At 35.8% G+C, this 143,837-nt stretch overlaps 12 protein-coding genes, 1 long non-coding RNA gene and 2 pseudogenes across 30 annotated transcripts; 8 read left to right on the plus strand and 7 right to left on the minus strand.

The window, feature by feature from the left end:
* The first annotated feature begins 5,420 nt into the window (after positions 1-5,420).
* LOC122278130 (protein cornichon homolog 1) lies at positions 5,421-12,982 on the plus strand. Its single transcript, XM_043088232.1, has 4 exons — positions 5,421-5,614; positions 6,350-6,531; positions 11,663-11,785; positions 12,677-12,982. The coding sequence occupies exons 1-4, from the start codon at positions 5,546-5,548 to the stop codon at positions 12,735-12,737; spliced, it is 435 nt and encodes a 144-aa protein (XP_042944166.1). The 5' UTR covers positions 5,421-5,545; the 3' UTR covers positions 12,738-12,982.
* A 13,926-nt stretch (positions 12,983-26,908) lies between these two features.
* Positions 26,909-32,065, plus strand: LOC122279717 (transcription factor bHLH48-like). Of its 2 annotated transcripts, none has more exons than XM_043090502.1 (7): positions 26,909-27,867; positions 27,980-28,099; positions 28,218-28,283; positions 29,404-29,487; positions 29,992-30,063; positions 30,861-31,065; positions 31,588-32,065. In XM_043090502.1, the coding sequence occupies exons 1-7, from the start codon at positions 27,337-27,339 to the stop codon at positions 31,623-31,625; spliced, it is 1,116 nt and encodes a 371-aa protein (XP_042946436.1). In that variant the 5' UTR covers positions 26,909-27,336; the 3' UTR covers positions 31,626-32,065. The 2 variants fall into 2 exon arrangements, with proteins under 2 accessions (XP_042946436.1, XP_042946437.1); XM_043090503.1 differs by having other exon boundaries at positions 26,910-27,867; positions 29,419-29,487.
* A 2,063-nt stretch (positions 32,066-34,128) lies between these two features.
* LOC122279370 (exo-poly-alpha-D-galacturonosidase) lies at positions 34,129-36,662 on the plus strand. Its single transcript, XM_043089994.1, has 3 exons — positions 34,129-34,763; positions 35,549-35,880; positions 35,970-36,662. Exons 1-3 carry the CDS (start codon positions 34,171-34,173, stop codon positions 36,488-36,490), a joined length of 1,446 nt encoding a protein of 481 aa, XP_042945928.1. The 5' UTR covers positions 34,129-34,170; the 3' UTR covers positions 36,491-36,662.
* A 769-nt stretch (positions 36,663-37,431) lies between these two features.
* On the plus strand, positions 37,432-38,194 carry LOC122279371. Its single transcript, XM_043089995.1, has one exon. The coding sequence runs from the start codon at positions 37,518-37,520 to the stop codon at positions 37,872-37,874; it is 357 nt and encodes a 118-aa protein (XP_042945929.1). The 5' UTR covers positions 37,432-37,517; the 3' UTR covers positions 37,875-38,194.
* Positions 38,195-44,670: 6,476 nt separating this feature from the next.
* On the plus strand, positions 44,671-50,552 carry LOC122278217. Of its 8 annotated transcripts, none has more exons than XM_043088357.1 (9): positions 44,671-44,877; positions 46,533-46,608; positions 46,698-47,807; positions 47,895-48,186; positions 48,391-48,597; positions 48,788-48,961; positions 49,378-49,578; positions 49,680-49,793; positions 50,040-50,552. In XM_043088357.1, the coding sequence occupies exons 3-9, from the start codon at positions 46,738-46,740 to the stop codon at positions 50,376-50,378; spliced, it is 2,397 nt and encodes a 798-aa protein (XP_042944291.1). In that variant the 5' UTR covers positions 44,671-44,877; positions 46,533-46,608; positions 46,698-46,737; the 3' UTR covers positions 50,379-50,552. The 8 variants fall into 8 exon arrangements, with proteins under 8 accessions (XP_042944291.1, XP_042944288.1, XP_042944289.1 ...); XM_043088359.1 differs by lacking the exon at positions 44,671-44,877 and adding an exon at positions 45,174-45,223; XM_043088354.1 differs by having other exon boundaries at positions 46,413-47,807.
* Positions 50,553-51,516: 964 nt separating this feature from the next.
* Positions 51,517-54,818, minus strand: LOC122278216 (probably inactive leucine-rich repeat receptor-like protein kinase At5g06940). Its single transcript, XM_043088353.1, has 2 exons — positions 52,346-54,818; positions 51,517-52,116 (listed from the first exon to the last, which is right to left on the minus strand). The coding sequence occupies exons 1-2, from the start codon at positions 54,627-54,629 to the stop codon at positions 51,728-51,730; spliced, it is 2,673 nt and encodes an 890-aa protein (XP_042944287.1). The 5' UTR covers positions 54,630-54,818; the 3' UTR covers positions 51,517-51,727.
* Positions 54,819-59,855: 5,037 nt separating this feature from the next.
* Positions 59,856-62,004, minus strand: LOC122279392 (zinc finger A20 and AN1 domain-containing stress-associated protein 8-like). Of its 3 annotated transcripts, none has more exons than XM_043090026.1 (2): positions 61,891-62,004; positions 59,856-60,735 (listed from the first exon to the last, which is right to left on the minus strand). In XM_043090026.1, the coding sequence occupies exon 2, from the start codon at positions 60,717-60,719 to the stop codon at positions 60,201-60,203; it is 519 nt and encodes a 172-aa protein (XP_042945960.1). In that variant the 5' UTR covers positions 60,720-60,735; positions 61,891-62,004; the 3' UTR covers positions 59,856-60,200. The 3 variants fall into 3 exon arrangements, with proteins under 3 accessions (XP_042945960.1, XP_042945958.1, XP_042945959.1); XM_043090024.1 differs by having other exon boundaries at positions 61,818-61,925; XM_043090025.1 differs by having other exon boundaries at positions 59,856-60,765; positions 61,818-61,919.
* Positions 62,005-71,527: 9,523 nt separating this feature from the next.
* LOC122279514 lies at positions 71,528-74,113 on the minus strand. Its single transcript, XM_043090200.1, has one exon. It carries the CDS (start codon positions 74,111-74,113, stop codon positions 71,528-71,530), a length of 2,586 nt encoding a protein of 861 aa, XP_042946134.1.
* A 5,083-nt stretch (positions 74,114-79,196) lies between these two features.
* On the minus strand, positions 79,197-85,641 carry LOC122279885 (annotated as a pseudogene).
* Positions 85,642-95,232: 9,591 nt separating this feature from the next.
* LOC122279560 (zinc finger A20 and AN1 domain-containing stress-associated protein 8-like) lies at positions 95,233-97,415 on the minus strand. Of its 2 annotated transcripts, none has more exons than XM_043090260.1 (2): positions 97,261-97,415; positions 95,233-96,118 (listed from the first exon to the last, which is right to left on the minus strand). In XM_043090260.1, exon 2 carries the CDS (start codon positions 96,100-96,102, stop codon positions 95,584-95,586), a length of 519 nt encoding a protein of 172 aa, XP_042946194.1. In that variant the 5' UTR covers positions 96,103-96,118; positions 97,261-97,415; the 3' UTR covers positions 95,233-95,583. The 2 variants fall into 2 exon arrangements, with proteins under 2 accessions (XP_042946194.1, XP_042946193.1); XM_043090259.1 differs by having other exon boundaries at positions 95,233-96,134; positions 97,261-97,397.
* Positions 97,416-102,624: 5,209 nt separating this feature from the next.
* LOC122279557 (chaperone protein dnaJ 6) lies at positions 102,625-105,450 on the plus strand. Its single transcript, XM_043090255.1, has 8 exons — positions 102,625-102,935; positions 103,313-103,411; positions 103,494-103,595; positions 103,970-104,029; positions 104,124-104,230; positions 104,303-104,385; positions 104,903-104,990; positions 105,094-105,450. Exons 1-8 carry the CDS (start codon positions 102,810-102,812, stop codon positions 105,302-105,304), a joined length of 876 nt encoding a protein of 291 aa, XP_042946189.1. The 5' UTR covers positions 102,625-102,809; the 3' UTR covers positions 105,305-105,450.
* A 1,443-nt stretch (positions 105,451-106,893) lies between these two features.
* Positions 106,894-112,145, plus strand: LOC122279551 (serine/threonine-protein kinase Nek6-like). 7 transcript variants are annotated; one of them, XM_043090239.1, is made up of 16 exons: positions 106,894-107,031; positions 107,178-107,318; positions 107,694-107,762; positions 107,937-108,070; positions 108,331-108,397; positions 108,732-108,797; positions 108,933-108,979; positions 109,129-109,174; positions 109,264-109,344; positions 109,421-109,463; positions 109,576-109,625; positions 109,887-109,968; positions 110,061-110,110; positions 110,227-110,300; positions 110,384-110,435; positions 110,519-112,145. In XM_043090239.1, the coding sequence occupies exons 4-16, from the start codon at positions 107,952-107,954 to the stop codon at positions 111,800-111,802; spliced, it is 2,061 nt and encodes a 686-aa protein (XP_042946173.1). In that variant the 5' UTR covers positions 106,894-107,031; positions 107,178-107,318; positions 107,694-107,762; positions 107,937-107,951; the 3' UTR covers positions 111,803-112,145. The 7 variants fall into 7 exon arrangements, with proteins under 7 accessions (XP_042946173.1, XP_042946176.1, XP_042946178.1 ...); XM_043090242.1 differs by having other exon boundaries at positions 106,956-107,376; XM_043090244.1 differs by having other exon boundaries at positions 106,956-107,318; positions 107,706-107,762.
* A 2,544-nt stretch (positions 112,146-114,689) lies between these two features.
* On the minus strand, positions 114,690-125,596 carry LOC122279552 (annotated as a pseudogene).
* A 9,213-nt stretch (positions 125,597-134,809) lies between these two features.
* LOC122279555 (zinc finger protein WIP2-like) lies at positions 134,810-137,398 on the minus strand. Its single transcript, XM_043090252.1, has 2 exons — positions 136,702-137,398; positions 134,810-135,404 (listed from the first exon to the last, which is right to left on the minus strand). The coding sequence occupies exons 1-2, from the start codon at positions 137,269-137,271 to the stop codon at positions 134,967-134,969; spliced, it is 1,008 nt and encodes a 335-aa protein (XP_042946186.1). The 5' UTR covers positions 137,272-137,398; the 3' UTR covers positions 134,810-134,966.
* Positions 137,399-140,197: 2,799 nt separating this feature from the next.
* Positions 140,198-141,175, plus strand: LOC122279561. Its single transcript, XR_006229624.1, has 3 exons — positions 140,198-140,244; positions 140,601-140,655; positions 140,737-141,175. It is a non-coding gene; the product is annotated as an uncharacterized LOC122279561 (long non-coding RNA).
* Positions 141,176-143,837: the final 2,662 nt, after the last annotated feature.

Genomic DNA, 143,837 nt, shown 5'->3' on the forward strand with positions numbered 1-143,837 from the left:
TTATCATCGTTGAATGATCATTTATTTCATATTTTTTTATCATCTAATAGTGATAAATGAGACACATCTTATTTAATAGGATGAAATCAAATAAGAATGTAGTATATAACATTACTATTTTATAATTAAAAGTGTTGGAGGTAAATCTCGTATGCCTAATATGGCACCTTAGTGCACTAGGGAGCCATTATAAGGAAGCAAGAGAAGAGATAAGAGGGCAAATGAGGATAAAGAAGTGACATAAAACTTAACTTCTCACCAATCACTGACGGAGCCTCGATAAAATGGATATGATCAGATGAAAGAGGGGGGACTTATGGGCGACTTCAAGCAATGATTTTCTTCAACCTCATGAGGTGATCAACTATTTTTTTCACCTTTTTTTAGGCGAAATGGATTATAGACTCTTATTGTATTGTGAAATATGAGAGATCACGAGATATTATAAAATACTCTCATGATAGTGAATTTATCCTCTAAATTATATGTGAACGTAGGTTCTATGTTGAATCACGTAAATCGGTGCATCTCATTCTTTTTATATATTTACAGTATTTATTTTCCATTTACTATTATAGATGTATATATAGGTACTGTACTGACATCCCAAACTACCATTATAGACTTCAAACCTCATCCATAAGGGCCGAGTCATATCAGGTGAGTCGGGGATGACTCTTTCTTTTATTATGGTTTGTTGTACGATTTTATGCATCAACATAAAGAGATGAATAAGAAAATACTTTTGATTAAAAAAAAATTATGATATCCTTACTACTTCCAACTATCGGTTTACTACTTAGTGCTCTATTTTTTTTTTTCTTCTCTGCATTTTGTGTCTTGTGTCCCATATTTAACTTTACTTATGACAGAAGCTCTCTGTCCCTCTAGGATTTTGAATTTTAGAAGCTCTTAAAAATGAAATGAAACTTTCAAAAGTTCTTTCATTTTTCAGTTTGAATTTCAAAACCACAAATATCAAACCCTGAAATTTTCCTTTCGTTTTCTTGTTTTTGTTTCATTTCCACACCTTTCCAATCTCAGACCCCTAACATTTTCATCTCCTCCTCCCCATTGTGAACCTGGCCGAACGAACTCCTCCTTTACTGAGCAAATCGCACGGAGCCCTTATCTTAATCCTCTTTAGCATGAGATGACTATAGTTTGATGAGATTTTGTGCTAATAAATAATGAATGATGATGTTTTGGGGGATACATGATTATCTTTAATCCACACCGCTTCTTCATACACGTATTTGGTAAATATTGAACATTCAAGATTAGATACAAATAGGGTTGGTCATATGTTCGAAAGAGGATCACTAAATTAGAAACAAAGATTCTACATACAATTAGCACAATCCAACTATACTAAGTTTTAACACACAAAGGGAACGAAGTTTATCCCTGTAATTCGTGCGCGCGGCTTATACAAATCTAGCACCACCATTCCTTTCATTTGCTTCCACTCAAAGAACCCTTCTTCTCATCGGTCATAAACTCTCTCTCTGTCTCTCTCTCTCTCAAACCCTCATATCTCAAAATAAAGCTTCCGACACCTCAATCAAATCTCGGATGGTAGAGTAGAGCAGGCATAGAGGAGAGAAGTAGAGCAGCGATGCAGAGAATAGAAAGCGGGTTATAGCATTGTTAATGGATTATTTTTATGTAAAATATATTTTTAATGAATATAAGATGGATTTAAATTTTGATTATTTTATTTATATAAATCTCTATATTATAATAGTTATCAATTTATTCATTATATAGTACCTAGTAATTAATAATTATAAAAATATTTAATTTTTTTTAATTATTAATTTATTTTATTTTATCATATTCTACTATTATACTTATTATATGTTAATTAGTAATCATATTCTAATTAAATTATTTAGATATTTGTAGATATAGATAGAGAGAAGAAAGAGCGTGTTATAAAAAATAATAAAATATATATTTGCTCATTCAACAGTAACCATCAAATTTAAATGTTAGTTTACAAATACTATAGGTTAAAGTCAAATTATTTGAGTTTATATAATAGCTCATTTTCATGCTTAATAGTTAAAAAGTACTGTTTGTTTTGGATATGAATAATCCGATGAGACTGTTCTAATAAATCGATAGTTGAAAATAATAAAGGTATCTTACCTTAAAAAAAAAAAAATCTCATTCCGCTCTCCATCTTTCTGCACTAAGGTCCAAAAACATAATATAGATGTTAATTAGCGTCCAAATGGAAGGAGATTAAATGCATAATTAGCATCTGCTCATAGCAACTTAATCATCAATACACACAGGAACTGAATAATATAGATACATCGATTACAATCAAATAAAGCACAACAGTTACAAACAAAGGTTCACATGATAAATAAGCTAAGGTCCAAAATATCTCAATCCGCTCTCCATCTTTCTGCGCTAAGGTCCAAAAACATAATATAGAGTTTAAATATAATTTTGATTAAAATTACAGAACATGAAAATAAAAAAGGAAGTGGAACAAGATACGGTGGTGGCACTGGTATTGGCCAGAATGCCAAATCTTGAAAGGCCACGAGTAACGCTTGGGTAGTGGTAGCGTGCACTGGAGTGCACTAGTCTGACCGAAAAGAGGAAGGCCCGAAAAGCAAAAGATACCCAAATACGTTACCGGCCTTTAGCTTTTAGGACTCCTTGGGCCCTGCCCGAAAGTTTCTCGTGTTGGTTTCCTTGTAAGGACCACAGAAAAAGGTCGTGTGATTCGAGTTTTGTCAACGGTCGCACTCACCATGGCAAATAAAAACAAAAACATAAAAAGTAAACAAGAAAAAGTATTTATGCACGAGTTGATGGGGGTTGTAAATTGTACGTAAAAATATGATATACATTAAAAAAAATTTTAAAACTTATTTTTTTTTAGAGAAATAATTTAGCTATAAATAAATTATATAAAAATAATTTTACAAACTGATATAACTTAAATTGATTTGTCTTATAAAATAAATCAAACAGATCAGAAAAAATTACATGAGTTAATGAGATTATTTTATTTAATTTATTTGTAAATGTAACGATACTTTTTATAAAGCTTACAATCATGCACTTATATCTAACATTACTATCTAATATATGAAATTTATAGATATAATACTATATACTACATTTAGATTCAGCTTTATAATATTGTATAGATGTGATATGATTTTACTTAATTATTCAATTTACTAACTTAAAAAATAAAAGTTGATTTATTAGTTGATAGAGATGCCATGAAAATTCATGAAAACGTTAGATATTGCGTAAAGAAGTGCTAAATGCATATGGAGATTTTGTAAAAATAGATTTACATAATGATGTGATGTATTAGATTGAATTTACAGTAAAATATTACAATCCGATGTATAACTCTAAGATAAATTTATAAGTTTTTTATTATAAATATACCAAACATTTTTCAATTGCGTATAGGTATTATCATGATCCTCATTAGGGGTGTGCATCAGGATCCGGATTTCCGGCCAAAATCGGATCCGGATTTCTAAACCCAGGCGGATAATCGGATTCAATCTGGATATCCGGATTATTTGTTTCTTTTTTAAGATAAAAGTCGGATCCGGGTTATAACCGGATTCAATCCGGGTTTAAAAAAAAAATAAAAAAATTATAGCACTTAAAAAAAAAAACTAATATCATGTTCAAATTGCCTAGATTTTTTTAAATAAAATAATTTAAACACTTTTTAAAAGTGTTTTTAAAAAATAAATTGAAAAACAAAATTAAAAAAAAAATACAAAATAGGTAATATTGTTGTTCTATCACAATACAAAACATAAATTTACAAAAAAAAGAAATAAATAATAATACATCACAACTAATTAAACTAATACAATGTCACTGATCTTAGTCTGAAAAAAAAAGGGTGTATAATCCGATTACGGATAACTGGGCTATAAAACTGGATCCGGGTTTTTCTAAACCGCCCGAACGTAATCTAGGCGGTTATTTGCCCGGATTTCGGACCGGACCGAAAAAAAATTCGGTCCGGATAAACACCCCTAATCCTCATTATGTCAAATGGGGGTGGTTAAGGTTATGTTTGGTTGTTAAACAAAATTTAACTTATCTCATATTAATTATTGATGAGATTTATTATTTTTTTAAAAAAATTTCTATAAAAAAAGTTAAATCCATTTCAATCTATTTCATATATTTCAATCTAAAAAATTAAACTCATCTCAATTTTAAAAGTTAAATCTAACTCAACGAGATCTATAAAATACTATTATTTATAACTCAATTAAACTAATCTTAAAATTCAAACGCAGCCTAAGGTTACATTTAGGTAATAAAACGATTTTAAATATTCTGTGAATGGTAGTGAAAAAATAAAAAAAATTTAATAAAAAAATGTTAAATAGTAACAAATAATAATAAAAAATATGTGAAAAATAATAATAAAATAATAAATAATAAAAAAATATTATCAAAATACCCTAATACCCGAGTAAGTATTAATGTCCACCCTATGAGTATCATGGGCTTTTTTAAGCATCAGCCCAACAACATATATTAACAAGTCCAATGTAGCACGGAAGAACGAAGACGTCGCCAACCATGGTCCATGAATATGCGGCAATGCGCACCTTTTAAGGTAAGAGCAGTACTACAGTCTACATTCATCGAAGATGGAGCACGAAGTCGCGAGTCGCGAGTCTCGAGAAAAATAAATTTTTTATTTTTTTAATTTAAATTTTTTCTATTCTTAAATATTTAAAAAAAAAAATTATAACATCACTAAAATATATTTCTTTAATCACTAAAAAAAATTAAAATAAAAATCGAGACCCATCTCTCTGTGAGTTTAATCTTTCTATTTAGGTAATAGAGTCTAGATGCTTGTCTTATCTCTTTTAGAGAAAAAATTTTATTTATAAATTGGCCTACATAGTAAAATATTTATATGATATAGTTTTATTTAATTAAAAAAATTTTAAAATTATAATTAAATATTATCATTGATGTAAAAAATATATTAGAATAATTCAAAAATAAAAATAATGTTTAGACTTTATATTTTTAAAAGTAAAAAATAAAAATAGGATTTTTTTGCTAATTTTTTATTTAAATAAAACTTTTTGTATTTTTGGATACAAAATAAAATAATTTTAGAAAGCATAAATAATATTTAGAGAGCGTATAGTGGTATTAGATTAGTTAAATATGAAAATTTCAAACTAAAAAAAAATGAAAAAATGCTAAATGTATTTAAGAAATTTTTTTAAAAAAATTTACTTATCAATGTATCAAAAATTATGAAATACAAAATTTAAAATATAAATTTTAAAATATAACTAATAAAATGAATCTTATAAATAAAAATATAAATAAAATACATTTAACATTGCTTAAAAAAAATTATAGGTCGGTAATTATTGTCACAAAGGCTCAGTATGTGTATTTCAGAATGAAAAGATCTCCCTCCATTTTCCTCTCTTTATACAGACCCATTCCAAATTCCGTGTAGGTTTCAAAATTCCCGTACCGACGTCTCGACCGGACCATGGAGTTGCTATTGTGGGCTCTCTCATTTTTCATCGATTTAGCTCTCATGGCATCCACCTTTTATCAGGTATCGAACTTCTCACTTCAACCTCTCTAAAACCCTAACTCTTTTTTTTTGGTTTGTATGTTGAAACACTGGTTGTGCTGACTCAGTTATCTGTTTTATTCATTTGGTTTCCGAGAAAGTTAGGGAAATCTTGATGTTTTAGATTTTGTGTTTATTAAGTTTATGTGGAGGCGGAGAACTATTGCGCAGCATGGTTAGTTAATTGTGATAAAAACGATTTAGGAGTTTCGAGGGAAATGAGCGGACATTATAGATTCTATCAAAATGTGTTTTCTCTCCTAGTTTACTGCGAATTCTCAGCAATCAAAAGCAATCAAACTATGGAGATAATTGATGACGACTTGATTGAATCCTTATTCACTGGAGCGCCGTTTTGTCTTCCTTTTCATCAAGACATTCATATTCGTGTCAGTATTTGGTTCATGTTTAGTACTCGTTCTCTGGAATTTGAACTCAATTATTGCTTTTCATCTTGCTTTAGTTGCACCCGAGTTTACAAAATGGCCTTGGTAATTTCTTGCAAAAATTCATGACATGATTTTAACACAGAAGTAATGCTTATTCTTTGATCATATTCTTGGCGCAAGAATTTGGCTTTGCGAGTCCAATATGCCACTGAATGTTTATAAAATCTGAAGGAACTAGCTTTGTGCTTTAAGAAAGTTGTAGGCCATGTTAGTCACATTTTATATCCTAGCGTTGGATATATCTTATATCTCTGAATAATTTTTGTAGCTTGTTATCTTGACGGACTTGGAGGCTGACTACATAAACATTTACGATACAGCATCTCGCATTAACCGCATCGTCATCCCCGAGTTCATTGTGCAAGGAGTACTCTGTGCAGTTTTCCTCATCACATGGCATTGGTTCATGTTTCTGATGACGGTTCCTCTTGCTTGCTATCATGTGATGCTGTAAGTAAAATCTGTAGACTGTAGTAAAGTACAATAATTCATGGTATAAAGCTTTTTCTGCAGTTATGTGTTCTATTTTCACCAGTTATTTCTCAAGTAGTAGGTTTGAAACTTGCTTGGACCTTCTGTTGCTTGAGGAGTAACGTGCCATCTAAGGAGCTTACCTACTTTTTATCCTTATAAAATTAAATCTTGATTGGTAGTTTATATAAGCTCCTTGCAAACTTCAATATGTTGCTTCTAGTAGGTAAGCATGGACCATGTTTTTTTTCAATTTGATAAATGAAGGCTTACAAGTATTAATTAGACAACTTTTTTATTCCTTCCTTTACCGATCAAAAATAAAAAATAAAAATTAGACAACTTAGTATGCTTAGAAAAAGGAGAGAGAGAAAGAATAGATACAACCTAGTTTCTCTGATGTCAGTGTTACATTTACCAGTATGAGTAATTCAGGGAAATGATTAATGCATCAGTGAAATGCCAGCGTTACATTTACCAGTTTCCACACCTCTGTTATTTTAGCTGGCCTGTTTGCTTTTGTGTTTTCTTCAAACTGGTCTGATCTGTACCGTTAAGAGTGAAAGATCAGAACTATTAAGCTCTTGCAGCCTGAAACACCCTCCTTCCCTTTTCTTTTATTTTTTTGATTAGAGATTTTATTCTCAAGAATAGGCATAAGCCCAAGTACACAGGATGTATGCAAAGGAAATACCTACCGCTTTCTAAAAACAAAAGGAAATCTAAAACAAATACTGCAAATTATCATCCATTACAAAATTTTTAGCCCACAAACTCAAAGTAGTAAAGAAAAAATCCCTAAGATCTTCCAATGAACGTTCTTTGTCTTCAAAGCATCTCCCATTCCTTTCAAGCCATAGACACCACATGAGACAAGAAGAAATCATCTTCCAAATATCAACAGCATTCTTGCTACCCTTCAATCCCTTCCACCCTACCAATAAATCCACCACTTCCTTGGGATTACCCAAAGTAGACCATTCCGATTCAAAACCTCATTCCACAAGAACCTGGCCACTTCACAATGAAGAAAGAGATATTAACAGATTCCCGATCCTTCTTGCACATGACACACCAATCAGCAATGTAGATACCTCTTCTTCTAAGATTTTCAGTTGTCAACAGGCTGCCCAAGGATAGCACCTGACAGAAAAAAGCAACCTTGGAAGGAACTTTCACTTCCCATATGTTTTTCCAGGGGAATTCACAGCTCCTGCGACTGGTTAATATGCTGTAAAAAGAGGAAACTGAGGACTTAGAATTTCCCGCAGGAACCCATAGCATGCTGTCCTCCCTACCACTGAATATTATTGTGAATTCAAAAGAAAGAATTTCCCACAGCTGCTTTTTGATCCCTTGCAATTTTAAAAAGAGAGGGAAAATCCAACTTAAGTGTAGAATCCCCACACCACAAGTCATGCCAGAAAAGTATCCTCTTCCCATCTCCCACCTTTAATCTAATATGATTAGAAAATTCCCCCCCATCCTTTTCTAATGAACTTCCACAAAGTCACCCCATATGCACCTCTAGTATCTTTTGAGCACCAACCTCCCCACAAACTACCATATTTTACATCAATAACATTTTTCCACAGGGCATTTCTTTCCGAGTGGTATCTCCAAAGCCATTCCCCAAGTAATGCTCTATTAAACAATCTCAAGTTTTTTTTTTTATCCCCAACCCACCACAATCAATCGGTTGACAAACCTTCTTCCAACTAACCAAATGGAGCTTTTTTTCTTCTCCTTTACCATCCCATAAAAAATTCCGAAATAAACTCTCAATTCTTCTTCCTACCCTTGCTGGCAATGGAAAAAGAGATAAGAAATAGGTGGGAAGATTAGACAAAGTACCTTTTATTAGAGTTAATCTTCCCCCTTTAGACAAGTATATCATTTTCCAACCAGCTAACCTCCTTTCAATTTTCTCAATAACCCCTTCCCAAATATTAATAGATTTATAAGAAGCCCCCAAAGGAAGCCCAAGGTACCTCATAGGGAGTGAAGAAATTCTGCATCCCAGAATATTTGCCGAGTCTGAAATATTCTGAACAGAACCCACAGGAATGACTTCAGATTTTGATAAATTAACTCTTAACCCCGATACAGCTTTAAAACACAGCAAAAGTGCTCCTAAAGCACGGAGATTGTCAGAATTGGGCTCACTAAAAATCAATGTATCATCAGCAAAAAAATCAATGATCAGCAAACTATTAAACTTTTAAACTGCTCCGGACCCCATCACCCACCACAAAGCTGGACAGAAAATTACCATCCACCGCCTTCTCAATCATTCTACTCAAGGCATCCATGATCATTACAAAAAGAAAGGGAGAGATGGGATCACCTTGCCTCAAACCACGCGAGCTACTAAAGAATCCAACCGGTTCTTCATTCACCAAAATTGAAAATCTTGAAGTTGACACACAATGCTTTATCCACGAACAGCATTATCTCCAAAACCGTATCTCTTCAGCAAATAAATAAGGAATTCCTAGCACACATGGTCATATCTCATAAGCCTTTTCCATGTCCAATTTGATTAAAATAACCAGTTTTCTCCATTTTAATTCTACTCTCCAAGCATTCATTAGCAATTAAAACAGTCTAAAATCTGTCTTCCCCTCACAAAGGCATTTTGCGATTTTAAAACAATTCTCTCAATCACCCTGCTCAAACGGTTGGCCAGCACCTTAGAAATGATTTTATACACTCCATTCACCAAACTAATAGGACGAAAATCTCTCATCTCCACAGCCCTTACCTTTTTGGAATAAGTGCAATGAAAGTCGCATTAAAACTCTTCTCGAACCTCATGTACGAATGAAAGTCAGCAAACACCTTCATTATATCTTCTCTAACAATGTCCCAGCATGCTTGATGAAATGCCAAAGAGAACCCATCCGGACCCAGAGCCTTATCCCTATACATAGCCTTAATCACATTAAGTACTTCTTCTTCAAACTCTCTCTCCAGCCAATCAGCTTCGACCTGATCTATAGAATTGAAACAAAGTCTGTCCAGTTTTGGTCTCCAAGAAAAATCTGCTGAAAACAACTGCTCATAAAAATTCACCATGTGAGTCTTAATATCTTCTTGATCCGTAATAAGTCTGTCCCCATCTTGAAGAACCTCAATCACATTATTTCTTCTATGAGAGTTCGCCATTTGATGAAAGAATTTAGTACACCTGTCTTCTTCAACCACAGCACCCTAGATTTTTGCTGCCACGAAATTTCCTCCATTAACGCTATATTTTCCAGTTCAGAAACCACCCGCATTTTTCTACTCCCGTCCTCCCCCAAAATAACCCCTTGCACCTCCTTCTCATCCAAACCTCTCAACTCTTCCAAAAGAAGCTTCCTCTTGCTGTCCAAATTCCCAAACTTCTCTTTATTCCATCTCTTTTTATCTTTCTTAAGAGATTTCAATTTTCCAGCCAGAACAATGGAGTGCATGAAAAACTTTAAGAATTCCATCAACTTCTCAACCCGTCCACAAATCCCTCATCCTTCAGCCACGTGTATTCAAATTTAAAATACCTTCTCCCACCCTCAATTCCACCACAATCCAACAATATATAATGATCAGAACAGAATCTCGGCAATAATTTCTGACTCAAACCAGAAAAATGAGCCTCCCATGAAGGCGAAACCAGAAACCTATCCAACCTCGAATATGACCTACCATTTGTCCAAGTATAATCTCCTCCCACCAAAGGTAAATCAATCAGATTTAATTCAAAAATTAAATCTGAAAAAGTAGACTTAGAATCTCCTTCCCTTCTCTTTTATTTCATCACTCTATCCTTTGCTCATCAAAATTTGGCATATGACGAAATTGCAGAAATTGATGATATTCCTGTCTGGATATTTTTTGTCGTTCTGTTCACTCATATGATTTACCAGTGACATTTTTCAGCTTTTGAGATTATTAAATCCATGACTTCTTACATGTTAAGTTGAGTTTAAATAATTAGCAGTGTGACAAGTGACAACTACCATAACGAACTAAAGTCTGCAGTGAATTGTATGAGAGTAATCATGTTTCTCTATTGGAAAAGCCTACTCCTACCGAGAATACCCACGGAAGAGTGGGTACTGATTGTCATTTTTTTTTTACTTAATGGTTAAGGAAGTGTCTTTTTAATGCTGTTGTGATTTTTTTAAAAATGTTTAAGAGGTTTAAAAAATGTTTGAAAAAAAAAGAAGAAGAAAGGAAGGAAAAGATTTACATGTCCAGTGAGGATTCTTGGTGAACGTAGCAGTCCAATTCTCTATTATGTACTACAATTTTTTAGGTTGGCATAATAACTGTATATGCACATGCGCATGCATGTGAGGAAACTATTTCATAGAAATCATCAGAAAGCTGGGAAGCAGTATACTCTATTGAACACTATTAATCATAGATAGTGACAATAGACAGGACAGGTTTGTTTAACTGATGCTGTTGACCATGGGGAGTGGGAACTGATGATGCCATAAGAAAAATGTCCACTTGTATAACAATGTTTTTGATGAATGAAAAATCTTGTTTTGAATTTGATCTGGTGTTAAAACACTAAGGGGTGGTTTGTTTTCATAAACCATCTCAACTTATATCATCTAATTATTACAACTTTCCCAAACTCCCACACAAAATACAATAAACAATTCAACTTTTTGAAATCTCAAAACAAAAATAATATTAAAAAATTATATTCTAATAATATTTATTCAACTTTTAACTTTCATCTCATCTCATCTTATTTTTGTAACAAAAAATACATTTATAAAAAATATGGCATAGAACAATGGCTCTGATTTTCCCCAAGAAGTTAATTAGTCAAATAACGATGGAAAAGTGGGGGCCCATGAGTTTTAGCTCAAAATGTTTCTTCTCCACTGTTCTTGAAGGTATGATCATGGATTTGAGATCTGCTAGGTACCGGTGTAGCTTACCGATAAAAATTGTTCTATAAAAAAATTGAACACATTCAGTGATTGTCTGGAACCACTATAAGAGTGTTGTTTTGGACTAAATCTTTTACTTTGGGCATTCCCTATATATTTTTTGTTAAACTGGAAACATTATTTCTTATCATGACCTGTCTGGTGCAATGATTCAGATTTTTGAAACGGCAGCATCTTTTTGATGTCACTGAAGCATTCAGATTTCTTAGTGCTGAGAAGAAGTTTCGGATGATCAAGCTTGGTTTCTACTTGGCAGTATTTGCCATAATCACATTCAGGTTTTTTTTTTTTTTTGGTGCATTATAAATTTATATGTTTGTCTCTTGAACCAGAGCGTCCGTTAATTCTTACTTTACCTGTGTCTATAGTTTTGCCTAATTGAGGTTTTCCTACTGTTTGGAGTTAGAAGTTTTGGTGCTTGAGATAATACCATTCTATTGGGGCTTGTGCAAATCATTTATCTTCTACAATTTTAAATGCTTGTGTAGAAATGGTAAAAATAACCCTGCAATCATGGGTACTAATCAATAAAATTATGGCATATATAAGGCTTTTTTATTTAGACTTTCCTCCATCTTTCACGTGAAAGGCCAAATTATTTGCTTTGTTGCATTGTGGCGAAACGTGTTCAACTTTGAGAATGTGATTTCAGACAAGTGTCTAGGAAAGCAATGTCTTGGAAAAGTATCATGCTTATTTTGGTGTAGATAGTATACAATTTTTCTATCCCAGAAACTCATCTTTTATTGTTAGTGTACGTTAAGTTTGTCTTGCTCTGTACAGCAAACATCTGGATTACAAGGTCGCCTGTTGCGAGGCATAGAATGTCAACTTTCTGAACGTTTGAAGTTTGGACAGTGGATTTTTTTTTTTTTTTTTTTTTCCAATTTCCTTATCACCTGTATTTTCTAATTTATGAAATAATTTGCATAGATCTGGTGTCTTATCACTTTGGACCCTCAAATACCCATGATTCTGTCTCTTTTCTTTTTAAGAGATTCCATGGTTGTTCTCAAATTTTACATGAAGAGTTTTGACCTAACTTTTTCTACTTGTTCTTTCTTAGTAAATTCTTGAGGCAATAGTGATGTTTGCTACTTGACTTATTGGCCTTTCTGATTCGCACTCACTCGCACACAGATATGCTGACGATGAATTTTAATTTGCAGGCTTGCATTATCTGTTTTCAACTTTTTAAGTGATGCGGAGGATGCTGTGCATTTATTTTGATTGCCCACTGCTTGAGCAGTATGGTAGCCGCTCATTGTAAGTTTGTTTCTTTTGAAAAGAGTTCTAGCTCATAGGTTTAGATATGCTAGCACTCTTTGATTTGGATGAACATCATCAATCGCTTCTTCCGAGTTTTTGTAATCTTTCCCTATATTAATTATGACATACAAAGTGATCCCATTGACGCAGTGTTGGAAAAACCATGTAGGCTGACTTTTAATCATATTCTTGAAGTAAGATTTTTACTTGGTGTTGGAAGTGGAGTCGACGGAATAGCTGTGTGCCATGCGTCATCTGGTAAATTTAGCTAATTTGTTTTTATGGTATGCTTATGTTTGTTCTGGAAGTTGTTAATAAAAAAAATGTCTTTTTTCTGGAAGTCATCTTTCATTCAAGAGTCATATCTAGAAAGATGTCTGGCTTAATAGGGTCATAGGGCTTAGCTCATCTGAAAGTCTTAAGCCATGTTTGCATTTTCCACTTGCCGAGCCTGATCTAGTCCGAGATAGTCAATGTTTGGGCCGGGCAGGGGTTTCTAAATTTATGGTACACATAATCCAGTTGAGATGTTCTTGTAAACAAATCTTTCTGTATATATGAAGTACACCGAAATGATCCCTGCGCACACGCGCCAAATGTGGTCCCACTTCATCTCACCCATCCACAAGTGTCCTCTCCCCGACAGCTAGCCAGACCCGACATACTGTAGGCAACTTGACAGCAGCCTGTCTTTCTTTGTAACAATCAAAAGATGCTAAATTATTAGGTCCCACTTGGAACAGCTTAAAGTCCATGGGCCCCTCGATTCTCAGTGGTCCCCTCTTGATTAGAAGTTTTTAACCACTTGCTGTGTGTTGACCCATAGCAAATTGGTCCGTGCTATTTAGCTGGATGTTGGGTCGTTTTCGGGCCCCGGGCTCCAGTGCAGTTGTCTTCCTGTTTGCCACCTTTGGACCCCATAACCTTCTTTTCTTTTGGGGGGTGAAGTAGGACCCACGTCATCAAGGCCTGCTTTAGGCTACAGAAAATGGGTCTCGTTCCGGATATTGTCTCTTTCAAGTGGGCCTATTGAGTTGGATAACATCTGTCCTTCTGATATACCAGCTTTTTCCGTGATAATTAATATCATGTCAAGGGTTGTATGGGGAAACGAACCAAAATAATGTGCAGACTTTTTGGTTTTTTACAAAAAGCTGAGGCAAGTTTTATATATTTGGAACTTTATCACTAGAATAATTACTCTTTTGTTGCTGTTGGCCAGATTGATTCCTGAAAAAAATAAGTTCTCTGTGGGCTTCTAAGTTGTGTGATTCGTTCAATTATACCTTAGGACTCCTGACTAAAATTATATATTTGAATGCGTCGTCTCGTATTTTATTACCTTCTTCTATGGCTCTAAATATCTCTTCAGGATAGTGTAGGTAGTGATGAAAGGAAAGATTTGAGCAAACTGTCGATTCAGGTTAGTATGTTGTCTAGTGATATGGATCATCTCATACATATATGATTCTTACGGTGGAATCGTATATCCCGGATTTACTTCTTAGTGATAAGTCTCAACGACCCTACCCTTAATGAGAGGTTCTACGTGCCATTTCTTTTCCATTGAACCTCGTTCTATCTCCAAAAGTTTTACTTCATTGATAATATCATTTAGGCCGAAGAAATGCGAACCATCCTCTTGGCTCATGGATATAAATAATAAAACGACACAAATGGGGGTTTGCCCCCATAGACAAAATTGGTGGGGGCAATCGCATCCTACTGTTGCTAATATTGCCATTTGTGAAAAGCTTTGTAATTTTCAAAAGGAAGTTTGCTCAGTATTCGAGATAGGATAATCTATCCTCCACACACCTTATATTAGTCTGGTTCATTTCTTGCCGTAGACATTCAGAATTATGCCTCACAACATCAACGATTAGAGAAAAATAAAATCGCACGTCATCAACACCATGGCAACATTTCTATGGTTAAAGACACAGGTTTTGTCTATTTTCTTAGTAAATTAGTTAACTTGATAATTTTCATTCTTTAAATTCTTTTGCTTTACAATAGAGATGAAAAGTTGATCTTTTCTATAATGTTACTTTCATTTATCGAGAAGCACTTAGGAATGTTATTCTTTATCTTTGATTTTAATACTTTTGAATGATTTTTTAAATCAATTATTGATGAGATGAGAGCGGATAAGCCAGAAATCTGATGATCCCTAACGGGTTTAAGGTATGTGCTCAATTATAATCATGGTAATATCGTGTCATCGTTGTTGTTCATGATTGATGAGATTTGAGACAAATTCGAATTGTTTTATTATTATTATTATTATTATTAGATGTACCCATCCCCCTCACAAAAAAACTTGGGGCTGAAGACAGTGACCTTGTGCGGGCCCTGACCAGCAAAGCATGTAAATTTGACACTTGTCGTACCTAAGGTTTCTTTGGGTGTGTTTTCGTCACTGATGCAGAATGGTCACTGACACGTGAAGTGACCTACTGAAAATGGGCCTATTGCTGGGCCATAATCACGTGGACTGCACACCGTTGATGGCCCACTGAAATAGACATTCTCTGTCCGCTAATAATGTTTGTTTGTTTTTTTTTAATATATTAGCGGACTCTGAATATAAACTTTGTGCAAGTTGGTTCGATTAATAATCCTATCCAGCTTGTCAAAAACAAAATGAGCCATATCCAGCAGACCGGTGTTTAGCATGCTCCTAGGTCTCTTCTCATAGACGTCTAATATGCCTCAAGGATGTTATCATAGTCATGTTAGTTTCAACTTGTTATTAGTAAATCTTCATAGAGCAACTTTTAACTGAAATTGATAGATTGTTTTAGTGCACTTGTTTTTTTAATTTTCGATTTGTCATCTCTAATCACATCAACTAATAGTTAAGTGGTAGATTTTGCATATCAATCATTTGAAAGAAAGCTCACTTGAATTGCACACTAAAGATGACAATACAAAATACTTATCAAAAAAGTAAAAGAAAAAGATGACAATATAAAATAAAAAATAGAAATGATATTTACAATTATAGGGTATATAAATTTTGCGCATTCTTTTTTAAAAAGTGAGTAAATCTAAGTTTCACGTGAAAAATTATTTTTTAATAGGAAATCTTACCTTTTTTTCAACGGAAGTGTGCAAAAATTTTATACTTTATAACTATATCTACGATTACCCATTCATAGAAAATGTAAATGAATATATTGGGTAATTGGTATTATGTAGGCTCTCGGGTGCCCTCACTCGTTAGCTTGATGCAAAATATATATATATTTCCATCTCTCTCTATATGCTCAACAATGGCCTGGTCTGCCTTCTTTATAAATTTATATCATATTTTTCATTTATTAGGGCCTTCTCACCCATGGAGTAAATGGTGTCCAGGCATTTTTTTATTAAAAAAAAATATTGAAATTTATGGCCAACGCGGATGAAAATGAGTGGCATCTTATCAGATCGATTAGACTCATCCCAAGGGTATTTATATATTTGGAAAATTATTGCTAGATCTGTTTTTCTGCCTTTCGGTATTGACATTATTCTTACATTCTGCCTTGTTTTTATCTCATTTGCAGCCATAAATTTAGGGTTCCAAGCGTTAGTATAAGAACTCTCATTAATGCATTTTTTGTTAAATATGGCATTTTATAGCTCTCTTCCTCCTTTGAGCCTTTGTTCTCTCCCTCTTATCTAAGAGTTGCGACGCAACCTATAATTTCCTTTAAAATGGGCAACAAAGTACCTCTGTGCCATCAAATGCTCGGACAAGACTATAAAATAAAAGTAGAAGTGTATGATATTGCAGTGTAGTTTTATAGATCTTTGGGAATAAAAATATTTTTGAAAAGTTTCTCAAATTATTTTCAATGTCAATCATGGGAACCATCTTATCTGAATTCTGATAACAAGCAAAATCTAAACATCTTTACATAAAAATGAAAATATATATATTTCTCAGTGATTTTTATTCCCTCCATATTTTCAATAGGCTCCACCACAATTCTTCAAACTCCAATAAAAATCTTTCTAAAATACTTTCTCCACTCAAACATATTTTTCATGGATCTCATTAATTTTACAAAACTCCATAGAACTTATCTTTCCAAATTTTATCAAAACTTTCGGGAGAAAAAAAAAAAAAAAGTCTTACATCCAAACATTTCATGAGACATTCTCTTGGACACTGAAGTTGGTTGTGAGATAAGACATATGTGGTTGGGGGGGGGAGGTGTACCAAGTGCAATAATAAAGGGTCACAATCAAGCAAATCATAATCACGTAAATTATGGTAGCGTTACACTGCACCAACTGATATTTTAATTTTTGTATGTATTGTGGGGCTTAGCAATGGAGTACTGATGGCCCCAGCCTATCCTAAACTGCTGCTCTCTCCCATCTTATTTCTAGCTATATATTTGCTTATATTTTTTTGCCATAGTCGTGTTCCAGTCATTCTGTATAAAACGAGTAGCACGATACTAATAATTGTATTTAAATTTGTTTTTCAAATGAATAATTATATTTTTTATTTTTATTGAGTAATGCTAGAAGGACTCTTAGAGCATGCAATCCCATACAATTTACAAAAATAAGATCTCATAAAATTTCGTTTTGTTACTCATCATTCTCACACATTACATACCACACTTATTTTTATTTTATTTTTTGTTGCTTTATTCTTCTTAAACTAGTTGATTTTTTCTACTCATCATTCTTACACCATACATTTAGTAAAATAAAAAAATTATGTAGATTGTGGTGTGAGAACGATGAATAGAATTTTCATCTCAATTCATCTCATCTTATATGTGAAAACAAACAAGACATAAAATTCTCACGAGTCACTTCTCTGTCCAAGGCACAAGTACATAGAGTCACGATCAATTTGCCAACTTCTTGTTTCCCTGCTGCCATTTTAGACTTTATTTTTTTAAAATAATAATAAAAAAAAAAAAAAAGCTACAACTATCTATTAAGTCTCATAATTTACTCTTACATAAGAAAAATAAAATAAAATTCAATGTGCATGTGTGTGTGTGTGTGTGTTGAGGCACATTCTCTTTCTACGGTAAAATTTCTCTCAGATTTATTCTGTGACTTTCTTAAAAAAAAAAATGCCATTATTGTGTGAATAAGTTCTTACGAACACAATGAGCTTAGATGGGCCGGCATGGACAAAGACTCGGCCTGTTGTTTCGATGGCGTTTGGGTAAAAGTTAAAGAGCTTAATGGGCTGAACATCGAGTAGGGCTTCTAGTAATGGCCCACTGATTACAACCTGAGCTTGGAACAATGGAACCTAACCTCAACCCCACATTCAGATTTCCACCGATCGATTGAACGAACTCATTGAAAAGATAAGTTTTTTTTTTTCTTTTTTTTTATTTTTTAACGAAGATCAAAAGGAAAAAAATACCAGCATTTGACTATTCAGTATAGGAAAGCAATTATTTAATTCAAGAAACATGTCAGCATTGGATATATTGCATACCACAATCATATTTTATTTTCATCTCATTATGTTAATATTATGTTGACACAAGATGTAGCTCATAATTGTCAAATGCATGTAACTTGATTGACATTATCCCTAACCTCCAAAATGGAGGTTTGGAGTTCAAAACCCTCGTATCTAAATGTATAAAAAAATAAAAATAAAAATACAGCTCATAATTCTTGGATCATTTTATTTTTTTATTTTTGATATCGATACATTAGTAGCACTACATTCATAATGAGATTTTTGCAAATTAACTTGTTTGCAAGTGATTTGTAAAAATAATTTTATAATCTGACATATTATATCATCTGATATTAATTTATTTTATAAAAATTTTTTATAATTAAAGTGCTTCTCTTGATATGTCAATGTTATATATGACATATTGTTGGCTTTATGTCATAATAAAATATGACGTATGTTGTAATAAAATTATAAAACAGAGTGGGGTTAATCAATGCTCGTGAGGTTTTAAATTCCCGCCACATTTATAGGTGGTTTCTCTGTATATAAACAAAAAAAATAAAAAAATTAAAAGCAATCGTCAGCAGTTTTTAGTTCTGTGAAAATTAATATATTCAAGAATAATGATCTGGAAAGCAAAGTAAATATTAACTGCCTTAATTACGTCACCGTTCGAAGGACAGAGTCACAGAAGTTGTTAGAAGTTACAGCTTCAAATATGTCCAAAAAAACTTACCTTTTCTTTTTATTTTCTCAAATAATAAGATGAAGATTCCAAGCAAAATTTATGACAGAATTAATAGATCACCCAAAATCTATATATACACATAGCCTATATATATGTATATATAGACAGCTACCTTAGCTAGCTAACTGGTTTTGGTGGATGCGTCCTGAGTCTACTGACTTTTGAAGATTCCTAATTATTTTATGCACTCCGTTTATTTAATTAGCTACATTATTTTTGTTAATATAAAATAAATAATAAGTTTGTCATAGTGCATAAAGAGTATATAGAAGTGATTATATATAATAATTTTCTTTTAAATTTTATTTTATTATTTGAAAACTATTATAAATACAAAGAAATTATATAAAAATAAATTTATAAATTGATATGACTTTATAAGATCTGTTAAATCTATTTTACAATAAAAAATAACTTTATAATAAAATGTATTACATCAAACTACATCAATTTGTGGTTTATTTTTGTGACTAAATTATTTTCCCATTTCTTTTTTGTTTCTTTTCTACAATACGATTGTAAAACAAAAGGGAATTAAAAGATAAATATAATTTAATATATGCTTGAAATCTTTTACGATAATGTTCTATGAAATAATAATCATTTTTTATTATTTTTGTAATGAAATACTTGATTTTTTTTCTTTATATAAACTATCATGTGATCATCTTTTAAAAGGTCATCTTTCATTTAGTGTGTAAGTTAGTTGATTAAGTTTCATATAAACTCTAAGTATTTTCTTGTTATATTAAACATATAATACTTTAATTGAGATTTCAAAATAAGTTTTTTCTTGCTCAATAAAGTCTAGAGGATAAAACCTTTCGACTGTCTTTCATACATATCATTAATTTTAAATGATTTTTTCTATATTTTTACTTTAAATTCTATATTAAGAAGCTCAATGTTGTATAACAAAAAAAATTTTGAATCCATATTAATAAGTTTATTTTTCTTAAAATTAGTTTTAATTTAATTTTGGTGAATATGCATATTTGAAAATTGATAATATATAGAAATTATACATAATTCTAGCACCATAGCAAATAAATTGGAGAGAGATATTTCTAAATATATTGAAACTTGAGAGAAAAATTTTAAAGAGAATATGTGAATTATAAATTTTTTGGAGGGTTATTTTTTATATTTATATGGAGTGTTGAGGACAATGTGGGTCCGCCCAAAGCCTCTAAATATATATAAAATTATTTTTATCGTAAAAATAATATAAAGAATCACATCATAAAATAAAGTTAATTTTCGTGAAATTTCAATGTGTAGATTATACTTTTATATATATATGAATAATGATAAACCCACAATACTTTTTACAATATATTTTACAATCATGTTTTAAAATGAAGAGTGTTATTATAAAATATCATATAAAAGTAACATCACTTTATAAAAATACTTTTATTTTATATTATGTATTGTGAAAAGTATTGTGTGTGTGATTACTCGATAGATACTATAAACTGCATTTTATGTGTGATTCAGTTGGAAATGTGTTTTCCCGGACGTGCATTAATTAATTACAGTTTCCAGTCGGTAGTCAGCAAGTCACTGGTAGCAATATTTATGGTACTTCTGTAGCTATATATGATCTACACAGATACGGATCGTCGTCCTTAATTTTGGTTTTGTTGACTCCTTGTTTCAAGGGAATTAGTGAACGATTCCATTCGTTTGATAATAATATTACAGCCTGCATACTACAAGTACGCACGCACGCACAACCCCACGTTATTCCTGTTTTGTAGTATCAGATATATGCAACTTCATGTTGAATTAACTTCATCTTCTTCGTCAACCAATCTGTTCGTACCAATTCCCAAGCTGCTTTTGCTTCCGTAAGCCTGCGTATATATTAGAAGACCAGTCAAAGTATATACCCAACGACGTATACATATAGGGTCATGAATAATAGAAATATAGCGTCGTTCAAAGTTTGAAGCTCATGAGAGCTACTTCTTCCATGGCTACTGCACCTCATGCCGAGAGAGAGAGAGAGAGAGGGAGGGAGCAGTAAATGAGAGAAAGGGCTAGTTGGTTTATAGCTCTAGTACTGAATGCACGGCTTTTCTTACCAACGGGAACCTCGCCGTTGCAGGGCCTTTCCGACTGCTGCAGCAAAAGCACAGCAACTCGACTCCTAGGTGCAGCCCCTATGTCTGTATGTGTTTGTGCTTGAGAGAGAGAATGAGATGGAAAAATCTTTAGAGTTCGTGTATCAATTTATGCATTTATATTAATATGTAAGGTATATATTTAATAAAAAAAATTTATACAATATATTATTATTTTATCTCTATTTTATTAAATAAGATGTGACATATTTATTATTATTAAATAATTATTTATTATTTATTTATTTATTATTAAATGATGATAAATACGTCACATTATATATAATTAAATATAAGTGAAATAATAATGTAATGTATAACGTTCCTATTTTTTAAATAAAAAATTAATCAATACGCGAATTGGTACGGTAACTTATTGAACAGGATTCTCCCACTTCACTAAATCCTCATGTTTAAACTAGCATTGATTTCTCTATATGCGTCTTCAAAATTATAACTTTTGAATATTAATTTTGCATATAAAGAAAAACTCTCATATTGAATTATGCATTTTTTAACCAAATAATAATAAAATATTTTTTTTTTATTTTTTTCTTAAAATTATTATTTTTATATATTTCCACTTTTATTAATAAATATTAATATATACTAAAAAAACATTTTATATCATCAACTTAATATAAATTTAATATATTAAAATCATCTTAATACAAATTTCATAAAATTAATTTTAATAGGTAGGAGAGAAAAAAATAATAAAATAATGTTTGAAAAGTGAATTGTGGTTCTTCAAACTTGAATAAACATTATTCATAATTCTTCAAAATTTTGAAGATGCATAATCTAATATAGACTAATTTAGAGAAATATTATGTAAATATGAAGATGCATAAGTCATTACCAATGCTCGGTGCGGCTACACGGAAAGCAAGGTGTGCTTTTCAGATTCGTTAGATCTTATATGATATATATATATATATTAGGTATAAAGTTATACTCCACCTTCTTATTTTATTTGTATCTTATTATAAATTATCACTAATAAATATATTTAATAATAATGACGATGATAAATATATCATATTTAAAAAAAATAAAAATAAAATAATAATTTGATATATAGATTTTTTTTAATCGGTTAAGCATGGCACATTGTATTTAAAATTTGTGTGAAAAATTATTATTTAATAATAAATATTTTTTCTATAAGTATGGTGCGCGTAATTTGTCCACCTTATTACTATATACAGTACAGTATACACCGTGACTCAATGGTATCATCGATCTGATGTCTTTGTGCTTGCAAGAAATCCTTAATCGCTCTCATGTTAATTCAACGTACAATTATTTTTGTGTGCTTTTCTACATATTTTACTGATGCGAGAAATTATATATTAAAAAAATAATCTAATTAATTATATCAATAAAGTATATAAAAATAATTGTATTTAATATTATTCTTGAATAATAATTTTCGATTTTTTATTAAATAAATATTTTTTGTGGATTCCTAACCCCACTCTACGCTGGCACTTCTTCGAATATCAATTACATAATCCTCCGTATAAATGCAAAGAAAGGGATGGGACATGACATCTTTTATATTATATAATATATGCGACTAACAACGGTGTCGGGTCTTTAGTTCGTGTGACGTGTCCGGTCCCCGGGAGGGTCCGAAACAGTAATTAACGACTCAAGAGTGGGTGGGTTCGAACACATGCGGAATTAACAGTACAACACGAATATAGCGTGTGTATCAAATCTCATCCACCTCTTTATTTCTCAATGGGCCCCAGCAATAAATTTCCTATTTACCTAATCAAGGGATCGTATGCAACTCTTCCAAGGTGTAGTTCATATTTTAAAATAACTAGTTAATAATAGAGTTTTGTTATAGGCAATTGTTTTTATATAGTTTTTATGTATTTTATTAATATAATTAATTAAAATAATAATTTTATATTAAATAATAATATAAAAAATCACAATATTTAAATACATAAAAAATATGTAAAATTAATTATACATAAAATTTTTATTAATAATATAATCAAAATTTCACTTGAAACAATAATTTTTTATTCTCGAATAATATGAAATCTCATATTTTATCTATCATTTTCGTTCAATATAAGATATTATATTATTTGTTAATTTTATTTTATTTAAAAGCTTTTACAAGTAAGATGGTCTAAAAGTCTGCATAAATTAATTTGTTACGTGGAAGTTATCATTCATGATAATTTGCCTATCAATATTTGAATTTATTTTTTAAAAAATGGTTTAGGCCTGATTTGGATTTAGAGATAGAATGAGATGAGATGGTTTTAGATTAAATATAAAAATTGAACAAAATTTTGTTAAAATATTATTTTTTAATATTATTATTATTTTAAAATTTGAAAAAAGTTGAATTAGAATTTAAAAAAATTGAATTATTTATTATATTTTATGTAAAAATTGAAGATAGTTATAATAATAAAATGAGATGAGACGTTTTCTAAATCCGTCTACCAATATAGCTAAATATGACTGAATCAAAATTAATGACTGGCGTAAGTTTATTTATACTCCCCATATTCAATTGTTACGTTCGTATATATTTCTAGTCATCTCAAATTATGATAATTAGGTGTGTATTTCCTTATAGTAATATTATAGACTATACCATTATTCAGTCTATTCTACTCTCCTCTCACTAACACTTTTTCATGACTTCTGATTGTTTTATATAAATTATTTAAATTAAATATTAATTAAAATGCATCACATTAATTAGTATAATTAGAAATAACAAGATATAAGACGTAGAAAATATTTTTCTTAAAAGAAAATACATTAAACTAATTTTCACAAGTTCACTCATTTGAAAATACATATAAAAAAGAAGTGAAACATGTAACTATTCCATAAATTTCCCGACATGCCATCTTTAACACCACTCCCAAATCCAAACATTACCAATATTGATCCCGAAATGAGGGTTGCAGAATTAACATTGGAAGAGCCAAAAAGATTGAACATTCTTTTACTCCAGACCCTTTTCACCCATGACTCAATAAATGTCATTCAAAAAATTCTTCTTTCCACAGTAAATTACTCATTTATCAAAGACAAAATCAAATGGATCCATCACTCATCTAGAAATTTCTCGGTTAAATTAGTCTATGCTACTCTCGCCTGCCCCAGAACCTCAATCAATCACAATTTCCTGAAGATCACTGGAAAAAACTATGGAAAATCAAAATTCAAGATCAACTGAAACACTTTATCTGGAAAGTAATGCATCAAATCCTTTACATTAAATCAAGACTCAAAAGATTCATCCCAATAGAGGAAAATCAGGATCTTTGTCCCCTATGCAATACATGGAAGAGAACATGTCTCACATTTTCTTCAATTGCCCTTTCTCTCATATTCTATGGAGACAATCAAGATGACCAATAAACATTGAAATTTTTGCTCAACTTCCCATCTATAACTGGATCTCAGTTATCCTTAATCCCTCAAGGAAACTAGGCATACCATAAGAAGACTCTTATCCATCACAAATTTTTGTGGTCATTGCAATGGATAACATCTGGTTTATTAGAAACCAAATCATCCATGGTGCCCAATGTCCTCTCATTCATTGGTTTGTCACAACAGTCACACAAAAATTCAAAGAACACCTACCAGCCTAGAAGAAGATAGATTCTCAACAGGAACCCCATTGGCATCCACCACCTATAGGAGTTTTCTTACTCTCTTTCGATGTAGTTGTCAGACAAAATGAGAGCATCATAGCAGCTATATGCAGGAATGAAAACGACACTTCTCTCTTTGCACAAGCAGAAAACATCCACAATACAAATTTCAATGTTGGAGAAGTATCAACAGCATCAATGACAATAACAGAAAGGGCGAAAAGAGACCTAAAAAAAATCATCATCGAAGGAGACTCAGCACAAGCAATAATGGCCATCAACAATCCGAAAGCTGCAACAAATTGGACAGTGTAGACAACCACCAGAGACATGCACTACATGCTACAAGGCTTTGACTAGTGGATTGCAAATAAAATTTATCGATCTCAAAGATGCACACATCAATTGGCGCAATGGGCAGCTACTAATCAAGTTTTTGGAAGCATGCCTCTAAACTGAATTCCTCCATGTGTTCTAGACTTTTCGAGAGAAAAATACCCTCATTTTATTGAATAATTATTCTACTACTTTCTTTGTATTAAGTTTATGAAATGAATATATTCTACTTAAAAAAATGATTCCATAAATTAAGATACTATTAGTGTGCCACGTGTTTATAGTGTTTTTTCCCTTTCCTTCACTTCACCTAGCTCCTCGTCCTCACAAGTCACCCATTTCCAAGCTCGAAGATATGGAGATAGAGAGAGATGCCTACAGAGCGTGGTGTACTTGCTAGTGAGGGGTGACAACTATGGAAGGGTGACAATAACGATATCCCTACCCGAGTAGCAATATGTGATATGACTCGTTAATCTAACATGAACACGATATGATAATAGCGAATTTGAGTTTAGTTTTAACGGGTTTGGATCAAAACGGGTTAACCTGTTAAAACACGATTGTTTAACGAGTCGATAACGGGTTAACCCATTTTGACACGATATAATACGTTATGACTCATTAAAAAAGTTAAAATTACAATTATATCTCTATACTCGAAAAATAACATTTTTAGAATTTTAATCTCGATATTTTTCTTATTTGGATTGTAATTTCCAACTTGTAATTAGTTTTATTATTTTTATAGAGATTGTGATTATATTATTTATATTGAATTATATTAAATTTAATCAGGTCAATCTATTTATATAAACGGATTGATATGACACGACACGACTTATTATATTAATGGATCGTGTTAGGGTTTTTTTTTTTGACACAATAAGTTTAACGGGTCGGGTTCAAGTTTACTCATACGATATAATATATATGCTTTGACACGATATAAATACAATCTGTTAATATAATTTGACACTCCTATTACCTTAACAGGAAGATAGAGAAGCATAATGTTCGACACAACTTATTATATTAATGGATCATGTTAGAATTATTTTTGTTGACACAATAAACTTAACGGGTCTGGTTCTAGTTTACCCATATAATATAATATATATGTTTTGACACGATATAAATACAATTTGTTAATATAATTTGACACTCCTATTACCTTAACAGGAAGATAGAGAAGCATAGTGTTCGATGATGAGTATAGGAAGATGGTCGGATGTAGTGGCGCTTAACTGCACTGATGGGGTCTCTAGGGTTTAGGGAAGAGGTGAGGGGCACATGTGATGGAGAATAATGGGGAAAAAGAAAATATCAAAGTGACGCGTTAGTATCCTGCCACATGAATTTGTGAGATTTTTTTATATTTTTAGCCGCTCTCATTTCACAATTTTTAAATAACCCATGTTTATATATTAATAATAATAAATTCAAATGGCAATTGATTTGAATTTTCCTTAATCTGATGGGTTTTGAAGTAAAATAAAATAAAAGGTTCCCATTGTACAAAAATCTTGCAAATTAAAAATACGTTAATATAGTAAATTATCACTTATTATCTTTGCATCATGTCTTAATATGTGATTTTTTACTTTTATTTTTTTATTTAAATATAAATTTTTATATATTAATATACATTTAAATAGAATGATAAAAATTATAAATCATAAGTTAATATGTAACGTAAGATAGGATATGTGAATTTTTCCAATATTTGTAAATTTGAGAATCGCTTTCCTTTTTCAATCTCAGTTCTCTGCCTAACGAACTGTACACCTACAGCCGTACATACCAAGGCCTATAAATGGAGCAGCCGAAGAAACGTTGCTTTCGCTACGCTTCAAATGGTCGAGAAATAATCTCTGAGAGACACGGAAGCAGAGAAAACACAGAGCAGCAGTGGGAGAGAGAGAGAGAAAGATTGACCGCCATTGAAACACCTTTCCTCTTAACTCTTTCGGATACAGAGTTACCAACATTTAACCTCCATCCCCTCCATTGTCTCTCTAAACTCTCCACTGTCTCTCTTGACTGTATTTCCTTCGAACCGACACTCAATACTGCCTAAGGGCTTATTTGGGGCTTCACTATATATTTTTTACTAGAATATAGCAATGAATTGTGAGTTGGGGTTCTAATTTATTGAATTTATCGAGTGGTTAATTGTTTTTCTTCGAAATTGAGGTGGGTTTGGTCCAATCAGTAACCGATTTAATCTAATTCGGAGACACCAGAGCTTACAATGGAGCCAAATCTAGGAACCATAGTCCGATCCATCTCCATCGGGCCCAACCGCGAGGAAACTGGACTCGAATCACTCCAATTCCGCGAGGAAATCCACCGGCTCATGACCGTACCGCCGGAAAATGGGAGCTCCTTCACAGAGCTTCTCCAGCTCCCGGAGACGCAGGCCATGGAACTCCTCCACTCGGCACACTCCGACGAAGTAGTTCCGGTGCCGCTATCCGGAGAGCCTCTCCACGGAATCAACGACGACCACAAATCGTACCTCCCCTCGTTCAACGGCAATCTCACCTTTCCTTCAAACAAAGTCCTAATCGAACGCGCGGCGAAGTTCTCGGTCTTCGCCTCCGGCGAGCACTCGCCGGAGACGAGCTCGGTGCCGTCGGATTCAAGCGCGAACTTGGAGAAGGTGAAGAGCGAGCCAGCAGAGACCGATTCGAACCCCAACTCATCCCAGCTCTTGGTTTCCGATCCGGCGGTGAATATCAAGAACCAGAGGTCGGAGAAGAGGAAGGAGCGGGAGAAGAAGGTAAAATCCAAGGTTTTGTTTTTGTTTATTTTTTGGGGAATTCCTTTTCGGTAATTTCCGCCACTTCCGTATCTGAACTTGAACCAACTTTCGGCTTTGGGGGAAAATTCAGGGCAAAGGGTGTACGAAGAAGAGCAAGATCGAAATCTCCCAAGACGCTGAGAAGCTTCCTTACGTTCACGTCAGAGCTCGTCGCGGTCAAGCGACTGATAGCCATAGCTTAGCAGAGCGAGTATTCTCTTAATTAACCACTAATTACGGCTTAATTATTATTTTGTTTTCTAAAAATTTCATCACAATAGGATTCACCCAAGTTTACGATTTGATTAATTTGTATTAAAAATTCGCAGGCGAGGAGAGAGAAAATTAATGCTCGGATGAAGTTGTTGCAGGAGCTGGTCCCCGGTTGCAGTAAGGTTAGCTAAATTAGTCTTAATCTTAATCATTAGTCGGTGATTGTTTGTCGTAATTGTCTCCTTAAAGGTACGATCATGTTAATCGGATTTTGCGCTTTCATAACGTCTTTGTCCCTTGTCGCCTTTTCGCGAAAGCGATTGCTTTTGTGCCCATCTGGGTGCTGTCTGGGTGGCACTCTCGTAATTTCAATTCTTGGTCTGTGGTTTGGTTAATTCAGCACCCACTTTGAGGTTAATTTTGACATTCTGTCTTTATTTGGAAATTCGTATTTCTTCCGCTCTGTGGGATACAGTTTGCACTTTGACATTTAGATCAAAGATTCAAAAGAATATATATATATATTTCAAATTCTCTCTCTATCTTTTTCCTTTTTTCCCTGCTGAGTAAGTTCAAAATTGTTTGACTGGATTTTAAAATGACGAAAATGCTTTCATGGGCTAGGATTTGAGAATTTTGGCCATGGAATATGCTAGATGGATGCTGCTTAGAAGTGCTGGGGAGACAAATAAAGTGGGTATGTTGAATTAGATATATATGGGTCCCATAAATGAGGGAAATTTTGATCCCACATGCAAGGTGCATTGTATCTATCCCTTGATGGGACGACGAGGAAAGGGCGACGAAAGAACAATTTCCCTTCCTGAAAACTCTGGTGTGCTTTAAGGCTCTATGCGTGATCTGAGTGTACTTGAAAGTGTCATTAAATGAAAAGACCAAAGTAGGGTCACCATCATGGGTAACACAAGTTTTTCCTTCAATTTTATTACAGCATTTCTTTATTAGAGATTGATAAGAAGGCTTTGTCAGGATCGTGAAAAAGCCTTTTGTAACGTGTTCTACATGTTTTTTATTATGTTTCTTTTGACCGATAGGTGATTCAAAAACGAGTGCAATTAATAATTGCTCAAGTTTTTTAGGAAAAAAAAAACAATTGCCCCATATTGTATGTAATGAGCTGACATAATTCATCCTAACAAAAAGCGGCTGGTAACCACATGCCATGTTTCGTCACTGTGTGTCAAGGGAGTTCAAAAGGCTCTACTAGTTTGTTTGAAGCAATTGGAAAATTTCTTTGAAAGAGATAGTCTTTTCATTTAGAAAGTTAATAACCTGAAATAGACATTTGCCATGCAGATTTCTGGCACAGCATTGGTTCTGGACGAAATTATCAACCACGTACAATCACTGCAACGGCAAGTTGAGGTCAGAGTTGCAGATCCCATACACGGAATAGTTTTTTGACAATGATGTGAATGTTAAACTTTAAAGAAACTTTTTCAATAGAATTTTGCGAATAAGGCTAGAAAGATAGGTCCTTCAGTACCTTTTGATGGAATGGTGGAAGATGGCAGAGGACATGGAGCTCATCCTCTGGATAAACCCCTCAAGACATTGCTTGCCCTGAAACTAACGTGATATAATGGACTAGAAAAAAAGGGTAGCGTTTGTCTTGAAACTGATAATATTAATCTAGCTAATTAATTAATCTTCACAAGATTAAATTTGTGGTGCTTTTGGTCATCTTCACAGAGATTTCCGGGGCTTGGAAGTACAGAATGTTTAAATTTTAGCACTGTGTGTGTGTGTGTTTCTTTTCAACAGAGTTAATTAGGATGGTGAAAGACGGATCAAACAATATAGTAATAATGTTTAAACTATCCTCTATTGGCTTGATCTTCTTTTGATTGAATAATTCTTTGGTTTCAGCTCTTATCAATGAGACTTGCGACAGTCAACCCAAGAGTTGATTTCAACCTTGACAGTTTATTTGCTCCAGAGGTAAGCATGCATAATACTTTATCATCCTTTATCTCTCTACTAACAAAAAAAATTGAAATATTGTTTGTGAGTTCGATTAACAATTTAGTTTTTCTGCTGGGAGGTGTTTTCCATTGCACCCTAGCCGTACAAATCCAGATTTATTTAGCCGCTCTTTGTTTCAGCAGGAACCATGTTCCTCAAGAGCTTCTAGGGAATCATGAAGATGATGACTATCTACTTACCAATACCAGTGGCAGTGATTGCACATTTTATGTAGTAGTTGAAATGGGAAAAAACAGAAATATTTTGATCCAAATTTTGCACCATATAAACACCCACGCGAGCTCTTAAATGACTGTTTACCACTAACATATATGGGGACAGTAAGATTTGGACCACCTTTTCTATATCTCATCCTTCGTAATTCACATCTTCCTTCAATTTAACCAATCTTGCATTGATGTAGTTCAACAGATCATGCGACAAGATTAAGGAACTCATAGTAACAGCTTGCCCTTTCACTATTGGAATGTCTAAACCCCAAATGGTCTTAACTCTTAAGCAGTACAAGTCCAAGGCATAGTTTTGGCATTGGATACGTTTAGTACTATTGTCTTGTTGTGTTGTCAACTTATAGAGTCTGCACTTTTCCTCAGTTAATTTAGAGTATTGTGATTCAGTTACCTCGACAAACTACACTAATTTTTGGAGCAAGTACTTCCTTTAAATTTACATTGCATCTTTATTGTTGTTATCTTTTTTCATACTTGTATCTTTATTCTCATTGTATACAACTAATAATTTCTCCTCTCCAGAGTGGATCTTTAGCGGACAGTAACTTCCACAGCATGGTTTCTCCCCTTTTGTGGCCAGAAATTCCTTTCAATGGAAACAGACAGCAACATCAACAGCAATGGAATTTTGATGCACTTCACCGACCACTGTGGGGAAGGGAAGAAGACAACCATACTTTCATCACGATGGAAAACTCCCTTTTGAATTACGAATCAGCAAATTCAGGTAGATTAGAGTTTAGCTTAATGGGGGTTTTTACTGCATGATACCTTCTCAAACGGATGTCATTAAAATGATTTGATAATCATTCAGTGAAACGATTTGCATGTGAAAGATTGAAAGGGGATAATTCCATCTTGTTTTGATATCATGGCGATACGACGAAAAACATAAAACTATCATACAGATAATTGGACCATTATTCAACATTTTAGAGCATGTTCTATGTAGTAAAAAGCAGCTACTCGTGACCTATTTAATTTAGAGCACATCATAGAGATGAATCAGATGATGTTAGAGGTATTGGGCTTTTAGATTCTTTATTTTTTTTATCTTATCATATTCTCAAAACATCAAGTGGAGCGTTATTTATACAACATGGACACCCAAATTTGTTTGTTCCTCAATCAATATCCGTTAGCATTAATACTTGGGGCCACTTTGCGAGACACACTTAGAAGCATATATATATATATATATATTCCTACAAAAGAGCTATATTAACTTGAAGTTTATACTGTGTTGCAGCATCTTTGCACTCAAACCAATTAAAGATGGAGCTGTGAAGGCATGGTGGAGTTCTTCCAGTAGCTAATGGTGTATATATACGATATAATATTAGCTGTTAGCAAGAAATAGAGGAAAGGCCTCGAAATTCAACACGGGTTTTCATGTCTTCTAGTTGCAAGAAGAATCAATTGGGAAAAACCCGGATTCACTCGAGAGGTTCAAATTTAGGATGTAGTAATTCTGATATATTATATTTATCTAGATCTTACTATATATACTAACATCAAGGGTCATTCAATCTAAGGCTTGGTTCTTAAGATGAATGATTGATTCTTGTTGTGAAGCCATATAACGTACTGTTGGTTAACTATTATGGAAGTCGGCTTCTTTCTTCATGTATGCTGTCAAGATGTCTGTCTACATTTCTTTTTTAAGACACTCCTTGTGCCAAGCACAGGCTATTTGAATAATATGCAGTGCATCTCTTTTCTTTTAACTTTTTCCTATTATTACTCGAAGCTTTATTTTCCCCCATTTTTTTGGGTCAATAGTTGGAGAAAACTCTCCTACCAAAAACACAGTTACTGAACTTGAATGCTTCAAAGTGTGGAGGGGCAAACTGACTGGCCAAATTGGAATCAATGCAGACCAAAGAGTTGTGTCATATACCTGATTGGGTAAGCGGTATGAACTGCCAATGCCTAACGGGGCCAACTTCCTTTATAGGCTTGTATTTTCGAAGATTTATGGGGTTTTTTTTTTTTTTTTTTTTTCATATAAATATTAACTGATTTGTATGAGCTAACTAGGACTCGTTTGAGACTTGAAAGTTCAATCTAATTTTAAGTTGAATCTAACATTTAAATATTAAACTCTCAAATTATTAAATTCATTTTAACTCAAAATTTCTTTACATGTGGATTCACAATCTTTTTTAGTTTAACATTTATTTACATGTGGAACTTATAATTATTTTTAACTTTTTATAAATATATCTATACTCATTTTAGGTAGGCTTCATAAAATTTACTTCATTATTTCAACGTACTATTATTTATAAAGAACTCAATTCATCTCAACTTAATTCATTTCAACTCATAACAAGTTCCGTTACTCCTAGAAATCAGGACGCAAGAAGATTGTCATATTTATGTTTTGTTAAAATAAAAATTATGCCCAATCTCTCTAAAAGACGATTTAAACAAGTAAAATCTTTGTAGATAAGGTATATCAATTTTACATCAATCATTTGAAGTCAATTTATAAGACTTCTGAAATTAAAATTGGGTGTCCCGTACGTTCCTACCATATATTCAAATAATAATTATTAGTAAGGGAGAGATGATCATGGCCATCGACGTCGACTGATATATCAGATAAGGTCACATTAAATTTTATACAAACATGAAGATATTTTAATTAGAGAAAGTTATATCAATCACACTCTTATTCTAATTTCATTTTTAATATAATGAGGTGTCATTTTATATTACATTTTGAGTTTTCTTTAAAAGAAATGAATGATGATCTAAAAATAATAAAAATGTCACATTTTATCTAATAAAATGAAAATGAGATAAAAGTGTGGATTATAATATTACTTTTTAATCAGTTGAAAACTGCTACTATAAAAACTTTATATTATATACTGCTTACATGACATAAATAGATTTAAAAAATAAATTTAAAAATTTTAAATTTTATAAATTAAATTTTACAATTTAAATAATATAGACGATATGCTCTAAACAATAGCTTAGAAATAGAACAATCGAAAAGTTTGAGAAATTTTATTGTTGCGCTTGTCAATGGTATCTTTCTCTATCTATTATAACGGAGCCTTCGCATGCCAACATTATTGGGTTTTTGTAATTGTTCACATTTATGCGTATATCAAACATTAAAAATTTAGAGTATTGTTAATAGATTATGCATATGTAAATGACATTTTTGATAAATATAAAATAAATTTAAATTTTGACTATTTCATTTATATTAATTTTTATATTAGAATAATTATTTTTTTATTATATAATAAAATAATATAAGATGAATTTTACTTTGGTTATTCAAATTGAATTATCTATTTATTGATTATATAGTAATGAGTAATTAATAATAATCAATAAATAAAAAATATTTAATTTTGTTAATTATTATTATATTATATTTTATCATATTTTACTATTCTACCTATTATATATTAATTAGTAATCATATTCTAATTAAATTATGGGTTAAAAAATTATATTTTTTAATTATAAGTATTCTATTTTTCAATCCAATCATATTTTATTCTATCAAATGTTTTGCAATATTCAGAAGAGAGATAAAGAGTTACAGAAAAATAATTAAATAATAATTTACTCATTGTACAATAACTATCAAATTTGTTTATAATTTTATATTTATTATAGCGAAAAATCAAAGATTTTGAAAATGACTAATTCAATACAAGTTTTTTTTTTCTTTTTTTGATAAGCAATACAAGTTATTTTTATCTCAAACAGTTAAAAAGGTTATTTTATTTTTAGATATGGTTATTCCGGTAACAATGCTCTTTAACTCGAACGATTGATTCCAAAAACAGTCCAGTCCCAAATGGACACCCCATTGCTCTTCGTCTTGATGCTCCAGCTGCACCTGTTACTCCACCTCGCCCAATCGCACCCTGCCTCCCCATCCTCCATCGAACTCCCAGTCTCCATTCGACCTCACCCAATCACCCTCTCCGTCTCCGACTTTGGCGCCACCGGCGATGGACGTCACTACGACACGGCCGCGATTCAATCCGCCATCGACAACTGCACATGCTCCCCCTGCCGCGTCACCTTCCCACCGGGCAACTACCTGACTGCAACGATCTTCCTGAGATCCGGCGTCGTTCTGGACATCCAAGAAGGAGCCACGCTCCTTGGGGGCACGAATATGGAGGACTACCCGAGGGAATCTCGGAGATGGTACGTGGTGGTAGCGGAGAACGCGACAGAGGTGGGGATCACCGGCGGCGGAGTGGTGGACGGGCAGGGGTCTGGGTTCGTGGAGAGGTTCGACCAGAGGAAGAACGTGATGGTGAGCTGGAATCAGACCGGGGCTTGTACCGGGGACGAGTGCAGGCCCAGGCTGGTCGGCTTCATAGGCTGTACCAACATCAGGGTTTGGAACATCACGCTCAGAGAGCCGGCTTATTGGTGGTGCGTGTTGCTCTTTATTTCACCCAACCTTCAATTCCTCTTTGCTAATTTACAATGGTTCTCAAGTCTGCTCGGTAGATTATGGTTCGATACTGAAATTCCCGAAGCAACGAAATTGTCTACCAATTTTCTTGGACAAATTGATTAGATATCAATATTAAGATGCATTCGTACACTCGGCTCTTCAGTAATTTTATTTTTGGTTTGTTTTCGCCTTGATTTTTTTTTTTAATTTAAAAAAAAAAAGACACTTTAGGGATGAAATATAATTCTTTTGAAATTCAGGATTAAATTAGAAAGCTCCAAATAGTTTAATCAATATCATTTCTTTCACTTCGAGTATACTCTAAACTTATCATTTTAGTTATTGCTCGTGACTTTTCTTCACGAGCAGTTCCTTGTTTCTGTCTAGTTGAAATGATTACTAGAAAGAGCTCAGCCCATGAATTCCTTCGTCCAAAATTGTTGGATTGACTATACAATGAATACATTGCGAAGTCTGGATTTGGTCGAGCTGTTCGTGTACTGTTTTCGTCTTTATAATAAATGGAAATACATTTTGACCGCACAAAAAATATATTTGCGAGGATGTTTGTTTACTTTTTGACAATGATGAACTTGGTTTCGTCTTGTGAGACATCATCTTTCTGTTCTATACATTTAAACTTGCAAATTGCTGGTGTGGTTAAACTGATATATGATGCACTGGTCAATTTCTGTGGTTTACTACACTATTAGTCTCATATATTGCCATGGATCTGATGGACAGATTGCATAATTTGCAGCTTGCACATAGTACGATGTGAAAGCACTTCTATTCATGATGTTTCGATTTATGGAAACTTTACTTCACCTAACAATGACGGGATTGATATAGAGGATTCAAATAATACAGTCATTACGAGGTGCCACATCGATACAGGAGATGATGCTATCTGTCCAAAGACATACACTGGGCCACTTTATAACTTGACAGTGAAAGACTGTTGGATTCGAACGAAATCTTCAGCAATCAAACTGGGTAGTGCTAGTTGGTTCAATTTCAAGGGTCTGTTGTTTGACAATATCACAATTGTAGATTCTCATAGAGGGCTAGGATTTCAGATACGTGATGGAGGTAAATTTATCGTCTTGCTTTTCTTGCATGCTTTTGAGTACTTCTGTTTTTATGATGTTGTTGGATTACTAAGCATTCACCTTGTGCAGGAAATGCAAGTGACATTACGTTCTCGAACATAAATATAAGCACAAGATACTATGATCCATCATGGTGGGGAAGAGCAGAGCCTATATATGTGACAACCTGTCCAAGACACCCAAAGTCAATGGAGGGTTCAATATCTAATCTGGCTTTCATTAACATCACTGCAAATTCTGAAAATGGTGTCTTCTTGTCGGGTTCTAAACGTGGGCTTCTGAGAAACTTGAGATTAAAAAATGTGAACCTCTCTTACAGAAGATGGACAAACTATGCAGATGGATGGGTGGATTACAGACCAGGATGCCGGGGACTTGTTCATCACACAACTGCCGGGATCATCATGGAACACATTGAAGGTTTGGAGGTCGAAAATGTTTACATGAGATGGTCTGATGAACATTCAAAGCGCTGGAATAATCCTCTTGATTTCAGGCCTTCGACTGTAAATAACATTTCTTTGATCAATTTTCATTCAGGACTGTACACAGTAAGAGAGGTAGAGAGTGAAGGAGGGGCATATGCTTAGTGTATTCTATCCATGGAAAAAAATGGAGATGGATGGGTTATTTTTCCACGAAAATTTGGGTGCGCATCCTTATTTGAAAATAATGAAGGATGTTGGCTGTTGTACTATGTTTGTCAGCATGGCAATGAACAATGTTATATCATATACATATTGGTGGGGTTTTATGCTTCGATATGCAGGAAAAACCTATTTAGTGTTCAAACCATGTCCTTCGGTTTAACCTCATGGGGACGCAATGCTAGTTGCATTTAGCAAGCATGCGGATGGGAAATGAGGTGGTTGGACGAGATTAGAGAATAAAGTCAAACCTGATGGTATGACTAGACTATTTTGGCGGTTCTATCAGGTTTTAGCCATGGAGGGATGGAAGAGAAGTGGCTGGAAATCTTACACGAGATGGCATATGGAAAGGTTGAGTCTGGTCAATGTCGCCCAATATAGATGGTTAATGTTGAAGAGGTTGAAGGCACCCTGATGGTATCGTGGCAAAAGATTAACCCTATTATTTCGTATTTCAAGACTATTGATGGTGTGGTTCTCACATCACATCTTATCACATGATGACATATCATAATATACATAAGTATTTTTAAAACATGTTATCCTGAAATTAGACGGGAGTATCGTATATATGTATTCTAAAATTATCTATAATTATTTATATTAAACTACCAATATGCCATAGGTTTTAGAAATGGTCCGTTTCTAAAAAAGAAAAAAGAAAAAAAAAAAGGATTCTCCTCCTCTTTTCCTCATTGATTATAAATTGTACAGAGAGAGAGTATGTTGCAGGATTTGGGCTGAGCCCAAGGATGAGGTACATATTATATATAGCACAAGGTGAAGTCCTCTTAAAGATCAATGGGCTGGGCTCAGATCAACCAAGAAACCATCTAACGTGGCCCACACCAAACCCCTTTGCTTTCTCCTCCACTCAACTGCACCACACTCGTACTCTAGTCTGAGGGTCGGTCTACGACCAAAAGCTAACCCGCACGCACAAATTTGGCATAGCTGATACCACATCATGCCTTCCCCTACAACCATCGCCGGCGCCTCCAGCATGCTACGCCATCGCCTCCTTGGCTCTCTGCGCACCAGAGGTGGGGCAGCGACCACGGGGCAGAGCAGGTGGAGCAGCCCGGGCCACGAGGAGCGGCCCAAGGGTTACCTCTTCAACCGGCCACCACCACCCCCGGGGCATTCCCGCAACTGGGAGGACTGGGAGCTCCCCTGCTACATCACCAGCTTCCTAACTATCGTGATCCTCGGTGTTGGCCTCAACGCCAAACCCGATCTCACCATCGAGACCTGGGCACACCAGAAGGCCCTCGAGCGCCTCCAGATGGAGGCATCTACTTCCGGTTCGTCAGAGTCCGACTAAGTCTCGGATCTCTGGTGATTTCAGATCCACCGTTGCTTTTTTTCCCCTCCCCTTTTCCCTGTGTTCGATGATAATGATGATGATGATGATCTGGCTTTGATGCGCGGTGTTCTTTCTGCGGGTGTTTATATGAGGGTATGTAGTTGAATAAGTGTTGTTTCGAATTATACTGTTTAATTCGGCTTCTTCCGAAGCTTTGTTAATACGTTTTTACTGGTTATTTTGGATATTTTGACTGAAATCATGTCTCGAAAATAGGTTATAAACTCTCTTTTTCCCTATAAACGTTTTCAATAATGATTACGAGGAATTCCCTTTAATTTTAGCTCTTTTGGATTTTTTTCGTTGAATTGATTCTTTGAGCTTGACATGGTTGAGTTTTGATATGATGCTTTTTTAAATTGGAAATTTTATATTGGCTTTCCTTAAAAAATGCATCATTTTCAGTCCCAGTTTATGATCTCTGTAACATGATTGTAATTTGGATTTGTGACGGTGGCAGAGTAGATATGACATGATGAGTGAGAGCCATTGACTTTTTTGTAGTGTCGTAATTGACTTAGGGCAGCGGTAAATAGAATCTTTCATGCTTGCTAGGGCCAAGTCATTGGTGGGTACTGTAAAATTGTTAGGGTTTAGTGTTTGGAAAGATGCAACAAATGGCTTAGGATTTAGGGTTGACATCTCTATAAAAGAAGCCAAATTCAGGAGCTGTTCTGGTGCTGTGGACAGCGCCCCCAACGGTGTTTTTGTGGTTAGTTGTCTCTTTTTGCAGGCTCGTTTTTTATGGTTTGGAAGGGGAAGGAGAAAGGATAAGAGTTAGAAGATAGTATTTTAAGGATATAGAGGTAATTATTTTCGGATCTAAGCTCCTTATGTCTCCCTCAACACCAGTCCACTTCACTTTTGCCTAGCCTACAGGTTTCATCTTTGAACCTCTCTGTTCATTATCAATCATGTCACACAGTCTTTAGTATTTCGTAATAGAATAAACAAAATGAGAAGATACCATAAAAATTTAACTTTCTTCATGGTTGGGAACTTCTATCTTTTTCTTCTTTTTGTGATATCCTTAGTGGTATTTTGTGGTTCATGTTGCACATCTTCTATAGACGCCTAGTCCAATCAAACATGGGATCTTGGGGGTAATTAATGACTTTAGGGGCCTCAAATTTTTGCATTTGAGGTTTGCCCACTATTCTTGAGTTTCATTGTTCTCTCCCTTATTCTTGCCTCTATAAGTTTCTCCTTGCACACTGGGCATCACACCATCCTTGGTTTGACAGGTTCGGCTTAATCACATAATCAATTTGTAGTTTCCATCAAGTTGTTCCAGAATTCAAAAAGCGTCTTCCATTGGCTGTCTGTCTCATTCTAAACGATTCTCCAGAGCACATACACGTGTTTCAAACCTGGCTAGTGGCTTTGATATCAACGTTGATTTAACATTAAAAAAATGCAGAGGCTGATTTATTGGTCACTAAAGGGTAGTAAATTGTTACGGTTTTTAATGATGCAACAGAAGGATCGGTTAATGACAAGGTGAAGGAAGCCAAAACCTTGTTGGGTTTGTTTTGTTCTTTGGGGGGGGGGGGGGGGGGGGGCTGTTCTATGGCTTTGGACGGTGCCCATGAACAGTATTTGGAGGCTGTTTATGCCCCTTTGCAGGTTACGTTTCGATGGGTTGAAAGGAGGAAAAGGTGGGGCTTAGCAGATAGTGGTTAAGGATAGAAATTGGTTTATTTTCGGATCTAGTTAAGGAGTTAAAAGCTTACATGAGTGCAAAAAAATAGAAGAAAGAGTAGAGAAATAGGAGAAGCTAGTAATCACTTCTGGAGTATATTGGCATTACACCTCGAGTTTAAATTGCATCATACAATCCGTTCTGAAAAGTTCTCGTACGCATATTCTGTCCTTGATTGAAGATCTTGCATGGCTATACAGAGGTTTGATTATCACTGGATTTTGGATTAAAAAGAAAGAGTCGTAATACTTTGACTAAGAAAAAATCCATACAGATTGGGAATTGGACTCCAACTTTACAAGTCTCAAAGTTTGTCCAAGAGACAGATCTCTGGTTATAAATACAGTCCATTTTCAGTTAAGTCTGGAAACTACAAGGAACTTAACTGGACTCGAAAATAAATTATACGGGCTACCACTTGTCTTCATTGGCTCCTCATCATTTAATATGTTCCTGATTAAGGTTTGGGTATTGGAAACATCCTTGTCACGTCACTTATAATTGTTTTAAGGACTCATTTCCTTTGTTTACTTCCATAGTTTGCGTTGAAGTTTTCTCGTCTTCTTTGAAGAAGCCTGGAATGCTATTGTCCATCTTTCTATCTGAATCTTCTATTGTTGGTCGTTATCAATCAAACAATAAAAGGATGAAAATAAAACCTATTGCTAGTGGATTAAATTTGAAAGGAAGGGCCACCCGTGCCTGCATTCATTGCTTGGGGTAAACCTTGATTTTCTATAATGAAGGGAATTTATGCTTTCTTCAAAATCACAATTATACAATTGGGTGTTATTGCTAGGCGCCTAAAAGGTTCGACACTACAAGGGATGCACCTATACCTTTTTTGTATTGTATTCTCTTAGACATATCTATTACCCTAATGCAGTATTTGGCACTTTATATCCTTGGTCACTTTTGATTGTCTTCTGTAAGGGTAGCACTACTATGCTACCCAGGTTTGCCCACTCGGTGTGCCCCCTAGGGCAAATTGTCTTTTTCTTTTCCTTTTTATTTCAAACATTTTGTAAACATGTTTAAAAATTTTAAAAAAATCAATATACTGATAGTCACTTCTTTAACTATTAAATAAAAAAAATTAAAAAATAAAATAAAATACCTTAGAGGGCAAATTCAGGGGCATAGTATCATTTTCCTTTCTATAATTACAAAATCGTATTTTATGCCACGGTACCCCTTTTAGAAATTTTTAGTCATCATAGTAGCTGGGAGTTAGGAGTCCTGCTCTAGATTGGTTCATTGTGACGAATGAATTTCTGGTTAACGGGTATTATTTTATCCTTGTTGCCATCTTCAGCATTCTCTCCAGGTTAATTGTTTTGCTGCTAGTATGACTTGGCTTGTTATTTTTATTCTGAAAGGTTGCATTATGATGCTTTGTCTATCTTTGTTTTCCTTTTTCGTTTTTTCCATCCTATTTGAGATATGATGCTTTATTAAAAGAGAAATGATATTTACAGTCATTGAGTGCTTAAGTGTCTGCAATTTCTTTGAAAAAAATAATAAATACGGGACCCACATAAAAATAAAAATAATTACCATTAGGAGACGGAACAAAAAACCAGTAATTCAGAACAGGTCGAATCTATTGGTTTATAAAGTTAGATCCATCACATTATTAAGAAATATAAGCTCTGCTTCTGTACAGATTTACACTTTTAGCTGTAAGATCTATGGAGATCGCCAGAATGAATTCTTAATAATTTAGTAAAGGTGTATCGTGTATGCATAAAGGTGAACCAACCGAATTTTTGCTTTACAATCACAGAACATGTTATGCTTTTGTTCTCTTCAAATTGTTTCTTAATTGAATGGTCGCCAGGAAGCCCAAGATTCGATGAAAGTGCTTAGGCAATGATAGTCACGTTTACACTTCTAGTTATGATTACGCAGAGGCCAAAAGAGAGTGCTTTTTTTGGGTGTTGGATTGATGATGTTAACAGTTTTGGTGCCCTTTTCCTTCGTATGAAGCATCAAACTGCAAACTAAAAAGATAAAAGAAAAAAGGAATTTAAGCTTTTGGTACATTCGATCTTTTTAGAGTCCAAGAACAAGCAAATGAAAGTTTGATGTAAAATCCCAATATCTACTGCAATAACTGGCCCAAATGCTGGGATGGGTCTGTCCGGAGCAGTAGCCCTTCTAAAGTTAAAACCAGAGCCTTCAGTAGCTCCAAGCTCCACATCTCAGTCGGCTTTGTGTTTGCTTTGGAAGAATATCTTCGTAAATATTTATCAACCAAGTTAATCATTATGATCTTTGCATAGGGCACCAGAAAAAGCAAACAAAGAAATATTTAGGAAAGCTCCAAAACTGTTATGAATCTAATCTGCATGCAATTATAAATAGGATATGACAGTTCAAGTATGAATCTACTCTGCAAGCAATCATAACTAGGATACGACTGTTCAGTAGTGGTTGACTCATATCTTAAAGGAATGAGTGAAAGAAAATCACAGAAAATCATGAGTGGTTGGACTAAACTGCACTAATCTAGAACGAACAGACGTTCAAAGAGAAAGATCGTTTCCCCAATTGCATAAATTTATTAGTTTTCCAGAAGCAATATCTGCTTATTCTCAATGCTCTTTTTTTAAATCTGAATGCATGGTTAAAATTATTTTCATTATCGTTCTTGAAAACCCATCAAATATTGGTAAACTAGCATGGCAGATGTCACTCACATTCATCTTCATAGGCTCAGGAAAAGGCATTTCTGAAACACGAGAAAAGCACAATATTACACGTAATTCTGATGAAACCTTATGTCTCTCTCTATTCAGAATCGCATGCTAATTAGTAGAAGACAAAAATGATCCAATCAAAAGTTGGCCTTCCATTTGATGCTCCAAAATGAAACGAGAAGGGTTGAAATTTTATAAAAATAAATTTATAAATTAACTTAATTTTATATAATATAATAATTTTTATTATAAAATAAATTTAATGTATTATATAAAATTTTATCTATTTATAAATTTAAAATCTGTAAGACTTTATATATTAATATAATTTTTAGGATCCGGACATCAGTATCTAACCCACTAACGTCGGACCCACGCTGATGTTTGCCCACCAGGCGTCCACATTCGCCGGGGCCCCACTTACCAACTGGATCCTATTAAACCAAAACTTTTTGTAATATCGATGTTTCCATCCCAAAGTTAGAAAATAATTTTTTACAACTTTTTTCTATAAACTATTTGCAACTAAATTCCTAAAGATAAAAAAAGGTCGAGATTTTAAATAGTTTGATGCTGAGTATACATTGTCGGTTCCTCTCGAAAAAGTTGAGAGACTCCCCACCAGCTTCTTCTGTCCCGCAGCAAAGGCTGACGAAAAAATGGTCACAGAAATGGATTTCTGACTTCGGTTAACATTTTTGTCGGTGTGGCTTAAACGCATACATATAATTTGCATGACGGTGCTTGATTGCTTATCCTGTTTGTTACTTTCTTTTTTCTTTTTCAGAAGTTTTATGTATATTAAAAAAACAAAAAACACAAATTATAATATATATATATATATATATAGAATTGATATGTGTATATGCATATGCATATGAGGTTGATCTAACACGTTGTAAAGATTGGACAAGCTACCTGCCAGTATTAAAGCGATCACACGGGTAAGTCGTGCAGATTGTCGCCTGCATGCCTGTAAATACTATGTGCTTTTGACTCCTCGACGATTAATTCTGATCAGTTGGGGGCCATAAAGTTATTAATTGAATGAAGACAAAGCAGGAACAAAATCTGAAAATGACTCGAGAAGAAAATCTTAAAAAACCAAAGAGACATTAAATAAATGGACCCAGATCATGGGGATAGACGTTTAATCAAATTATCTTTTGATTTTTAGTCTGCTCCATCCAAACGTACGTCTCTTCGTATATTAATCCTGGCCAGGCCTAACCAGCTGGAAACTTAACAAGTTGGTTCAGGCGGATCCAGATCTCAGAGCTAGTACTGTTCTATTATCTACATATTTTTTTTCCTGCACAGATCTCATCTTGTTTGGATACTTGGCTTGTGGACTTGCTCAAGATTGACCCCAGGCCAGCCAACCATTTCTTAGGGGCAAAAACGAAAAAAACATTTGTTCTTACATGTTAAAAGTAAAATTATGCAGAAATACTCGTTTTAGCATTTAATGCATGCTGTAGTTTTTAATGTAGCCGTCCTGTTCTTGCCAACAGCCTGAATGCAACCGATCCGGCCAAGTGTATATGTCAGTAGAAAGAATAGAGTTCGCTAAAGAGAGGTCAGACCCTCTCTTTAAACTATTCATAACAGTATTAATTATGAGTTTATGATCATGGCTAGGTCCTTAATGTCTGTTCAGAGGATGCAAACGCATGCATGTTGTCTTCCAAAATGCTGCAGAAAGAAAAGAAAGAAGAGAATAAATATTTTAAGGGATACCCAAAATTATAATGATGGAGTGTACAAAGCAGATGGGGGTGTTGTCCTTCACAGTAAGAAGATAAACACTGCAACTGCAACTTCCTTGGGACCCTTGAGCAAAATGATCCCATCCCATCAATTACAAACCCAGTTGACTTGGGCCGACCTAAACCCATCACCTCTCCAACGGTTTCGAAATAATTTACTGTTTATAAGACTTATTTTTTAATATATTTTGGTTGGGCAGAGAAAAAAGATGTTCAATTTTTAATGGAAGGAAACATTGGATATGTTCGAAGATCATATGCGTACTAATATTTTAATATAAATTAGATTAATGTATTACAAATTGAAAATATTAAAGACAGCCAAGAAAAGGAAAAAAAAAAAAACGAAAAGAAAGAGAAGAATCAGAGACAACGACGATGTTGGTAATTCAACCGAGACAATGATGGCAGTTTAGGTATACCAAAAAAATGTGCACATAACGCTTGTAGTAACCGGTAAAACCCGGTGGATTTCCTCCACACCGACAACGCCTCCCGGTCACCTCAACGGCTCAGCCAGTCCGTAGTACATCAAAGTCCACGAAGCCTCCACGAATCACAGCAACAACTCTTGCCGTTTTAAATGTCCACCTTCCCGCACTCAACCCCGCACTGCCAAATGTTCTCAGAAAGTACAGCCTTCTTACAGAGACACCATTAAGGGGGAGAGAGAGAGAGAGAGAGAGAGAGAGAGAGAGAGAGAGGAGCTTCTACTGCTCACATAATAAATCCCGAAGATTAAAAAGTCTGATACCCGGCATTATCGAAGCGAGGACCAAAAAGTTGTGGTGAGTTTCAATTTTCACTTTTGCTCTCTCTCTTGCTTGTTTGGCAGTTTTTCTTTGTAATTTACAGCTATTTGAGTATTACTGTCATTATTGTTTTCGTCATGGGTTTTCTCCGTTGGTCAGTTGAATGCTGCCGCGGAAATTGACAGCAGGGGAAACGCATTATTGCTTTGTTCTTTAAAAAAAACAGAGAAAAATATGTGGTCCGAAGGAAGCTTTGGTAGATACCTGGCTAGAAACTGAGAAATATATGTGGTCCGAAGGAAGCTTTTGATAGATACCTAGCTACATACTGTCTCTTTTTTGTATAATTTCGCTTTCTACGCTTCCGTTTCTTTGTGTCGGGGTCGGTGAGGCCGTGTTGTTAGTTTCTGTTTTGGCTGAACTTCATGTTTATCTCTCTCTCTCTCTTTGTTCTGATTGTAAAATTTGAAACTTGCTGAATTCTAAGTTGTAATTCTTGGATTTTGGCGTTCTCACTGTTTGTTTTCGAACTTTGGATCTGGCTTGTCAACTACTAATTATAGTTTTGTCGCTGTGCTTGGTGTCGTGATTCATCCAATTAGAACATGGAATTCTATGTGGTTTTAAAAGTGCAGATTTCATGAAATGGAGGTCATGAAATGGAATTCTATGTTGCTTCTTTGATTGCTAAGCCTTAGTATCGAAGCCTCGTTACAGTTCCTTTCCGGTGACTCGTCTCGTCGGTCCTGTACGGTTCTCATCGTGCCACTTATGAATCTGGTCCATCGGATGGTAGGTTTCGTTTTACGTGGCAATGACGACCCTTCCCCCGTGCAGGGAGTCTGTGAGTGCTGGACCGCTGGACAGGTCACTTGAGTGGTTCAAGTTCTCCCCTTGTTTGTAGTTATGATACATACCAAATCGAATAGTTGAAACGCCGTCGCTTCAATCCTTCTGCGTGACCGTTTGATTCCGATCCATTTTTGCTTGTCGTCGGGTTGAATGAAGCAACTAGTGCCCTGTTTATCTTTTAGCTCAGCTCTTCCAATAGTGTTTCTTTTCCCTTTCCAATTTTTATGGGTCTTTAGAGGTGCTCTGAGAAATTGGAACCAACCTTAGTGCTCAACTCGACTTTCTGGTTTGAGGTCCTGATATTTTTGCAATTTTCACAACATTTTAGTGTGTGTGACCCTTTCACGCTGTCTGTAATTCAAGCTAATATCCCATTGGGTCGACCTTTAATTCAATGCTGAGATGGTATTCTCCATTGGTTGATAATCAAGAATCACCTTTGTGCTTCTATTCTGTTCTGGGGTTTGGTCTAGAGGAGTACACTAGATGCTTTCTTACACCTTTATCCTCGTGAATACATAAACTTTCTAGTTAGCATCCAACTTTGCATGAGTTGTTCTGCTGTAGCATGCTGAATGGTTTAAATACTTGTCTCCTGTCCTTTTGTCTCTTTTTATTCTTTTCTGCTTCCTGCATCTCTCGGGTGCCTTTGTTGTTACCCGTTTGATTGTTTGCTGACAAGATGAGTGATCACTTTAAATCTTTATTTTTCTTTCCAGCGGGCTCATGTTTGCGTTTAGTTGAGAAAATTATATGGGCAATACCCAGCACAATGGTATTTCATTTTGTTCATTGTCTGGCATGTTCTTCTGACGACCCAAACTGGTGCCTTGTTGCAGCCTTACTGAAGAATAAGGCAGAGTGCCATGAGCAGTTTCTGGCACTTTAGATGAGGAGGAACTCATTCCAACAAAAATCAGTTCAATTGTGCATCTAGAACTGGCTATTTTCTCAAGGAGCTTCCCTCGGGTTGTTGACTTTTAATCTTTTCTTCCTTTTCTTAGGTTCTTCATTTGATTGCAATCTAAGAAGGTAAAACCAAGTATGAAAGAGACTGGCAAGAAGAAAATTTCAAATAACAACCAGACAAAGCGCTCTGGAAGGAGAGACAATAAACTTCATCAAGAAAATGTCAGTAAAACTTTGAAAGCAAAAGAATCCCGTTCTAAAGCATCATTTTCAAAACCAGACTCAAGTACTTTAGTAATTGATTCGAACACGGGCAAAGAGCCCTCTGAAGTCTATGAAAACTTGGTTATACATTATGTGGATGATCTCAACAGGTTTGAGGAGGCACCTCGAGATTTGAGAACCAATGCAATGGTCTCTAAAGAAAGTAAGGATGAAGTTGTAGATAATCCTTCTATTGATTTGGAGAAAGATCCTAACAAGGGGAAGGAAGAAGTGTCATATGCAGAGTCAGTAAAAGATTCAATATCGTCTCAAGGGGATTTGCTGACTGCTGATTGTGAGAATGTAGATAGAGCTTCTGGCCTTAAAAGGAGTCCCACAGAAAGTGGACCTGGCAGATCAAAAGAGAGATCTGAGCCCCAATCAAACCAACCCCAATCGAAAGTAATACATAACACTTCTAAGAAATCCATCACTGCAATTAGGGGGCCTGCTAAAGTTGTTATCCAAAGTTCTTCCGAGACGGATTCGGAGAAAATGAAATTTGCTTCTGAAACTTCATCAGAATCTTCTGCAGGAGTTGATGATAAGCCTGTTGAAGAGGTAAAAGAAGCTGATGTCTTGGATGGGGCCTCAAATAGTGCTCAGAGTATTGGAACCGATGACGACATAATTAATGCTGAAGAAAGTGATGAACATGAGGATGAGACAGCTTTGGAGCAAAAGATTGAAGAAATGGAAATGAGAATTGAAAGACTTGAAGAGGAGCTGAGAGAGGTTGCTGCTCTTGAAATTTCTCTCTATTCTGTGGTTCCTGAGCATGGGAGCTCAGCACATAAGGTGCACACACCCGCTAGGCGCCTTTCTAGACTCTACATTCATGCTTGCAAACATTGGACTCTAGACAAGCGAGCCACAGTAGCTAAAAATACCATGTCGGGGCTTGTTTTAATTGCCAAGTCCTGCGGTAATGATGTCCCAAGGTACATATAGGTAGAGTTCTTTGAACTGTCTTGTAAAATTTTGTGGAGTGTAAAGCTAACAAATAATCTATCCTTTTATGTTCAAAGGTTAACCTTCTGGTTGACAAACACTGTTGTGCTGAGAGAGATCATCTCACAAGCATTTGGGCGTTCCCGTCAGTTCAGTCCAGTGGCAAGACTTTCTGAGTCAAATGGGAGTAGCAAGAGCAGTGAAGGGAAGTCTACAACATTGAAATGGAAGGGTGGCTTTGGTAGTAAACAGGCTAACGGTTTTATGCAGCTTGTTGAGGATTGGCAGGAGACAGGAACCTTCACGGCAGCATTAGAAAAAGTTGAATCCTGGATTTTCTCTCGGATAGTTGAGTCAGTTTGGTGGCAGGTAAAAGCTGAATAATTAGTTAGTACGAAGCAATCTGGATACTATAACAAAAACAACCGAAGCAATTTTTTCTTTTTAATTTAAAATAAAATTCTGCTATTAAGCTTTTGTATAGCCATTAGGTAATTTCTAACCGACTATAATTGTTATGAATGACTTTAGCCTGCTCTCCTCCTTTATGCTTACCACATTTTGAGTTTTCAGGCTTTAACTCCGAACATGCTTTCCTCATCTGAGAATATGTCATCCAATAAAAACATTGGAAGGTTGTTGGGACCAGTGGGTGACCAGCAGCAAGGCAGCTTTTCTGTCAACCTCTGGAAAAATGCTTTTCAGGATGCTTTGCAACGGCTATGCCCTGTTCGAGCAGGGGGACATGAATGTGGTTGCTTGCCAGTATTGGCAAGAATGGTACGAAGTTTTTAGCAACTGTTTGTCCTTTTTCCATAACTTCGATTTCTTTGTCACATGCACTGAATTAGAAGTTCAGGCTATCCAATTTTCTCATCTTCCTTGATCTCCTAGCAAATTCTGTCTTCTATAAGCGTCCTTAAGTTCTATTTACTTTGATGGATTAATTAGGTGTGATTCCTTTGATCAGGTTATGGAACGATGTGTTGACAGACTAGATTTTGCAATGTTCAATGCAATTCTGCGTGAGTCTGCCCATGAGATTCCAACTGATCCTATATCAGATCCCATTGTTGATTCCAAGGTTCTGCCTATTCCAGCTGGAGATTTGAGTTTTGGATCTGGTGCCCAACTCAAAAATTCTGTATGTATTATGTTTCAGTTTACTGTTATGTGGTTTGCACAGTTTATCTAACCATTGCCTTAAAAAGTTGACTGCCTCATCTATTGAGATCTGGCCCTCTCAAATATGAATGATTTTTCAGTTTGTTGGAGAGAGGACATCACCAATTAGTTCACTTTGACTTATAATATTTTGAGTCCAGAGAGTAATTTCGACTGAAATCAACCTGAATTTTGTTTTTTAGATCTGATTTTTCAGCTCCAGCAAAATCTGTCTACTTCTGTATTAGAAAAAAACTGAGAGAGAGAGAGAGAGAAATGTTTGGAGTGCAATGTTTCCTTATCAATGTGACCTATCACTGTATTAGAACATCCCGAGTCTATAGGTTTTAAGGAATTGTTATTCCATGAGTTAACATGAGGCTACCCTTCATGCAGATTGGCAACTGGTCTAGATGGCTTACTGATATGTTTGGCATGGATAGTGATGATTCTCTGAAGGAAAATCAGCATGGCAGTGAGGATGATGACATGCAGGGTGGAGCTGGTGAACCTAAATCTTTTCTTCTTCTTAATGAGTTGAGTGATCTCCTGATGCTTCCAAAGGACATGCTTATGGACCGACCCGTTAGAGAGGAGGTCTGTTTCAGTACATTAAGGTTGAATAGGCTTTAGTTTCTCATCTATGTTGAGTTTCATATCTCTAACTTGATTGAACCTTTTGGTCTCGTGTTTTCTAGGTGTGCCCATCAATCAGTCTTCCATTGATCAAACGGATACTCTGCAACTTTACCCCAGATGAATTCTGTCCTGATCCTGTCCCAGGAGCTGTATTGGAGGCGCTTAATGCTGAGGTATAATTTACTTTCATAGAAACCCTCGGAGCTGTCTAAAAAATCTCGTTTTGGTATCTCAAGCTCCAGTACTTGCAAACTCGTGCATTTATGTAGATAGGTTTGGAACATTATAAATAGATCCCATACCAGATGTTGGCAATTTACATAAAAAGGATTAGGTGCCTATAAAGGCCTGATCAGTTTTTTCCTCTGGGATTATTGCTGGTAACTAGTCTTTGATGTATGGCTATTTCCTTTGATTAGAGCACTGTGCAGCGGAGATTGTCAGGAGATTCTGCTAGAAGCTTCCCTTATACAGCTGCCCCTTTTATTTACAACCCTCCTTCCTCGGCTGAGGTGGCAGAGAAAGTTGCAGAGGCTGGAGAGAAATCTCCATTGGCAACGAGTGCGTCTGCAGTACAGAGGAAGGGGTATACGAGTGATGAAGAACTAGAGGAGCTGGATTCTCCTCTTGCATCCATCATTGAAAAACTGCCTTCTTCACCAACGATCACGGCAAATGGGAATGTTAAACAGGAACATACTGATTATGCTAGCATAAATGCAAGGTATGAACTCCTTCGCGAGGTTTGGTCCGTGTGAATGTCAAAAGAGGGACTTGTATATTTAAATTTGTTGCCTTTTTTCCCTCATTTTTTTCAGTTTCACGTCTCTTTTTCGTTGTCTTGTATGTGGCCAAAGCCCAAGCCATCAGGCATCAGCTACTTTGTATATTAGACTGTTCAATTACCATATACAGTTTCATGATTGATTCCATTCCATTTGAATATATATATATATATATATATAGAGAGAGAGAGAGAGAGAGAGAGAGAGAGAGAGAGAGAGAGAGAGGGATCCAACTACTGCTTGCAACATTCAATCTCTCTTCATCACCATGGCCATGGCTTGTGATGGATGAAAATCTCCATCATATAAGCTTCGCGGTGCAGTGTTTACCTCCATAATTCGTCCCTCAATTGGAAATCCACCACCGCAGCCATCAGTGGAGTTCTTGTTCGTAACCATCAGTCAATCTCCCCCCCTGTTAAGTGTCAACCCCTGATATTAGCTAAGATTTCATGCTGTAAACTGAATAGTAATTGATGATATAAAACATAATATTTCTTTACAAAAAATATAGGCTTTATTGGTTTGATTTTAGTAAATAGAAGCGTGGATGTTCTTTTGGGAGTTTGCGAGGCTTGAGCAACGAATGTACCGTTTTCAAGGATACCTGCAGGCCGAAGGACTTCACGAAAACAGTTTATCTGTAGGAATCTTGGATAACCCTATTTTCGTATCCACCGAGTGAGAGAGGTGGTATAGAAACCACCATGCCAGTATTACATTATTGGATCCAATCGACAAAACCAAAATCCAAAAACCCCACAACCATTGCAAGTTTTGTAAATACAAATCAAATCTCTCACACATTCAAGTCGGAAAGGTGCAGATCTCTGAATTCTGATATTTGAATCTTGAGATGTATCCATAAAGAAAATCACGAGCCAATCTCTGACCTCAAGGCATGCAATTTGAATCGGGGTTGCTTCTCAAAACACAATCTACTTCCATTTCCATACAAGTATCAGAAAATCATGTACGCGGCCCAACCAATTCAAGACAATCCGTCCCAAAGAACCCAATTGTCTGTCTCTTGAACCAAAACATATTGTTACTTTTGGTTCTAGAAATCCCGGTTCAGATAACAGATTGTTGCCAGGACCACTGGATCAAGTTCCTTAAAGCTGGCACTCATGACCATTTATTATTAAGCACATTGTAAAAATCTTGTATTTCTATCAAACAGAATTCCAAAACAAATCCTGGTGCAGACCAGAAACTACCATGCCCAAGCATATGCTTTTCTCAATCAGAAGTCAAAAGGAGGAAAAACAAGTTGGCTTTACATTAAGACTTCAAAAAATAGGGAAAAAGGGGGGTGGTGGTTAATCCCTTGGTTCAATGTTCAGACTGGATAAATCCTCTTCATAAGTAGAAAACTCTCTACTTGGAAGGGAGGTCCTTGAGTCTAGGGACTGGAGTGCTCTCACAACTTCAAACATGGATGGCCGTTTCTCTGGCATCATAGATGTGCAACGGAGAGCTATATCTAGAGCCCCAAGCATCTCTTGTTGTGCAGAATCTGATATTTTGGGGTCAAGAACTTGGTATGCTCCATTGGTAATGTTAACTTTCCTTCGCACCCATTTCACAATATCAAGAGACTCTGCTGGTTCTGCTTGCTCGGCATGTCGGCCGCTCACTAGCTCTAATAATACGACACCAAAGCTGTAAACATCCATCTGCTCCGTTGCCTTCTTACTGTACCCATATTCTGCAATACAAACCCAACAAGATCATCAAGACTCGAATCATATGATACAGAAGAGACAGGGTATGCTTTAGAGGTGACTTATCACGTAATCAAAAAGGAAAATGCAAGCAGTATACAGAATTCAGGCATTCAAATACCACTTATGTGGTGTGACCTAAGACAGGGCTACTCTGTGGGTATAGGACACAAGCTGCATAGTTGAGGCACGTTTTCAAGTCAGATCCCTCACCTGGAGCATTGTAACAGGATAATGCAGACTCCAAGGCCATGGTTGACTGAAATGCAGCTTCTCCCACAATTCTGTTGAGTGCAAAGTCTGTGAGTTTTGGTTCAAAATCTGCATCCAACAAAATGTTATTTGACTTGACACTTCTGTGAAGTAAGCGCGGGACATAATCCTTCTGAAGGTATGCTAATCCCTGAGCAACCCCGATGGCAATTCTCAATCTCACTTGCCACTGCAGCTGAAAACCTGGTCTGTGAATCAAATCCCCTAAACTCCCCTTCTGTAAGAATTCATAAATTAGAAAGATTGAATCATCAGAATGGCAAAACCCAAGAATCTTAACGATGTTCTTATGCCTGATCTTGGCTAATGTCTTAATCTCAGCCTTCAAACTTTTAAATGACTGGCTCCCATAATTAACAAGTTTCTTTATGGCAACAAGTTCACCACTTGGTAAACCTAAAATGTAAACTCTACCAAAAGCTCCACCACTTCCTACCGCAGTTTTTTCATTCATTCCCATGACCAATTCATGCTCGGTGACTCTAAGAGGATAGAAGACTACCAAGCGCCGACTTCCCATTTGAGATTTTTGCTTGGAATATCTATGATAGACGAAGAACCCAGCAGCTACAATCAAAGTCCCAAGACCAAAAGCTACAGATATCAGAGCACATGTTAATGTTGTAAGACCAACAGTTTTATGTCTTGGCTGGTCATCAGAACAAGCGTTGGGCAATCCTGGGCCACAAAGTCCAGGATTTCCTTCCAGAAATGAAGCCGGGAGACCTGAAATCAAAGAGTATGGAACCCTACCGGATAGTTGATTAAAGGATACATTGAAAAGTGCAAGCTTCAAGTTCTGAAGCTCTTGGGGGATGGGACCGGTGAGATTGTTATCAGAAAGATCAAGGTAAGTTAGCACCGGTAAATCAGCAAGGGATGGTAGAATTACTCCGGTAAGACTGTTGTCTGATAAGGACAACGAGACGAGCTTCCTACACTTCTTCAACTCAGGAATCTGGCCCGAAAGAGAATTGTGAGAGAGATTTATTATACTCATAACAGGTGAATCACAAAAGTTTGGAGGAAGTTCACCATATAAACCATTAAGAGATGCAGAAAACCTGTATAAGCTCTTAACCAACCCAAGACCCTGAGGAATTCTACCAGTGAAATTGTTGTTATCCAGCTGAACTTGCTCCAATTGAGCAGCCATTGATATTGAATCGGGTATTTCTCCAGAAAATCTATTATTTTCAGCTCTGATAAGCTTAATTTTGGTCAATGACCATAAACCATTAGGGAAATCACCAGATAACATATTGTTCTGAACCTGAAACCTCTCAAGATTTATACATTCACTAATGGAGTTGGGTATTGAACCACTGAAGAAATTTGTATGGAGACTCAAGTTTATAAGGCCTTTTCCATTGCAAACGCCATTGGGGAATGGCCCCAAAAGCATATTCTGGGAAACATCAAGAGACACCAGGTTCTTGACAGAAGATCCTAGTGTCTGAGGAACCTCACCACTCAGATTGTTTTGGGAAAGGTCCAAAATGGTCAAACTTCGCAAACCCACAAAAGAGTCGGGGATTTCACCATGAAAACCAGAGCTTTGCAAAAGAAGCTGCTCCAGCTTCTCAAGCTTCCCAATGTCACTGGGAAGCTCACTCATCAAGTATTCATTGTGAGACAAATCAAGAACAACAAGCTCAGATAAGTTCCCAAATACAGCAGGTACACTACCTGAAAGTAAGTTGTTTCCCAAGTTGAGAGCTTCAAGATTCTGCAGTAAGCCTATGGTTTCTGGGATCTTTCCCTCAAGACGGTTTCTGCTGAAATCAAGCACTTTCAAAGAACCAAACTGAGAAATCTGAACTGGGATTGGACCAGAAATGAGATTGTTACTGAGATTCAGAGTTTCCAAAGTACTACACTGAGAGAGATGAAGAGGAATGGGCTTGTGAAAAAGATTTTCAGCAAGATTGAGGTGAGAGAGACGGGGAAGCTCACAGATTGAAGATGAAATATCACCGGAAAGGTTTAGATTTTGAAGGTTGAGAGATGTAACGGAGAGTGACGGTGGGGGAGTGCAGGTGATTCCAGTCCAGTTACAATAATGGGTGGTTGAGGCGTTAGACCAGGAAGAGAGATAATTCTTTGAGTCTACAATGGAGGCCTTAAAGGTTAAAAGGATATCTGCCTCAGATGAAGCTGAGTTAAGAACGAAGAATGTGCAGATTAGAGAGAGAAGAAACGGGTATTTGCATGTTGTGGCCATTGGAGGTGGCTGAGAGAGCTTGGGGGGTTTCTTTTCAATCTTTCCTATATATCTGTGAAGTAAGAGAGTGGGACTCAGAGGAATAGATTACAGGATTTCGATGGGGCCAAGAGTATCTTTGCAAAGTTACAAAACGTCATCATTAACTTTTGAGGATTTCTTATAAAGGTCGAAATTACATAAAAATTCTTCAACCCAAAAGAAAACTTTTTCCTCGCCTGCTCCCACGGTTCCTTCCGTAAGAGAGAGAAAACAAAAAGAAAAATAGTCAAACAATTTCTGAGAGTAAGATAGTCATTAAAAAATATTATATTTTACAATTGCATATTAATTATCAATTTATTGTTGCAAATTTCAAAAATTTTAATTAGGTTCTATTATCCAAACAAGTACTGCAGAAAATGTTTTTACATTTTAAACGTAAATAAAAGGTAAAACCTTATGACTAGCATTAATTTGGTAGCATAAGCCAGGCTTAAGCACACCAGTCAAACTCAGAGAACAGTATTTGATATGGGCATCTTTGGATCTTTTTTATTTAATCAGTATATTAACTGAAGTAAACGAGATTACTCTTCTTCATCTACTTTCCTGGTTTCAGGTCCCAAAAAATCACTTGGTAGTGTGTGAAATGGTGCGTTGGGCCCCCCGCCGCCATAAAAGCAGAAAGAAAAGCATCAATGGCGTTTCTCAGGATTAACATTGGCTACAATACTTACCACTCTATTTTTCTGTGTTTTTCCTTTCAACTTTACCCTCATGTTTTCGTTTCAACTTTGTCATTATTGTTGTAAGTTGAAAAAGGAATCCTAAGAAATTGTTAGACAGGATTGGACCTTTCACCAGCCCTATCAGAAACCTTTTTTTTTTTTTTTTTAATATATTAGAAACCATTGTTCATTCTGTAGTAAATTGTAGAGCTATAAGTAAATTGTAGAGCTGGAAACCTCAAACCATTACAAATACAATAAAACCATATCTTAAACAACAGAAATCTCCCAACAATTAATCCCCTCCATGAGCTGTCCTGCTCGAGTGAACCTGCAATGGCCGTCATGATTCAACCCACTGGTTTGAAAAATATTTACCTCTGTCTATAAAAAGAATAATGTGAAAAAGAGAAGTCACGATTGAGACTTCGAAAAGAAGAGAGGAACAAGAAAAAGGAGGACTTTCTCGTGAATGTTACGTGAAACAGTGCAGACAAAGAGATGCTGCTGAGAACAACGTTGAAGAAGAGACAAGAGTCCACTCTTTTCAACGACATGGATAAGTTAATGTCAACATCTGTATTATAATTATTAATTACCTAGAAATAACAATGTCAATACAGGAGGAATCAATATGAAAAATTGCAAAGTGGGTTGATTAAACAAAAGAAGAGACAGAGGTAGTCAGAGATCTAGGCAGCTCTGCTCTTAAATATGCTGAATTATAAACACACAGCATTTTTAAATGAATAATTTTAAATTTTGCACATTTTAATACATATATTTGTATCAGGAAAGATGAAGTGTGCCAATGCGATAAGAGATCGACGGTCGGTGAGTTAGGCTAACCAGCTGTCGTCCACTGCCACCGACACCGATTCACCAGTACTACATTTACACGTGTAGCTTTCTCTCCAAGTTGACTTCTTTTTTCAACTCCTCCCTGTATTTGACCTTTTTCAGTGAGAGCGTCCGGTGCAAGGACACCTATTATTGCAGTCTCTCTGGCAAAATCTACAGAAATTTTTTGCTGTCATGTCAGCTTCAAGACACTACTCTCTGTTAAGAAGTGAACAAGGAAATTTATGTTAAAGGAAAAAAAAAAAAGAAAAAAAAAAGAGTAGCAACGTGACCGGTAATTAAGAAAGCCATGTTATACAACAATAATTAGCTACTACTATGGTCAATATGGCATGATAGAAGGCAGAAGGAAACTCCATAATTTATGGCATATTAATGATCATCTTCATCCCACCATCGATATCATAAAGAAAAAGGACAATAATGCATAATCAAGAGCAGTCACGGACACAAGCTGTTAGGTTCAACAATTGTCTATATATTTATTTATTTATTCATAATAATCAAGTCCTTCACAGACTCGTCAACCCTTTTCATGCATAGGAATTATCATAATTCATGGTACCATACCTTGATCACGAGTTATTCCATAAGAATGTCAATCGGTTGAAAATTTGTTCAGCACTTGAGACAACTTTTGGCACGTAAATCTACACTAATAAGCCATGAATAATAGTAGTTTATACACTGATGTTCTTTATTTTTTTAATGCATCCCAACTTGTTCCTTTCCAAAAGGTATTTTTTTCCCTCAAAAGTTAAAAAGATATCTGTGTTCTATGTTGTAAAAGGGTCGACTTTCGAAAACGAAGAGAGAGGGATAAAGCATCCAAGGGCACCCATATATATTGGATTTGGACCTTGGATGTCTGTGCTGTTTGTTGCTGCAATATTCCCCAGAAAACAAGTCCCCAAGTCCCCACAAAAGGATTTGGAGAGTGCCCCTTTTTGTCTTTGATACAGAAACCAGACAGGAGTCGGTGGGGGTGAGTGAGAGTAGCCTACTGTCAAATTTCACTTAATTGCATTGACGAAAAGCTATATGAATTTAATTTAATAATACATACACTCCATAGCCTATTACCAACATTGCTTTCAGCAGACGGTGGAGAGTGGGGACATCTCTGTTCATTTCTTCATGTTGCTTGCCACGTTTATGTTCCCACCTCGATGATCCTTTATGCCCTCCAACTTTTTTTTTCTTTTATTTTGAGCTAGGCAAAAGAAACTGTTCAGGATTTGACTCTTAAATTTTAAAGCAAAAAACAACCAAAATTTGCTCAGACTGATTGGAATTACCCAAACCAATCCTGGTTAAACTACGCTGCAACAGGAGGTACGTACAAGCTGATTGATGCCACAGAGACAATGTAACCTATTTATTTCCAGTTTATATTATCACGTAGAACAGTTCTACAGTTATCATTAGTAGCTAAGTTCCTTTATCCGGGAGCCTTCTGGAGGCCGCAGGGTATATTGTTGTCCTTTTTTCCCGCGACGACCTACTGTATTAAAAAAGCAATTGCACAACCACTCACTAACAAACTAAAACAAGGAAACAACAAGCATCAAACAATCTCCCCTTTTCTTCATCCTTTAATGGAAGTCAACTTACTTTTGTCTACATTAACAGGTCATTCCACGCTCCTCGACTGCGTACAAGCTGCTGGATTCAAAGCAGCGAGTCGATAACAAAATCCTGAAAAAGCTAATATACAGCCGGCACAAAAATCTCGAAAGTAACTAGCTAGCAGGATCAGAATGATATATTTATGAATCGTACACTCATTTAAAAAAAAAATATTATGACCATTATTAAAGAATTAATTATTTTATTTTATATAAATATTATATTTATTTATTTATTTTTTAAAAAAGTTCGTAACGTTTACATATCTATTCATTTTTTTAAAAATTGAATACACAAAATTTGTATATTCTATTAAATATCATTTCAATATCTTGATTGGGCCTCGTAATAAACCTATTATGGTACAGAATTTCTGTTCAAATACCAATGATACCATAAAAGATTGGTAACTTGCAACACTGTAGTTCTGGCATTACATATTTTATATATGCTTTGTTTGGTGTATGTACTGTAATCCCATCATGATGTTGTTCTTTTACAGGAAATCACTAGCTAGTACGATTGTTCATTCTTAGAAATTATTTAGACACATGATAGGGAACCCACTCAAAAGTTTTAAGTTCTTGGATTTAACATTACGATCTTGCGATTTATGCATTCCTAAGAAAAAAGAGAGACTTCGATTTTCTTCTCGTTAATTCTTTCTTTTAAGGACATGATGCATCACCCGATGGCCGAAAAACAACTGAAAATAGAGAGACACAGAGAGATATCCGGCTCCAGACAAGCCCAATGCCTGTCTTCGTTGGGCTCGAGGCGTCCCCAGAGCAGCATGCCTTCGAAGTTCGAGGCGTCTAGAGCACCATTCCTTAGATTTCATTGTCAACTCCATCCTCCCTTGCTTCTGCACATTTATCCGTGATTGGATAATTGAGATGAGATAAATTTATAAAAAAATTTATTAAAATATTATTATTATTTTAAAATTTTAAAAATAATAAATTATTCATTAAATTATGTATAAAATAAAATTAAAAAAATTATAACGGTAATAAAATAAAATAATTTGACATGAAAATTAAAAATTGAATAAAATGTTCTTAAAATATTAAATTTAATAATATTATCATTTTTAAACTTAAAAAAATAATAATAAGATATGCAAACTTCGGTCTCCCGATGTCACACGATTCCACCGTTCACTTCTAGGAGTTGATCTCAATTTTATTTATTTATATTTGTCAAATGAAGCAAGGTGAAATAATAGATCTACAAAAGAAGCATAAAATTCCATAATCCATTTATCGTAATTCGTAAAGCTAATAAGAAGACTCGGAACCAATCCTGCATAAGATGATGGGATGCCTGGAATTCACACCGGAATGGTAATTGGATATACATTATTCAACAAGGAGATCATCCGAGGTAGCAGCTCATTGTGATACCTGATAATTACGTTGTTTCACAAGCACAAAGATCAGAAGGCATAATAAAACACACATTAATCCATAAATTATATTTCAAAAAAAAAAAAAAACTGAAATGCTGAAGATCTACCTTAGATGATCAATCGTCTGATTCTTCAGAAACATTGCACCACCCAAAACCAGAATTTTTCTAGGCCCACTAGCCGAGGAACTCCATAACAAAGTAACAAGATTTATTTTAATTAGAAAAGTTTCAAGGCTTCCTTAATCCCAGAATTACCAATATTCACACCAACAACCATGGATTTTTCAACCGTACAAATGTTTTACAAGCCTTCTTGGTTTCGTTATGAATAAAACAGGATCCATAAGTTGCAGACAAACAACTTTCAACTGAGCCTTATCAATCACCATCATTTCACAGAGACACAACTAAACCTACATGGCTCCTCGAGATATTCTATGTAACGGATAATATAATTTCTGATGGGAAAAATAATCGACACTTGTTGCCCGAGGTAGTTTGATAAACCAGAGACGTAACTAATCCCCTAAGTAAATATAAACACAATGAAAATTATCCAAGATTCAAAGACATGGTTTTAAACCCAAGAAGAGCATTATACCTGTAGGGAATATTGAAAGAAATGCCCATAACATTGCATACAAGCATGAAACAGAGAATACCAGTTTTTCAAGTACTTCTGGAAAGAAACGCAGCCAACCGAGATTTCACAATACAGGTTAACCCCAAATATGTCTATCAAACCAGCACAAATAAAGACCTTCACACCGGAGCCAAGAATGCTGTCCTCACCAATAAACAAGGAGTAAGACTTCTACAGATGCCCTCACTATCATGACTTGAACCATTTTTCTCCGTTGAGGACGCGTACAAGACAAGCAGCCAACTTATATAGAGACACGTAGATAGAGAGAGCATCGAACTTCAGGACATAAATCTTCACTTCAAACTATTGGTCCTAAATTTTATCAAGCTTTTCTGCCTTCACAACAGGGTTGGCTTTTGCAATAGCATCCTGGGCATTTGACCTATAATCAAAGGGACAGTCATGCTTATCGGAATAGCGATGAATTGCACAAAACAGGTTTCCACACTTGCAATTAAAGCCGGTTAAACCAACACGCTTTCGACAAGTCACGCATCTACTTGGGCCCTCTCTCATAGGCATCTGAAGGGAGTTGCTTGAGGATGAATCAGTCGACATTTCTATTGAAAGGATCTGTCTCTCCACTGGTCCAGATTGTACATTCACCGCATCCATAATGACAGGCTCCTTTTCATTACTGCTAGAGCTGCCATTCACTATGCTTCCTATTGATGATGCCGCAAGATTGGCTTGCTCCTGCTTCAGGAACACGTCCTTGTAGCATTTGGAACACATATTCATTGTCGCAGCCCTTCCAAAGAAACCACAGTTATTAATGCAAAGAATGGGGCGTTCAGGAGCTTGGCATCCTGTCCCATCATGAGAATCCATCTTCTTCTCTAGTTTCCTGCGAGAAAAATTACCTTGAAATCCACAACTGCTAATCAAATGCAAGAATGAGAGAACCATTATCCCAACATATGGTAATCCATATTACCCAGGAAGAGAAGTATATACTTCAGAGACCCACACGGCCATGCATACATGAGTACAAGCAAACAAATGGACAAGTCCAGGTAAGTAGAAAAGGTAATCAGGGAAGCCAAAAAAAGGGGTACAACTTGCACAAATCTTATTCAATTTCCTTACAACTTGAACTATGACATATGTGTCAGGGCTGCATACGGAACAAATAAAAGCAGTGAATAGTGGAGAAACAATGACTCTAAATAAGAGTGAGAGTTGGCAGGAGTTCAAACAGCAAGAAAATGCAAAAAAAGCAGAAACACCAGTTTTGTTCCCTTTTTTTTTTTTTTTTTTTTTTTTTCAGGGGGGTCATCTCTCTAGCATCCCCACAAAACATTTCACGCAGACTCTACATGGATGAACATCGTCAGCTCTCATATAAATCAAACCAAGTCTGGTAAAATCATAAGCTTTCTTAAACAATACTCTCATACAGCCAGCTTACCCGGTTCAACATACCGAAACATCAAAATTTCCTTGATATAACGATTTCGAGAAACGCCAACCAAATTAAATATATTACTAAAGAAACAGCAAAAACCCTAACTTTATTTTCCCCCAAACGTTTACCCATCACACAAAAATTGCGTTTATCAAACCCAATTAGCCCAAACTCAAAAAGAATCACCTTGTTTAACAAGTAAAATTAGTCACCTTAATAAATAAATAAATAAGCAAAATATACCACCGTATATGTCTGTCGAATATAACATACGTTCGCACACACGGGAAAGGAAAGCCTAAAAAGGATAAAGAAATATATCAAGAAACGCCTCGTCTGTTTGGTTTCTCCGATCTCGGTGCAAAAATCGAGCCAGATGATTTCTACAATGAATGTCTTTCTTTTTTATTTAAAACTGAAAATAACATATAGAATCCCACTCGGGCATAAATTTCAAAAACCAACGAGAGAGGACATTAATTTGAAAAAAAAAAATAGAGAGAGAGCGAGAAAAATCTTACCCCGGATCGATCGGATAATTGAACGAAAATGAGAAAAATGAAGACCCGAGGAGAAAGAGAGTAAAAACTTTACCTGGGCTGTCTCTCTCTGTTTGAATTTACTTTAAAAAAGCTCCTCTCTGCCTACAAACAGACGCTTTCGGCTGAGTCGGTGGCGCGCGATTCATTGCCCCTCCGACAACCTTTTATTTACTGTTTTACCATTTTCTCTTCATGGGTTTAAAGTTTAAACTTTAAACTGGGCTGGGCTGATCCAAAGAGCTGGGCTTGACACCTCGACTCGTGTTTAGGGATTTAGATTTCGTTTCATTATACGTGTGAAATAAAATATTTTAAATAGTATTGAATAAAATAATTTTTTATATTAAAATACAATTTTTTATAAAGGACTTATTCTAGGAGTAATTCTATATGTAACCACACGGCGCACCAATATGCAGACGAAAGATGATGTGGCATGTTAAAAAAAAAAAAAAAAAGGGCAAACAAAATATTCTTCTGCACGCTTCTTTTTTTCATTTTTCGCTCGTCTTCAACCTGCTCTGCACGACCAATCCCTCAGCTCCTCCAAGAGACCAGTTCCTCAGCTTCTCCGCACAACCATCTCATCCGCACCACCTCCTCCCCACGACCACTACATTGCACAACCACCTCCACTACACAAACACCTCCTCTGCGCGACCACCTACTCTGTGCAACCACTTCCGGGAAAGGTATTCAGGAAAGAGTTTTCCTTTTATTTAACTGCATCTTTTGAGATTAGTTCCCGCTTGCTTTGCAAGGGATGTGGCTTTGCCTTTTCTCCACAGAGTTGTGGAGTAAAATGATGGACAATAAGTTTAAAATAAAGGATCTAGTGTTGTTGTAACAATTGAAAAATTCTATCTGCAAAGAAGAATTTTATGCTACGAAAATAACAAATGCATCTTAGTGATGATAAGTTGACTTATAAAGATTTTGCTTTTATCATTTTACCTTGGTTTCTCCAAAATAAAAGCTCATTCTTTACATGAGTATTCTTTTTTCCTGACTTGGGACTTCATAGGGATTATAAAATTTATAATAGTTGATTAGTCAAGTAGAAAGTATTGAAAGAAATGTTACAAATCTCGAAAACATTATAGAAGTGTTATATATGGTCTTAGGGGCATTATTACCAACCAATGATGGATTTCAGATCATGCTGTTAGAATTATTTCTCATGTGCAGGCAAAAATTCACTTGTTTTGGTACTTCAGAACATGAAAAGAGTAAATTCACTTATTTCTCTGGTTGAGTTTATTTCTCAGGGGTAGAGGAGTTTTCACCCCAACCATTTTCGTCCAAAAAAGGAGAGGAGTTTATTTGTGGTTTTTGTTTCCTTTGGGTAGCTTTCCTAAAACTGGACTAAAATTCTATTATGAGGTTGAGTTTATGGTTCTAAGTTCTAACTCAGAGGTCTTCGTCCCCTCAAATATGATCACAAGCACTATATTCTGGTTTTAACTCTGGGTTTAGAAAGGTGCATCCTTATTTGTGTTTAATGATGGATTTCCACTTTAGTATGGAAATAAGGTAACGAGTTTTTTCTTCTGGTTTGGCAAAAAGTCTTAATATTTTCATGCTAAATACAAAAACAATTGTTTGTTTACACTGCTTATGGTGCAGCGCTTAAAGTAGTGATTTTTCCTCTCCTTTCGGTTTTACTGTTTTTTTATCCCTGTTTTTGTTTTTTCACCATGAACTGCAGATCATTGACTTATATTTGTGAATACATGTACGGTCATAAAATGAAACTGAATGTGGTAGCAATTACACAGGATAGTATTGTTAGAACCAATATTTGTGACTTAATCATGCCAAGAAGAAAATTAATTGCCTGTAGTAATACTACTACTACTTAATCGTGTTGCTTCTCTAGATGATTTTGTGCGTTTGGCTAAAGCCACTAATTTGAAAACAAAGACATTTGTCTCAATAGATGAACTATTTTCAAGATTTGATTTTGGGTTGTTTATGATGTAATTAAGAATTATTTTCTTTTGGGGACTGTGGTTGTGCACTGTTAGCTTTAAGGTGAGCTTCTGAATAGGCGAGCTTCTTCTTTTCCTAGTGCCAGGAAACCTAAACAACACATTGGGTTTCTTCAGCTAGAAAGGTACTGCTTAGTTTTTCAATCAAGTATTAAACTCTAAGTGAGGGTTATACGTTATTATAACATTGTGTGTTCTTTTAATTGAACATAACTTACCAGACTGATTCTATGCAAAGATTCCGTACACAACAATCTCTCTTGATCAAGTGTGCAATGGATGCTTCCTATGGTGATGGGGCAAATGGACCACCGAGTAATGTTTTACTTTCTTAACTAATTTTGATATTTGTATGATTTTTCCCTTTGGGATTCTTATTTGGTGAAGAAAATTTAATAGCTAGGCATGGTTCCAAAACCTAAAAAAAATAGGCATGGTGATTGGGAAAGAATGAGCATAATGGAACATTGAATTTTGGCTGTCTATGATCTTTATTGTGTTGGGGCTCATTGGTTTGCTGGTTGCGTGGAATACAGCAACCCCTTACGTTCCTAAGTAATGATTTTTTATGACACATTCAGGAACACTGGAATTGTAATGTTAGAATTTTATCCTTTAGAATCAGGCTTGTGCTTTGTAATGTTAAAATAAGCAAGTGTTGTTTTGCATGATCGGCACTGATTGAGACACAACAAAGCGTTGTTTTGCAGGTATATGTTGTTACTATTTTCTTTTGTTTCGATGCTTAACAAATAATGAGATTATTTGCATGATTTTTACACAATTTTTCAAACTACTTGCAGGTGGATTTCCAATATCATGGCCATCTCAAGGATTGATGATTGCATTTGCATGATCAGCGCTGATTGAGATTTGACCGATGGTTGAGAGATGAGGAGATTGTGTAGATTGCTATATCTTGACTATGTTAAAGAATTGGTTCATGTATGTTGTAACTTCATCTATCTAACTTGATGGAATCATGGCACGTTCAATGTACTTGTAACTCGGTCTATTATTGATGATGTTCAGTATTTTGAATGTATTTTAATTATTTTATGAATATGGATTTATATAAATTTCGGGAGACATGTTTCTGAATTCATATATGAAAATGTGTACAGGATTGGTATACATTATTTCCGGGTAGTACATGCTGCCATCATTTTCTTCATGTTCAATTTGCCATTATTGATATTCTGAGTATTGATAACATAGCAATACAAACTGTCTGAAAACATAACAACACTTACCATTATATTAAATAAATATTACAGGTTTTGAGTTTCATTTATAGCTGCTAGGTTCAAATATTACAAGAGTGATAAAGGTTCTAAACCTTTCACAACCTTAACAAAGTTACATAGTTTTTTATCCTATCCAACAACATGAGATTGAATTGAAAGTCTCCAATACACATAGTTACACAATTGACGTTGAAGATCATCCCGATCATTAAGAAATCCCAACTCTCTATTTTGGATGTCCTCCTCCCTTTTTTGAATTTCTTCCCTTGCACGTTGGACAAGAAGTCTCAACACTCTATTCGTGAACTTTCGACAGCACCCAAATGCTTCTGGAGACACCCATAGACGAAAATCATCAAGTGATGAAGTAGCTGGCTTAGCAATGCAACTTGAGTCTGGTGCTAAGGATTCTCTGGCAATATACAGAAGAATAAGAAAAATAATTCAAATTAAGAGAATGAACTAAGTGGACAACCAAAGATAAGGGAATATGAACATGATTAGGTGAGATAGGTAGCACACTTGTCTAACATGGGTAATTATTCAATTTTCAAGTGTCTATCCCGATGTATGTTTCTCACGTGTACAAGGAATCATGTTAAGAATGTAAACATCTCAATCTGGCACTCTATGACTTGAACCATTAGAAAAGCGTGATGTTTTACAGTCAAGAGACTCCTAAGTAAGTGCTAAGCACTTGCTGCCTGCCAGAATAAAGCATTAAAAAGGTATAGTATTTGAAACTGTACAAATGACAGCTAAAGCACATCTATGATTACCAATGAATTAGAAGTTGACTAATATATCCACCCAAGAAATGTGCAAACTCAATACTTGTGGCTAACAGATCAATTATCTCAATCTCATGTATGGTTTCTCTAGGAATGTGACTTCAAACTCTTGCACTTTAAAATGAATCTTGAAAATTCTTAGTAACACGATAACAAGCAATTGTGAATGATTTGGTTCAGATTTTCAATTTTAATTGTAACCAATCAAATTGTTTGATTTACATGTGTTATTATTTTGACAATCACGAACATCCCTCGCAAGAAAGAAAGACAACTACGATCAGACCATAAGGTCTGTGACATCAAACTTGGCAATTGTTCAAGCAAAGTATTTACATACAATTTTGCCAAAGTTAAGATCAGTTCATGTCTAAACTCATACCATAACTTTTGCATTTCCAAAGTCAACTCATAACAGATTACCATGTAATGCAAGACTCTTTTGTGCCAACGAACAAACTCATTCACATCTATCCAAACTATACAGGCATGTACATTGTACCTAATAGTTATATCCTGACACTTCATTTGCAAGGCCTTTATGGTTGCTTAAAGATGTGTTTTCAAAGTTTTCCCATGCACAAAATTAAATCCAAAACACATTACCATCAAACCCGAGTATCAAATCATCGAAACCTGCCGGCACACCCTTCACCTCTGTCTTCGATCCCCTAAGGCCAGAACCCTTTGACTCACTCTCCTTGGGCTACAATGCCGAAACCGACACAAAAACGTCTTCATACTTTGCCCTCGACGTCGAAACTGCACAGCCTTGTTGGGCTCAGTTTCGAACAATTGAACAATTGAAGGAAATCATGGACCAACAGATTTTGAGCTTGGCATGGGTTTTTTATTTCCAGATTTAAAATCATTGAACTTTCGAATGAAAAAAGTATACCCAGATTTAAAATCTTGTTTCTATTTCAAGAGAGAGATCAAGCAAAAAATAGGAAAAATAAAGATAGAGAAGCAGAGAGAGAGAGAGAGAAGCAAAGAGAGAGAGAGATACGTGTATGTTGAAGAGCTTTCACGGAGAAGAGGGATTTGCAGGGATTAGGATCGATTTGAAACCAGAGAGAGAGAGAGAGAGAGATAGAACGAAAATGGAAGAGAAATCTGGAGGGATTAGCCTTTTTTTTTTCGTATCCTTAAATTCCATTTCAATTTCCTTCCCACCCAACACATTCAATTCTGTCAGATTGAAACACACCGTTTCATTAAACGAATTATTTTTATCAATTGGTGCACAATCAGTCCCCAAACTGCTTGCATTCAGACTTTTCCTGGACTTATTCTAGACTTATACATTTGGGCTCGGATATATCCCTCCTTGATAAAACTAATAAGAAGACTAGGAACCAATCTTGCGGGTCTCTAGAAAAAGCGTGTGTTGAATTCACACCATAACGGTAATTGGATTCACATTATTCAATAAGGAGATCATCAGAGATAGCCACCCATTGTGGTAGCTGATAATTACGTTGTTTCACAAGCACAACTCTGAGATAAAAAAAGGCATAATAAAATACACATTAACCTATATAAAATAAATAAATAAATAAAGATACTGAGGAACTACCTTATATGATCAATCGTCTGATTCTTCCGAAACATTGCACCACCCAAAACCAGAATTTTTCTAGGCCCACTAGCCAAGGAACTCAGAAACCAAGTGCCAAGATTTATTTTCATTAGAAAAGTTTCAAGGATTCCTTAATCCTAGAATTACCAATATTCACAACTACAACCATGGATTTTTCTGAGTCTAAACACAACCATACAAATGTTTTACTAGCCTTCTTGGTTTCGTTATGAATGAAACAGGATCCACAAGTTGCAGACAAACAACTTTCAACTGAGCCTTATCAATCCCCATCATTTTACAGAGTCACAACTAAACCAACATGGCTGCTCGATATATTCTGCATAACAGATAATATAATTTCAAATGGGAAAAAAATCAACACTTGTTGCCCAAGGTAGTTTGATAAACCCGAGACACAACTAAGCCCCTAAGTAAATATAAACACAATGAAAATTATCCAAGATTCAAAGACATGGTTTTGAACCCAAGAAGAGCATTATACCTGTAGGGAATATTGAAAGAAATGCCTATAACATTGCATACATGCATGAAAAAAAGAATACCAATTTTTCAAGTACTCATGGAAATAAACGCAGCCAACCGAGATTTCGCATTACAGGTTAACCCCAAATATGTCTATCAAACCAGCACAAATAAAGACTTTCACACCGGAGCCAAGAATGGTGCTCTCACCATTAAACAAGGAGAAAGACTTGCGGTAATCTTGGCTACACAAAGTTAATTTAGGATGAATCAGTCAACGTTTCTATTGAAAGGATCTGTCTCACCACTGGTTCAGATTGTACATTCACCACATCCATAATTACAGGCTCCTTTTCATTACTGCTAAAGCTGCCATTCACTATGCTTCCTATTGATGATGCCGCAAGGTTGGCTTGCTCCTGCTTCAGGAACACGTCCTTGTAGCATTTGGAACACATATTCATTGTCGCAACCCTTCCAAAGAAACCACAGTTAATAATGCAAAGAATGGGGCGTTCAGGAGCTTGGCTTCCTGTCTCATCATGATAATCCATCTTCTTCTCTAGTTCCCTGCAAGAAAAGTTAACTTGAAACCCATAACTGCAAATCAGATGCAAGAATGAGAGAACCATTATCCCACATATAGTAATCCATATTACCCAGAAAGAGAATTATATACTTCAGAGACCCACCATATACTTCTTTGATGGTACGAAATGGAAACTATGATGATGACCCCTTTTTCTCTACCTATGCAATGATGAAGGCTTGCGGTAGTCGTGGCTACACAAAGTTGGCTCTTCAATTGCACCGTCTCATGAAGAAGTTTGATTTTGGAAGCGATGCATATATGGCTATCAATATAATGTATACTACTCGACAGCCGGCTTAAATTTCCTACACCGCACACGTGATGTGGCGAACCCAGTCTGGACGCCACATCATGGTTCTCAGTTTGGATGAAACCCTCTCATTCAATTTCCCTCCACTGAAATTGCTCTCTCTCCCCATGCCCGATTTCATCCACCGAAAGCCTTTCTCTCTCGTGTTCCTTTCTCCCGTGGTTCTCTCTCTCCCTCTGTACTCCTCTCTATTGCTTCACTCTGTTATTCTAGGGCAACGTTTGTCCATTGCAAACTCCAGCCGACGTCGAAAAGTGTTACGTGCCAATTATATGTTGTAATAAAAGAAAAATAAATCTGGCCAATATGAGGTGCCAGTAACCTCCCTCACACAATATTTGAATAAACACTCGATAAAACTTCATTGATGACTGTAAAAGAACTTAAATAGAAGACTGAATATTCTGGAATAACTACCCATAAACAACTTGGCCCCACATAGCCTGTAACTTCCTAACAAATAATCATAACCCACTTTGACCAAGTCCCACGTACTGGACTAATAAATAAACGTGGCTTATAAGCCTACAACCCACCTCCTGACTTAACAATTAAATGAAGGACTCCAAAGACAAAATAATTACAACTCATGCCACCATATAAATTCATCCTAAACATCCCTAATTCGTAACCCTACCCTTCAGACATCAGCTCCTGGTTCTACGCTACGCACCTAACACTTCTTCCCCCTTCAAAAGATCTTGCCCACAAGATCTGGGTATTGCCTTCGTAGATCATCAATATCTTCCCAGGTAGCATCTTCTATATTTGCTCCTTTCCATTGAATGAGTAGTTCAGCTCCAGCCCTATGCCCCTTTCTTTTGATTCTTCGCTGTAGGACCTGTTCTAGTTCAGGAATGAGAGTTCCTTCAGTAGTGACTTGAGGAACTGTTGGTATAGGCTGGACTTTATCTCCGAGATGTTTCTTGAGACATGAAACATGGAAGGTAGGAAAGATTCAAGATTCTTTGGGAAGATCTAGTGTATATGCAACTTTTCCAATTTTTCGAAGGATTTGAAAAGGCCCGTAGTAGAGAGGTGAGAGCTTCAAGTTTCTTCGCATGGCTACGGACAATTGACGATAGGGCTTCAATCTCAGGTAGACCCACTCTCCTTCCTCGAATTCTCTGTCGGTTCTGTTCTTATCAGCATAGTATTTCATTTTGTGTTGTGCTTCCTGCAGATTTTCTCGTATCAGTTTGGCGATTAAGTCCCTGTTTCGCAGTTCCTCCTCAACTGCGTGCACCCTGGTTGTTCCTAGCTCATAAGGCAACAATTGGGGTGGAGGTTGTCCGTAAACAGCCTCATATGGTGAGATCTGAATAGAACTATGCCTTGTTGTGTTATAAACATATTCTGCAAGAGGTAGCCATCGTGCCCAATCCTTTGGCTTGTCACTGGAAAAACATCGTAAATAACATTCTAAACTTTTGTTGGTTACCTCTGTTTGTCCGTCTATCTGGGGATGATAGGCAGAGCTCATTAATAGTTCTGTTCCACATATGCGAAACAATTCTTTCTAGAACTGACTTGTGAATATTGGGTCCTTGTCACTGACTATAGTCTGGGGCATACCATGTAGCTTGAAAATATTTTCCATGAAAACCTTGGCTACTGACAGTGCTGTATAAGGGTGAGTTAGTGGACTAAAGTGAGCGTATTTGCTCAACCTATCCACAACTACCATTATAACAGTATGTCCCTTAGCTGGAGGTAATCCTTCGATGAAGTCCATACTAATGTCTTCCCAATTTTTCTGTGGTATAGGAAGAGGTTGAAGCAATCCCGCTGGGTGGAGGGTTTCAACCTTGTTCCTCTGGCATACATCACACGCTCGAATGAAAGTTCTTACATCACTGCGCTGACCAGGCCAGAAAAATTCCCTTTTAATCTTTGAATTTGTTTTATGAACTCCCGTGTGACCCCCTAATGGACTGCTGTGAAAATACTGCAGGATCTGCTGCTGGAATGGCACGAGAGTTCCCAAGTAAAGCCTGCCCTTGTAAAAGAGTAGCTTATTGCGAACTTGGTATACTGCTGAATCCAAGGTCCCTTGATGGTAGAGGTTAATTAACCTCTGCAACATTGGATCTTGATGGTAAGACTTTTTTTAACTCATCTATCCATGTTGCTTTGATCATACTGACTGCCTGAATTTCTGGATTTATGGTAATTGGGGTGCTGTTTGGTTGGATGGAATTTGGTGGGAAAGGTTCTATATGGTGGGTTTGGGAGTGCGGATCAGTATTTCTGTTTGGGTGTTCTGAGTTGGGTAATCTGGATAAGGCATCAGCTACTGTATTAGTCTTACCACTCTTGTATTCGATCACAAAATCATAGCCAAGTAGTTTGGAAACCCATTTCTGTTGAGCAGGGGTTACCACCCTTTGTTCCAAAAGATATTTCAAGGCACGTTGATTAGTGCGTACCTTGAAAGTTTGTCCCAGCAAATAGTGTCTCCACTTTCTTATGGCCATCACTAGAGTAAGTAGTTCTTTTTCGTATGTTAATAGAGAGAGACTCCTACCCTTCAAAGCTTGACTGAGAAATGCAATTGGTTGTCCTTCTTGCATGAGAACTGCTCCCAATCCTTCACCTGAGGCATCACACTCAATAACAAAACACTTAGTAAAGTTAGGTAGCCTTAATACTGGGGGATTCATCATAGCTTCCTTCAATTTCAAAAAGGCTTACTGAGCCTTTTCATTCCAGCAAAAAGCATCCTTTTTTAGTAGGGCTGTCAAAGGGGCAGGAATCTTTCCATAATTTTGCACAAACTTTCTGTAATACCCTGTGAGTCCTAAAAATCCTCTTAATGCCTTGAGATTCTTAGGTTCCTTCCACTCCTGCATGGCTGCAATTTTCTGAGGATCAGCCTTCACACCTTCACTAGAAATGATGTGCCCAAGGTACTCCACTTCTTTGCTTCCGAAGACACACTTTGAGGCCTTAGCAAAAAACTGATGAGTTTTCATAACTTCTAAAACAGTTTTTAAATGTGCTAAATGATCCTGCAGACTTTTACTGTAAACCAGAATGTCATCAAAAAATACCAAGACAAATTTTCTTAAAAAGGGTCTAAACACTTGATTCATTAACCCCTGAAAAGTAGAAGGCGCATTAGTCAATCCAAAGGACATAACTAAGAACTCATAGTGACCCTCATGTGTCCTGAAAGCTGTTTTTGGAATATCTTCAGGGTTCATTCGAATCTGGTGATAACCAGAGTGCAGATCCAGCTTAGAAAAAACTTGAGCCCCATGTAATTCATCTAAAAGTTCATCAATGTTGGGTATGGGGTATTTATCTTTAATAGTGTCTTTGTTAAGAGCACGATAATCCACACACATTCTCCAACCTCCATCAGCTTTCCTTACCAATAAAACTGGTGACGAGTATGGGCTTTGGCTGCCCCTGATAATTCCTTCTCTTAACATCTGAACTACCAACTTTTCAATTTCTTCCTTTTGGTAGTAGGGATATCTATAGGGTCTTACACAAGTAGGTTTAGAACCTGGTAAAAGGGTTATCTTATGGTCATGACTCCTTGGTGGGGGTAAGCCACTGGGTTCCTCGAAAACAGGTTGAAATTGATCAAGAATCCCTTGCACAGCCACTGGTATGGACCCATTAGCCTCTGAATTTTTTCCTTCCAAAAACTGAACCCAAACTCCCTTAGCAGAATTCCCTTTTAGAGTTTCCACATACTCAGCCTCCTCAACTACTCTACTGGGTAGTTGTATTCCTCTTAGGATGGCAGTGTCATTCCCTAGTGTAAAACTCATAATTAGGTCATTAAAGTTCCACACTATAGTTCCCAATGTTTTGAGCCAATCCAGCCCTAAAACAGCATCACAACCTCCCAAAGTTAGTAAGTATAAACTATGAGTAACTTCTAGACTTTGTAGTTGGAGTGGGGCAGCCTTACCGAAACCAAGGCAAGGATGGGTTGATCCATCAGCCAACTTGACTAATTGTTTTGTATCCTCAACAATCAGTTTAGCCTTCCTTGCTACATTTGGATCAATAAAACTATGTGTACTCCCTGTGTCAATGAGAGTAATCACACTAATTTTATTGATGACTCCCGCTATTCTCATGGTCTTAGGAGCATAAGCCCCTGCTAAGGCATGCAATGAAATCCCTAAAAGTTCCCCTTTTTCTTCCTCTCCCTCTTTGGGTTCTTCTGAATTAAGGATAGCCATGGATTCATCTATCTCCTCATCCTCAATTTCCTCTATCTTCATCCCTTCTAACAGAAAGAGTTTGGGTTTATTGCACTTATGGCCTGGCTGGAACCTCTCATCACAATAATAACAAAGACCTTTTGCTCTTCTCTCTTGCATTTGACTAGGGGATATTATTTGGATGAGAATGGTTGGCCTTCGGTTGTTTTTGGGAAATCTAGGGTTGGTGTTTTGGTAGCTGTTGTTGTTTTTGGGTGGTGGTGGTGGTGGTAGTCTTAGTAGAGGTGCTGAGGGGGCTAGCTTAGGAGTTTGGTTGGTGGTGTAGGTAGGGAAATTGTTTCTCGGTTTGTAGGGTGAATTTCTCCTTATTACTTCCTCCTCTTGTAGCTTAGCTAAACCAAAGGCAGCATGTAAAGTGTTTGGTTTAAACATGGTTACCATTATCCTGAGATCTTCCCTCAAACCACTCAAAAATGTACTTATCCTAAACTCTTCTGTTAATCCTTTAATTTTGTTGGATAATTCCTCAAATTGGGTTTGATATTCTTCTACTGTACCAGATTGCTTTAGTTTAGTAAATTGCCCCACGGGATCCTCATAAGCAGAGGGTCCAAATCTGATTTCTAAAGCACTAGTAAACTCATCCCAAGTGTTTATTGGACTAGATTCCTTAAGCCATGTAAACCAAGATAAGGCCTTTCCTTCCATATGGAAGAAGGCTATTTGAATCTTTTGGTTATCTGGGATGTCATAGTAAGAGAAGAATTGATTTGCTTTTAAAACCCATTGAATAGAATCAGTTCCATCAAATCTAGGAAATTCAAGCCTAAGAGATCTAGCTTGTATCCCTCCATTATTCTCAAATAAAGGATTAGCACTGACCTTTGTATTGAAGGAACCTTCTCCCAAATTTGATTTCCCTGTCTTTATCACCATTTGCTCATAAGTTGAAGCCAAATTGTTGAGCTGTTGTAGAACTGCTTCTAACATACCCTTCTGTCTTTGTTGCTCTTCCCGCAGGATCTCGTTCTCTCCTTTCAAAGCTGCTAGCATTTCATTCATGTGGGCTTGCCTGGTTCCCTCAGCCATGTCGCAGGAACGCGGCTCTGAGACCAATTGTTACGTGCCAATTATATGTTGTAATAAAAGAAAAATAAATCTGGCCAATATGAGGTGCCAGTAACCTCCCTCACACAATATTTGAATAAACACTCGATAAAACTTCATTGATGACTGTAAAAGAACTTAAATAGAAGACTAAATATTCTGGAATAACTACCCATAAACAACGTGGCCCCACATAGCCTGTAACTTCCTAACAAATAATCATAACCCACTTTGACCAAGTCCCACGTACTGGACTAATAAATAAACGTGGCTTATAAGCCTACAACCCACCTCCTGACTTAACAATTAAATGAAGGACTCCAAAGACAAAATAATTACAACTCATGCCACCATATAAATTCATCCTAAACATCCCTAATCCGTAACCCTACCCTTCAGACATCAGCTCCTGGTTCTACGCTGCGCACCTAACAAAAAGAAGACTATCCCTGCATCCAGATCTGCGACCCCGCCAAGGTAAGTTTCCGACCGAAACCTAGTTTTAGGTTCCTTAGTACAGTAACGGGATAAATATCTCCCCCGTGTCAGTGATTCATCTGGGCCTTGGCAATGCCATAAATGTTGTTTTATTTACTGATCTTGCCATTGCTCTTTCAGCATTTTACTCTCTGCGATTGACGCAGACACCCCCCCTCCAATGACACCCTACCTCATTGTTACCAATCCTAAATTCCATTTACCGTAATTCTAGATTCCAATATTTCTCATCCCCCCTTCCCCTCGATTCCCCTTGTTCCAACTGATCAATCTCTCATTTTATCTCCCCCTCTAAACCCTAGAATCTAAGTGTAATCATTTGCACATTTTGATGATTTTTTCGTAGAATTTTTCAGATTGGAAGGGCGATTCTTCATAGACATGAAGCGAGTGTTGGAGTCTCAGCCCAAGCTGTGCGATTTACTCCAAAAAAAAAAATTCGAACTGGGAGAGATGAAGAAAATTTTGAATGGAGGTGGAACAAAAACGCACGTTTTAGTATTTGACAAAAAAAAAAAGGGAATAAAGTCACATAAGATGTGTGATGTAGGATGCTCTATAGAAGGACTCGTACAATTAATCTACCAAACCTTTGGTTTCCTAACCGCACACCACACTGCTGACATGGTGAACCTGATTCATCGCCGCATCACGATTTATTATTCATCCCTCCCAAGCTCCCTCAGTCTCCCTCTTCTCCCTTAGACCTCTCACTCGATGCAGTACCCTCATTCTTCCACTTCACCCTCAGACCTCTCAACTCTCCCTCTTCTCCCTCTCGAACCTCTCACTCAAAGCAAAACTCTCACTCCTTTTATCTCTCACCCTCTCTCTCTCTCTCTCTCTCTCTCTCTCTCTCTCTCTCTCTCTCTCACCCCTTCAATCCCAAACCTCTGAACCGATTTAGCAGAATCTTTGAAGACCTATCTCCCTCATCCCCTTCAGTAGAAGAAATCGTCCTCAAATGTACGTTTTTTTTTTTCAATTCGTTTTAAATCTTTGACTTCCAATTCTATGTCTCTCTCACAAAGTTTTTGCAATTTTTTTTTTTTTTTTTTTGAGCCACACTATAATGGGACACTTCTCAGTCGCACATGTTTGTTTGACATTAAATTTATGAAAGTCCACAAAGTTACTATAACTACGAGTCTGTATTAGTGTTGCTTTCCTTTTTTCAATTTTTGGGAAGCTCTTAATTCCAATGTTAAGGGCCATGTATACTTTTTATGGTCTACAATGCACAAAAGCAAAAGTCGACTGAAAACCTTAGTACTTTTTTTACTCCAAATAAAAAACCCTTTAGAAATTAGGTTACGTCCCTTATAAATTACATTTATTTTTATAAAAGCTCTGTATTATAAACTATGTTAAGCGTTGAATGTAAAATAATTGCCAATTAAACAGTTAGCAATTTGCCAAAATGCACCAGAAATTGAATGCAGCCTGGTGGTAAAAGAATAATATAAATATCCCTATGACTATTTTATTGAGGTAATATAAACAAACAATTTAAGCGTACAGGTGCAATCTCCATCACAACATATTCAATAATTATGACTTTTCCTATTTGCAGCATCTTTTGGGGTGCTAGATATAACCACCCATAGACTGAATCATGGTGCAATCCATTAGCAAATTATTAAAACCAGACTGGCCCTTATACATGACGAAAAATGATAGACTACCAACTACTTGATAATTTGTTTACAATTTTAGATTAAAATAATATATTTTTTAAATTTTAATTTAACTTTTGTTTTGATTTGATGGATTTAAACATTAAAAAAATATTATATAATTAAGAGTAGTAAATAAATAGTGAATGAGTTGTAAACGTATCACTTCTCATGCATGACTGCACCTCGGCCTATGTTGCCCTCCTTTTGAGGACTATGAAATGGGTTCCTTTTCCCATATTCAAAAGTTCAACAATACACACAGACGAAAATATTTTATGCCAGATATTTTTTTTAATTGTAGCTAAATCATATGTGTGTTTTAATTGGTATTTTAGTAAATTATGCCTCTTCTTGGCTGTTTAAAACACTTCTCTCATGATCTCATCATATGCTAGTCTGGAGTTGAGCTCGTCTGCATATTTGACATAATTTTCTTTTTAGTTACTGCTCATCAAATAAATGATAATTATTTCAATGATTCCACTATTGCCAAAATATTTACTTGGCTGTTAAAATATGTACTTGATCATCCAGTCTCAGGTAAAAAACAAACTGATCATTTGGATTGTTTGCACTCTGCCTTTCTTGCTGTGCATTGCTATTTGCTCTGGCTACATGAGATCCTCTCGAGATAGTTCTTATCCATGTTTGCTGTCAAAAGTTCTACAGCTTTAAGCTAAACCATGAATATGGTGGTAATTACTAATAAATGTGTCCCCTTGCCCACAAAACAAGGATAATTAATATTGCATGTTAACATTGTATTCCGTACGCCCTTAGACCAAGTCGCTCAGCCAGTCTAGGTCTTCACTCTAGTCGGATCCTAAGTTGAGAGAGCGGTGGCCTGGAGAACTTTCGATGCCAAAGTTAGTATATAAATTGAGATCAAAGTGAAGTGCTTTTAAGAAGAAGACAACAGTGGAATATAATTCACAACAAACTTGAGTTCGTCCTCCTTACTTTGTAGTCCTGGGCGGCCTTTATACTTAGTCTTTTAGGTTAAGTGGGCCATGCCCTATATTCTAGGGCAGAGGGATGCCTCTCCCCGGAGTCTCATCCACCATGCTGCATTTAATACGGAGTATTTTTCTTGGTGTCAGTCATTTAATGTGACGTGTCTCTGGAAATGTTGTTTGGTGCCGTCTCTTTCCCTTTTCCCCAATTACGGTTTTCCCCGTCCCTCTACAATGTCTCATCTCAATGTTGATGATTACCTCCGACTCGCTTGGGTCTAGAGCTCGTCCGACTCGCATGGGTCTGGAACTTGCCCTGGGCTACTCGGGAGAGGGCCTTTCCGGACTCGAGCTGGCAATCTCACAGCTCATGAGGCCTGGCGAAATAATGGGCCTAGGGCAATATTATAGGCTTTAGACCCTGACGAAAATACCCCCTAACACTGCATGTCAATGTGACAGTGTTGTATATACACTTAGTAAAAATAAAAAACATTCGTCTCTTTATTTTCTCATGTTATTATTTTGTTTATAAATAATTCATCAAAATTCATGCACGTCTAATGTAAGTAATTGAGGATTCTAGAAGAAAATTATTACATTTATTCATTTTTTACATATCAAATCCATGTTCCACTAAATTAAACTAGTCTAATTGCATATTGCATTAGTTTTCTTCTTACTTCCGCTATTTAGTTTTGTTCCTTTGCTTTTAAATGCATGTACAAAGTTGTTATATTTGAAACTTAAAATTCTTAAATTTTATACTGGGAGAATCAAGATGTAAATTCTTCATATGGACAGATATACTACAATTGGTAGAGAGACAAATTCTGCAAGAGAAATTGTAATTCGGAAGAGGGAGGATGATTTATTGCTACATGAGTATGAAATTTAAAAAAAAAAAAAATAGAGAGAGAGAAAGAATAAGCTTTACAAGCAAGAAGACGAACTTCAAAGGCGGATCGTAAAGAATAGGGGTGTGCGTGTACAGTTGTGTTTGTACTGGATCGTATCTCTTGTAATAGTTTTTAGTTGGATCGAACTACAGAATGTGTGGGGATAGTTTTAAATGTAATCTAATCTATCTTTGTCGAACTTAATGTAATCTAATCCGTGTGATCAATAAACAAGTAAGCAGCTCTTGGTTTCTTAAGTCCAAAAATGTAATGGCATTTTGAGTCTGGTAGTTGTAATATTTTGTACATGATTATGTAACATGAGCTTTACTTTTAATATTTTCATTTGGATGACAGCCGTTACTTTCTATTTTCTTGCCCATGTTTAATTTCTTCAATGCCCATTCAAAATCGTCTATAGTGCCATACCCATTAAGATGCATCTGCAAGCTTAAACAAGAACTACCAAAAAGTGGAAAAAGAAAAATATATTTCTCACATCAATGACCTTTAGGATACTGCTGATATTTGCTCATAAGCTCATAGATGAACTACTACAAAGGAATTATCAAGGTTAAGAACAATTCTGGAGTATAGATTTTATGCTTAACAAACCATAAAGCCAAGTTTTTTAACATATCCAAGCATTCAGTATTTCAGGCATTATTATGGTGATCTTTTTGGCAATTTAAACCATCCTACATCTACTACGCCCAATCGCTCTTTGCACATCTTCCTTAAAGGCTGGGTCAGAGTTTATTGTGGCAGCTCTTGCCAAAAGCTCATTTACATCCAATAACCACCATTTACACCAGCAACATAACCAACATCAATTTCTCATAACCATAACATGTAAAATCGGTAGCAACATAACCACCATCAATTTCTCATAACCATAACCTGTAAAAAAAATCACCAGCAACATAATCACCAGAAATTTCTCATAACTATAACCTGTGAAAAAAAAAAATCGCTAGCAACATAACCACCATCAATTTCTCAAAACCAGCAACACAACAAGCATCAATTCCTCAACTGAAAAAAACATTAACTACAACCACAACCATAATCTGATCTTTAGTGGAAAAAAAATTAAAACCCTTCAGGGCTCCATAATTTACATATTATACATTTACACCCTTCAGGGCTCCATAACCTGATCATTCACATATTACACATTTACAAGTCAACCATAATTTCGTAATGTGTAAGACCGACTATCTGGCTCTAGTAAGTCACACAAAAATAATTTCCATACCCCATTCAACCATTTTCCAATCACACATTTACCCAGGGATAAAAACTACTCCCATTTTCGGATTCCATACCCCATTTACAAAAATAATTTCCATATCCCATTTGTTACGCCAATTCATCTAAACCAATTGTTGCTCAAACTCAGCCATTGATTTGCACCAAGTCCCAGGCATGCACGGCATTTCCTGCATATATGCAAAAATGGAAAATTAACATCAAGACTTGAAGATTCCAGTAAGATTTGTAAAGGTGAAAAATAACCTCACACCTCATTATTGCCAGGTGGCGTTGGTTGTGTTAGAGTACAACACTGAATTGGGATGACAACCTCGTCAACACTACCACCAACTTGTGATTCCAGGAGGTTACCATATCGTGATTCGTCGTCTAATATTTTTTTGCAAGTCTAAATTGATAAAAAAAAACAATGAACGTGTGTTAGAAAGTAATACGCATGCAATCCAATATTTACACAGGTACTCGAACAAAACCTGCTACCTGTGTCTTGCACTCAAAAATTAAGTTATTGACAGTAATATATTATTTAAACCAATGTCTTGGAATATTACTTCCGAATTCTGTATTCCAAATGGGGTTGTCCAGCTGAGTCTATTACATTACCATGTGTTTATAGATATTAAAAGAAAAATGATTATATACATATTATAACAAGGCTTTTACAATGAGCAGCAGTGCAGTCATGCTACAGATTATAGGCCTTATAAAAGCTGTCTACATAGCCTATATTTCTTATTAATCACATTCAGACTTTTTTTTTTTCATAAATCAATTTTAAAATGGATAAAGTTAACTAATTTTTCTGGTGAAATAATGTTCCTTTGGCCAATGTAGCTGACCTTAGCAAGTAGAAAATGTTCCTTTGCAGATCTTATAATTGTATATAACTCTGTACTCCCCTAGTTTTGTTTATTTGCATATTCTTTTGTTGAGAACATTTGGGAGGCTAGAGAAAGAGAAAAAAAAAAAAATGAGAAAAATATGGTACCCAATTCAATTGGCCTGGTTGACTAATTGGCTGAAAGATCCCTGCAGTTTTGAATAACATTAAATAGTTTTATGCATATGTGGTTTATATATCTGTGGTTTGCTGAGTTGGTTTTGGGGGCTGGCCATTGCAGCTGGGTTTTATGCTTTAAACATCTCGCACAGCTGATGTGATTTGCTTTCTGTTTTGTGATTTGCTTTGTAATTTTTTATTTGCTCTGAGTTTTATGCCTAAAATCCAGTTGGGTTCTCTGTATTTTTATTATATCACAGGTAAAAGGGCATACTCCAGTGGTCCTGAGTTTTCCCATCATCTAATCCTTTTCAGACAAACAGTGATTCAACACCCTATTTGAATCCTAGTCTAAGCTATCATGTGCTGTCAATAAGTCAAGAAAAGTTCAAAGAATGTTGCTCTATCACTCCGAGCATTGGGCATTGGCATCGATCATTGAGAATGAAACATTCAGCATCAAATCTCACTCTGTGTTTTCCCCTTCCAACCAGTCTCAGCCAATAAATCTCGCTCATTTCAGATGTTATCAACAACCAAAAAATCAGTTGCATACATACAACATCAACAACCCAAAACCCCACAAAACACAGATCAAATAAACATCAAATTGCAGATCCATAAACGCAAAAACACACAATATGAGTAATGCTAGAAATGGAGAGATGAAACGAAAAGAGAAAAATAAAAAATAAGAAACCACGTAGGCTGGAGTGCAGAGGTTGAGTGAACAGGGGTAGTTGTACAGCAGAACTCTAATGGATATGTATATCAAGTCTGGAAAAGTGAACTATGCTGAGAGTGTGTTTTTAAGGATCCCGAACCCAAGCTTGTTTTGTTGGAACAGTATGATCTATAGTACAGGGTTGGAAGTGCTCTTGCTTTGTTTGACCAGATGCCTGAACGTGACTGTGTGTCTTGGAACATAATGATTTTGATCTGCTCTCAACATGGCTCTGGGGTTCAAAGCCTCAGTATGTTTGTTGAGATGTGGAATCAAAGTATTAGACAAAATTCCATGATGTATGCTAGTGTACTTAGTGCGTGCACAAGTATCTATGATCTGGAATGGGGGAGCCATTTGCATGCTCGGGGTTATCCGCATGGAACCTACTCTCGATGCTTGTGCACACTCAAGCATAATTACAAATATTACATACAAATATAGACCTATACATTTTCATGGATAAATATATGTGTATATATATTACTAAATTGTCATGGATAAATAAGTGAATGAACTTCACCAGTTCTATAACCAGCACTTACCAAAGATAAGAAAAATATGCAACACAAGGAAGACATGGGAACTGGTTGCGGTAAACCAAACTGAGAGCTCTGCATGCGCATTACAAGACGACCCTTTCAAAACAGAGCAATGCCAGATCCATATTTTTATCAGCACCTCAAATGTGCATAAAACTACAACAAGAGATTATCAGTTTGTCAGCCTGAATCAAAATCCCAATGCCCAATGGTGGATGCCAATTCAGCACTCTGAAAAAGTCTATCAACTCCTACAATTTGAGTTTAGCGAAGCAAAACAATTGAATTTAAACATTGTGGTGCTCAAATGTCAAATTGTTCCTATTTACAATTAGATGAATCTGCAGAAAACCTGATAACCAATCGCACAACATGAATGACGACTCAGAGCTTCAAGCATTTCCTACTCGACAAAGTAATGAATCGTGGAATCATCTTCTACTATCAGATGCCAGACAACAGTTAATTTTGTAAAGTAGCACTAATTTAGCGGTAACCAGTTTTTGGCTTAACAATCAGTAGGACCCTTTTATTTCAAATTAAATGTTCCACAGAAACAATCATTTTGTTACTATTGTAATACATCTTTTTTGATTTCTCAGTAAGTTATGAGTTGTATCGAGTTCCAATTGATACAAAGGCTTTGAGATCAGCCACCTGAATGGTAAGCCAAATCTTTTACTTGAGTGCTCCCATGTATCAGTTAAGGATATTTCCTCTTTTTTTTTTTTTTTTTATTGGCACCGGGTGTCCAAGAACAAAGTCCCAATTAATCCCAGAGTTAGGATGCTTACTTTTCTATTCACAACATGAGTACATACAGGACAGGTTTAGGAAAAGAAGTCACTATCTATGACTAATAAATTTCTATACCTTCAGATCACCAGTAATCTCCACAAGAGCAAAATCCATACTTGAAATGATGAAATCGGTATGCATTGCGCACTATAAGCTCCCTTGAGGTAACAAGAGAAATCAGCTTTATTACCAAGTGGCAATCATTGCACACCAAAGATTCTTCATTAAATGGATAGGCATCCAAGCAGGCAAGCTAATCAAACCAAAAGCCCAGCAAGCTTTTCACTGTGATAACCCTGAGAACGAAGAGAAGTAATTGCATTAGTGTAGCTTCCAATATCTTCTATCTTCTTCATGATTGCCTCCAACATTCTGTAAATGTCCTTGATTTGTGGGTGATTAGTGTCATCAACAGTGAACACATGTACCCTATTTTCAACCTCTATCCAGCTACAACCAGGAGTCTTTCGGATTCCTTTCTCTCTCATCAGTTTTCTCACATCTGCAAGTCCGTCTAATTGCCCACAATCTGTATATGTGTTTGCTAGAAGGATGTAACTTCCAGAGTCTTCCGCATTTAACTCAAGTAAGTTGTTCACTGCATATTCTGCCAATTTTGAGTCTTGATGTGTACGACAAGCACTGAGCAGAGCCCCCCAAATAGCAACATTGGGTTTAAAAGGCATTCCATCAATCAAATTCTTGGCCTCCTCTAGTAGTCCAGCCCGACCAAGCAGATCCACCATACAAGCAAAATGCTCAGACGTCGGAGAGATGCCAAAATCTTCAGTCATGGAATAAAAGTAATGCTTTCCTTCTATTACAAGCCCTGAATGGCTACAACCTGATAGAACAGATACATAGCTTATATGATCAGGTGAGCATTTCATTTTCAACATATTCTCAAAAATCTCTATTACTTTCCTACCTTGACCATTTTGAGCATATCCTGCCATTATAGCATTCCATGAAATCAAATCTTTCCCGTGTATGAAATCAAAAATTTTGTGTGCTTCTTCAATTCGTCCACATCTTGAATACATGGTAACAGCACTATTTGCAACTGAAACATTAGAACAAAAGCCTGATTTTTTGGCTTGAGTGACGATTTGGATCCCAAGTTTTAGTGTTGCTAAATCAGCACAAGCACTAATTGAAGTTGCAAAAGTGATCCAATCAGGCTTAACACCTTGCCTTCTCATCACAGTATACAATTTGAGACCTTCTTCCCAAAAGCCATGTTGAGTATATGTGCCTAACATTGTATTCCATGTAACAATATTCCGGTCTGGCATTTTATCAAAATAATTTCGAGCTTTTTCAATATTTCCCATATGAGAGAATACTGTGATCATCGCTGTCCATGATATTATGTCTTTAGTTGGCATCAATTCAAATACACAGTTCGCTTTCTGAGCATTTCCACACGTAGCATACATTGTAACAACAGCATTCCCTACAGCAATAGAGGAATCCATTCCACTCTTGATTGTACAGCCATGTAGCTGTTCCCCAATTGAAGCATCCTTCTGAGCTGAACAAACGCCAAGAATTGTTGCAAAAGTAAATTCATCCAACACAACAGAAGCCTCTCTCATTTGATTAAAGAGTAGCAAAGCTTCTTCTTCAAGCCCAAACTGTGCAAATCCACTGATTAAAGAAGTCCAAGAAACCGCATTCTGTTCCGTTAAGCCATCAAATACCCTCTTTGCAATCTCCAAGCATCCACATTTTGCATACATATCAACCAAACCACTACCTACAAAAGCATCGAGAGTCGGTTCCATGCGGATAACCCGAGCATGCAAATGGCTCCCCCATTCCAGATCATAGATACTTGTGCACGCACTAAGTACACTGGCATACGTCATGGAATTTGGTCTAATACCTTGATTCCACATCTCAACAAACATACTGAGGCTCTGAACCCCAGAGCCATGTTGAGAGAAGATCGAAATCATAGTATTCCAAGACGCACAGTCACGTTCAGGCATCTGATCAAACAAACCAAGAGCACTACCAACCCCGTACAGTTTAGAGTAACCATAGATCATACTGTTCCAACAAAACAAGCTCGGGTTCGGTATCCTTAAGAACACTCTCTCAGCATAGTTCACTTTTCCAGACTTGATATACATATCCATTATTGAATTCTGAATAGCCAGATATGCATCGCTTTCAAAATCAAACTTCTCCACATGACCGTGCAATTGAAGAGCCAACTTTGTGTAGCCAAGATTACCGCAAGCCTTCATTGCACAGGTAGAGGAAAATGGGTCATCAGCATAGTTTCCATTTCGTACCATCAAAGAAAACATATTTACAGTATTCTCCGGTTGTTTATTATGGAAATAGCCCGACATCATCGCAGTCCAAGAAACAGAGTCTCTTTCAGGCATTTCCCCGAACAGCTTCTCCGCTTCACTCATCCGACCCGACTCCACCAGACCAGTAATCATCGTATTCCAACTAAAAACATTATGATTCTCGATACTGTTAAAAATCCGGCAAGCGTCATTGATCAAATTGCAATTGGAGTACAGGTGCAAGAGATGGTTCTGGAGGAAAATGGAGGAGTCTAGACCAGTGGAGATGAGCTGAGCATGAAGCTTTTGGGCAATGGGTGTGGATTTAAGGTAAGTACAGGCTTTCATGGCTTCATAGAATTTCTGGGATAGTTCCATGTAAGATAGTTGCGCTGAAGGATCGTGATAGAGAACGAGTTTTGCAGAGAGGTTTTGAGGTTGGGACGACACATGGCGTACAAGTAGCCGTGAGAGTTGCGGGAGATAATGTTGTAGACTGAGGATCATTTGGGAGTGAGGACTGGCTCTGAGATCTTATTTGATTGTTAAGCTTCACTGCTTTCGAATGGTTAGTCTATGACATATGCGTAAGGGCTGCATACAGAACAAATAAAAGCAGTGAATAGTGGAGAAACATCGACTTTCCAAATAAGAGTGAGAGTTGGCAGGAGTTCAAACAGCAAGAAAATGCAAAAAAAGCAGAAACACCAGTTTTGTTCCCTTTTTTTTTTTGTTTTTTCAGGGGGGTCATCTCTCTAGCATCCCCACAAAACATTTCACGCAGACTCTACATGGATGAACATCGTCAGCTCTCATAGATTTTTTTTTTTTTTATAAGTAAATAAAAAACCAACGAGATAGGACATTAATTTGAAAAAAAAAAAAAAAAATAGAGAGAGAGCGAGAAAAATCTTACCAGGCCTTGTCTGATAACAAACAGACGCTTTCCGCTGAGTCGGTGGCGCGCCATTCATGGCGCTTCCGACGACCTTTTATTTACTGTTTTACCAATTTCCTACTTAACGGTTCATGTGTTTTCACTGATCCAAAGGGCTGGGCTTGACACCTCGGCTTACGTGTTTAAACTTTAAAACTTGTCCTTTGTTAAGCATTTCAAATAAAATGAAATAAAATATTTTATTAAAAATTAAATAAAATATTATTATAATATTATTTTTTAATATTATTTTTTAATATAATTTTATTTTAAAATTTAAAATAGATGGATTATTTATTATATTTCATATAAAAATTTAAAAATATTATAATGATTATATAAGATAAGATAGTTTAAGTTTTTGTATCCAAACCAAACCGATAAACTTTGTTTGGATAGTGGAGTGTTCTCAAATTATTATATTATTATTTATTATTTTATTATTACTTTTTTATTAAAATTTCTTTATTATTCACAGATCATCTAAAATAATCTCACTACTCAATTACAATCGGGTGGGTTTGGGTGTTGAGCAGAGTTGTGAATAGTAAGTAAAGGGTAATAAAAAGTAAGTGAAAAGTAATAAATAGTAATAAAAATAAATAAAAAATATTAAATAGTAATAAAAAGTGTTGAAAGTACCTGAGTACCCAAACACAACCTATACTACTTTAAACCTTGTATAACCATTTTGTTTGGAAAATATAAATACTATTTATCACATTGTTATTTTTTTTTCAAACATTTTTTTAAATATTTTTTTTTTTAAAAAAACACCACTTCACTAATAATTACTTATTTAATCATTAAAAAATAAAAGCAATATTAACGTACAAAATAAAACTTATATGACTCACGAGCTATTTGTAATGTTTTTAATGAATTTCTTTGTGTTGCAAAAATTATTGTAATATTATAATTTATTTCAATGTATACATGCTAACGTTTAAATATAATAGTTATTGCAGATAAATATTTATTAATAATCTATTTCAATGTACACATGCTAACCCTTAAATATAATTTATGTCATAGTTATACTCAATACTGTAAACTTGGGATCAGCTGGATATAATTCATCAATTTCTCAATTCCTAAAGCATATATATAGTGTATTCTTCCTTGATAAATCTGATCTGCCATCTTTGTATAGGATCAAGTAACCTGTTTTGTTTAGATTATTTTTTTCGGTATTATAATGTTTGTATAGATTTTAAATTAGTTTTACATTAAATACTTGTATAGATGATAGTTTTAGTTTAGATTTTCTCATAAAAACATGATTTTGCAATTTTTGTAACTTTATGGCTTGCTTGGACACTTCGAGTTTTAGTATTTAAGAATTATGTGAACAGTAATAAAATTGTTTGAATTAAGATATTTTATTTAGTTTTAGAAAAAATTTGAATACAAATATTAGAATATTAAAAAGTTGTTTGAATATATTTTTAATATTATTTTTGTTTTGAAGTTTGAAAAAATTATATTAATTTTCATATTTTATTTTAAAATTTGTAGAAATTGTATTGATTTTTGTGTTTTGATAATAATTATATAATGATTTGGATAACTTTGCTTTAAAAAACTTAATCTGTAATAAATAGTAACACTCAAAATAATAAAATGATAGTGAAACAAAAATGCAATATTTAAGATGAACAATGCTTATCATTATCTCAAAATTTGTTGTTATTAATGATATGTGCTTGGCTAATGCTTGATATAAAGTGTATAAGTGTCGTGCAATCTTTAAAAAAATTAGCGAGATCCATTATTAATAAATTATTGTTATTATTTTATTTTTTGTGGATCCTATATTTACTCATTTTTTAAAAGAATTATGCAGTGCTTACACAGTCAACGACTGCAAATATCATTTTTTTAAATGAAATTAATAGAATCAAAAATGAAAAATAATATTTCAAGTTTTAAGATTTGTCATACATACATTACAGGAAAAACCAAAAGTATAGATGAAAAAAAAATAATAATAAAGACAAATCGGACCGAACGTCTAGTTCTAAATATTGTGATGGGTTGTACAAATGTTGTGTATTTATTTTGAAAAAAAAAATAGATTCACTATTAAAAAATTAATTTTTAGACCGTGCTACAGTCACTGACAAATTCTACAAGAATTTGTTCCAACAAGGCTATTTGGCCTTTTCTCTTTTTGATTTTTTCATATATATATTTTTATATCCTTTAATATTTTTTAAAAAATACAACATCATTAAAAAACAATTCCTTAATTATAACGTAAAAATTAAAAAAAAAAAGTATTAGGACCCACTGTCAGGACATATCATCGGACCAAATATTTTCCTTAACTTCTTTATGTAGTTATTTACTCACTATTTTAAAAAAGAGTGTGTGACATTTACTCACTCTACAACTACAAAATACCATTTCTTAAATCGATATCTCATATTCAGCCACAAAATAAACCTGATATAGTATATAATTTTCACGTTCAAATACCAATGATACCATAAAAAAGGGTTGGTAACTTGCAACACCACAGTGTTGGCATTACATTTTCATATATACTTTGTATAAAGAAAGTGTCCCAGAACCAGTCGTGCAAATCGTTACGTAGGTGGCATGGTGTGCCTATAACACATCTGATGCCCAAGTCAGCAATAAGTGGGGGATAATAACTCAAGAATGCTCAATCAGATGATTCAAAAGTTATATGTTGCCTCTATATGTAGGCGTGGAGAACATTGGATGAATACCATAAACTGATTAACTTTGCACAATGTTTAGCCATTAGAAGGCTTATCCTTGATATGTTGGAGTTATCTAATCACCACGTCATCCATATTCATAAGCTGAGAGTAAACCTTCCTAATAATTAGGGCAGCTAGGGCTCGTATTAGATCACATGACTCATTTGAATAGTTATCCTTTATGGATGATGGGTCTTGGGCCCTAATTTGGGCCAAACCAATATTAACTCATCCACTTTTGTTTCACGTATGTATTGTAATCCCCTCATAATGTAGTTGTTTCATAGGAAATCACTTGCTATTACGATTGTTCATTCTAAAAAATTATTCAGACTTGTGATTGGGGAACGCAATCAAAAGTTTTAAGTTCTTAGATTTAAGATATGATCTTGCGATTTCTGCATTGTTAAAAAGAAGAAGAAGAGAGGCTTCAATTTTCTTCTTGTTAATTCTATTTTGCGTAATACCATGTACAAGTCTTAAATGTACAAACATTTTATAAAAATGTAAGTCCCATCAAGAAAATGAGAGTTTTTCGCACTTTTCCATAATGGAAAACAATTTTTTATAGAGGACTTAGGTGAGACTTGTACATTTGGGCTTGTATATATCTTTTTCTTGCGGTAAAGCTAATAAAAAGACTTTGAATCAATCCTGCAGTCTCTGAAAAAGCATGCCTTGAATTCACATCGGAACGGTAATTGGATATGCATTATTCAATAAGGAGATCATCAGAGGTAGCCGCCCATTGCGATACTTGATAATTACGTTGTTTCACAAGCACAACTCTAAGATCAGAAAGGCATAATATGTGATAAAAGGAATTGGAAAGGGAAAACACAGAGGAAGAAGAATTTGCAGAGGAAAAGTTCATTGTGTATTATATGACCATTAAGCAATGAAACAATATGTGTATATGTACAATAATGAAAGAATATTCTAATTAACTCTATCTATGAAAAGACAGTAATGCCCTCTATATACAACTCAGCAAAAGAAAGACAAAAAATTAACAGAATTACAAAAGAGAATGCCAGCAACAGAATTGGCAAATTTCATGTGATCGCAACTTCCTTTCCTTTATTGGTGTGCTCCTGTGATTCATTCTCCAATACCCCACCGCAAGATGGAGCTAAAGATTTACAACCCTTATCTTGGATAAGTGAAGGTAGAGGACTTTAAATGACAGGGCTTTTTTCATGGTATTGGCAACTTGAGCAGAGTTGGGAACATAACGAGTGTAGACACTGCCATCTTGAATTTTGTCTCTAATTAAATGGCAGTCAAGCTCGATATATTAGTACATTCATGGAATATGAGATTCATGGCAATATGTATGGCGGCTTGGTTATTACAGTGTAGCAGAGCAACTTGTGGATGGTGAACTTGAAGAGCAAACAAGAAACAAGATGAATATGAGCCACGTTAATTCTAAACAGGTAACCACTATTGAACGATATTCTGCTTCTGCCGAGTAGTGGGAAACAACAGCCTGCTTCTTGGACTTTCAAGAGATTAAGGAAGAGCCAATAAATACGCAATAGCCACTAATGAATCCTTTTGGCATCTGGGTAGGAAGCCCAGTCAGAGCCATAGTAGGCCTCAAGTTGAAATGATGAGGAACTAGGAAGGAAAAGGCCTTGACTAGGAGCAACTTTGAGGTAACGAAGTACTTTCTGTGCTGCCAGGAGATGAGCATCAGTTGGGGTGGCCACGGATTGACTTAGAGTTTGAACACTAAAACCAATGTCAAGTCAAGATATGGTAAGATATAAAAGTTGACCAATCATGCATTTGTAAACACTTGGATCAGAAAGTGGAATACCAATAGATTGAGTCAATTTGAGATTTTGTTCCATGGAGACCTTAGCAGTGTTGCTACCAAGATTGCAGGAGTCTACTAAAATGTCCAGTGTATACTTACATTGATAGAGATAAATTCCTTTGGATGGTCGGGTAATTTCAATGCCAAGAAAGTACTGTAGTTTGCCTAGGTCCTTAATCTTAAACTTGCTGTGTAAAAAGGATTTCAAGGCATGGACAGAGTTAAGGTCATTGCATGCCACCAGTATGTCATCGACATACAAAGGATGCAACAAAGATGGCATGTGCTTCTCGGGTGAAAAGACTATAATCAGCCTTTGATTGAGAAAAGCCTAAGTCAATCAAAACAATGAAGAGTTTAAAATACCATTGTCTCGATGCTTACTTGAGGCCATATAAACTCTTGAGTAACTTGCAAACTTCGTTGGGAGAGCCTTTGGTGTAACCAAGGGGTTTATTCATATAAATGTCTTCGTGTAGATCCCCATGTAAGAAGGCATTATTTATATCAAATTGATGTAAATGCCAGCCTTTAATCGATGCAATTCCAAGAAGACATCTCACGGTGACCAATTTTGCAACAGGAGAGAATATCTCTTGATAGTCCACCCCTTCAAGTTGAGTGTAGTCTTTAACTACTAACCATGCCTTCAACCTTTCAACACTCCCATCTGAATTGTATTTGATCTTATAAATGTACTTGTAATCAATAGGAACTTTCCCATGGGGTAAGTCAGTGAGTTGCCAAGTGTTGTTTGCCTCCAAGGCAGCCGGCTCAATATCCATTACTTTGCACCATCTTGAGTCCACAAGGGCTTGTTTGCAAGTCTTGGGTTCAATATGTGAGGAGATGATAGTTGAAAAGGCTTGACATGGTGGTGAGAAAACATGATATGAAAGAGTGTTGTGCAATGAAAAGGGTTTACCTAAAGAGTGCAATGAAAAGGGTTTACCTAAAAAGGGCAGTAGCTACTTGTTCAACTCTGGAATGGGTGCAGTTAGTGTAGTCCTTTGGCAATGAAAATCCTACAGGTACTGAGGGGCACTTCGAGTTCTAGTTGACCTGTGAGGAAGAATCGAAGAAAAGGTAGGGAGGGGTGGTGGATTGGGAATAGAAGATGGTGGTGGTGATGGGGAAACAGTGGGAGAAGAAGGGGAATCAAGGAAAGGAGATTGAGAGCTGTCTTGAATAGTGGTGATAGGTGGTGGTAGAGGTGATGAATTAGAAGCTGGTATAGAATGGGGCAAGTTTGAAAGAATAGGAGGTGGAGAAAATAGGAAAGTAGAAGAGGGAGTAGAATGAGTGAGATGGAATGAGAAGATGGATTCATAGAATTGGACATCTCGTGACAAAAACACTTGCCCAGTTTGTAGGTCAAGTAACTTGTATGCTTTGACACCAAAAGGATAGCCTAAGAACACACATGCTTTGCCTGGAGGATCAAACTTTTTCCTCTCATGAGCTAATGTAGAAGCATAAGCAACGCATCCGAAAACTTTTAAAAGGTTGTACTTTGGTAGAGCATTGAGTAGGGTCACATAAGGGGTTTTATTTTGTAAAAGAGGAGTAAGGGATCGATTAATGAGATAGACTGCTGTGAGAATACAGTCAGTCTAGAATTTGAGGGGGATGTATGACTGGAATTTCAATGCTCGAGCTACATTCATGATGTGTTGGTATTTTCTTTCCACTCTTTTCATTTTGTTGGGGAGTCTTCACACAACTCTTTTGATGTACAATTCCTTTACTTTGAAAGAAATCTCTCATTTGGAAATCGGAGCCATTGTCACTCATAAGCATCTTTACTTTAGATTTGAATTGTGTTTCAATTAAGTTGCAAAAGGAGACAATGCAAGACCTAGTGTCTGATTTATTTTTAAGCATATAAACCCAAGTTGTCTGAGAATAATCATAAAGGATGGTGAGAAAGTATCGAGATCCATCACTTACAACAATAGAGTTTGGACCCCATATATCATATTGGATAATATCAAAAGCATATAAAGAGGAATGTTGTGATGGTGAAAAAGGTAAATAATGTTGTTTTGCTAAAGGACAAACTGAACAAGGTATATGATTATGGAATTTCAAATTGTTTCTTACAATGGGATCAGTAATTAAAGCTAATCTTGAAAACAAAGTATGGCCAAGCCTATAATACCATAAATCATAAATGAAATATGTGTGTGTGGGAGAGGCATAGGTGGAAGGGTCTGGTTGAAGGAAATTGGGCAAAGCAGCAACTAAAGCTGAATGTTACACTCGTGACCTGAGGAGATGATAAAAACCACCTCTAACTTCACCCATCCCAATCGTTGTCCAAGATGCTAAACTCTAGAGAAAACAAGAGTTAGACAGAAATATTAGGTAACAGAAATTGTCTTGGGCAAGTTTTTTGGCAAACAATAAGTTAAAATGAAATGAAGGTACAAGCAGGACATGATTGAGAACTAAATGGTCAAAAAGTCTTACTACACTGATATGGGTAACATGGACAGCTTTTCCATTAGGTAATTTGACTTGATAACAAACAGTGGTTGTTATGGATGTGAAAAGGGAGGTTCAATAGATCATGTGATCTGTTGCACCTGTGTTAATTATCCAATAAGAGGTGTGTGGCTGTGAAGAGTGCTGTGTGTGAGTAGAAAAGCAAGTGGCCATACCAGAAACTCATGAAGAGCTGACTTGGTTACTTAAGGGTGAAGGAAAGGGCTGAGCTACTATTAGTGAGGCCATGGCTGAGCTAGTGTCCTTGGAATGCAAAAGGGCAATCAGTTGCTCATACTGACTCTTGGTGAGAGCCACAAATTCAATGGAGTCTTCATCATGGTCACCATTTGGATGTGCTCGAGGATGAGTGACAGCTGCTGCAATATTTTTGGTTTTACCATGGAGCTTATGGCTAGGAGGATAACTATGGAGTTTATAGCATTTCTCAATATTGTGACCACTCATGTGGCAATATGTGCACTGTGGTAGATCAACGTTACCTGCTTTAAAACAAGTATCAAGAGAATAGCCAGAAATTTTACAATAAGAACAATAAGGGCGATTGGTTTTCTAGTTACTGAACTTGGCAGAGGTTTTGGTTGAATTATAGAAGAGTTTGACCATCATAGCCATGGAGTCAGAAGGGTTGGACTAGAAATAATTTGATATTGACATTCTTGTTGCTGAACCATAAAGAAAACATGGTTAAGAGAGGGTAACAAGTCAAGAAGCATAATCTAGTCTCTAGTGTTAGAGTAAGAATCTGATAAACCCATGAGGAATCGATAATTGAGGATTTTTAATTTGCCACATTCGCAATCAGGAATAGGGTCATACACAATAAATTCATCCCATAGTCCTTTAAGATTACCAAAATAGATGCTAATAGAATCTTGATTTTGAGATAAATTAGCTAAATCTTATTTGAGTTAGAAAATTCAAGGACCTGAGCAAAACGATCTTGAAGTTCCAACCACAAGGTTCGAGAATCATCAACTAAAGACAAGCTGGATTTCACAACGGAACTTACGGAATTCTACAACCAGAAGACAACTAAATCATTGCATCTCTCTCAAGCTTCGAACAAGAGATCTGATGGAACAATGGGTTTAAGCAATATGTCATTGATAAACCCAGTTTATTCTTCACAAGAAGAGCTCGACTAATAGCAAGTGACCACCTGATATAGTTATTAGCTATTAGAAGGTCAGAAACCAAGGCAGCAACTGGATTATCGCCATTCTCAATTTAGAATAGGTTGAAAGGGTCTAAGAACTGAGATATCGATTTGGAAAAGATTTTTCATGAGAAGATTTGTTAGTAGCGTCGTCATCTAGATTTTCCATCAGATTGATAGGGCTCTGGTACCATGTAACAAAAGGAATTGGAAAGGGAAAACACAGAGGAAGAAGAATTTGCATAGGAAAAGTTCCTTGTGTATTATATGACCATTAAGCAATGAAACAGTGCGTGTATATGTAAAATAATGAAAGAATACTCTAACTAACTCTATCTAGGAAAAGACAGTAATGCCCCTCTATATACAACTCAGCAAATAAAAGACAAAAAATTAACAAAATTACAAAAGAGAATGCCAGCAACAGAATTGACAAAATTCTTGTGATCGCAACTTCCTTTCCTTTATTGGTGTGCTGCTCTGATTCATTCTCCAATTTAATAAAATACACATTAATCCATATAAAAATAAAAATAAAAACAATGAAATGTGAGGAACTACCTTAGATGATCAATTGTCTGATTCTTCCAAAACATTGCACCACCCAAAACCAGAACTTTTCTAAACCCACTAGCTGAGGAACTCCAAAACCAAGTGCCAAAACTTTTTTTCATTAGAAAAGTTTCAAGGCTTCCTTTACCCTAGAATTACCAATATTCTTTTTTTTTTTAAATCCATGACGTTCGGCCTACCTTACATGCACCTCGACTAATCTCACTATATCCTGAAATTAACTACTAGGTTAACTTTCAATGCCCCTGAAGAGACTCGAACTGGTGACTATTGGAAAGTAAATCTAAGACCTGACCAACTGAACTACCCCTCAAGGTTTAGAATTACCAATATTCACACCTACAACTATGGATTTTTCTAAGTCTAAACACAACCATACAAATGTTTTACTAGCCTTCTTGGTTTCGTTATGAATAAAACAGAATCCATAAGTTGCTGACAAACAACTTTCAACTTAGCCTTATCCATCACCATCGTTTTACAGAGTCACAACTAAACCAACATGGCTCCTCGAGATATTCTATGTAACAGAGAATATAATTTCTGATGGGAAAAAAATCGACACTCGTTGCCCCAGGTAGTTTAATAAACCTGAGACACAACTAAGCCCCCAAGTAAATATAAACACAATGAAAATCATCCAAGATTCAAAGACATGGTTTTGAACCCAAGAAGAGTATCATACCTGTAGGGTTATTGAAAGAAATGCCCATAACATTGCATACATGCATGAACAAGATAATACCAATTTTTCAAGTACTTCTGGAAAGAAACGCAGCCAACCGAGATTTCACATTACAGGTTAACCCCAAATATGTCTATCAAACCAGCACAAATAAAGACTTTCACACCGGAGCCAAGAATGGTGCCCTCACCATTAAACAAGGAGTAAGACTTCTACAGATGTCCTCACTATCATGACTTGAATCATTTTTCTCCGTGGAGGACGCGTACAAGACAAGCAGCCAACTTATATAGAGACACGTAGATAGAGAAAGAAGCATCACACTTCAGGACATAAATCTTCACTTCAAACTAGTGGTCCTAAATTTTATCAAGCTTTTCGGCCTTCACAACAGGGTTGGCTTTTGCAATAGCATCCCGAGCATTTGACCTATAATCAAAGGGGCAGTCATGCTTATCAGAATAGCGATGAATTGCACAAAACAGGTTTCCACACTTGCAATTAAAGCCGGTTAAACCAACACGCTTTCGACATGTCACGCATCTACTTGGGCCCTCTTTAATAGGCATCTGAAGGGAGTTGCTTGAGGATGAATCAGTCGACGTTTCTATTGAAAGGATCTGTCTCTCCACTGGTCCAGATTGTGCATTCACCGCATCCATAATGACAGGCTCCTTTCCATTACTGCTAGAGCTGCCATTCACTATGCTTCCTATTGATGATGCCGCAAGGTTGGCCTGCTCCTGCTTCAGGAACACGTCCTTGTAGCATTTGGAACACATATTCATTGTCGCAGCCCTTCCAAAGAAACCACAGTTATTAATGCAAAGAATGGGGCGTTCAGGAGCTTGGCATCCTGTCTCATCATGAGAATCCATCTTCTTCTCTCGTTTCCTGCAAGAAAAGTTAACTTGAAATCCACAAATGCAAATCAGATGCAAGAATGAGAGAACCATTATCCCACCATATGGTAATCCATATTACCCAGGAAGAGAAGTATATACTTCAGAGACCCACAAGGCCATGCATACATGAGTACAAGCAAACAAATGAGCAAGTCCAGGTAGTCACCAATCAGGGAAGCAAAAAGAAAGGGATACAACTCGCACAAATCTTATCAATTTCCTTACAACTTGTACTATGAGATATGTGTCAGGGCTGCATACGGAACAAATAAAAGCAGTGAATAGTGGAGAAACGTTAACTTTCCAAATAAGAGTAAGACTTGGCAGGAGTTCAAAGTCACTTCAAACAGCAAGAAAATGCAAAAAATGCAGAAACACCAGTTTTTTTTCCTTTTTTTTCAGGGGGGTCATCTCTCTAGCATCCCCACAAAACATTTCACGCAGACTCTACATGGATGAACATCGTCAGCTCTCATATAAATCAAACCAAGTCTAGCAAAATCATGAGCTTTCTTGAACGATACTCTAATAAAGCCAGCCTGTATGAAACAATCAGCATAGAATTTTACCCGGTTCAACATACAGAAACATCAAAATTTCCTTAATATAACGATTTCGACAAACGCCAACCAAATTAAAAATATTACTAAATAAACAGAAAAAACCCTAACTCTTCTCCCAAACATTTACCCATCACATAAAAATTGTTTTTATAAATTGCTAAAACATTTTTTTACCAAACCCAATTAGCCCAAACTCAAAAAGAATCACCTTGCTTAAAAAGTAAAACTAGTCACCTTCATAATTTTTTTTTTAAAAAAAAGAAGAAGAAAGAAAACAAAATATAGTCACCTTCATAATATAACAGACGTTCGCACAGACGGGAAAGGAAACCGTAAAACCGATAAAGAAACATATCAAAAAACGCCTCGTCTGTTTGGTTTCGCCGATCTCGGTGCATAAAATCTAACTAGATGATTACTACAAGAAACGTTTTTCTTTTTTATTTAAAACTGAAAATAAAATATATAATCCCAATCGGCCATAAATTTCAAAAACCAACCAGAGAGGACATTAATTTGAAAAGAAAAAAAAGAAAGAGAGAGAGAAAGAGAGCGATAAAATTCTTACCCTGGATCGATCAGATAATTGAACGAAAATCGGAAAAATGAAGACCAGAAGAGAGAGAGAAGGAGAGACACAGAGAGAGAGAGAGAGAGAGTAAAAGCGTTAACAAGGCTGTCTTTCTCTGTTTGCGTATTTAATTTAAAAAACCTCTCCTTAAAAAAAAAAAAAAAAAACTCTCCTTTTCTCTGCCAACAAACGGACGCTCTCCGCTGAGTCAGTGGCGCGGGATTCATTGCCCTTCCGACAACCTTTTATTTACTGTTTTACCATTTTCCTTCGCAACGCCTCATTTGTTTAAACTGGGCTGGGCTTAACACTTCGGCTTGTGTGTGTAAGAGTAATGTTGTTTTCAATTATAAAGTACGACGTTGTATAATTATTTTAAAAATATATGTTTTATTTTAAAAAATTAATTAATTTTTTATAATAATCCTGTATTTATTTATTTTTTTAAATAAATTATGTTATGCTTAATAGAGATGTAACTGGTCCAGTTTTAGATAAAATTTTTGATTGAACCGGTATGCACTAATTTTATATTTTTCAAAACCAATTATGTACCCGTTACCCTCCTAAACTAATATTCCAATTTTATTGATTTTCGGTCTAATTTGGTCCGGTTCTCTAATTTTAATGTACTATATCATATATTATATATTATATATTATAGTATATTGTATTATAAACTTTAGTAATAATATATTATAGTATATTATATTATATATTATTGTGATATATATTATAATTGTATTATAGACTATAGTAATATAATGTAGTATATTATAGTATATAATATTTTAGTGGTAATATATTATAGTATATTATATTATAGACTATAGTGATATATATTATAATTGTGTTATAGACTATAGTGATATATTATAATATATAATATAATGATATATTACAGTATATTATAATATATAATGATATAGTATTAGTATAATTATTAATATGCACTGTATAATATTATTATAACTATTAATACAATAAACAAAATGATATAATATTTTAAAATTTAATATTATATTAATTAGTAATTTATCATATAATACAAAACTATTTTATATATAATTATATATTATATTATAATTATATTTAAAAATTATATATAATGGAAAAAACTAATATATATATATATGAACTGCTCCGGTCCAGTCCAGTTTTAAAAAAAAAAAAGATCGACACTGAACCGATTTTAACTGGTTTTAAGAAAAATAAAACCGATACCGAACCGAATTAAACTCAGGACTGGATCGGACATTTTTTTACACTCCTAATGCTTGTGTACTTCATAACTGCAAATATCATTGCTATATAGTTAAAGACTTTAAAACTATATTTTTGAATGAGTAAGTCTATATACAGTACTAAAGTCGCAAGTCCTTGACAATCTTTTTGAAAATAGTGGGGTCCACCACTATTAAAAAATTAGTTTTTTTAATGCAAATCTCATATTTATTCACTTTTTATAAAAAGATTACACGGCATTTATGCACTATACAACTATAAATATCATTTCTCTTTTTGAATAGACTACTTAAAATCTTGTATAACAACTTTGTTTAGAAAATATATATACCATTTATCACTATTGTGAATTGTAGGTTTTTATTTATTTTTATTTCAAACATTTTTTAAAAAATAAAAAAATACATCACTTTACTAATAGTTATTTATTTAACCATTAAAAATAAAAATAAAAGCAATATTAACATACAAAATAAAACTTATATGACTCACGAGCTACTTGTAATGTTTTGAATGAATTTCTTTTTGTTACAAAAATTATTGTAATATTATAATTTATTTCAATGTATACATGCTAACGCTTAAATATAATAGTTATTGCACCCAAATATATATTAATTCTTTATTTCAATGTACACATGCTAACCCTTAAATATAATTTATGTTATGGTTATACTCAATATTGTACACTTGGGATCAGCCGGATATAATTCATCAATTTCTCAATTCCCAAAGCATACTTATAGTGTATTCTTCCTTGATAAATCTGATCTGCCATCTTTGTATAGAATCAAGTAACCTGTTTTGTTTAGATTTTTTTTTTTTTTCAGTATTATAATGTTTATATAGAATTTAAATACTTTAGATTAAATACTTGTATAGATAATAGTTTATATTTTCTCATAAAAACATGTTGTTGCAATTTTTGTAACTTTATGTCTGGTTTGGACATTTGATGTTTGACTATCTTAGAATTAAGTGAATAATAATAAAATTGTTTGATTTAAGATATGTTATTGGGTTTTATAATTATGTGATATTTTATTTGAATAGTAATGAAATGAATATATTTTTAGGCGAAAAACTTGAGGCCGGATGGATGTGAAATGAATTTTCACACCAGTTATTAAAAAACAACCACGTAAGGAGAGTAAAAAGAAAGAAGATGCATCCGCATGTATGGAAGAAATGCTCTCCCTCCCCCAAGCTCATATCCAAGCCGAAGCTAGGGCAATCTCTCCATCTCCTTCTTTCTCTTCCTCTCCCTCCCCCATCTGTGATTCAAAGAAGCCAAAAAAAATTAAAAAATTCACTATTCCTTCCTTTCACATAGTGTGAGATTGGGAGGGTATTTTCTTGAAGGTGAGTACGAGGTAGATGAAGATGGGAGGGAGAGAACCAAGGAGAGGGAGAGCATTTCTTCATACACGTGGCTGCATCTTCTTTCTTTTTACTCTCCCAAGGTGGCTATTTTTTATTGGTTGATGTGAAAATTTGTTTTACACTCATCCGGCCTCAAATTTTTCTATATTTTTAATATTATTTGTATTTTAAAGTTTGAAAAATTATATTAATTTTTGTGTTTTATTTTAAAATTTATAAAAGTTGTATTAATTTTTATGTTTAGATAATGATTATGTAATGATTAAATAAAAAAATTTTAAATCTAAAAATATTTTATATTTACAATATTTTGAAATGAATTATGAGAAATTTTAAAAATTTTATATCTCTCTATATCCAAAAATTCGCTTATGTATTTTTTTTTATAAATAATATCCCTATGTCAAAAGTAAAGAAAATCAATAAGGTCCAGTATGAATATAAGAAGTATTTCATTTCATCTCATTATTATAATTTTTCTAAATTCCTACGTAAAATATAATAAATAATTTAACTTTTTTAAATCTCAAAATAATAATAATATTAAAAAAAATTTAATAATATTTTATTAAACTTTCAACTTTCATTTCAATTCACTATCCAAACAACTTCTATATTTAACTAACATCTCATTCAAATGTTGTGAATTCACTTTTAAAAAAACTAATAACTAATAAATAGTGACAATCAAAATAATAACATGATTGCGAAACAAAAATACAATATTTAAGATTAACATAAGCAATCAAATTTTGTCGTTCTTAAAGATATGTGCTTACATAATAAAAATGTTAATTTTAGTGGTCGTTAATAATAATAATAAATATTAGTGAAATTAATAGAACAAAAATTTAAATAATATTTCAAAGTTTTAAGATTTGTTACGCATACATAGCCACAGGTTACACATAAAGGAACTATACAAAATTAATTCTATAAATTAATGTAATATTATTTGATGTGTTAGATTTATTTTATAATAAAAATAATTTTATAATATAACAAAACTTGTTCATTTTCACAAAATATCTCATATTATTTAAGAATAGTGCTATATATATTTATAATTTTACTTATATTTTTACTTACAAAACTCATTTTATTAGTTTTATTTTAAAATTCAAATTTTAAATTTTAAATTTCATGATTTTTAGCATATCAATTACTGACATGACATGTAAAGAAGTAAGTTTTTTGTAAATATTTATTAAGTATATTTAACATTTTCCATTACTTAATCATTATAACTTTTTAAAATTTATATAAAAATAATAATAATTTAATTTTTCAAATCTTAATATAAAAATAATAATATTTTATTTAACTTTTAACTTTAATCTTAACTATAAAAATAAACGACTCGGATATATTTAAATTGAGAACATCTTATTTTATTATTATAATTTTTTAAAATTTTTATATAAAATATAATAAATAAGTTTTTTAAAATTTTAAATAATAATAATATTTTATTTAACTTTTATTTCCTATATAAAACCTTCTCCTTTTTATCTTCCTATTTAAGACAGCACCAAATAATCTCGTATTTCTCGAAAGGGTAGTGATAGAATTACCACTCTATTACAACCTATTTACCACTCATGTGTATTTTAAATTTTTTTTATTTTTATTTTATTTTATTTAATTATTTTTTAATATTCTTAATTATTAAAAAAAATTTTAAAAAAATATAATTTTATTAATACTCACTAGGGGTGGGCAGCGGGGCCCCGTTACCCACTGCCCCGCCCCGTTCGCCCCGCCCCTACATAGGGTGGGGCCGGGCATCCGCACCGTCAGGGCGCCCCCCGGCCCGTATGGTGTAACCCCAGCGGAGGCGGGGGACAGGGACGGACCCCCCCCGGTCCGTTTTTCCCCCACCCCGTTCTGTCTCCCCATTACCTCAGGTCCTCAACCAGAAACCTGATTCGAGGTGCTCCAAAATTTCTCACGATTTCCAAGAAAAATCATCGACACTGGCTTCGACATTTGTAACACTTCACTCACTCTCACACACACGCTACCTCTCTACGACTCCGGCCCCGAAATGGACCAGTCAACCCGCCTGCACTCCCAGGCTCGCCGTCGATCATGGTGTTGCCCGTTCACGGTCCCGCCTTCTAGCCCCGAAAGTATAATGATGATCTCAGTCAAAGTGGTAAAACTTACCAAATCTCCAGCGACCTTGAACCAACGCAATCTGGGGGTTGTGGACGAGGAAAGGGATGGCTCGCCGGAGATAGTCGGGCTCAGGACGGAAATCAGCGTCGAAAATGGCTACGTACTCACAGTGTTTGACGTAGCTTCTCTTCAGACCTTCTTTGAGTGCCCCGGCCTTGTACCCTACCCTGTTCTCTCTGATTTGATACGTTATGTTTATGCCTTTGCTTGCCCATCTCTGGCATTCCACTTCCACAATTTTTGGGAGAGTATGTGGGGATTTTGGACCGGGGGGCCGAACAGATTGCCCCCCCACCCCGTACTCCGTCATGCGGGACGGGGTGCCCCGCCCCCGCACACCGGGGGCGGGGGACGGAGGGGATTTTCCCCATCCGCCCCATGCGGGGGGGGGGCGAGGGGCGGGGGGGGCTACTCCGCACCGTATGGTGCGGGTAGCACCCCTAATACTCACTACTTTAATCATTAAATAAAAAAAAAAATTAAACATAAAAAATATTATAAATAAATTATAATTGAGTAGTAATAATATCATTTTCTTTATCGAAGACCCAAAACAGATGGTGACGGCGGGAAGAGGGTTAAAGCAAGGCGGGAAGTGGCGGGAACGAATTGGGGCTGGCCAAAACACGAAAATACCACCCACGAAATCGTACCTTCAAATGCCAAACCCTCTCCTAGCCTCGCTTGTCATTTCCACGCACAAATAAGTTCCTACTTTCGTATTTCTGTAGTCTTCGATGGCGAAGAGGAAGAAATCTAGGGTTTTCAAGGAAGAAGAAGAAGAAGAAGAAGTACTAGAAGATGGACAAGCTCACCAAGAAAATCTCAATCGGCCGTCAACTCACGGCAAGAGCCTTTACGAGGTACCCCGAAATTCTACTCAATTTCAAAAATATGTTTGCTTAAGAAAGGTATTTTTCCGAGTTGTTTTGCCCTAGATGGGAATTTAGGTTTTCTGGGTGTTGCTCTATTGCGCTTCCTATAAATGTTTTTGGTGATGTTTATATTGTTCCATGGCCCCCCCTTAGATACATGTAGGTCCGCCACTGATTGCTCCGAACATTCTGATTTTCGCATGCCTGGTGCAGTTCGGCTCATGGATGGCCTCATTGTTTCGAGTTCTCTGTAGCCGTGTTTGATTTATTGTTCCCCACTTTCTTGGTCTTGTTCCTTGTTGTTTTAAATTTATATCAGTTTGAAGTGGAGCAAGTTATATCAAATTATGACCTGCTGTTTGTAGGTTCTTGGTGTGGAGAAGACAGCATCTCAGCAGGAGATAAAGAAAGCGTACTATAAGTTGGCATTGAGACTCCATCCTGATAAAAATCCTGGTGATGAGGTAACAGGGGATTTTACTAGGTAACAAGATTTTTCAACTTGAAGGATTCTGTATTTCTAACCTCTTATTTTACTTCTTATAGGAGGCTAAAGAGAAGTTTCAGCAGTTGCAAAAAGTGATATCAATTCTTGGGGATGAGGAGAAAAGAGCACTCTATGATCAGACTGGATGTGTTGATGATGCCGTGAGTGACTATCAAAATGTTTAATTTTAGTTTAAGTTAATCTAATCAAGGGCTTTTGAATGCCCATGGGATATGACTATTCTACTTGCTTCAGATTTTGGAAGTCATAAATTACTACTTTATAATTCATTAAATATTGTTGTTCATTGCAACAAACTGTGGACACAAGACTGTTGGAAAATGACAGAATTGTGTAAATAATGACATTCCTTAAGATTAAGTTAATGAAACACAAAAACTCTTATCCTGATTTCCATGAGCTTTAAACATTACATTTGATTTGCTTTGTAAAACAAAATGAATGGTTTTAGCTTTCAAGTCAATCCCAAATTCTTTTTACATCAGCGTGTCTCATTTGTTCTTTTTGATGTCAGGACCTTGCTGGGGAAGTTGTTCAGAATCTGCACGAGTTTTTCAGAACAATGTACAAAAAGGTTACATCAATGTTATCTGGCTAATATCTTTAGTGTTGTCAGATGGATTTCATTAATGTGATAGTATTTTAAGCCATTAGATGCGTAACTGCAGGTCACTGAGGCAGATATTGAAGAGTTTGAAGCAAACTATAGGGGATCTGACTCAGAGAAGAAAGATTTAATTAATCTGTATGAGGAATGCAAGGGTAACATGAACAGGTAAAAGATCAATGTTTTAGCATCTTTAATGAAGACTTGCCAGTTTGGTGTCTAAAGTTCTTTCCTCTACAGACTCTTCTGTTCAATGCTTTGTTCAGATCCTAAGCTTGATTCACACCGTTATAAGGACATTCTTGATGAGGCTATAGCTGCAGGTAAGAATTTATAGTTACTTCCCTATCAAAAAAAAACAAAAAAGAATATCTAGTTAGTATTTCTCTCTCACTGAGGTAGGGTTTGTTAGGAAATTGTGTGTTCTACACTTTGCAAGAGGTCGAAATTTGGGATCTGAACTCAGTCCTGCTTTGCAAGTTGAAAATTAATGATTCATGCTTTATAGTTGATTGTTATCTACACATATCTACTATACAGTAGTAGGTTAGCCAATAGATAAATGATATTTGCATTTATACGGCGTGTAAGTTCCGTGTACTCTCTTTGAAAAATGTAAATAAATTTGGAACTTACATGATTTTTTTTTTTCAAAGGCGAACTCCACTTTTTTTCGAAAGGAGTATGTGAAATTTTTATATTTTAAAACTGTATCTAGCATTACACTGGCCAATATTGCCCATGAATTATTGATCAGTATTAAGATCAAATGCAGTGTACCTTTATACTTTTAAGGCATGCTTGATCATTTTGAGTGAGGCTAACTTCTGGCATGTCTAGGAGAACTGAAAGCTACCAAAGCCTATCAGAAATGGGGGAAGCAAGTGTCTAAGATGAAACCACCTACCAGTCCTTTGAGGAGGGAGAAGTAAGTATTATACTGCTGGAATATTTTGCCATTTTTGTCAAAAGACTTCGACCAGAACTTGGATGACATAAGAAGTTTGATGTGCTCAAACCGTTTTTTACAGATCAAATAAAGAGTCAGGGGCAGACTTATACGCCCTAATATCTCGTCGCGGAAGTGAGAGAAAAGACCGTTTTGATTCCATGTTCTCATCTCTGGTGTCTAAATATGGTGGGAGTAGTAATGCTGTTTCAGAACCCACGGAAGAAGAGTTCGAGGCTGTGCAGAAAAGGCTTGAAAGCCGTAGGACCTCCAAGAGTTCAAGGCGGAAGTAACTGCCTCACTCGAATTCTGTACTGTGAATTGGATGTGTACAAATTTTTATTTTGCTGACAGATACGCTGCAATTGTCTTAACGATTTAAATGATGCTGAGAACTGTGTGGGTGTGAGCCATCTTCTATCTGACACGACTTCACCCATTTTCCTTGGGCCGCTTGAGTTTGGTTTCCAAATGGGAAAAAAAGAAATCTAGTAATTAAGGATACGTAGTGAATTAAGGATGTCCGGTTTTTTTCTTGGTGGATGGATGTCCAACGGTCCCATATTGGTGTGATGTCTTTATTGGTGAGAGAAATAAGGGGCGTGATGAATGATTGATAATGATAATTGTATGACTGTTGAAATTGGTAGTTACTGGTCATCATTCCAAGGCTGGTAGCCCGAACTACCACGCTACTCCCGTCCAAGTATTTCCTTCCAATGCGGCGAAAACGTGGAACAAATCTTGTTTTCTTTGCTGGGTTTCTTTTGATTGGGGCTCCTCGTTCCAAGTCCAAATCGAGTGCCGGCGGTAATCGGTTCGTGAGAGTGGTTTGGCCTCCAGCTGTAGGCAAACGTCTCATCCAAAGTCCAGACCTCACCCATGCCTCGGTGCTAGGGAAAGTGCGTTCCTTTATTTATTCTAAAAAAGAAAACAAAAATCCTATTTTTTTTAATTTTTTTAATTATATATATATTATGGGTTGACGAAAAAAAAAAAAAAAAAGATTTTGTTACATACAGTCGGCGTGCGGTTGGGTGTACAGAATGAATAAAAAAAATTATAAATTTTTTTTTTATATTCAGGGAGACCTACATGAATAAAAAAAAGTTATAAAAATAAATTTTTTTTTTATATAGGTCTCGTATTAATTCATTTTTTTACAGTCAATTGCACACCTATTACATCTGCCGACTGCAAAAAATATTTTTAAAAAAAAAAAAACTACTTGATGACCTTTATTATTAATTTTTATATTTTAAGATTTTCTGGTGGGTCTGTGAAGTGGATATTCTAGTATGAATTTAAAAATAATGTAATTATTACTCTTTAATTATACTTGTTGATATAATAATATTATATTTTAACAATTTAAATGGATGATTGCCTCAAATGTGACAAATAAGACTGAATGTAACTAAAATGAGATGAATAACCACATATCTGAATATTCTCTTCTTTAAACCGTCAATTTAGTCCGTCCCTTTCCTACAGCTACGGTTTACTTTAGGGTAAAAAAAAAAAATGATTTACATGCAGATTTTTGTTAGATGCAACGGCAATCTTGGTGAAAAATGATACGACGAGGATTCTTTTGTACCTTGGTATGGCTTTTCGTATCGGGGCAGACTGCATAAATATCAAGCAAGATTTTTTTGTTGTTGTGTCTTTTAGCAATAATAGCATGACATCTAGCTAAAGAAACCCCGTAGAGAAGAAAAGAGCAAGCGTCGGCCATTTGCAAAAGGAATACAATAGCATACAACACATTTTCCACGTCTTCACCAAAACCGTCAGTCACATACGGTACTGACGACGTTATACCCATCACTTTGTGGTCTACCATGAAAGCGAAGATGGCATTTTTCCCCCCATTTATAAATTATAGTCTCATAAATTCCTTAATTTAAGGTACAGAACAGCTGTTAATTGTACCCAACCCCACACAGCAAGAAGATATTGTTCAGCAAGCCTTTTAGCTGAGGATTTGGCCGCCTACTTGGAATTGATTCCCTTATTGGTACTGTTGCCCACCTGATTTCATTGGGGATTGGTTTCGGCCCACCATGTTTACACCCAAAAATGCATCTCCTAAACCTTTTGAATCAACTTTTCATTTTTTTGAAAAATAAATAAATAAAATTTGACCCCCGAATACCCGTGCAGGGTAGCACTGCTGGTCAGTGTGAAACGTTGTGGAGGACCCTATCTGTAAGCCAAGTCCAAAGTCGAGTGAGATTTTCGAGTTACAAGGACGGTGACAACACACCTGCATGCTCGGGGGGAAAACATTCTCTAGTAGTGTGGGTGCGCTTTCTGATCCCATGAATCTGTGAATGCAAGCAACAAAACCTTTGCTTTTTTTGTAGGTTTTCTGTATCTGTCACTTTAACGTTTGGCTTTCATGCTCTCTCTCTCTCTCTTCTTACCTTTTAATTTGTGGTAGGTAATCAGCTATTTTCAGTCGTGTATTATTTTTAAGTTGAAATGTTGCATTAATTAAGCTTGTCTTTCCACATCTCTCCCAACTTTTTTGGTAAGTGATCAACTTTTTAATTATCATATTAGTGGTAGATGACTTTAATTGCGTTTTCCCTTCCTCCTCTCTCTTCTCTGACAAGGTGGTGTTATATCATCATTATGGAGTGTAGCTTTACTGATTTTTATGTCTCTTAACTATAGGATTCCTTGCAGTTTCTGGAACTTCAATAGTCGCAAGAAGCTCAGAAGATTTTTTTCTGTGTAACCAAGGTACAAACTCACATCTGCCTTCGATCTCTTTTCTGGGTTTATTTTGGGGGTAATTCAACTTCTATTTGTCTTTCAATTATGTATCTTTGATGCCTGAAATGGCTACAAATTCAGTAGATATAACTAGTTGGATCTGTCTCTGGAGTTGGACTTACTGAACTACTTAACTTTCAGCTTCTGAAGCTCCACATGGAGACCGGCAATGGTGATACAAAGTCAACGTTGGAGGACTACGAAGTGATAGAGCAGATAGGAAGAGGAGCATTTGGCGCTGCGTTTCTGGTTCTCCATAAGATCGAGAAAAGGAAGTAAGAACAATTTTCTGATCAACTTCGTTTCTTTGTCAACGCAACAGTTCTTCAATTCCGTGGTTCTTATCTATAGGATCGTCAATTGCTAAAAATTCCTTTCTAATGACTGAATATGATGGTATCATAGTTCATATCCAGGGAGTTAACTTCCTCCCAAGAGGGGAAAAAATTAAAAATTCAAGATTTCCAGTCAGAACAAAAAGAAGGGTTAGTTTGTGTTTTTAACTTCCATCTTCTTAATTATTTTCTTTGTCTAGGTATGTGTTGAAGAAGATTCGCTTGGCTAAACAAACGGAGAAGTTCAAACGTACTGCACATCAGGAGGTCAATATACACAACATTTACACTAAAATTTTCTGATAGTCGATGAAAGGATTGGGTTGTAATGTGCTTCTTACTAGACTACCCCACACGGGTTTTATACTTTTCATTTCTTTGGTCCTCTGGGCAATGCGGCTTAATATGTCTTTCCTCTATTTTTGGAGTTGATCATAGGAAGTAAACCTCCATATTTGTATATTCTTTGTCCGTCAATTATACAAGAAGTATACTCTATACTCAAACTCCCATGCATGGTGCCAAGCAGGCTTTATCGACTGAAATTCTCATTAAAATAACTTGCCTCTCATGAAAGACAGTTCCTCTATTTCTGTTGCAGATGAACTTAATTGCGAAACTAAATAACCCATATGTTGTGGAGTACAAAGATGCTTGGGTAGACAAGGTGAATGTCATTTTTATTCCAAAATATCAGATAACTTCAACCTGACATGATAGGCCTACAATTTTGTAGAAATCTGTCGTTATTGTGATTATTTCAGACTTGGTTCATTCACGATCGTGAGTTTCTTGTTTGTAGGGAGACTGCATATGCATTGTAACTGGCTATTGTGAAGGAGGAGACATGTAAGCAACATCCATTTGTGTTTTAGCATTTTATACAGGTTTTGGGTGGTGTATCAGAATATGTTCTACTAAATAAATAATATGTTACAAATAGAAAAACAGTTAGAATCCTACCTGTGAATGATTAATGTTTTTCCCCTCTGGAGCAGGGCTGAAATTATAAAAAAAGCTAGAGGGAAATTTTTCCCGGAGGAGGTAATCAGCAAGATTTCATGATCTTTTAAGTTCTTTGTGGCTAGGCAATCTGCTCCTACACCTTATTGTTTATCTGTTCCATTTTTCAGAAGCTCTGCAAATGGCTGACCCAGTTGTTGCTAGCTGTGGACTACCTCCACTCGAATCGTGTACTTCACAGAGATCTGAAGGTATTATATAATATCCATCTTTGAAAATCAAAAGATCCTAATTTTGTATGCTAAAAGACACTTTATTGAATTCCAGTGTTCCAACATATTCCTTACAAAGGAGAATGACATCCGGCTTGGTACGAAGGCATAATCATTATTAATGGAGCAGACTTTTATTTCCCGCATCAGGTTTGGCTTCCATATATTCAAGTCTTCTAAATCAATGTATCTCTTACATGGACTGTACAGGTGACTTCGGACTTGCAAAACTACTCAACACAGAAGACCTTACTTCCTCGGTATGAACTTGTATATATATTTGGTGTGCTGATTTTTCACTTCTAGTCAATGTAGCAATCTACAATACTATCTTAAAACCCTATTACTGCTGCACACTGCTCTGCCCTAGTTTCCTGTATGTTTGTGATGCCTAAAATTCTAAACTGTCTTAAGGCCCTATACTGTAGCACAACGCCCTGCCCAAGTTTCACTGATGTTTGTCATCTATAGAACATCAACTATCACATGGTTATACTACGTGGCTTTGTGATTTTATATAGGTCGTTGGAACTCCCAACTACATGTGTCCTGAGCTCCTTACAGACATTCCTTATGGTTACAAATCTGATATATGGTCGCTTGGTAAGAATAGTGGAAGCATTGTTCTAATTTAACAAAGCTGTGGCCATGATCTTGACTCGGAGCCTAGGAATAACAGCTTGGTTATTTTTCAGGCTGCTGTATGTTTGAAATTGCTGCTCATCAACCAGCATTTAGAGCTCCTGTAAGTTTAAGCTTCAGCCACATGCACTGAAATAAATTATCAGCCTTAAATTTTTCCTTTGTACTCGATGAACATTTCATAAGTGAAACAGATCCATTAAGCACTCAATTTAACAGGACATGGCAGGACTCATCAATAAAATAAACAGATCCTCCATTTCTCCACTCCCAATTGTGTATTCCTCCACACTGTAAGTGACCGCCTAGTGGTATCTCATGAATATTGCATTCAATTTGCACATTTCAGTTGAAACAAAAGGCTTACATCTTACAGGAAACAAATTATCAAGAGTATGCTGCGGAAGAACCCAGAACATAGACCAACGGTGAGTTCAGGTCAACTACCCTGATTTCTGGTTCTATTTGAATACCGTGATCCATTTTTACCCGTGCATCTCTACAATTGTAGGCAGCAGAACTTTTGAGGCATCCACATTTACAACCATATCTCCTCCGTTGCTGTAATACATCTTCAATTTTTCTACCAATCAGGCCCATAGACAGTTCCAAGGAGAAGGGAACAAGAAAATCATTATCTAACAGACCTTGCAGTGGCAAAGACCACATAGAAAAAGAAGATGGAGCACCAAACGGGCTTGAAGGTATTCATCCATCTGAGAGTAATACTGATATGCAGCCAAGTAAATTGCCCATAAGTGATAAGCCAACAGTGACAGCTAGTGCAGAAGACAACCTTGAGACCAAGAAGGTAGATCCTACTAGCTATACAGTTGAAATATCCGCCAATATTTCAACAGATGAGTCAACTGGTTCTGAAGCACCTGTGTGCAATGGAGATGGTGAAGCAGATGTTGGAAATACACCTCAAAAGGGAAAACCCAACAATGAGATTAAATTGGAGAGAACACTGATTTGTCAGAATGAGGAAATGGAACAAACCAGTGAACATTTTAACCAATTGCAAGAGGTTGATATCAAGACTATGACCACAAAAGACGAAACATTTTACAACCAAATTCATAAAGAATCTGATGCAGAGGCCAAGTGTGCTAAACCAGGGAAACTTTGCAACCAAGTTCAAGAAGAAGCTGAAGCAGAGAGCAAGCTTGGTGAACCAGGGAATGAATTTCCCGATAACAAAGCTGAAGTAGAGGGCAAGTCTGATAAACCAGGGGATTGTGGAAAATTGACAATGTCCAATGCAGGATGCACTGGTATAGTTGGGTCCCTTGATGATGAAAGTTCATCTTCGGCCGGGGAGATTGTTGAACATAAACCTGATCTAGAATCCAGAACTATACCAACGATGGAAAGTGATGATGCATGCGCAGAAGGCTATAACATGGACTGCACCTTCTCTGAAAATAATGGCAAATTTCCATGTAAAGATAATGTAAGAGCAAAAACAGATAACCTAAGTTGTTCCATGCAGACCGAGAGAGATGATGCTCATGTACATAAACAGGCACCTAGTGATATCTCTTTAGTCAGTACAGTCACTGCAATCGGTGGTGATGAAAGCAAAAGTGAGTGGGATACTCCAAGCCAGCAAAGAGCTGATGCCCTGGAGTCTCTGCTTGAGTTATGTGCTCAGCTACTTAAGCAGGACAAACTTGATGAGCTTGCTGGTGTGCTAAGACCATTTGGAGAAGAAACTGTCTCATCGAGAGAAACAGCAATTTGGTTGACAAAGAGCCTCATGTCTGCCCAAAAACTTAATGGAGGAAACTAATTTTTAGAGGTGATTGGCAGAGCAGAACTTATTAATCACCATAAGAATATTTGAGTGAACGTGTTCAAATAATGTGTAAATCATTCGCATTGTTGTGTTGATTGAAGATAGAGGCTTGGAATAACATATAGCACAGATTGTCAACTTACTATTGTCTTTGATGAGAAGGAACAAAAAGTTTCCGACACCGGTAACATAAACCGGTCAGCAGTACTTGTCACTGACTACAGATCTTCATTGCATGCAAATGCATTGGACTGTTTATTGTATCATATTCTTTTGTTCGTTTGGAAGCATTTTTGCCTAAATATATTGGACTGTAGTTTGATTTTTTCGTCTAGAAGATTAGTTGTACTATCCATGTTACTATGACAAATCTTCTGGACAGCCATGTGCAAAGTGAATCTTCAACATCACTTATGGTTACATCACAATCGAATGTTACACATCCTCTTCTAATTTCATGTCAATTAATTCGACCATTACATCAAAACTGAAATTGACACTTCTGCTGCTAACTTAATTGCCATTAATTTGACGGTTCATCCATGCAGAGACATCATATAGTGTTGTTGCAAACTGTAAATGTATCAACTTGCAGCCAACAAGCTTGTCTCCTCAGCATCTCGACTTCCTCGACAGCAGCATGAATTGAAAATCAGGCTTGGCATGATTCAATGAATTAACATCATTGAGGTCCACTTAATTCGCATGGGATTCTGATAGAATATACCATTTTTGGTCCACACCATGATATCCACGGACGCATGAGGACTAAAATGGTCCCATTCAGTGTTTCCAAAGATTGCTACAGCGGGGTGAGTATATTTCTTCATTAAGAGTTCCTTCGGGTATATCCATATATATTTCCAGAGCATTGGTATTCGTCCTCGTCACCATATATATCCCTTTGCTGCTCATAATTGACTACAACAGGAGCCAGCGAAATATTATCATATGAGCCAAAGGAAAATTAGAAGAGTGCCAAATTATCGATTGACTTCAAAAAAAAGAAAAAGAAAAAGAAAAAGAACAGCTCCACTTTGTCTGGCAATAATGTGGGCTGTTTCTTAAAATTGTTTCTGCTGTAAAGTTATAAACCATTTATATTTTTGTTTTTTTCCTGTCAATGAGTTAAATGTGCAATGGAGCTCATGCCTATGAGTTTTGTTTTTCTTCGTTTTTCATTTGTTTGAAGACCTCCTGAGGACACAACACTAAGGGCTTGGACATAAAAGAGTAGAGAAGAGAGACAGAATTCTCAAAACTTTTGATAATTTCATTTTTAAACATAAATGACTTTTTTTTTAAAACTTTTTCATCTAATCATTAATTAATTATTATTTAAACACAAAAAATAATACAATTTTAACAAACTTCAAAAAAAATATATATTAAAAAATAATAATTAAATAATTTTTTTAACTTTATGATATCTAACTCTTAGTCAAAATCCAATAAAACACCTTAACTTATACTATTTTACTATTACTCACAAAATTATGAGATATTTCAAGTATCCAAACAAGCCCTAAAACAAACCAAATTAAGGATACAATTGCCCCAAATATTCAATCCTAGGGTTCATTTGGATAATGAGATTAGATAAGAATTATGTGAATGATAATGAAATAGTTTAAATTAAGATGTTTAATGTTTTACTGGATTTTGAAAAATGAGAGAGAATAAATTGAATAAAAATATTATGCAATTAAAATATTGTTAGAATATAATTTTTATTTTAAAATTTAAAAAAATGTTTTTTTTTTGAAAATTTGAGACAAGTGTAATAACTAGCTAATGATTAGATGAATAATTAGATGATTTTAAATTAAAAAGTGTTTATATTTAAATAATATTTTAGAATGAAATTATGAAAAATTTTAAGATAAGATGAAATGGTCTAACTTCCCAAACAAGCCGTATATACACTTGAAGCCGTATATACACAAGGGCAAAAAAAAGTCGTTAAAACTCAAACTCGACCTCGTCCATCTCCGATGTGTCTCCTTAAACTCAAAACGATGTGCTCTGCCACAGGCCCACATGGAGCTCTATTCGGTAAGTATGGACTATTTGTTCCCACCCACACCTTGGCACGGCAGCATATGTGCCAACCGACATTACACCCAAATGCCAACCCACATCATGCAACGTATCCGTCTCATATTCCGCGCCGAACATGGCCACGGAACAGTTTTCACCAGCTCCCATGGCCACCCCTACCAAAATTCTAAGCTGTCCTGCTAACCATGGCGACAACCTGGGTCCCATGCGCCGCATCGCGATGGCTGTTGCTAAGGCATCGGCGCAGGGTAGCAATACGTCGCCGTCGCCCACGCCATCGATGGACACCGGTGCCGGGTGTTCTGCATCGGTTTCTGTTGTTGTAATGGGATTCTCCATTGTGTTCTCTCTTCTCGCTCTTTTGAAGCAGTGAACATTATACTCGAGATGATTCTGCTAGAGAGATCGGTTTGATTTCCATGGTTTTGCGAGGGATTGTTATTTTTTTCGTATCTTTATTGACATGAAAAAATGAAATAATAAAATTCTTTTTGCGTAAATTATGAATCTAATGCGTACTGTGGACTCTCTCTCTCTCTCTCTCTCTCTCTCTCTCTCTCTCTCTCTCGCGTGAGAAATATTGTAGACAAAAGAGGATGCTTTGTTTTATCGTTCGTTCTTCTTTCATGGAAAGATCAATATGACCTAAACTAAGGTCGATTTTGATGAAGCATGACCCCTTTTTAACCAACAATATACTTGCATGGTAACGTTGTGTCAACTATTAGTTTTTGGGAACTTTGAGTGACTACATATATGTATATTCCATAACAGATTTACTAAGTATACTTCAAGGAAAAAAAAAAAAATACTAAACATCGAGCAGCAGAATAGCTTCTTTTTGTTTATTTTGATATACCTGTACGTATCCACTGAGTCGTAACTCGCAAAATTACAACATACAAGCACATGCGCAACAGACATTGTGCCTTGTGTATTCTTCCATGGCATCTGTACAGAAAATTTCTAAGCCTCAAAGCAATATGACAGCGCAAGCCATCTTTCAAGAGGCAGTCCCTTTGAACTGTTGAATGTCCAGTTCGTGCTCTGCCACCATGATACAGGAATCCGCTTCCAGGGTCACAACGGAGCTCTTATCCCTTAAAAACGAATCCTTGGGAGAATTTAGCATCTCTGTCGTGCACTGCACATCGGGTGTTATGCCAACCTGATCTATGTCATGAAGTGCGGGGGATAGGTACCTCGTGACTGTTACAAAGAGGGCTGAACCGTCATGGAGCTCTGTGACACTCTGTAGATGCCCGAGTCAGAATCTATGCAAGTAAACAATTATGGGGGGGGCTACGGTTTAAGCTTTGACAAAGGTGGTTTGCAAGGTTGGAAATAGAAACTGAAAACAACAGAAGTGACTTGGGAAAATGCCAGAGATATAAACCAGAACAAAGATTTCAGATTTGAACCACATAGAGTTGAATGAATTCACGGTACACAGTGGTCATATAATGGGAAACTACCTGTGCCGTTCTTCATTCAAATACAAGAGTGTCTCATAGCAACTCTTAATTGAGCATTATCATTTCAAGATCATTACATCTTTGGGAATGTAATGATCTTGAAATCTTTGGGAAATGTATTAAATCTTTGGGAAATGTTATTACCTGAATTTTACCTTTCCCAAAGGTTTTGTGCCCTACAAGTATAGCCCTGCCATTGTTGCGTAGCGCTCCTGCCAAAATCTCACTTGCACTTGCACTCCCCTCATTGACCTGTTTCAGGCAGTGATACATTTGGCAACCAAAATAACTGAGGACTAGGTGCGGTATAAAAGACTGATTAAATGCATTAAGACCTTCGTGTTTTAAATATTCAGAGCCAAAAGGTATCATTTTCAAATCCTATGACTAAGGATCGATCAGAATCATCTGGAAATTTTTCATAACAAAAGAAAAAAAATCAGCTCAAAATGATATGATACACAATGGAACAAAAGATACAAAAAAGATAGTTAAAATGCAGAGAGAGATAACACCTAAAACATGCAGTCAATTGGGTTTAATGTAGCATGTCAGTTGGCCAAGTACTTATTGGGTTGAAAAGTACCCAACTTCAATCCAGTTCTGATCTTTATTAGGCAAAATGAAAGAAAATGTTGTTAAGAAATTGTATTTAGCAATATTAATTGGACGAACACAAAATTTAGGAGTCTTCCACGTTCTTTATTTTTCCCCCTTAATTAAACCAGTTGATATGTGTTAATCTGAAATTCATCTGTACATAATCTGTTGATATGATGCACCAATTCTACTGCAAAAATAAGAAATTGATTTTTATACACTGCAACTTCTTACACACAAATAGCTAGAGTGTAAAGAAATTAAGAATGATTAACATAACTTCCTTCTGATAGGAAGCTTCCACATATGAAGTTAGATACTCACAAGCACAACAAGTGGATCGTGAGTTATAGCATGCCCATTGACCATGTTGATGGGTGACGTGTTTCCATCCCGAACAATTGTGTTCACGAGAGTCTCATCCCCATCAAGCCATATTTGGGCAATATCAAGTCCTGCTTTTAACAGGCCCCCCTGTAATATGAAATAAAATAAGAGGAGAATGTTATGGAAAGAAAATTGAGGTAAGAAAATGAAGTTTCTGAGATTTTCTATCTAAAAAGATAACGAAATTTACTGGATTGTTCCGCAGATCAAGTATATATGCCCGTACATTCAGTCTTTCCATTTCATGAAGTGCATTTTTCATATCAGCAGCAGCAGTCTGTATGAAACAGATACTGATTTCTCAACTAATCATTATTTTTCAAGGTATGTGCCATATCATAGAAAAGAAGCAGCATCTTTGTCGGATCTGGAGATAGTACCTGAGAGAAAGCTGAGAGCTTCACATAACCAATTTTTGTCAGATGGCCATCTCCAGTTCTGTGAGGGATGATGGTGCTTGATCTGGGAGAGAGCTTAATGTACTCCCTAGGTAGTTTGACCTTCAAGCAGATGAGGTAAGTGTCCCAATCAGTTCATCAAAGAACACAGTTTATTGTTAGAACGTAGCAAGCCAGAGCAGATGAATGCTTTTGCATGAAACTGTAAGTTCAGGCTTTATTCTATTCTGTCAGAAAGAAACCAATTGTGTTTCATAATATATCACATCAACAATGCCATATAACAAATGCTTCATTACCTCTTTGACACTAGAATCACTCGCCAAATCTTTTCTCTGGAAAATAGAGCACTAAATTAGTTGTTGACACATTTGCTGTTGTTAAGAAGATTAGATTACAGCACAAAACACCCCAGAACAAGAACAATCATTCTATATTTGGAAAGTATTCATATCAGTCCACAAGCACCACCAAAATGAATAATGTTGACGTCCTTTTCTTGTTTCGATAAAATATGAATTCAATTGTTGGAAATATTCAGCATCAGGGGTTTTAGTGTTAAAAGCTTGTCCGCAAGCACTACCAAAATGAATTGGTTCAGGAAGTTTAACAGTCTTCATTCTCTCAACACGAGGTGAATCATCCCTTGCAAAATATTCATATGAAACGCACTCAGTAACAGACATATAACTATGAAGTTGAAGTGAAGGGTAGATGGAAAAATTTTGTTCAGCCCTTGGAGGATGCTCCATATCCTCGTAGGGGAATTGTAAATCTGTCTACTATGACACTATGAACCACAATTTTGAAACAATCTGCCTAGTGTTATGCTGTTCATACTGAGAATAAAACAACTAGTTCTCCACATGATAAGAATGCCTGATCTTGTGTTATTGTGGAAAAAAACTTTCAAGTTGAATTTTGTTTTTTTGTTTTTTTTTGTTTTTTTTGTTTTTAAATGGTATTGTGTAAAGGTGAAAAAATAAGGGCTCAAGACTTCTTTGAAATGGTCGTACTCAACATACAACGTTTACAAAAGGAGAGGATGATTATATTACACTGTGGACTTTAACTGCAACAGCTGTTCCAACATGCCCTCTAAGCTTCTGTGCTACTGCTTCAATATCAAGGCTATCAAGCCTCTCTCATTAAGTTATAAAGGTAGTTTAAAACCAATATGACATAAGTTGAACGGATATTAGGCTAAGAAAAATTCAAATATGCAGAAGAAAAGTCATCTGAAAAACAACTCATGGACAAGGGCCAAGGACCCTTCTATTTTCCGAAATAAGAGAGAATTTGAAGTGATATTAGAAAATAAATTTTGGCATGTAAAGAATAATGGAATGCTAATTTATAAACCTAGAAAAAGCTTTTTCCCTTGAGCAAGGTTCGAGTAGGAATTGGAAGTAACTGTGATAGCATAGCATAATGAATATTTAAAGACTCAATATTCAGAATAAGAAATCAAATCTCAGATGGGACAGTACCATTAATCTCAATCAACTCATCTCCTTCATGAATGCCAGCACGAGCAGCTGGGCTACCATCTACTGAAGCCAAAACAACCTGCAATGGCAACACAAAGAAAATGATTTTGGTGCGGGAACATATTTTTTTGATAAGTAATAAGAGAATTTTATTCATACGAATGAAGTAGGCATAACCCGTGTACATAGAAAGTATACAAAAAAGACACCTAATTACATTCTAGCTAAGGAAAGAAAATCATGGACATTGTTTCCATCAAGTATAATGGCTGAAAACCACAACATTATAGTGCGCATAAAAAAATTCTGAAGTTCCTCCAGTGTGCATTCCCTATCTTCAAAGTATCTCTCATTCCTCTCTGACCATGTACACCACATGATCCACAACGGGATCATCTTCCACACTGCCGCCACTTGAGGACTGCCTTGAAGCTCCTTCCAACAGGCCAATAAATCCACCACCCGTGAAGGCATTACCCAAGCAATATCCAATCTTCTAAAAATCTCGTTCCATAGCCCCCTTGTGATCTCACAATGTAAAAGTAGGTGATCTACAGATTCTCCCTATTTTTTACATAGGTAACACCAATCCATCACTATGATTCCCCTCTTCCTCAGATTGTTCGTAGTCAAGATCTTTCCAAGAGCAGCAGTCCATACAAAAAAGGCAACCTTAGTAGGCACCCGTGATCTCCAAATCCTCTTCCATGTAAATGAAACATGGCCATGAAGTGACAAAATCTTGTAATAGGTCCTGACTGAACATTTTTTACTACCATTAGCCTTCCACTGCAACTTATCTTCTTGAGCCATATTATTTCTCATGGAACAAAGCAACCCAAGGAAGTCAGACATAGCCTGTAGTTCCCAATCATGGATATTTCTATTGAAGAGAACGTTCCACTGATAAGATCCATGGGAGAGTACCCGCATATCTGCAACAAAGGCATCTCTATTAGCTGCAATACTATAGAGTGCTGGAAATGCCTTGGACAACGCGCACTCTCCACACCAAACATCATGCTAGAACTTGATTTTGGAACCATCTCCTACCACGAATCGTAAGTGGCTTTGAAACGCCTGCCAACCCCTCCTAATAGATTTCCATAGGCCCACACCATGTCTCCCCCTTACTTCCCTGGAGCACCAGCCTCCCCACTCTCTCCCATGTCTAGAATCAATAATCTCCTTCCATAGTGTGTTCCCCTCTAGGTGGTACCTCCATAACCATTTACCCAAAAGAGCTTTATTGAATGTTCGCAAATTGCATATCCCCAAGCCTCCATTTGGAATAGGAGAACAAACCTTGTTCCAATTAATTAGGTGAAATTTTGTTTCCTCCCCTATTCCCCCCCACAAAAAAGCCCGGAATAGTCTCTCAATTCTAGTTGCCACCCCTGCCGGCAAAGGAAAGAGTGAGAGGAAGTAAGTGGGAAGATTAGTTAAGGAACTCTTAATTAAAGTAAGCCGTCCCCCTTTCGATAGATACATGCGTTTCCATCCATCAAGCTTCCTCTCAACTTTCTCCACCACCCCATCCCAACTGGCCTGAGCCTTAAAGTTAGCCCCCAACGGGAGACCCAAATATTGCATAGGTAAAGAAGACACCTTGCAATCCAACAGCTGCGCCAAGCTATTAATATTAGGCACCACACCCGCCGCAACCATCTCCGATTTACTAAGATTGACTTTGAGCCCCGACACTGCTTCAAAGCATAACAAGAGAGCTCGCAGAGATTGAATCTGGCCAGAATTCACATCGCAAAATAATAGGGTATCATCTGCAAATAAGAGATGAGAGAGTGAAGTAGGCCCATCTGTGCCATTACCGACCGAGAAACCAGATAAGTAACCTCCTCCAACAGCAACCTTCACCAACCGACCAAGTGCCTCCATAACAACGACAAACAGGAGAGGTGACAAGGAACCCCCCTGCCTCAGACCACGTGTGCTATTAAAGAAACCAGCCGGGGTGCCATTAACTAACACTAAAAACCGGACGGTAGAAATACAATAGCGGATCCATGAAATCCATCTATCACCAAAACCACACCTACCAAGCAAGTAAAGGAGGAAATCCCAATTTACATGGTCATAGGCCTTTTCCATATCAAGCTTGCAAAGAATACCTGGAATGCCTTCCTTCAACCTATGATCTAAGCACTCATTAGCAATAAGTATTGAATCCAGAATCTGTCTCCCCCTAATGAAGGCATTTTGGGGCTTAGAAATAATATGTTCCATCAACGAGCTAAGCCTATTTGCCAAAACCTTGGAGATTATTTTGTAGACTCCACTCACAAGGCTTATAGGGCGAAAATCTTCAATTACCTTGGCCCAATGTTGCTTTGGAATAAGAGCAATGAATGTCGCATTGAGGCTTTTCTCAAATTTATCGAAAGAGTGGAATTCTGCAAAAACCTGCATGATATCACCTTTCACTACATCCCAACATACCTGGAAGAATCCCATAGAGAATCCATCTGGGCCCGGTGCCTTGTCCTTTGCCATGCTACAAATAACCTTGAACACCTCATCCTCCTCAAACTCCCTTTCCAAACCATTTGCACTTTGTGAATCAATAGACTCGAAAAACAAGACATCAAGTTTAGGCCTCAACCGTACCGGTTCCGAAAGGAGATTTTTAAAATGCTGCACAATGTGATTTTTCAACTCATCAGAGGATGAAAGCACTTGAGTACCTGAGTATAGTGTCTCAATAGTGTTACTACGTCGATGTGAATTCGCCACTTTATGGAAGAACTTTGTACATTTATCACCCTCTTTTAGCCAAAGGGCCCTGGATTTTTGTCACCACGAAATCTCTTCCATCAATAACACCTTCTCCAGCTCAATTACAACCTCCCTTTTCCTAGCAAGGGCCTCCTCCGAGAGGTCTCTCGTCAGTTCCCTAGCCTCAAGATCTTGTAGTTCCTCCATAAGGGTATTCTTTTGATTATCAATGCTACCAAACACTTCCAAGTTCCACTTCTTAAGATCTTGCTTCAAAGCTTTGAGCTTGCAAGCTAGGATGAAATTGGGGTTGCCTGTAAACATATAAGAGGACCACCAAGAGTGTACCAACCCTCCGCCCCTAACCACATATTTTCAAATTTGAAAGGTCTGCGTCTACCAATAATACCTCAACAATCTAACACAATAGGGAAATGGTCGGAACACACCCGGGGCAGCCTTTTCTGAGGGAGTTCAGGAAAATACGCCTCCCATGACGGAGAGACAAGGAACCGATCCAATCTTGACCATCCCCGACCATTAGACCATGTGAACTCACCCCCGAGAAGGGGGAGGTCCATAAGCTCTAAATCAAAAACAAATTCCGAGAACTCCTCCATGGCTGTCGAATGGCAATGAGTCCCCAGTCGCTCTCTGGGGAAGCGAACAATATTAAAATCTCCCCCCATGCACCACGGCACCTCCCATAAATAAAGAAGACCTGCCAACTCCTCCCATAGTCGCCTCCTCTTATTATCCAAATTTGGGCCATAAGCACCCGCAAAGGCCCATTCCCATTCATCAATCATATTTTTAAAACGACAGGCAACAGAGAAATTCCCAACACATTCCTCAACTGTCTCCACCATTCTTTTGTCCCACATTAAAAGAACCCCCCCTGAAGCACCCAGTGATGCCAAGTAGGACCACCCGAAGTATGAACACCCCCACAAGCTACGAATTATTCTTCTATCCATGACCCTCAACTTAGTTTCTTGAAAACACACAACATCCACTTTCCATGACCGCAATAAAGATCTTATACGAAGTTGTTTATTGCAGTCATTCAACCCCCTCACATTCCACGACAATATCTTAGGCTTCATAGTTACATATAGTGCCCCTCCCTTTCAATCTATCTCTACCACCACCCCCTTCTTTAGTTTCATAGTTGATTGAGCAAGAAAGCCTTTTGAGTTCCCTTGCTTTCTTCTTGGTTGACTTCGAACGACTATTTTCAATAGCAATAAGAAGGGCTCTAAATTGATCCTCATAACTCACACAAGAAATACCAAGGGAGGAATACATCTCCTCAACCTTCTTAAATACCCACTCCGATGTAGACAAGTCCAGGACAGGGGAAATTGTGCAAAGAGGAGTTGGTTCCTTCACAGAAGGCCCGTTGTCTACCAAGGATACTACCGAAGCAGAGCCGTGTATTACCTCCCACGGCTGAGTTTGACCAGACTCTTTAAGGCCCATCGGAACCCCCTCAGAAGGCAAGACAGCCACCTGTAGAGTAGATGGAGCAACAATGGACTCTCCTAGCTTCACCGGCGTGTTCTGTATGTGTTCCCCACTCACGTTTTGAGGAAAAACTTGGGAAACTGCTGCGCACGGCATTGGGATGGGATCCACAACTGCCGTTGAAGACCTTGCATCCTCGAACTACCCACTCTGTGCCGATTCCACCACCTCGCAGCTGGAGACAGATATCGGGACTACGGGAGCTTCAAAAAGACCTGTAACAGACGAAAAAACCTCCGACAAGGAAGCCCCACCCTTCATTAGCGTTGAGATGGGACCCACGACTGCGGTCAAAGGCCCTGCACCCTTGGTCGACCCACTCTGTGCCGATTCCACCACGTCGCAGCTGGAGATAGGTATCGGGCTGGCTACGGGAGCTCCAACAGGGACCTAAATCAGTCAAAAAATCCTTCGGTGAGGGAACCCCACCCTTCGTCGGTAACCCCCCCACCATCGCCGGCGTCTGAGGTTCGCCCCCATCTCCCTCGCCGCGACCCACAGCTACGGGGGGAAGGGAAACCCCCCCTCGACGCCACACTGACCCGTTAGAAGGCCTGAAAGGCCTGTCAGGCTTTTGGCTATGGGTGGGCCCTTCCCCTTGGAAGGCCCAGCTCCCTCCCGTGGCCCACTTGAGGCTCCAGGGCCTGGATCACATAAAGGGCCCTTGCCCTTGGATTGAAACTGGGGCCCTTGCCCTTGGATTGAAATTGGGGCCCAGCTCCCTCAACTAGCCCAAGGCCCGCTGGCCCATCCCCCCTGCTTGGGTCCAGTCCCCACCCATTAGCTTCAACGCACCATTTAATCCAATTCAGATTTAAGTGCAATTCACCCATTTGTTTTTCCATATCAGTTAATAACCGAAGAGCTCTTTTTCTTTTGTAGGCCAACACTCCTCCTGTCATCCTCCTCACGCCTCTGGTTCTTTGCAGAAACGGCGCCATTGACAGGCCTTCTGTCCCAGGGATGGGATGGGACAAAGGAGCCCTGTTGTTGGAGGGCTTCCTTGTACGTCTAAGGAGCCGATGGCTCCTGACCAGCAGATCGAGCTTCCCATGATGCCTGGCCACTAGTCCGAGCCACTTCCCTTATGACCTCCGCTAGCTCCTCCATCCCCTTCCATCTCTATCCTCAGGAACCAGAATGCTGTTACGACGGCCACCACCTCGATGCTCTTCCAACGCCATGAAAGCACCCTGAACATTTGTACACTTCTGCACAGTAAATCCCCTGTCACCTTCCCGATGGCTACCATAAAAAATCTTCCTTCTTCCCTTCATGCCATCCTCCAGAGCCTTGCTAAACCACCTTGCAGTGGCTAACCCCATTCTTAAGCTTCTCACAAGCCTCCACCCACTTTCTGTAATGATCATCCATCTTCCCTCCCTAGAAACTTCAAAAGTTTTAAGCTCAATCACAACAACCACTTTCGCAGAAGCCATTACTCCTCCCCACCAAACAAACTCAAGTTCATCCTAACATGGATACCAACTAAGCTCGAAAGAGAGAAGGAAAAACAAACTGAAAAAAAAAAAAAAAAAAAAAAATGTACGGAGAGAATTTCCTCTCTCCTCAAACTCACTAACAGGATTGGTGCAGAAACATATGATGAGTAAAATTTAAATGGTAACAGAAAAACATCTAAAGTCCTCTTTTCCTTTTTTTTCCCTCTTAATTCAAATTTAAGGATAAATTCATAATCTGAAAACACAATGATTTTCAAAGCCCCTCTCATACCCATCCAATTAAAAATGTTTTTCTCTAGGAATACATACACATGGAAATAAATTACAACAACTATTGAGTATACACGCTGAAAGTAACATAGATTTTTGTCTCACGAGAAGTCTTAACGCAGCACCTTTGTTCTCATTGGTTAACTTACGGATGGATAAAAAATGGACGCAGAAGTCATTTGTAAAGCAGGAATTTCTCTATATCTAACAGCCAGTAAATCAATCCTTTTTTCCCAAAAAAAGGTCACTTGTGTGTGTGTTTTTTTTTAATTAAACAAAAGAACAGGCTTTGGTTTGTCGCTAACCAGATGTCCCGTCCTTGACCCAGCATTTATGAGAAGGCCGACTCCCTGCAAATTCCCATCACTTCCAATTTTGAAACTTTGATATTCCTGCCGGCAAAAGCCATTCTAGGATTGATCAAAATAATTGTTATCTGACATAGTATCTTCCAGATTAAAACATCCTGGTAGATCTGAATTACAATATATCAAAAGGACCTCTGGACTGATAATCCGAGTAAATGGATCTCCAAGAGTAGAAAGCATTCCACTTATTTTCGTATACGCCGCATCGGCTGATCTCAGGGGAAACAGTTCCACCATTGTTTCTTGTAACTTTGAATCCCAATCTACAAAACATCATAATTTCTATTACATGATTTTAGCTCCTTAGTCCATTCACTTGCCTCAACACCACAACCAAAAAGAACCACAATTACCAAGAAAAGAAAATCCATTGTACTGATCGAGAATAAAACACCCCAGCTACCTTGATGATTAAATGATGGGTCTATAAATGTTTCTCGAATCAAACCCCAAGCCTCCACAAGTGTTCTTTGAACTGTATTCACCTACAAATAAACCTTATTTACTCAACACTGCGCTAATCACGCCACGATTCAAATCCTAATATAGATTAGGAGAACCAAAATAACAAATAAAAAAGGAAATAAAAATCACCTATCGAGCTCGTGAGACCGGAAAAGCAACTGTAATTGGCTGGGCAAGAGCCGGGGAGTCGCAGCAGACCGAGACTAAAGTAGTGGCTGCGGCGGCAAACCCGAAAAATCCTTTTACGAGCGGTCCGATAAGTTGGGTACCAAGATGTTGTGCCTCAGACTTTGGTTTGTACGAAGCACAGGGCATTATCAACGCGCTCCAGTTCTCGCTTCTAAGGCGGTTTAAGCACGAAAGCCTATGAGAATGGGATGATCGTGACATGGGTTTCGGCAGTTCGGTTGAGATTGGTGAGCAGTGGGTTGGTTTGAGATTCAAGCTGCGGCACAGAGCCGGCTCCATTTTTCGGTTTTAGTTCTTCGCTTCGAGAAAAGTAAGAAACCGAGAATGGCGGCCATTTTATTTTTTTTTTGGATTCTGGTGGGTCCACATGAATCTTCCTCACGTCTCAACGCCCAAAAATAAAAACAAAAAATAAAAAATAAAATTGTGGTTCTATGATCCATTGAGAGGGCAATATCAAAAGGAAAAATGATTTATACATAATATTTTTTACAATATTTCATATAATTATATTTTAAATAAAAAATATTTTATAAAAATAAAAAAATAATAATTACAATAGTAAGTATACAAAAATTATAAAATCACTTTGAAAATAAATAAATAAATACGAAATTTATATAAAAAATTAATTTTTAAATAATAAATTTACTCTTTTTCAAAAAGAAAAAAATCTAATTGTAAGCATAATTGCATATTAATATGTACACTAATCTCATGTGATTTGTTAAAAAGTAGATTTTATTAAAAACAGTAATAATTTAAATTTTGAATATAAATGAATCAGAATTGTTGAATAGATTAGTACGCGACTTTAATTGTATATAGCAAAACTTTTTATAAAAATATTTTTATCTTACAATATTATTGTAAAATATGTTATAAAAATCTATTTTGCTGGTATCATTACTCCTCCTACTGCCTGTATCTTTTTTTTCGATAATTTATTAAATTTGTAATTTAAAAAAAAAATAACAAACCTTGTTTTTTAATTGAGAAAAATGCTTTTGAAATGTTGAAAGAAAAAGAATTAACGATCGACTAATACCTTTACTGACATATTTATCTTACATAATTAAAGAAAAATATGCTTATAAAATATCATTTCTGCCTTTGGGAGTTTTAAAATTTCACTTTTAAGGGTTATAAAAAAAATCACTTTTAAGGCAAAAAAAAAGTGCTAGATTTTCTAAAAAAAAAGAACAAAATTTTAGGGAATTCTGACTTCCAATAAAAGTGGGCTGACCCAACTAAAATTAGCAGATATCGCTTGTACATTCGGGGTTCAGCCCATCCCATCTAGACGTGATCTGGGCCAATCAAGTATATATAGAACCGTCCAAAAACTCAATTATTATTATTTTAAGGAAAAATGTAGTTACAAGCACAATTATACACTAATCTGTGTACCAATATGATGTGATTAATCAAAAAGTAGATTTTATTAAAAATAGTATTAATTTAAATTTTAAGTATGAATAAATCAGTGTTGGTACACAGATTAGTGCGCGACTGTACTTGTATGTAGCAAAACTCTTATTTTAATTCTAAAAATTGTTTGGAGTCGAAAGAAACAGAAAAGAATGAAAATAAAAAATTTATTTATTATCTCTTTTTTTATCATGCTCTCACCATCTTATGATATGGTATTAAGTGATAAGTTTACAAGTAAAACATAATAAATAATTTCTAATTATTTAATATCACATCATGAGATGATGAGAAAATAATGAGAAAATAAACTATGAATAACATTATTCGAGTATTGTAAATGAAGAACTAAACTTGATCACATTGTATTAGCATCCACGAAAATAAATTAGGTTTTCAGTACTTTAAAAATGAAGAATCTATCCCACCCCACCCCCTACCAAAAATATAAGAATAAAATAAAATAAAAGTTGAATATATAGGGATGAGAGTTGGACAGTAGTGGGGACAGAGGCTGTCAATCACCTGCCTTATAGTAATAAAAAGTAGGTGAAAATCTCTACAAAACAGATCAAAGTGAGGCTTTTTTTTGTGTGTTGGGTTCATTGAAAGAAGGGTCCATGTCTGAGTGACCACTATTTACTGCACATGATTTCGCATTGAGAATGTCAGCCAACAAAATGGGTTTGATATTACAAATCCAAACATGTCATCATGCAAGAAGCACAAATTTTGTGGAAGACGTTTGTTGGAGAAAAGCTGTCTCATGTTTAACCATCTTTTCTCCATACGTTTTGATTGGATTCCTCAAAGACATTGATAGATCGAAGCCTTTCTATGAATATATATGAAGAAAAATAAAAGAAAAACGATTAAGACAGACAAAAACAAAACAAAACGAAAAAAGTGTACGTACGTTCCATTCACTGGCTAGAATCGAAAAAACATTAAGGGGGAACAAAAATGAGTGTTTGGCCCCAAGTTCTTGGCATGAATGTTAATGGTTTTGTGTAGGACTAACATGTAAGTCTTTTAGTGTCATGAAGAATTTAGATTTCCTCCCATGAAAAGGTGATGCATGCATATATGCAGCTAGCTCTGATTAAACATTGACTCAGAAAGGCAGAAAGCTAGGGTAATGATCCAATTAATGGGGCTATGCTTTAATTTATTGGGATCAACGAGCTGGAAGTACTGCTCGTTAATTAGATACACCCAACTTGATCAGAAATTAGTTGAACCTTTAAATTCACATTAATAATCGTACCGAGTCAGGGAAAAAAAATCACCCTAAAAGATCAACGGAACAGTATTGGCTGTCAATTGAAGGGGATATCACGAGAAAATTGAACACGACTATCCTTGATTGACCTAATCAGCAGAGATCAATCAGCAGAGATCAAGACAACTTTTGCAAGCTGGAAGTCCATGTTATATCTGTAGAAGGTGGGTACATACGTACGTACGTAGCATCGGCCACTCCTCATTATGATCTTAACATGATGAAAGTAAGAATATTGATTACAAGAGCCGAGTATTTTTTAAATGTTAATTAAGGCCTGCAATAAAAATTGCTTATTGGTGACTAGTTATTTTCAATTAAAATGAGTCTATTTTCATCACAAATAATTAATATTATTATAAAAAATTGATCATAAATATTTGTTTTTCTTATAACGCGTCTCTTGCTTAATAATGACATGATTTAGTGAATTGTTTAAGTACGTACGTGGTGGTCACAAAACAGGCAATTATGGGATCGATCGATCGAGTTGCGATAGGAACAATTAATAAAGGGTTGCATGATCAGAACAATATTGGCAACTATCAGATTCGGAAACATGGATCGAGGATGGTGATGTTGCTCGATCTATGCGCAAAGTCATGTCATGCATGCAACATTAATTAAGCATAATTGTAGGATTTGATCAACACGAGAAGAATAATGCCATGCCGTCTGAAAAATTCAAGAGTCATATATATAATTAATAAGCATTTTATGCTCTAAAGATTCAATTTTTCTATTGATATGGAAATTAGGATTTAAGATATAAAACGGACATTAACCTTCAATTTCCATTTCTATTTGCAGATATAAAAAATTTATACATATTTATGAGTAATATTAATTAAGTCAATAAAAATGAGTGATCAGATCAATTATTTAGATCATCTGACGAGGCTGAATTTACTCGTTAAAGTTAGTACCATTTCGATATTTTATTTTATTTTTGTATTTTTTTAATAGTTACAGAAGTGTTTGATAATAAAGTGGTGTGTGTGTTTTTTTTTTGTCTTTAAAAAATATTTAAAAATATATATAAAATTACACTATGGATAAGCTTAAAAAGACAAACTGACTCTATAGACCGCAGCACCATCTGGCAAAAGAGGACAGATAGTCAAGCCCCTGGCGTTCTTCTTATCGTCTACCCTACACGTTCCAGTACTTCTATAACGATGCATATCTATAGCTAGCTAGGCACGTACGTACGTGTGTGTGCCCTTTCCACGTATGGAATCTAGTGGTTGTAGGGTCTTCAATTGTCAGCACGATTTGAGCAAAGGCTGCTAGCCCTTGGTGATCTTTGACTCTATATTCCAATTGTCTGGATCGACCACTCCAATCGGTGCGCTTACTAATTTTGATCTAGTCGTCCCAGAATTTAAGGAGTTCATGAGATCAGAGCAAGCAAGAAGTTAATGCATGCATTCATTTGTAATAGCTACTCCATTCATGACCTTCAAATAAATTAATTTATAAGCTTCTTGCTTTGGTAAGAAATTCTGTGTTAAACAAACGTACTTTAGAGCTAGGGCTCTCTGTATTATATATGAGAATGTGTTGCATTCATTGTACTGTACTTACATGCTATTTTTTTTCCCTCCTAAGCAAGCAGTTTCATGGATGAACTAAAGGTTTCATGATACATCGTACAAGATTCAATGAAGTGGAAGTTCTCAATAATTATCCAAAAACAAACAAATGTAACACTAGTGAAAAAAAAAAAAAAAGAGACCTAGAGCCAAACAATGGCTTCCGCCCATTTTCTATAAGAGAAAGTTATTTGAAGTGGTTTTAGAATAGTTTGGTAAACAGACTATTAAACTACAACTAAAAGTAACAATGAGACGGTGCGTACTGCAGTTTATTTGTTTGGACTGGCTATAAGAGTCTTCTACAATCACTTTATCTTGATAATTAGTTAGAAAAAATAAGAATATAGGAACGTAGCAATCAAAAAGCGCCGCGCGTTGATACACCGGCTTAGGAATGTCACTGTATATAGTGGCGTGTGTGAATCACTCGCTACTCTAGGAATAAAAGTGGTGGTCGGGATCTGTACCTATACATGCTATATAATGTGTGAAAGAGCTAGATAGGAAATTAATGTGATGCTTTATATAATATGCGTAATTTTAGAACTCTGGGATTTTATATTTAACTTGGACAATATTCTTTAATTTCTTCTCATCCATTTACTGAAAAATGACGTATTTGTGTTTGGATTTATATATAATATGATGCATATATATATATACTTACGTAGTGCATTTAAGATCGATCAGCTATATATAGCAATAAGTTAACCCCTAAGTTTTTGTTTTTTCACCTTTCCTTTTCTGCTTTTTTATTACAGTACAATTAATTCCACTGATAGCTAGGATTCTTCGAGGAAGCTAGCCGATGAAAGTGGTCTCTTAAAACGAAAAAAGTTTCGTCTTTAACCCACCTTGATCTGATTTTTGGAAAAGATATGATGACCATGGGAATTATTATCGAGACTGAGTCCTACAAGCCATATTTGACATGATCATGACCTTGACCCACCCAAGCATTGCTCCGATCGAGCTATATATATATATATATTCAGTTAAAACTAGATCGATCATCAGACAAAATTCGCCGACGTCACAGGGAAATATATATATATATATATATGCTAACTAGAATATTATGTATGATCCAGTGATAATGATATATACCCATGTACATATTTTGTACATGACCAAGTTGAAAATTGCATGCATGGGATCCTCATCATAATATATACCAGCTTCAAAGTACTTTTAAAGGTCGTTGTTCGTGTGGGTTAGCTTCTAATGAGTGCCGGCCTTCATGTCCGCGACTTTAATTTCCTTTTGGCTTTAGGGTTAATCTTTATGATCTTTAATTAAAATATAGGATATATATTTTACGAGCTGGTAAAAATATTAGAATTATAGGTGTAACATATCTTTAGTACTTTTCGATAAATTCTATATTCTTGTTTGCTTCTGATGATCTACGACGCCGACGTTTTTTATCTCTGTATTCCCCAAACAAAGAAGCTGGTACCCCTCCAGCGAGCAAAATCAAAGCAACAGATCATCATTTTTAACCGATCTAGAAAATGGATGAAAGGAGCTCGATCTACGTCACATATATATAATCATGATCATGCAATATGGGGTACTCAAGATTATTTTTTTTTCCTTTTTGCCTTTTTCTTTTGCTGATTGGGGCCTCCTCGGAGCAAGTTGTCTCATATACTTTGAGAATCAAAAGTTCCTAAAATTAACCCTCTTACAGCTGCATAGTTCATATATTAATTATATGATGTAAACGGCCATGCATGCATGACAAAAATTTCCTTGAAATTACAAAGCCGGCCAGTACTGTTCTTTTAGAAGAGATCATGTACCATCCTACCATGCATTTTTTATATCCTATGCCACTGATATATCACATTACTACTGTTAAGATATATATATATATATTTCATGAGGATCGAAAGACTTCATGATCAGCAATCGATCGAATCGCTAACTTCAAGAAAACTTCGATCGCAATGGTGCAAACAAAGATTCAGTAGTCAAGCACCATTTTATCCGCAAAATAAGATCAGTACTACTACTACTACTACATCTCCTCTCTTTTCATTTCATCCAAGAAATCGCCCAAGATCCGCTTTTGCACTTTTTTTTTTTTTAATTCGAAAATGTTCTGTTCATGCACAGTGTACACGTACACATAGATGCCCGTATATAGATAAATATGTGTATGTATATATGCCTGTATATTTTTTCCCACCATTGTCAATTACACTGTATGGCCATTTTTGAGGTTTTAACGTTGGTTTCATTACTCGGCCTTTCGGACAGACTAGCGAGCTAGCAAGTAATGTACAGTAACACTGTTGCGTGACAAAAACTAAGATCATATGCATGATATATATGGGCATGCACGCATGGGATCGAAGAGATCTAGTGATGTAGATGGAGATGGATGTATAATGGATGGAGAGGGTCATGGATGTACTCGAGATTGTTTTTTTTTTTTTTTTTCAAATGGGATGTACTGAAGATTGTTGGGTACGGTTTTCCCACCAAAGAGTTGAGATATTAATGGTCAATAGTCAATACATTAAATTCTTCAGTTCTAGCAGCTTATTTTGTACCATTTGGCAATGTTTCATAGCAGTGAACGAAGTAATTATTGTAAGTGCAAAGCCCACGTGGTAGTCACTATATATTATAAATTTATATATATGTAAGACAAATTCAACTAGCTTTGTTATTTATTTATTTTTTTAAGATACCCACTGAAAAAAAAAAAAGAAAAAAAAAACTCATCTTTTCTATTGCCACGAGGTGGCCATTTTTCCTCATTTTTTATGGAAAATGGAAATTCAATCATCATGATCAGTCGATCATCATGTGCCACCACCGAGTTGAATTTCTTGTCTATTAATCCATCGAACACTCTCGCTACAGTTTTTTTTTTTTTTTTTTTTTAATTTTTTTAAATGATTTGAGGATCTGAAATGGAAGAATGGAAATTGAGTTGAGCTATCGAATGCTGTAAATTAAAGAGAGGTTAGTGCAGTACCTGTGCTCGACAGCCATGACATCATTTCATTCCCTCAGTTGAACTGCATCGAAAATCGCATCTTTTTGTGGGCTCCTCCTTTATTAGGCTAAGGAAAGCAATTTATTATATGACAAATGAAATATCGTAATTTGTTGCAATACTACGTTTGTTGAGGCAGCTTTCAGTTCCCTAGCCACAACGTTGTATTTTTATTTTTTATTATATAATGGAACTTGACGGTGTGGTCAGTACTGGTCAGTATATTAACATAAGGTTATTGGTCTTGGATTTAAACAAAGAAAAAACCGTACTTGTTGTCAATGTTAAAGATCAGAAGCTGAATTGCTGAAGTAATATATTGTTCACTATATATTGTTCTTATTCTTAATTGAAAACATGCCGCATATGTTTATTAACAAAGATTGCACGCTGTATTCCAAAACTGTTCGAAAGAAGGGTCAAAATATTATTGAGAAGTCATGTCAGTCTACAGTATATACATCAGAGGATGTCATGTATGGTACTGTTGGCCAGACACCAGTAATTGTTTCGAATTAGCCCAACCAAGGCAACTTGTCTTCTCAGCAAGCACTGTTGCAGTTTTCAGCCTTCGATCTCGCTGACCATTTTTCCACACTCCCTCTACCTCTCTCTATTCCCTCAAAAGAATGCTGCCAAAGGGATCCATTTTCAATCCTCCAAACCTGACAAACGTTTTGCGTACCCAAAACTACTGTATTTATTTTTGTTTTTGCTCCTATTGTTCTTCTTATACTGTCTGTTAAATGATATGAAGTACCCTTCTCTCTCTCTCTCACTAGATCTTCAAAATTATCCCGTTTCCAATTAATCATTTGCTTAGAATTTTCCCTAGCTAGCTACAATAGTAAATGCCAAATGGTATATGTTCCATCCATCGACGAACACAGAGACCTCCACTGAACAAAGCACTAAAAGGCGGTATCGTATCCACTCCCAGTAAAAAGCTGATCCTTGTTTATTTATTTATTTTTAATGTTAAGCCTATGCGTCGAAATCAAAATGGAAGATTAAGAGTAAATAGGGTTAGGAATCTTAGGATCGAGTCTTCAATAAAAACTCTAGTCCAATCCATTCAGAACATGAAAAGAATTTTTTTTTTTTTTAAAAGGAAAAAAAAAAACCCCGGATATTGGTAGTTGATCTTAACTCCAGAATCCGGATCCAAATACGTACTTCAGCGATCGAAATTAATGATCATAAATCCTGAATAGTTACGGTTACAAGCCGCAGCCAGGCTTTCTGGCATTCTGCAATCGATACAAAGCTGTTCATTTACGTTGATCAGGATGAAAACATCACTACCTCAACTATAGTACTTGCATTCACACCTCAGCCTTGTTATCACCTTTTCCAAGCTGCAGGTCAAGTGTCTGTCTATTGAGAAGTTTGCTTCATTTACAACCTTCACTACCGTTTGTCAGATCTGTGAATTGATATATGAAGAAGACACACACGAGAATCCTAAAAAGAAAATGAATTATTGAGGCCAAAGAAATCCTGAAATTATGCCGCCACAAACATTATTCTCGGATGTATCATCATCGCTAAAAGTTAGAAGAGGTAGTCTTACTATTTCAAATAAGGTATCCTTCCTGTTACCTTTTCGTTGAAAACCCATATGCAAACTCTTTAATTTTTGTCGGCAAACAGGATGAATCATTACTAATTCATTCATACAGACCGACATGCATCGATCTACTTATTACGTCACGTGTATGTCATAGGAACTTTATATGTTTATATATTCACGCGCGCGCACGTAAATGCGTAATTGGTATGTGTGTGAGAATATCATGAGCTCGATCCAAAGTGATCAAGGCTAGCTGCTGAATAGAATAATACAAAGATATTTTAATTGTCATTTTATATATCTGAATAATGTTGTCAACGAATCCCTATACATCCCGGTCGCTAGTTTTGAGGGGAAAAAAGGCCTAATCTCAATTACGAGAGGGAATGCTCAAGAACACTGATGCCTCTCTCAGGGAATGGAAAGAAGGGACAAAGAGCAATATGCTTTCCCATGGGAACTCTTTTGGTTTTGATCCTAACTTATCCAAAACGACTTTAATTTATAAGTAAAGTTTTAATCTTTTTCAGCAGGGTCTATGACAGGAGTTAGCTCAGAAAGAGATGCATGTAGTCATCAATTAACAAGAGTTGAAAGGAAAATGGCATTGCAAGGCTTGGTCTAGGATTTGCTTTGGATCCTACATTGCAGTAGGAAATATTAGGAACGAACAGAAAAGAAACAGGAAAAAAATAATCTAAATTTGGCTCTCCAAGTAGACTGAAGCTTACACTATAGTTCTCAGTAGAAAGCCATGGCTATATATATAGTACTAATGCAAATGACCTCAAAGGCTTTAGATCATTAGCTAGTATTGATGCTCATTTATATAATATCACTGCATTGACTCGTTATCTTGCTCTACTTCGGATGCAGGTTCATCTTCCTCTTCGAAGCCATCCATGCCATATGCCGCATGGCCGCTTCCAAAAGCCTTTATATGGTCTTTAAGAGATCTTTTGTGCTTGAAATCGGATCCACAGATGCAATACCAAAGCTTTCCACAGTTCTTTTCATGGGTTCTCCAATCCCCCCTCACGGCGAAAGCCTTGCCACATTTTCTGCACATGAAAGGCTTGTTTCCATGCTTCCTCTTATAATGCGTCTGGAGAGTTCTGAAATCCTTAAGAGGCTTTGCTCTCGGGTGATCAATGTTGTTCCTGCAACCTGGTGCACAACAATAACAAGGAAGCCTAAGCATCCCCGTTGGTTGGGTTCCCCTCAGAGATTCGGGCCCTTTTCTATACTGAGAACCATGCCCCCACATATGCATCTGAAAAATTTAGTCACACCAAGAAATAAACAATCAATTAAGTTTAATACTAAATACAAATAGCCAATGTACATGCTACCGCATCTCCAAACAATCAAGAAAATGCTATGCAAAATGACCTAATCATGAGAGCAAAACTTCTTAAATATATAATATTCAATTTACACATTTGCATTCTTGTGAAATAGGTGCGTCTTGAGAGTCATGTACGTAGTTAGTTAAGGATTATGAAGGGTGAAATTTGCCTTTTCTGCTTTAAATTTGGGGGTCTCGCTGAAACTTGCAGATCATTCGGTACTGCGATTGTGAAATAGGCATTTGAAAGAAGCTTCTTACTTCTTCATAATAAACCTTAATTTAAAATTTCTAGCTTATGCAACCCTAAATTAAGGAAAATGGATTTGCTTCAGGCCAGACTGAAGTATGGAACAAAAGATTCTCTTAGCTGTACGTTGTATCCGAATTGTGCGGGTTGCTAGTAATTTCTTTCTCTTTACAACATCTCCAATTAAAAACAAAACAGGTGAAACAAGCATTTAGAAAGACTTAAGACTGGTTCATGGGATTTAGGAGATATATAGAGAAGCAATGTCCGATGAATGAGGTTGTCATGTCCAACAGTCCATGAACCGTTTGTTGCGGAGCGAAGGTTCACAAAGAGAGAGAAGAGAGAGAGAGACCTTAATTTGTTCATGGAATAAGATCATCATCTGGGCCTCTGGTTAAAGAACTGCAAGATTTCAGTTCTACAGACCTGCAGGCGCAGTGTGTAACGCTGACTTGAAAGTAGTACTAAAAGCTTGAGGAACATCATGTATTGTTCAATCACATAAAGGGAAGGAACTGATCATCAATACTGATCCCAGTCTCAGTTTAGATCAGAAAAGATTTGTTCAAACCCCAAAGCCCAAACCCATGCAAAAACCTAAATTAAAATAAAAATAACTGGAAGATGGTAAATCCAAGAGAAATATTTGAAAAATACCCATGGAATCAAACTCCCTTTGCCTCTTTTAATCCAAGCACACGATAACAGTTGAAGATTCAGATCAGGTAAGAAAGTCATTTATACAGAAAGGAATGTCTATTCAATTTTCTATTGAAAGTCATAGAATCAGAAAAGGAATGTCTATTCAATTTTCTATTTCTTTTCCTCAAAATGTTTTGAAAATGAAGCGAAGGAAGAAGTCCAGAAGAGGGAGCAGAGGGAGGAAGAAATTAAAAAGGAGACCTTTTTGCTTTTGTTTTTTTTTTTTTGGGGGGGGGGGGGGGCATGATATCATGTCAAGAAACAAACCTGCATGTTGTTGTATCTGTTGAAGGTCTTGCAGCAAACAGGACATGAGAACTGTGTTGGACCAATGAGAATCTGAGAAGGGGTGGGGATCCAATACTGCCCCTTGTTGAGCCTGTTCATATGGTGCCCAGAATCATCACCATCTCCCTGATCTTTATCGGTGATATCCGAGGAAGAAGCAGAGAGCATAGATGCCATCTCAGCAGCACTAGGGCTTGGCAACCCTATGTGCAGTGCAACAGTCACAGTCTCATCGTCGTCGTCATCTTCTTCTTCTTTATTTTTGCTGATCTTATCCACATCCATGGCAGTGCAATAGTATCTATCTAATGATCGTTCCTGTTCCTGTTCTTGTTCTTGTTTTGAAGGGCTTAAGCTCAAAAGAGGGAGAGCTTCTTTAAGAGGAGGGGAAGTGGGTGGGTTTTGGTAGTGGAAAAAGTTGCCGTTTTGGTTGATGAAGAAGTTGTGAGCGTAGGGAGGGTCATGTAGAGGAGGGTTTGAAGGTGGGTAATGGTGGAGAGGGTTGAATTTGAACAGACCTGTGAAGAAATTTGAGTAGGGGTCAGCCATGGTGGAAAGGCTGTAAGGGGATCGGGAATAGTGTCACTGTGCTACCTTTCTTTTAGAGAGAGAGAGAGAGAAGTACGAGATGACCGAACTAGGGAGTGGACGATGGAGGGTGGGGAAGTGATATACAGTACTCAACAGAGAATTAAATAAATAATTAAAGTAAAGGCGAGTGGAAGACAATTTAGAATCACCCGATCGAGCAGAGTATAATAAAAACAAATAAATAAAATTATGATCATTAGACCCTTAGGGTTAGAAGAGAATCTATTAAATTTATTTATTTTTAATGCCATATATGAGTAGAATCTAGGAAAATACCGTTACCGGCCGTTTTGTGGTTTATTTGGTCGCTAGTTAACACGTAAATCAACTCATCATGATTTCGATCTTCCTTAATTTCTTTAATTTCTTTTCTTTTTTCAATTGAAAACTATATATATATGTATAACATTAATTATTAATTCGGCTCTTCAGTATTCGTCCGTACGTGTCAGATCACTTGATCAGATAAATAATCATATAATTTCATAGGAAATTAGGATACACACTATATATATACACCAATGTGGAATATTGTATAAAAATAATTGGAATAAGTACAATTATTAAAAAATAAAACTTTAATAGTTATTTATAAATAATACAAAATCAGCAGATGGAATAATAAAGGACGTGCCGGTTTGGATAGTGGGTTGAGTTGAGATGAAAGTTTAAAATATTATTTTTTAATATTATTATTATTTTAAATTTTGAAAATGTTGAATTGAGATTTGAAAAAATTGTATTATTTATTATATTTTGTGTTGAAAGTTGGAAAAATTATAATGATTAGATGAGATTAATTGAGTTGAGTTGGGTTAGCTAACCAAACACAGCCGTAATCTAGTTAGTTTCTAATTAGCTGTCTTGATCATAATATATATATAGTACTGTCATTATTTGTTGGTTTCCAAATCGGGCTGGTTTGGTTATAAAAAATCAAATTATCTCATTTCATATAATCATTATAGGTTTTTCAAATTCACACATAATATATAATAAACAATTCAATGTTTTCAAATTTTAAAACAAAACTAATATTAAAAGTTATAATATTATAATAATTTTTATTCAATTCTTTACAAAACATCTATTCTCATTTTATCTAAAGTGTGAAACCAAACGAGGTAATTTCAACCAAACTCCACGTACGGTACGTTTATATATCATGTATTTGAGAGTAATTTATATTAGTTGGTAGATTTTTTGTTCGTGTGCAAAGAACTTAAATTGATCTTCCTATACATATTTTAAAAGAGGGGATACATATATATATATATATATCATGTATATATGTACGTATATAATACAAAACAGAGATCGAGAATTAATTAACTACATGAATTTATTTTGGTTAATACAAAACGATATATAGTCCCGATTAAAATCTAAAAGATTGCAGGAACTATAACAGTAAGCTGAGAAAAGACTGAAAATTTTGATTACAATAATTAAAAAAAGACACATGATAATTAAAGGAGAAAAATAAAATATATTGTATCCCCAGAAAAATTAAAGAAATCAACGAGGCGATGCAAATAAAATATTAAAGGAGGAACAAAGTAATTAATTTACCAGAGAATAAATGTACTAGTTTAAATTGATCATGAGCTAGGCGGCCGCGCTCTAATATATATAACATGATTCATAATTTACATGAGATGGTCCAATTCTATAGTATTTCTGAACAGTTCCATACCTACTTTATTTCAATGTGTACAATATATATATATATATAGGTTCTCTATTTGTTTTGTACGACGTTTCATGTTTGTTTTCACCAGCAATGCTCATGTACACGATATATATAATAGCTTGACACGTTATTGACTTGTTAGCAAAAAACACTACTTCATGATGATAAAGGTCGAGTATGGAAATGACAAACCATGCCATGCTTCCTTGATATGGATGATCTGGGTCTATATACAGTCGTACTTCTGTTAATGCCTCAGTTGCCGCGATCGATTCACGGCCATTACTTTACCCTAGAGCTCAAAGCGCGCGCGGCAGGTAAAGCATGCAGTAACAGCACCGTATGGCATACACGTGCAACGCATGCACCTTGTCCACCCCAAGTGTGTTTAATCAGGAACAACAAAGCAAAGTGAAGTAGACAAAGATCATTAGTAACAGCGCGCACTATATATGGTAAAAGCGTCCAAATGTCCCAGTTGGGTTCTGTCTCTAGCTAGTGTCGCCAAAATGAACATATATATATATATATATATATATATAAAATTATATTTATATAAAAGCTAGCTCTACGGCCATTCTTCTCATCAAATACTTAAATGGTATTGCCTTTTTTTTCTTTTTCCAAAAACACATTCTTAGGGATGTGTACAAATTTAAGGTATGCATTAAATCTTTTATATATATATATATATATAACAATCAACACCTGGATATCCATTGATCCAAACCTCTGCTTCTTCAACAAAAGAGAAAGCACCTACTTCATCTTCTAATAAATCTAATAAATCATCTAAGCCTAAAAAGAAAAATGTTCTTAAAAAACTCATGAAAAAATATTTAATTTACTTACTTTAACAATCTGTAAAGGAAAATAATTCTGATGAATCTGATAAATCAAAAGCATATTTAGAAGTTTCAGTTGTTGATCCATATAGCAATTACTTCGGACATGATTCAAAAGGAACTCCAAAGTTATCTAATGATAATTGATCCCTATTGAAGAATCTAATACTTTACAGGCTGACAGAAGACTTCCCGCAATTCAGGTTGAGAAAGGAAACGACAAGCACTTTACTTTCATGTGAATGGATACATTGTTCACTCACGGACTACTACTTTTATTGTACTGCTTTAATTATTATATACAGTACTTTCTTGCTCTATAAAAGTAAAGCCTATCTTTAGAACTGGGCAGAATTCAAATTAGAATTCAGCTTACTTATTTCTTGACTCTAGGTATCGTTCCTTAGAGTCTTCTTCTCTCATTTCCTTCTCTTCTTCTCCCACTCCTTATCTCCTCACCTGTTATAATTATTTCAACTTGTAATTTGTGTTTCAACTTGTGATTTGTTTATTAAAGTTCAATATTTATTTTCATTATTATCTTCTGTATTCATTCATAAAGTCGGTTCTATCGCATTAGTTTTTGCAATCACGTTTAAATCTTGTTATTGCATTCATGCATTGGACGGCTTTGTCACCATATACTCTGTTCACGTTTAAATTCTTTCTTTCTCCTTCTATTCTGTTCACGTTTCAATACGTTTTGGTATCAGGTACGTTAATATTAAAAATGTGTTTTTTTCAAACAGCTTTGGGGGGACGAGGATCATGACCCCGGCGGCCTGGCCCCTCGATCGTCTCCAAGTATACATCTCCGCTACTCTCTCTGTCACATATATAGTTATTATTACATATTCAAAAACCTGCACAGTATGACCTATGCAGGAACAAGAGGCTATCGGGATGTAGTTTCAACGAAGCCCAACATCTCCATTGGTGTACGCGCGCATTGGTCCGCCTGGCAAACAGCTGCGAGCTCAAGAGACGTCCCAGTAGTCCCCACCAATCAGCGACGAAGCCAGAGCGGGGGGGTACATGCATGGTGCGATCCAGGGGGGTCCCGTCCCCCAAGGCTCAACAAATTAATTTAATATTTTAAGTAACTTTAATATTTTAGGTATATTAGTTCTCATTTAATTTTATTTCATATAATATTTTGCAATTCTTAGAGTACTGATTTATTAGAAAAATAATATTTACTTTTAAACAAATTTAAAATATGAGTAATGCTAACTATATATATACCACACTTATAATATTTTATCTCACTATATATATATAAGATATAACACATTAATCACTATTAAATGGTAAAAAATCAGCTAATAGTAACCATATGCACATTTTACACAGTGGGATGAAAGTTTGATGGTAGTTTAGTATATAAATTTTTAAAAAATATATATATATAGAAGAAGATTATAAATAAATTATTTTTATTTTATAAAAATTTTAAATCATAATCGTAATTTTTATGTTTACTTAAACTTTATGTATACACTTATTAATTAAAACATTAGAAGTTTTTGCTGTTATGATTTTTGTGAAATGTCTATTTTCTTTAACCTTTGAATTTAATTATTATTTCTAACTCTTTAATCACTTTTTTTTTTTTTTGTTTATTATCATTTTGTTAGTGGTGTTTTTAAAAATTTCTAATTAAACTAAAATATTTGGCCCCCGGAAAGTCATAAGGCTGGCTTGTCCCTGCTACCAATGTTACTCATGTCTAGCTTTCTAATTGCGAGCAATTCTATATAGATATACGCTCTTTATCAAAATCCAGATCACTGTTTTCTCTGTCCGAATAATATGACTTTACAAATAGTGAAATGGAATTCAATTGATGTCTCAGATGTACTGGATAGGGTTTAGTACCATAAAGAACAGCTGCTGTTTTGGTTGTTTTTTATTTATTTATTATTTATTTTATTTTTTCTATCCATCAAACCTAGCTATACACCCTCGGCATCATGCACTAAACTAAACTTTAGCTGCCAAAGTTGGGAGTAAATCCCAGTTCGCCACATCCCCCTACTCTTTGCCAAATATTAATCAATTGACTACGTACGTACCCCGATTATATATTTTAACGATCGAGTTTTCAACGAAAAATATGAACAAGAAAAATGGGTCGGAGCAATTCTTTCTGCTAAAACTCGTACGCGTACCTCGTCCCCCGATGAGAAGCTTGCATGCATGCAGCATATACATCGAAACGACCGAATGTCACTAGCTAGCTAGCTACCAGGGATTTTTGCTTTGCTTGTTGCCTCGCATTTCATGTTGATCTCTAGCTAGTCGGCTGGTTCAGTGCATTTTTTCTTTCTCTTCTGTAACGTTTGTCCTTGATCCGGATGACTATAAGATGTACTTACCATCTTTATAATTAATATTGGCTTGTTTACAAAAATCAATGAGATCGATCGAGGATATGAAATGCTCCATATTTCACGTGGCTGATCGAAAGTTTTCTTGGCTGTGTGCGAGGAAATCCAATGGGTAATAATGAAAGAATAGCAAATGACAGAGAGTGAGTTTTTATTTTTTTGTTTAACCAAAGCACATATATAGATGATATCAGAGATGAGGAGTACCGGCTAGGTCTTGCTACAAAGCTGGCTGACCAGCACGGATTCTCATCACTTCGCTCTTATGGGGCCCCTTTTTTTGTCACTAGGTTTTAGGGTTTGAGAGACGGCCGGACTTCTGACAATGAGGGAAAGGACATGCATCCATATAAAAGGGAAAGCGAAGGGTCCATTTTTGTTGCATAGTTGGTATATTGTCTAAATTTGTGGCCATGAAGTTATGGTCTACCTTAAATCTAGGCTTTACCAATTTATATATCTACTTCACTTGAAATTTGAATGCGTATATATTTTTCTAAAATCACAGATCATCAAGAGTCTTCACGACCAATCACTTTCGCTTTTCCTTTAAAGAAATGGCAATCATGGATATTAGGAAAATAATTTTCTTGCCATCCAGAATTTTATATGGTGGTTTTTCTTCTTCTTCTTCTTCTTCTTTTTTGTTTTTCTCTCTTTTGGAATTAGATACCAATTACCACACTTAATTAGTATGATTGTTCCGGTTTCATCGTTCATGATTGTTTCATCAGTGTCGACTCTCGTATGTCATCAATAACGTATACATTTTTTCAACAGTTCTAAATTATGTTTAAGTTTGTTATTCAACATACAAATATACACATATATGAAATGGCAATCAAATTGATTATGAATAGTCTTTTAGTTACAATAAATTAATGATAAAAATCCGTTTTTCTTGTAGCGCTGAAAGTTATGTCTTTCTATCTTATAATATTTCTGAAAAAACATCATGGTGCATGATTCCACCTTCGATTCCTGCCCTGATCAGGCCAGTACGTCTTTGAAGCAATCCAAAGATTCCAAACTGTGGTTATAAGCTTTTGGCAGTTTGGCTGCAAAATATTAGCACGTACAAACATATATGACGGAAGTATATATTACTGTGTCACGAGTATTTTATGCAAAATATTATTTTATTATCGAGTCGGTGTTTTGAATAATATATTATTTAAAATGTTTATATTGTATAATTTAATTTAAAAGATAAATTTTAAAATTTTAATTTTATAATTTAAATAACATGAATATATATAATTTACAAATAAGTTAAAAATATAACAAGGCTCAATTTAAATACCAAAACTATTTCAACTCATCTTATCTCATTTCATCATTACAGTTTTCACAAATTTCTACATAAAATATAATAAACAATTCAACTTTTTTTTAAATTTCAAAATAATAATAACAATATAAAAAATAATATTTTAATAATATTTTACTCAATTTTGAACTAAACAATCTCATCTCACTATCCAAATTCCACCAAACTCTAGACTAAGCAGTAGAATATTAGGAATCAACACACACACACACACATATATATATATATATATATATATATATAAATCTCATTCTGGACAAAAATAA

Source organism: Carya illinoinensis, chromosome 10 (assembly GCF_018687715.1).
Source record: "Carya illinoinensis cultivar Pawnee chromosome 10, C.illinoinensisPawnee_v1, whole genome shotgun sequence".
Classification (NCBI taxonomy): domain Eukaryota; kingdom Viridiplantae; phylum Streptophyta; class Magnoliopsida; order Fagales; family Juglandaceae; genus Carya; species Carya illinoinensis.

Excerpts from the sequence above, each read along its gene's own strand:
- LOC122278130 (XM_043088232.1), top strand. The coding sequence starts at position 5,546 with ATGGAGTTGCTATTGTGGGCTCTCTCATTTTTCATCGATTTAGCTCTC. Across the intron at positions 6,532-11,662 it reads GCTTGCTATCATGTGATGCT|ATTTTTGAAACGGCAGCATC; the intron begins GTAAGTAAAATC and ends GCAATGATTCAG. Across the intron at positions 11,786-12,676 it reads TTTGCCATAATCACATTCAG|GCTTGCATTATCTGTTTTCA; the intron begins GTTTTTTTTTTT and ends TTTAATTTGCAG.
- LOC122279717 (XM_043090502.1), top strand. The coding sequence starts at position 27,337 with ATGGAGCCAAATCTAGGAACCATAGTCCGATCCATCTCCATCGGGCCC. Across the intron at positions 28,100-28,217 it reads GCCATAGCTTAGCAGAGCGA|GCGAGGAGAGAGAAAATTAA; the intron begins GTATTCTCTTAA and ends AAAAATTCGCAG. Across the intron at positions 31,066-31,587 it reads TTACGAATCAGCAAATTCAG|CATCTTTGCACTCAAACCAA; the intron begins GTAGATTAGAGT and ends ACTGTGTTGCAG.
- LOC122279370 (XM_043089994.1), top strand. The coding sequence starts at position 34,171 with ATGGACACCCCATTGCTCTTCGTCTTGATGCTCCAGCTGCACCTGTTA. Across the intron at positions 34,764-35,548 it reads AGAGAGCCGGCTTATTGGTG|CTTGCACATAGTACGATGTG; the intron begins GTGCGTGTTGCT and ends CATAATTTGCAG. Across the intron at positions 35,881-35,969 it reads ATTTCAGATACGTGATGGAG|GAAATGCAAGTGACATTACG; the intron begins GTAAATTTATCG and ends CACCTTGTGCAG.
- LOC122279371 (XM_043089995.1), top strand. The coding sequence starts at position 37,518 with ATGCCTTCCCCTACAACCATCGCCGGCGCCTCCAGCATGCTACGCCAT.
- LOC122278217 (XM_043088354.1), top strand. The coding sequence starts at position 46,738 with ATGAAAGAGACTGGCAAGAAGAAAATTTCAAATAACAACCAGACAAAG. Across the intron at positions 48,598-48,787 it reads TGCCAGTATTGGCAAGAATG|GTTATGGAACGATGTGTTGA; the intron begins GTACGAAGTTTT and ends TCCTTTGATCAG. Across the intron at positions 48,962-49,377 it reads GTGCCCAACTCAAAAATTCT|ATTGGCAACTGGTCTAGATG; the intron begins GTATGTATTATG and ends CCCTTCATGCAG.
- LOC122278216 (XM_043088353.1), bottom strand. The coding sequence starts at position 54,629 with ATGGCCACAACATGCAAATACCCGTTTCTTCTCTCTCTAATCTGCACA. Across the intron at positions 52,117-52,345 it reads ATCCTGTTACAATGCTCCAG|AATATGGGTACAGTAAGAAG; the intron begins GTGAGGGATCTG and ends TTTGTATTGCAG.
- LOC122279392 (XM_043090026.1), bottom strand. The coding sequence starts at position 60,719 with ATGGATTCTCATGATGGGACAGGATGCCAAGCTCCTGAACGCCCCATT.
- LOC122279514 (XM_043090200.1), bottom strand. The coding sequence starts at position 74,113 with ATGGCTGAGGGAACCAGGCAAGCCCACATGAATGAAATGCTAGCAGCT.
- LOC122279560 (XM_043090260.1), bottom strand. The coding sequence starts at position 96,102 with ATGGATTCTCATGATGAGACAGGATGCCAAGCTCCTGAACGCCCCATT.
- LOC122279557 (XM_043090255.1), top strand. The coding sequence starts at position 102,810 with ATGGCGAAGAGGAAGAAATCTAGGGTTTTCAAGGAAGAAGAAGAAGAA. Across the intron at positions 103,596-103,969 it reads CTGGATGTGTTGATGATGCC|GACCTTGCTGGGGAAGTTGT; the intron begins GTGAGTGACTAT and ends TTTTGATGTCAG. Across the intron at positions 104,231-104,302 it reads TGCAAGGGTAACATGAACAG|ACTCTTCTGTTCAATGCTTT; the intron begins GTAAAAGATCAA and ends TTTCCTCTACAG.
- LOC122279551 (XM_043090239.1), top strand. The coding sequence starts at position 107,952 with ATGGAGACCGGCAATGGTGATACAAAGTCAACGTTGGAGGACTACGAA. Across the intron at positions 108,398-108,731 it reads AACGTACTGCACATCAGGAG|ATGAACTTAATTGCGAAACT; the intron begins GTCAATATACAC and ends TTTCTGTTGCAG. Across the intron at positions 109,969-110,060 it reads ATCTGATATATGGTCGCTTG|GCTGCTGTATGTTTGAAATT; the intron begins GTAAGAATAGTG and ends GTTATTTTTCAG.
- LOC122279555 (XM_043090252.1), bottom strand. The coding sequence starts at position 137,271 with ATGGCTGACCCCTACTCAAATTTCTTCACAGGTCTGTTCAAATTCAAC. Across the intron at positions 135,405-136,701 it reads ACAGATACAACAACATGCAG|ATGCATATGTGGGGGCATGG; the intron begins GTTTGTTTCTTG and ends TAAATTTTTCAG.